This window comes from Cheilinus undulatus, linkage group 1 (assembly GCF_018320785.1).
Source record: "Cheilinus undulatus linkage group 1, ASM1832078v1, whole genome shotgun sequence".
Taxonomy (NCBI): Eukaryota; Metazoa; Chordata; class Actinopteri; order Labriformes; family Labridae; genus Cheilinus; species Cheilinus undulatus.
Window position 1 is genome coordinate 28,885,585 of NC_054865.1, and position 144,179 is coordinate 29,029,763.

Below are 144,179 nucleotides of genomic sequence, written 5' to 3' on the forward strand. Positions count from 1 at the left end.
TCATCTGAATGAAAGAAAAAAAAAAATCCTCTATGAAATGAACTTACAGTCCTCTCAAAATGTACACATTTGCCCAGCTAAAGCAGGTTTATGGTCAGTGCAGCACCTGAGGTCCAACATTAAGGCAGCTTTTTCTCCTAATGGGAGTGGCAGCAGCTTAAGCTGCTTCATATCAAAAGTCACTGGGAAGTATCACACTGCCTCCCAGTGGTTCATAAAAGAATGACAGTGTGAGCTAAAAGCATGGCCAAAAAATTAAATAAGGGCATCTTGACTGGTTGTGTGGGCAGAAAGGAAGGTGGGAGGCCAGTTCATGCAGGCCTTTATTAATATGACCTTAAAAACTTATTCTAAGAGCATTTGCTTTCAGTAAACATGTCAAATGTTTCAAGGAACTCCCTTCTATTTCCCCTGTTTGTGTATTTTAATGCACACTATGTGTACACACTTTGCCATTTGAATTTTATACTCTGGGTTCTTGATTATTTAAACAACTTTAATCTGATAAAATCATTGTCAAGATAAAACATTCTTATAGGAAAATATTGTTTTTCATCTGCAGCATCCTCAGATTGTCATGAATACAAACTGGGGCTGCTTGATAATGACAGAAATCAGAATCATAATTATTTGTATTTGCATAGATATCAAGGTTTAGAAACCAGAATTAAACCTGATTAGTCGTCCATCTTCAATACAAATGTTTAAATATTCATAATGATGAGCACAAGTTCTACAAGTCAGCTATTTACAAAACAGGCTTTGACATTTGATACCAATAATACACAAAAGAAATAGGTACAGTCAAAGTATTTGCCCCTTTCCTTTTTGTTTGCATATATGTCACAGTTTCAGAACATCAAACTAATTTAGATATTAGACAAAGATTGGGCAAATACAGAATGCAGTTTTTGATAGATAATTTCCTTTATTAAAAACCTCCAAAACCTTCGTTTTGTTCTTTTAGCCATTCAGAGGTAGACTTGCTGCGTAGCTCAAATGAGCTTAGGGCCACAAAATGTTCATCTTTTCTCTTGTCAGTCCACAGAATATTTCTCCAGAAGTTTTGGGGATCATCAAGATAATTTTGGCAAATGTGAGATGAGCCTTAGTGGTCTTTTTTGTCAGCAGTGATTTTGGCCTTGGAACTCTCCCATGGATGCCATTTTAGCTCAGTCTCTTTCTTACTGTTGAACACTGACCTAAACAGAGTCCAATGTGGCCTGCAGGTCTTTAGATGTAGTTTTGGGTTCTGTGTGACCTCCTGAATGAGTTGTCAATGCACAATTGGAATAATTTTGGTAGGTGGGCCAGCCACTACAAGTTCTTCTCCATTTGTGGATAATGGTTCTCACAGTTGCTCACAATTATAAATATATTACTCATCAATGGGAATTCCCAGTAACCATCTCATCAGCACTCAAGGGGAAATACACTTATAACCCCAACCCAATGCCAAACTGTATCTGTATGGCATTCACTCTATCCAGTTGAAGTGGGATGCAGAGGATTTATCGCTACTTCCTCCATTAGACTGCTGAAGGACCTGGGAAGCCATGGACAGGCTTTCCAGCAGATCATTAGATCTGTGTCCGAAGTAGCCGAAAGGAGTAGCCAGTGGATATGGCTCAAGCGGAAGGACCCATGCTGGGCTCCAACAACAGCAAGAGGAGCAACTCACTAACACTACCACCTCCTTCCCCACTTGAGAACCCAGAGCAGAACCCCCCACGAACAACATCTGTGCATCTCGTGATAGGGCATGGGACACAAGCTCAGGCTTGATCACCCTGTAGCTAGCTGCCTTTGATGAGGGTATCTAGTGTTTAAAAGGCCGAAACACCTTATGACTCAAAGGTACACTACTGATGATGTGTCCCAAAGTTACATCTGTCCATAACCGAGGTGCACCTCCGATGGAGCTCTTAACATCGGGAACCACCAGGAGGAACTACTAGGAGGATTCTGCTCTTAGGTATTGTTGCACTGTAATCATGAGTGGTGTTAAGGAAGGTAGTATTGGCATCGTCACTACCTGGAGCTCGCAGGAATATTTTGTACAAAAAGTATGTACACTAATAGCTCACTATTGCTTACTTTAGTTTTATATTTATATCAACACTCAGGCAAAAGAGCCTATAAAACTCCTTTTCTATGTCTGTAGAGATACATTTCTCCTCACAGTTTAAAGGGGAATTGATTTTAATGTATAAATGTAAGCCAGTACAGCACAATATATCATGCTGTATGATATGACATAAAGGTCAAATTGATTGGAATATGACAAGAAATAACCTAAGAAGCATTGATCCTTGGTGTCTTAAATGTCATTTTCAGGGAGGTAAATGCCAAGGAAAGCTGTTGCACATGGAGATAAATTGACCGATAAACAGTGAGCGACAGAAACAGTGAGACAACTGAAGCGAAAGCATGGTTTGCAAAATCATCATGCAGAGCCATCTTGTATCTTTCTTTGATGTTTATTTACAGAAGAGTTGTTCCCACAGACATCTTGAGAACTGCTGTAAGTTTTGACATGTTTACATATGGTAAAACAGTGGAAATATTTCTACCAACCACAAGTACTACCTATCCTGTGATGATTCCTCTGAACAAGCAATGTTTCTATCACAAATCATGGCAGCCATGACTAACACTGAGTAATCCACCTGTTGTTTCACAGAGTAAGAAAATTGCACTTCTAAAAATGTAAAGTTGACACTCCAAAGTTGCTCATGGCCCAAGAAAAAAATGCTAATCTTCTATGTGTTCCTACAACGTGCTCCTACGGGAGCGTCTTCTTGACACAAATGAGGTCTTGTTCGGCACACAACTATTACAAAGGTGTCTTGAGTAGCCGTGAAGTAGTGGCACACGACCACAGAGTCTGAGTCTGTGCTTTACACATACTGAGAAGCACATCTGAGCTGGTACACACAAAACTAGAGAAGAAGAAGACGTACAAAAAATGCACAACAATGTGACATCACTGGACAAATCAGCTCACCACAAAGCATCGGAAGAGAGACAGAAATACACCGATTATACAAAAGAAAATATCGATGCATAAGACTTTCCTGGATTTGCTTTCATAAAAGGTACAAATGAGGCTTGATTTGACAACAAATGACATGTATCTGAGTTTGGATATGCTGGCATGATTCACAATTATATGCAAAGATGGGGCACCTGAGTAGAGAGACAATTAATTTGAAATGGCTGTTTGCACTGAGAGGTATGACCTGTCTGTGGAGGGTGTCCCTTTAGCCCTTCTCCCTGCCATGTACTTCAGTTGCCTGGTTGTGTTAAAGTGGTATTCTACCCAAAAGGACTTTTACACTGGTATTCAGCAGAGATAGACACTTTTTTTGTCAGTTAGAAGCTAATAACAATGTAAAAGCCAATTTAGACGGCTCTGGTTGAGCCATAAACCCTCATTTCTTAGCCCTGTACCACTAGACTAGACCATCCAGGCCAACAAAATGAGTGAAAACTCTCATAGAGGTAAAACTAAACAGACAGTCTTGTCCTCTGTGAAAGACTTGACCCAAAATACAACAGGATGCTTATGTTCTATTATAACAAAATGTGCAGTATCAACAAACTGGTAAGACTCAAACCAAAAAAATTACCATCATGAGGTATACTGTTTAATAAACCCCTTTAAAAGTAGTATGAATTAAACACAAATGTCAAAGTAATTATCTCAATAGCATGAGAAGTTATCCCCTTAAAAGTCTCTGATTGTTACAGCTTACAAAAAGACAAAAGGAGGAAAGTTGTGTACCATATTTGAGACAACACCGAATGAAAAAAGGGCTTCTTTAAGGAAAGCATACATCATTACTGCAGTATCCAAATCTGCTATTTCTAAGACCCTCTGTGTCCCCTCCACACACCATAACAATCCACTACTGCATTAATACTTGAACACAAGAAAAACAGTGTGATTCAACTGAACTACATGCTAAGAAAAACAAAACTGGAAGTACTCTAGGTCACCAAAATTAGCTAAAAATGTGTATCAATGTGTTTTTTTAATGAGTGAGACAAATATCTCCAGAATCACAACATACATGAGTGTTTACAGCTTTTGTCACCGACAACTTAAAGAAACTATCTTTGTAACCTCCATTCACGTTTTTATAGTCCGAACAATATTGGAAAAGTAAAAAAGGAGAAGATGGGATTAAACGTATCAGACCTGTAGGAACACATTCTGGCATATAAGCTTAAGGTACGAATCACGGCTTGCCTGGACTGAGAGAGGTATGTTTGAAGATATCAAGCTGGAATGCCTTTGAATACATGATGCTCCTTTTAGGAAACATGGACTTTAGGATGAAGTGAAACAGTATAAAGATAGAACAGTTTCAGTAAAGAACCTGGATCAAACACAGGGTTTTGGTGGTTTGCTTTAGCTTACTGCATATAGAGATTTAGCTGCACTGCTCACTGTATAATTTAATTGCCAACTAAATCAATGCCTTCAGAGCAGGTTTTTCACCCAGCTGATGGATACCTGCTCTGACATCATTCATTGGAGGGTAGCCAGCGTTTAAGTTTGACATGCTTGACACATAAGACTGCTGAGATCAGCAGTGCAGCAGCTGTTTCCTGCTGGCTATTAAATCACACTTTATGTACCAATTTACATTTTTTTTTGCCAAAATATGATAGCACTATGAGTGCCATATGTTTGTAAAATATAAAATTGTATTCAATAAACATTTCTGTAATTTACAGTTCATTAAATTTGATTCTGCAAACCTTGAACATTCAAGAGCTTCTAATTATGGTTTGACCCAGGTTTGCTAAGAACACATTCACTTGTCCCTATGACTGCTACAGCAGTAAAAATATTGTTGTGATGTAAAGAACATACATGACAAGGCTAAAAAAATAAGTCTCTTTAAAGTATCAACCATGCTTTTTGTTCAGAAAACCATACATGTTCTACAGAATCAACAACAAAGTTAGTGAAAAACACATTCAGGGTGCTTCTCACACGTTATGAGGAAACATTTAAGTCTGCTACTGATGTGATTGAGCTGAATTGGTGAGATTTGACACATAAATGGACATGAGCAGAGAGGAGAGAAAGGGGTTTTTACACTCCCCTTCAAAGCTGGAAAACTAGAAGAAAGCCACCTGAGAGGAAATGAGACATCATGCAAAGCAGAGCTGGACTCAACACTCTGCTTCATTCTGTCTTTCATACAAATGGATGAAATATTATTGTAATTATTATTACCCTTTACTAACCTGCTATTATCTCTGAATCACACAGCTGTATAGCATTGTGTCGTCTACAGTATATATGGCACTCATACAAAGTAATCCTCATCCTTTCTGAGTAAGTCAAAGTAGTAAAAGTTTCCATAGAATAATATTTTTGTAGTTAAGCACCCGATAGAACCAGCTCAATACAAAGTCACTCTTTTTATAGGTAACCACTGCCTCCATCAGCCAAAGACATCTGCAGTAATCTTGACACTTTTGCCACCTACAGGTTATTAGTAGTAAGTTTAATTACACTCAAAAGTCGGGACCAGAAGCACTCTTGACTGGGTTTTGTGTAACACTAACTGTAAATAGAGAGAATGCTAACAGTCAAGTAACTTGTTTTAAGTTTAGTGGGAAAGTAAATTGAATGTTTATTTCGTTGTTTGACAGCTGGTACTTCAACAGTGGAGACTAATAACAGCCAATAACCTTAAAAAGCATCCTCCATTTCAGACTTTAGCTTTATTTTTCCTCATGTGCTGGCAATTCCAGGATTGCTTGTACTCCATATTCACATGGCTGCCATTTCCCCTTGATGCAACTCTAGGATTACAAAGCCTGTTAAATACAACAGTGAATATTCAATCACATCTTAGATTACATTTAAAGGACATCCCTAGCTAACATTGTATTAGTTAGCAATTTAAACCTAACCTGTTTTATCAAATAGGAACATCGAATAACGAAAGCATTCCCTAGCTCAGCTTAAACTTAAAAACTTTAAAAACTCTTTAGTCACCCCTGTCAAAAAGAAAAAGAGAACAGTTTACTTATGACTGCTGAAGGATTTATACAGTTATAGAATCAATAAATACATCCCTAAAGAAGTCTTGTAAAATTACTTAAATGCCTTTGACAACATGCATTGTGGTCGTGTAGAGATTCAGTGGTTCCCAATCCTTCCCTGCAGCCCCCCACTTGAATCCAGAGGTGGAAAGTCACTAATTACATTTACTCATATTACTGTAATTGAGTAGTTTTTCTGTGTACTTGTACTTTTTTGAGTACATTTTTAAATCAGTACTTTTGCTTCTACTTAAGTAAGTTTTAACCAGAGTAACTGTACTTTTAAGTTATCCACTGAGTTAGAGTTAATTCTCTGTGTCGTTCTAGACAAAGGAGCCACCTTGCCACAGATTATTAAGAGTTACTGCAGCTCTGTTATAACGTAAATATTTAACACTTTAGAAAGTGTAGTTTAATGTATGTAATGTGGGCCAACATAGGCAATTTGAAAATGTTTAATTTAACTCTATATGAGTTTAGTTAACACAGTCAATTTTGCTGTGCATTTTACTTTATTATAGAGGTGACTTTACCTGAACAACCTGGTTGGAGATCTTTTCTCTGTTTTTTTGCCTATGAGAAAAGATCATATTTTACAGTACAACTCCTCAGTAGCTACTTAGCGCTTCAAGTAAACTTTAAATAACATACTTATTAGTTTTAGGTGAGTAGATTCATTGACCGGTACTTTTACTTTTACTTAAGTAAATTTTAACCTCTCAGAACCAAACAAATGAAAACAGTGATAAAATGATAGATTGCTTAAAAGCATCAAAACTAATGTTGTTTAATGTGCAAGGCCCCCAAAACGGTCCACATGTGTTTATCATACCAACGAAATGTTTGTATACACTGTTCAAGTAAAGTTTTGCCATGACTTTAGTTAACACATGAAAATCTAATTTTGACAACCTGGGAGCAGACAAAGCCTCATGACCCCTAGGGGGTCCTGGACCCCAGGTTGGGAACCAATTGTTTAGAACTTAGAACCCCACTTTTATGCATTTCTGACTGAGCGCGTCCCCAATCGGAAAAAAAGTCATGACCCCTACAATGATGTGATTTCAGGATCATGAGATTATTTTGACTATATGTGCAGGGATGACAGGCATACTCATGATCATTCTTGGTTACATATAAAGCATTCTGAAGACGCTTACGATAATGTCAGAGGACACTCCGGGGTGCTACAGCACTCTTGTTGAGAAAGGCTGCCCTAGTGAATGTTTACATTAGATATTATGTGGTCTAAACTGATTCAAGCTGTTTTCTTAAGGCAGCTGTTTAATCTTTAGATACAGCCACATCCTCCATTGTACCAAAATTACTTTTTTTTCAGTTGCTGATCAACACAGAGGAATTGAACTGATAATGATTTGTTATATTCCCAACATTCAAAGGACTTAAAACATACAGGAGATTAGCGTGATACTGTAGAAGTGTTTGACCTCACTGCCCTGAGTGTGACATCAGTGAAAATAGCTTCCATGTGAATAAAGGCAAGCTGTCAACTTTACCAGTTCTTCCATCGAGGTTAAAAATACATTTTTAAATCCATAAGAAAATACTTCATGGATCCCCAGGTGGGGAATTGTGAGATATACATATTTATTTGGGGACATTTAAGGTCATAATTGTTTCTGTTTTTTTTTTCTTTCTTTTTTTTAAGTGTTAGTTCTTTTTGTATTGAAATTTGAATTTTGTGTTACCTCTTAGTAAAAAGTGGATTTTGGAAAATAAACATGTTAAAATAGCTCATTGCGCGCAGATGGCATAAGTGTGAAATTGCAGGTGGTTCTACTTTGCTTTACCTGGTGCTGGCACAATAAAAAATGGATGTTCAGGTTTAAAAATCAGCTTAACTTCATTCCAGGTGCTTTAAAAACACTGGATGTTTTTCTTTTCTTTAAAAGAGTGCTGAATGAGCCACACACTATTACTGAGATCTGTGAGGAAGCTGAGATACACTGAAGTGACATAAATTTCTGTGACATAATACAAGAAATTACAGTCAGTGTCGGACAACTATTTCTGCAAATACCAAAGGCCGTTGAACCAGACAAGATAAGAAAGAGATCTCAAAAAGGTGCTAGTTAATTTAAGCTAATAAAACCACACTGGAAATAGTCCTGAAAAGAAATGAGGTAGTGTTGTTGATAAGGAGTAGGGATGCACCATTTCCTCTTTTGCAATGCTAAAACTCACTCAGCTTTGCATAAAGGTCAATCATGGAAAGAAATCTGATAGAATAATTAACTTTATACAGTTTGGGTTAATGATGAAAATAAGTCTTATTATATTAGTTTATTTTCTGGTCTCACTCCTTTCCTAATGATAAATGCAGACAGTCTGGGTTAATTTTTAATGGTTTGCGTACTATATTAAAGAAAAGTGGTTTGGAAATGTTCCTTAACAGCTGGATTCAGATAGGCTTACTGAAATCCATACAATTTTAAAAAACCTGTCAGGTATTTTTGCTGCGTAAACACATGACATTTAATGGCACAGTATCGCTTTGGTGCATCCCTAAAGTATGAGTGGAACCAGAGTAGTGGTCAACAGATAGGTTGCTGTAACATCTCTAGTTCTCCCACTAACAGAATTAAATTGATCCCCACATGAACATGTAAATGCTTTGATTCCACAATATGATATTCACCATCTGAAATACTGCAACACCACTTAAGAACTGCGTGTCTCCAGGTTTACAAAATGACACCACCTAAATGAATGGCATTTTGAAACAGAACTTCATGTTTGCTAACTTCAAATCTTTTTACATTTTGAGTACTTTTCCTTTCTTGCTGACATTGTTTTGTGTTTGCACTGAATAAATCTATAGAAATATACAGAGGTGAATGCACCTGGAAAATCAGGCACCTGAGACCCCCCACATGTTTGTCAGAAAATATGTGAGTAAATGTGTTCATGGATGAATAAAACAATGAAATACCAAGAAATCAGCTATATTTTAGCATTCTGTGTATGTTGATGTATGTGTTTGTGTGGACCCTGAGACAGCAGGAGGCTGGAGAGACACCGGTGTGCTGCACTGTCAGACTGTGCAGGTACTCTTTAAGGCTTATCCCTCTGTGCCACTCTGTAAAGTCGCATCCACACATCGAAACCCAGCAGGATGCCAGCGCTCCGATTCCTCCCATCCAAGACGGCAGCTGGTCTCACTCACTAGCAGATTATTCCAGTTTTTCTGATTCCTGAGTGGAGCAGAGCCATGTGCGTCACAGTGGGAAAAGCCTCCATCAATCCTCTTCCATCTGCTTGGTTTAGTCAAATCTTTCCATTCTTCCCTACGGACAGGAAAGAAACCCAGAGGAAAATATGGTTGCAGTGCTAGAGAAAGCATACCCATATACAGTACTCCACCTCTAAAATATACTGTGTATGTATGCTGTATATACACACGTATGAAACAATGGATTCAAAGAACCTATAAAAACTTTGAAAGTGAGAGAAATGAATCCAAGAATGAGGTGCATAAAAATAATTCAAGAGGATTCTTCCTGGGTATGTAAAAGAAAACAAATCAGTCTGATGTGTCAGAAAGTGGAAGGGTCCATGCCCTACATGCAGAGGCTACGGGCACAAGTAACTGTGTGCTGCTGAGGTAGAGTGGACAAGGCCGGAGCTGACAAAGGGAGCAGGTGACAGTCCTGCAGAAATGGCCTTCCCGGGCGCTGATGGGCAGTGTCTTGAGTCCCCGTTCCCCAGATGCTCTGACCTCAGCACACAATGCAAGGTCTTTGGGGAGTGGAAGCCATTGGTTAGCCCCGTGTCCTGCTGTGGCTCCCCGTTTGGCTGGTCTCCTGTGCCCTCTAGCTCCCCGTTGTGATTGGCCACTAACTTTATCGAGGGAAGACTCAAAGGGCTCTGGGCCATTGATAGTTTTTCTACCGTGTCCTCCTCTCCTGGTGGACTTGGCGGGCTCAAAGGGGAATACATGTCCTCTGATAATGAGTGTCCCCTGGTGGCATTAGTATCTGTCTCCCTCTGGCTGCCCTCCTCCTCCTCCTTCTCCCTTGCTGGGTCTGTCAGCTCTGAGTGAACTATGACTTCTGCCTCCACCTGGTTACTGCACAAAGATGTACATAGACGATCTTCACAGTCCTGAAACAGAAAAGGGTTTTTGTAATTTGAAATTCTCTCTTAAGTCTAAGTTTAAAAAAGTGCTTAATAAATAAAACGTATTAGGTGCATGTAAGATTTCAAAATTTTAAAGATAGAAACAAACATCACAAATTACTATTAGAAAGTAGGCTTTGTATTTTTTCAGGGGTGCAAAGCTTGGTTTACATTTCTGTATCACATGGCCCATGCTGTTGTGAGCACTACATACTCAAACTTCAAAGCATTTTAAAGCTAATTCACAGTCCTGTTGCCACATTTCGTGCCTGTTTTTGTAGAGGGAACTTAAAAAGCACATATAGACTTGGGGTTGAAGCTGAAAAATACTTAACAGCTCTTGATTCAACTGCAGTTACTGCAATGAGGAAAAGAAAGGAGACACTGGAGGAAATGAGTGTATGGCTGCCGAAGTCAGTAAAGCAGAGGATGGGGGGGATTTTTTTGGCCACTGAGTGAGACATGGAAGTGGAAGAGCTGGTCTGACATTTTCAGATTTTAGAAAGCAGATTTTAGGTAGTTTCCCCCAAGCAGTCTGGTTAAGTTTGGTCTGGCATGGTACGTGTTTATATGTGCTTCAATTATCAAAAGTTGTAGAGGGACCCAAATAACTGACCGGAACCATCCTAATTTTTTTGATACCCTTCCGTTGGGGGTGCAAAGCTTACCTCTCCGACCCAAAAGGGTGGAGATACACTCACAATAGAGGGATTGCACTCACTTTCAACGTGTGACACAAATGCTCAGTCGGCCTAAGTGACAAAACTGGCGGTTTGCTTGATGAGGAGTGAAAACGGGAGAAGAAGACTAAAATATGCTTAAATTGGGGACATTTGGTCTCAACAGAGATCAGTATTTTTTCCTAGACTGATACCGACATTATTATGTGGCCACAAATCGAGTTTCCTGACATTTATGCGGACCTAATGTCAAGCTCATGATGCAGAGCCTGATGACACAAATCAGCCTGGTTCATCAGTGATGGATATGAAACTGAATTAATGTTTAAGTTTAGAAATCACAAAGCTTAGATATGCTATTTCTCTGTATTTCAGTCATTCATTTACTTATTTTTACTTTAGGTAATCTGTTAAAAGAGTACTCTGCAGTTGTTAAATCTAAAAAAATTTTGGGTGTACTTTAAAATGAGGTTAACTTACCTCAATGTCTTTCTTTGAAGTACAATGTGTAGAATTTGGAATATCAGCAACATCTAACGGTCAATTCTAGATAGTGATGCTCATTTCTCTGTTGGAAACCGTGGCAACCAGTGGACTTTAAAACAAGACCAGTATATGGCTGAGCGCAGCTATCTGGGATGCCTTTAGAAATGCCTAACTGAAATGTGTGATCTGGCAGAGTGATTTTTTCATTAGCATTATCTTATCATTATTATTATTGTTTGCCTAATTTATTGTAAGTGGTTACTTAAATTTATATAGCTAAATTTTCTCCTTTCTCTCCCTCTCTCCCCCTGTGTGAGTGGAGATGAAGCCCTGAGAAACATCATCCTCCTCACTGCTTTTCTTTTATCTGATTGGTTAAAAGTCGTACACAGAAACAATTGCAACCATATAGACACATCGAGTCAGCTACAGCCCTTGAGAGCTGTGAGGAGAAAATATCCTCCCTTTATTCTGTGCTCTTTTGTGAGGGAAGGGGACACATCACTACAGGAAATGCGCAAAACTCTTCTCTGCACAGGAAAAGCTTTAGGGGCAGCTCTCTGCTCTGGTTTTGACAAGAAGTTCCGAGTAAACTACAGCAAGTCTACAGCAGCACCTGAGCTAACAGCTAATGCAGCAGCAGGCCCTGGATTTACTGGACAAGCTCACCGCCATAATTGGAAAGCTATACTGAAACAGACCGTGAGTGGAGCGAAAACACTGTGTCAAGGAAAGCTTTCAGGGTTGCCCTCTGCGCTTGTTTAAATAAAGACACATTGTCAAGTTCAGACAAAACCGCTGCTGCGGCAAACCCAATTCTGCATAGTATGACTCTGAAAGTAGGAGCACCTAGTCACTCAGAAACAGACAGAACCATCTGTAGGGCTGACCTCAGCGGTCAGCCAAAAAATGTGTCTCTGTTATTTGGTTCCTTCTCTGGTACCAAAGAAAGAAACAAGATGCAGAATTCCAAGATGGGGGTGTCGGTGGAGGGGACCCTCACTGTGTATGAATAAAAGGCTTCTTCTGAATACATTAATTTATAATTATTTTTGTATTCAGGTGATTAAAGACTAATTTACATAGACCTACTTATAAATATTTTTAATTTTTACCAAGTTTTTACTGTTAAATGCTGCTAGGCTCGATGTAACAACCTGTATATTCCCAAGGTACATCTCTAAACTTTTATATTATGTCATATAAACTGTTATAGAGTCAGATACGTTCACCTCATAAAGCACTGACAGAAATAGCCCGACTTCAGAAATTGACCAAATAGAATAAATGGACATCTTGGGACTACATGTATGTATAGCTATAAAACATAATCTGATGTTATTACATACCTTGACACATAGACATTATGTTACCATATGGCTGATCTGCTAAAACCCAAGCTCTTAATTTCCCTTTGTGATAAAAGGAAGGAGAACAGAGGGGACTTCAAATTATATTTATCACCTATGGAATACTTGTGGTAGCTACAATAACAGCAAGGTTTCATCTTGAGGCTCTATTGGCTCTTTACAGTCTACCCACCAAGTGAGGGTACAGGTGTCTGTGGAAAGGCAAACTATTTTGGGGTTTACCGTACCAAACCATACCAAACTATACTCAATCAAACTGGACTACCTGCTGGAAATGCAGCTTTTTTTCTGGTTCAAATGTTTGAACATCCTACCAGCATACAAAACTCAGTGGAAGTCTAAAGATGTATGGAAAACTAGGTGAATTTACACTGTAGTTTCTAAAGTTTGTTAAAAGGCTTTAAACACATTAAGACTTTGTGATATTTGTCATTTTCCAGTTTTTTGATTGGATGTGGGCGAGCATCATCAGTGTTTAGAGGTTAATTTGTACTTAGAAAAGTACAGTATTTCTCAAACTGAGGGGTGCGACCCCTGGAGGGAAGGTGGCCTAGGATGACCTCTTTCAAAATCAAGGTCCACTTGTTTCTAAATTATTTTACAAGTGTTAATGCTGCCTCAATGTCAGTGCAGTGAATATGTGCAGTTCAAGAATGAATGCTCTACAATGAAAGCAAACACACATCTGAAGCAAAAAATAATAATGGTGTTTTCAAACATGCACAAAAATTTCCTCACCCAAAGTGTAGCCAGATTTTTCCCTGCTAGCCCCCTGTGAGATTTTCTTGTGAAGTCAATGTGAAAATGCAGCAGGAAATATTTAGGAAAATTCACTGTGAACAACCGCTAAAACAACCAGATCAATCATCAGGCACATAGTGATGTTCTTGTCCTCCTGTTTATGAATACTGTTGCTGAATCCATTTGCATGTAGCATTTTTCAAAAAACTTTGATTAAAAGGTTTTATTTGGTTGTTCTGTCAGCCATCTTGGATTTCCACCACGTCATCTTTCTACGTCATGTCTTGCTAACTGAGTCCCCATCCCTGTCTGACAAGAACAACTTTGCTGTAATGGCCATGTCCAAATTAGAAACGATTTCATGGGCAGGCTGTTGAAATTTTCAGGAGTGCCTGTGCAACAACAGCTCGACACTTAATTTTTGATGCAGTGATGCTAATGTTTCTTGTCATGCTGATATCTGAAATGGCTGAGCTGTCCAAATTAGGTCATTCATTACCGTGTTGTTTTCTGTAATTAGCTTGAGAGCTCCATTAATGAGTGTTGGAGAATCTTCTGTTATGGTGTCTCTGTATCTTGTGATTCTGTTGGCCCAGTTATGACTCACAGAGCCATTCCAAGCAGCCTGCAAGAGGAACAACACAGTTGGTCCAAAATTACAACAATTATTTTTCTATCAACACATAAAAACAGTAGCAGAGTATCCGAGGCCCATCTGGAAATGAGCTCCCCCTTCGACCTTGGGTTCAGCTGCGGGGCTACCCCCCCCCAACCCCTGGATTAGCACTTGCCATCAGACTCTGATCCTCTAGGGCCTCTTCCAGCGGCTGACCAGACTCTTGGCTGCCCGGGGGCATTAGCGTCTCCAGCTCATGGCTATCACTGCACTCTGGTATGTTGGTGGGAGCGGGGCTGCCTCCTCTTCTGTTCTGAGGGGTCACAGCTGTGGAGTCCAGGCCCCCAGACACCTCCCTATGTAGCGCAGAGATCAAAGAGATAGTACAGGAGATAGAGACTATAGATGACCGATCATTAAGAGAGCACTCTGGGCTGTGTAAGCTGCCTGAGTTACCTTACCTAGATTTGCCATTACGAAAGCTGAAACACATGCAGAGGAGGATGCAAATCAGTCCCAAGCACACGCCGACTATGATGCCTGTAACTGCATGGATGTCCAGCTCTGTAACAACAAAAAACAAAAAAAGTAGTAAAAATATAAGAAATAATTTTAACAGCAACAATGACAAACAATGCTTTTTCCATAGACATGCAGTGGTTTTCATATTTTGTTTCTTTACAGCAAATATATTGCAAATGTATTTCATATTAGAATAACATTAAAAATATTAAATTACAATTATTTTTAGATCAATCCTTATATAAACACACTCGGTAAGACTATATTGATTTTTCATTTAAGACAAAGTAATAGTAGCTGAGAGATATGAGCAGCATTCAACTGGGGAGTGTGGAGCGTCATTATTATTCATTTATTCTGGTTTCTTTGGCAGTCTGGACATGGAGAGGAGAGGAAACAGATGGCAGGAGCTCTCACCAACCCACCAGCCACCTCAGTCCCATTCACAATGCACACTGGCAACACTATCACAGCTTTTGTGAACAAATAAACCTGTTATATTGTCTTTTTTATTAAGGATTCTGGCATTATAACACTCAACTAAACTGTACTCTCACCACATCCTTAAGCTTCTTTTTTTTTTACTAAAGAAAACTTTAATGTTCATACATTACAAATATCTTCTTGTTCATTTATTTTCTATGATAAAAACTCACAAGTATAAAAACATGGGTGGATTATTGCGTTACTCCTAAAGGGGATGTGAGAAAGACATAAATTTAGGCAATGTTGCATCTTAAGTGTACAGAGATTGCTTTTACAGACTGTTTAAAAAAATGTTGAGGAGTAACGGCCTCATTTTGCAAACCTACAGTTAACAAGGGAGTTAAAGGCTTTGTATTTATGACTCCCTCAAGACAAAAGGGCCATTCAGTAATTACAGGTAATGCTTAAATGCTGACTAATGGAATTAATAAGTGCATAATGAGATGGCATACTCAAACACAAAGTGCCACAAGACTGGAGAAAAGTGCTTTTTACAGCTTTTTTGCTGGGTACAGAGAAGTTTAAAGCCCTCCCCTGAGGGTCGCTGGTGAGGCCGCCTCTTTGATATCCACACTTAATATTATCCTCAAAATGCAGCAGAAAAGGAGAAGTGAAATAACAGTGTCCTGCTGAGCTACATTTTCCTTCTGGCAGGGACAAATTACCCACTTCTTCAGGAAAGACTCTGGTGTGTGGATGAGTTTGTGTTAGAGTGTGGGTTAGTGTGTGCAGATATGATGTTGGTGTTGTTCTTTCTGTGTCTTATGTTACTGAAATACTGTACTTTTGTTTATGTAATTAATGTGTTTAAATCTCCTTTGTGAAATTTCCATGAGATTTGAAACTGGTGAAAGGCAAATTTTACGCTCTACAGCCCCAATCATATGCAATTCAAAGTGCTTTACAGGGTCAAAAATAGAACATCACTGTGAAAACGAATATGAGGGCACAACCTAAAATAGTTAAGTAACAAGTTTTACAGCTTTCTGAGTTGAGGGCTTAACTTAACACTTCATGGTGCCTTATAGTCAACATAACATGCTCGTAGCTAAAAAATGTTGAGTTGGCAGAATTTTTTTTACCATAGAAACATGTATTACAGTCGGCTCAACTAAAATAGTTGTGCCAACTATTTAAGTTAAGCCCACAGAAAATGTACTGAGTAAGATCATAAATCCCTTTAGGATCAAGTCAGCCAGTAATGGTTATGTTTGACACAGTACTCTCAGTAAAGCCTGCAACACACACAGATTTTTTAAAATCTTAACTTATTTGTATCAATGGAAGAAGCCCCACACATGATGACATAATCACAGGTTTTACCGTTTTGTGTGTGTAGTTCCAACACCAAATCAAACATGACTTTAAAGTAAAGAAGCTACTGTGTTTTATGTCATGTTTGACTGATTCGGTGTTGGAACTACAAAAACAAAACTATAAATGTAGAAGTTTCCTCAGGCAGTCACCTGATAGAAAAGCTTCATCTCAGCAGACAAACTGTTTGAACAAACAAAATAATATCCCCTCAATATGAGATCCTCAGGTAGCAACACAGAGCTATCCCTGCGCTTCAGGTAGTGACTGCTGAGAGAGCGTGCCAAAATAAAAAAAAATGTCAATGCTGTAGTCATCCATTTAAATGAAACTGATATATTTTGTAGTAAATAAATGCTAGGGGTGCTAATTTGATTGGCCTGAGAGGCATTTTAAAACTCGCTTCAAGACTCAAAAATGTTTATCAGACAGAAAACATCATGAACGACTATAAGAATGTTCTTTGGCTCTACAAAGAAATAATGTTTTTTTTCTTCTGTCGATAATTTAATGGAATCCAGAACATGAGGAAAGTGTGTTACTTGGCAACACTGAACTCTAGGCGAACACTCATGTGAACACGCATAATAAGACTGGGTGCAGCTATGACCTATCTACGAAACTCTTGGAGCACTTGATATGTAAATTTGAGTTACAAAGTGAGCTGTAGCTAAATCTGATGTGGGAGATAAGACTGACTTTATTTATGCCCAGCTGACGCATTCGGCCCCAGTGGTTTACTAATCATTTAAGCAAAAATAAAACATTCAAATACAAAATGTATTGCAAGATGAAAGGATAACAGAAAGAAAGAAAGAGACAGACACAAAATGTACCAAGGCCTGATTAGAAATTGTTTCTGTGTGTTTCTTCTTTTCCTTTTTTAGACCTAAAATTCACATTTCTGATGCTTTATTTGGGCTACTTAAATGCTGATACTAAATAATTAAAATCAAGCTCAGAGTCTGACTATTATATTCATCCAGTATTAACTGATATTTCTTATCTCATAAAGGATCTGGACTTTTATGCCTTTATCGACAGCAGAGAGACAAGACATGCAGGTGGGAGAGAGTGGGATAAAAATGCATACAAGGGCCATGGCCATCAGCTGAGAGTGTGGGCTATGTACTGCAGAGTCTACGTTTAGGGGTCTTCTCTAACTGAGCTGAACCACAGCCTAAACTTTTTTTCTTTTATAAATAAAAAAGGCCATGTTAAAGACTTTTTTCTATATTTCAACAGTAATTGGAAAGGTTGCATACTGACAGCCCTTCACTGAACTATGATGACTAGTCTAGGACTTGCAAATGGAATACGGGGAAGTCTAATAAAACTAAATTATCAACGCAAATCTATAATCAATAAGAGATATAAGTATAGGCTGTTTCATTACTTCAACCAAATAAGTAGCAAATGAAAACTATTGAGACTGATTGGGAGAAATGTTCCAAGAATTAAAAAATCTGTTGGAATTCTGGGACCATTTCAACAGATTTTTAATGTTATAATCCTCCAAAAGCACACTCTAAAGGATCAGCCAGACTGATGTAAAAGCAGAGAATTCTCTGATATGAGATCTATAAAATGATCTAGCATGCTCAAACATCACTAATCAAACATCAAACATTAATCGAGGATTAACAACATCCTCAGCTGGCTGTCCTGGTATATGTTTGGTTGCAGCACAAAACAAAATGTAAGGAATTCCTTGTGTAAATCCTGACTGAGAAGACAAACTAGGTGTGTTAATGTTTGTGAACTGTTAAAGCATGCTACATCCAGTTAATGATGCTATCTGATCTGCAAGCTCTCATTGGCTATTATGAGTATTCTGAAGGGAACAGCCTGATCTGGAGTCATGAATATCAGACATGTCTGATCATTGTGTAGCCAGCCTTATTAGGCATACCATATTGCTGGTGGGGGGTGTGGACATCCTTTATTGGTGAATAAGGCCCTGGCCCAACCTCCGTAGATGCTCCCAACTTGAAAAAGTAATGGGTGTCACTAGACAAACCCTGGATTTCAACACTGGTAACTGTCCCTGAGAAAGAATGAGACAAATAAAAGAATACTTTAAGAGCTGATCATTAATCGTGCCATGAATACTTAGATAAAAGTGTAAACTGTTCTCTAAACAGATACGAAAATGAGTCAGAAGTTCTGTTTAGAGCACTGCTGGCTAACACCCACCATCCTGAGAGAGGTTTTCCCACATGTGTTCTGGCTGGCTCAGGTTGCCACTGTACAGGATTTTGTAGTTGATGATAATACCATTCGGCTCCAGAGGAGGGAGCCAGCTCACCAGCACAGAAGAGGAATCCAGTGCACTCAGCTGCAGCTCCTCTGGAGGTGTCGAGGGCCCTGAAGGAGAGAGGACAACTGGGTCAGTAATTAGAGCCCAGCAATGAGGCATCACAGCTGCGGTGTGTATATTGCCCTGGTAGGGGATTTGACATGTTGTGTGACAACCATCTGCGCCCTCGTGTCCAGGCCCACCTGGGTACAGCAGAGAGGGGACAAGCAGGGCAATGGGGGGAATGGGCCGGGACTTGAGTGATGATACATGGTAGTGAGGGGCATGAAGGGGTGACTGGTGGTAATAATGTCATTAAAAAAAGTCAATCTTGCACTCAGCACCCTGACTTGGCTGAGTGACAGAGCTGCTGGCCAACATGAGAGCGACTGCTACACCTGGGTATTTCATTATAGCCAGTTATCAGCCATCAATGCCAACCACTTATTCCCACGTCCACTGGCCAACGGCCAGCCAATACACTGACCCACATGAGTGAGCACACAGTCAGCTGCATGCACTGATGCACACAGGCAGCAGCCTGACATGCGTTTATTACAGCATCTGCAGGCAAAACTTAATTGATCACTAAGAGAACAAAAGAGAGCACAATCAAGCAAGTGAGGCTGAGTGGAAGAAAATTCTGGAGGCATGAATTTCACAAGAACTAGATGAATTAGTGTGTATACATCATGCATTCTAGCTGACTCAAGTAAAAGACTGTGTGTGACATATCTAAGGACCAAAGTAACTTTTTCTGTTAAAGCTTGAAATAGAAAAATGTAAATGATGTCATGATGTCATGATCTCCAATCTTCAATGGGTAGAGGGTAAAATGAATATGAAAAACACAGGAAAATCCTGGAGAACAATCTTATGCAGTCTTCAAGAGATTATGGCTTAGGAGAAGAATTATTTTCCAGCAAGACAACAATGTGAAGCATACAGCGAAAGCTACACAGAAAAAGTTTAAATATAACAAGGTGAATGTTCTGGAGTGGCCGAGTCAAAGCCAAGTCTCTAAGTTTGTGGAGATCACAGTGTAATATCTGTTATTATTGTAATTCTGTAAAACACTTTGAATTGCTTTGAGTATAAACTGCCTTTAAACTCTCAGAGATAAAAAAAATGTCCAGTACTGCTTAAATGATAACAGCGCTTCTCATTTTGTAGAACTGGTCAGTATAACTGACAAACAAAACAGGTTTTCAAAGATGATATAAAGATGATGTTTGGGTGATGAGCTACCTTTTCAAACATGCAATAGTGTTTTGAAGTACCATGAAACAGTTATGGTAAGTGCACTTACAGTTTAGAGAAAGCTAAAATGGTTTGTACAGAAGGGCCAAAACCACAGAGAAGCTGAAAGAAACTGAAATTGAACACTGATAAGAGTGCTGCAGAAACTTACGATCAGAAAGAGTTGACTCCTCCACTGTGTTGCTAAAGGGTCCTACCACATCCACTCCATTAGACTGCACGGCCAGCTCATAGCGGGTAAAGGGCTTTAGTGCCCCGAGTAGTATCTCCTGAGCAGAGCTGAAACAGACACATAAGACTTAAGTTAGTGTGCCATGTGTTTTATTATCTGCTGAGCACAGTAAAAAGCACATATCTTAAAATATGTATGATACATTTGACCTTTTCTCTGCTTCTCATTAATACCAGCCTCCAGTAATTTAATGTTAGGTTTTTGATTTTATGTACCTCTGTAGCCTAAGTCTCCACTCCTTACTTAAGATCACTTTTTGTACACTTGAGACTAAGGCTGTAAAATGATTACAGTGCTTGCTGGCCAATCGAAATAGAGAGGGGGTGGAACTCAGATAATGTCGGAAAAGAAACAAATTTGACTTGTCTTTTGGAGGGTCAGTTTCCAGGTTTACAGCATTTCTAAATCAGCTATGTAATCAACATTACTACATAGGCCAATGCAACCAAGTTAGCTTTCCCAACATGAGCTTTAGCAAACATAGCTATAGCCATAGCTAGCTATGTAGATAACACATATACGTAGCTTACATAGCTTCTTTGTGAGATTAGGTTTAGCTATGTTAGCTATGTAGATCAAGCAGCTAACAGAGCTCTGTCAGCTACACTTGCTGTGTTAGAATATTTTAATGGAGGAGGAGGAGTGTTTTTTTCCAGTAAGCAGACTGTTTACTTGCCTTTATTAAACCTTTAGTTATCAGCTCAGTTTTTTAACTTTTAACTTTTGGTATCCTAACTGTAACCTTAACCCTTACCCTAACACTAAGTGGAAGTTTAATGCAATTTTAATTCAAAGTTTCAGCATGTATTTCTGTTCTAAGATATGTAGTGTCTAAGATAAAGTTGGCATCAGAGATGAATGGTCAGCCTGTCTTGAAGGAAAAGGTCAAGAAGTCTCATGGTTGTTCCTTTGCTAGCTAACTGTTTAATTAAGTGGAGAAATTCAGTGATTAGGAATACAAACTGACTTTGCCTTTAAAGGAGACATCGGAAAGTTGAGCAACAATGTTATAATATTTGGCTTTTTTTAGTTTTTAACCTTGCTTTAAAGGGCTTTTTATGCCATCATTACTCACCATCATATAATTCTACTTCTAATAATGTGACTTTTTAATTCATCAAAGTACACTAAATCTAATCCTGACTGGTTGGACATCTAGAAACAGTATCTCACAAAGAAAAAGGCAGGCCTTGCTTCCATTATTACTGACCTGGTGTGATAGGAGACCAGCGAGGCGTTGGTGGTGCCTGCTGGGCTGCAGCGCACTGTGTAGTTGATGATGCGTACGTTGCTGAACCGTGGCTTCTCCCAGCGCAGCCAGATGGAGGTGGAGCTATTGGCCGTGGCTTTGATGCTGCTTGGGGGCAGCGGAGGGGGGCGCATGGGCAAAGCTGATGCTTTATAACACACACACATAGACACACACGTTTGGCATAAATCTTGGGAAATGTAAACACAATATGTCATTGTTTATAGGCCAAAAAATGATGTAGGAGGCTAGGAGTTGTCATTCATTCATGTATTTATTTATAGATGCACACGTGGAGAAGATGAATCTTACGTCCTGGGGCCTTTTCTGTCCTCCCCTTCCACACAGCAGCTGCTCCTTCTATCTGCTTGTTGAATGCCCAAATCTTCACCTCGTAATGCCTGTCAGGAACTGACAAATCAGCCAGAGACATGATATAATTATTATGTCATGCATGTTGTGTACATGTGTGGCAAGTAATGCCTTTAAAAAAAGACATTTTGTTTTGGTTTAATGCCCTAGATTTCATTTCTATTCGGTCAGATCTACTTTGATCATGCGGGGTGTTTGACCTATATCACGAAAACCACAATTCCACATGTATGAAGATACTTTTGATGCACATATCCTTTTCAACAGAGATTAATAGGAATTTTTCATGAGAGGGTCTGTTGCTTTTTGCTTCTCACTTTTTGAATGAATTGTAACACACTTCCTTGCAAGAACACTGTTTAGAGAGCAATTTCCTTGATCAACCTTGAACAAGGTTGAGCAAAGAAACTGTCCAAAAGCCTGGCTTTTCTAAGCAAAGTGAGGCGTAGTATGAAAAAATATTTTCCAAAGGTTGATGAAATGAAGATTGAAGTCCCTCTACTCACAGGAAATAGCCTTTTTAGTATTTGTATAATCAAAGAAGAATGCTAGTAAATAAACATGGCATTTAAAGAGGCCTGTGTCAACAGACTTACCCAGCCCAGTGAGGAGATGATACCTGGCCTTCTTACGCAGCCTGATGGTGTGGGTCTGAGTTGTTCTTTCTCCATTGGTTGAATCTTCAGCCTCCAACTCTCGACAGGACAGCTTGTACCCGGAGACTAATGTGTGATTGGGTGATGAGTGCCAGGTCACGTTGAGTGTGTTCACTCTGGCTCGGACTTTCAGCTCGGTAGGGGCAAAGATCACTGAAAAGGTTTGAAAAAGGAAAAACTTTGAAAATAAATCACCAGGATAACTGAGATACATGCAAGGTGTCAAGAGTTAAAGAGTTCAAAATAATATCTTGGCTGCTTGCTCTATTTTGCCAGCTAGTTTGGCTTATCAAGAGTGACAACAAAGCCAACAAATAGTACAGTTTAAGGTCAGTGACAGGATTCAGCTTAAAGAGGCATAGCCTCCTGAAAAACAGTCAGTCAGATTAGACATGCCACTTATTATTCTGCATCATATTTAACTCTTAGCCTTATTAGTTAAGACAGAAGAGTTCAAAAATTCACGACATGCACTGTTTTTTTCTGTGTCAAGTTGACAAAAATATTTATTTCTCCTGTAAGAATGGGTAATCTAAAAGAGGACTTAATAGGGATCCCTTTATTTTTGGAGCCAGTCCACAAATGGGCACTTGAGTAACCGCAGTTTTTGTACATCTACACAAGTTTCAGTTTTTGACACCAGCATGCCACTTTAATGCTAAACCATAACTCATCTATCATCCTACATTAAATCATTGCACATTTAATGTAAATACGTGGCTGTAATTCTTCATAATACATTTCCACTCAGTGTTTTTTAGGTTTAAAATGAACAAGAAGTCACAGTTTTAGAGTAACATCTTCCGTTCCCTGTGTGCTCTCCAAGTTACTAGAAATTCAAAGGTGATAGAATGACACAAATAAGAGTCCTTGTTTTAAAAAAAAAAAACAGGGACTTTGAGAATAAACAAATACTCACTGAACCAATTCTGGTGTCAGTCTTACCCATGCTGTGGTTGTTGTGGTTGTAGTGGGCTAATGTTTGGTGCTGGGCCCACTCAGAGGGGACCCCAAAGCCGACACCTGTTCCTGCTGCAATCCTCAGTCTGTAGGTCTGGTTAGGTTGCAACTCTCTAAGTGTGAACTGAGTCTCATTACCCCCCACCTCCACTGAGAACACAGAGTCCACTATGGAAAACACAAATTAAAAATACACATTTATGCTCATTCTTATATTCAGTCTATGAGAAAGGTTGAGTTATTAACAAGTTGGAACCTTTTAGATAACTGATCTTCAGTTAAATCTGATCCGTTGAAAATATGTCATCTTCCCTTTAAATGCATTGTTAAACTAAAAAAATTAGAAATTCTACTGTCAAGAGAGTGAGGATCCTATTACCTCTAAGGCTTGTCTTATTCTGCAGGAGAAAATGTTATATATTTGCCTCTTTTAATCTGAAATTACCTCTGTAAGATGGTCTACCACTCCTCTATGCAGTCATTATTTAGCAGTAAGATGTACCTACAATCAATGCATAACAGCAAATAGAAAAAACACAATATTTGACTAAAACTCAAACCTGGGCTTTGAATAGGCTGTTTAATAACCCTGGCTTTCTATTTAAGCCAGCCTGGTGGGTTTCCTTGTATGCCTAAGAACATTATCCAGCTGAAAAATGTACTCAAAGTATAAAGTCTATTACAGGAGTGGATATCTTATATTCTCCTTAAGATTCTCAAGTTAGACACAATTCAGTACTAAACCAAAACCACAACATTTCTCCCTCTGTGCTTTACAGCTGATTTGAGGCATTTCTCAAATGCTTAATTTGTCTTGTACCTAACATGTCCTCTGTTGCTTTTGCAAACTCTGTCTCTGACCCATCTGCCCGAAAAGTCCTTGGGCCTGTGCAGGTTTTCTCGAGCAAAATAAAGTCTTTCTCCGATCCACTTTGTAGACAACATAGCCACTTTCTGGCACATCTCCAGGTTAAAAGAGTGTAGTCTCTAATTGTACATGATTTGACACCAGTAGTTGAAAAAGGCACCTGCATATCCTGTGGTAGCACTTTTTGGAAAAAAATTTTTTAACGTCATACAGTCTGGCCTCTACTGAAGCCAATTTCTGCCAAATAAAAAAAAAAGTGAAAGTAAGGCAAACCCTAAAACAACAACAACAACAAAAAAACAAACTATATCATAATTATGATTTTATTATCATCTCATATTTTCAACTTTTTAATCTCATAATTATGACTTTTTATTTAATAATTTCACCTTTTTATCTCATAATTATGAATTTATATCTCATAAATATGACTTTTTATCTCATAACTATGACTTTTTTCTAAGAATTTTAACTTTTTATCTCATAACTATGACTTTTTTCTCAGAATTTTGACTTTTTATCCCATAATTATGAATTAGGATTCTTTTTTTGTTTTCTTAATGGCCAAACATCCACATTTTTCTTATTTAAGTGGTGGAAATGGGCTTCTATAGGCCTCAGTCTGCTGTGCTGCTTGTCTTTATAGCAGGCTGTAGTGAATGTTTTCTCTACCTGTAGATTTAACACACTATGGACTCTTTGGCATAGAGTAATCATCTCCAAAAACATTGAAGACCTTTTACTTGCACATTGAAAATCCTTTGAACTGAAAGCCTGACAGAGCTTTTGCACTTAAATGCATTAAGTAAACCTGAGCCTTGAATTTTGCTGTTTGATGGTTGAGTGTTCTTCCTGATGACACATCCTCTTTTTAATGATTTATTTTAATGAATGCTGGGGTGTTCTTACTTTGTTCCATGCAATCAGCATTTGATGCTGATTTAAATTATACTAATGGCCATTTCAGATAGCGTACATATATTTTTAAATTATATCATCTACCCACACAGTCAAAATTTAAATCAAAAGTCTACATTTGTAAATTTATTTCATGGTGAGTACATGTTTACATGATAGTATTTAGCTACTAATGCGTGATCGTTTTTTTCTGTAGAATTAATACAATTTTGGATCCATTCCTTGTGAAATGATGATTCACCAGGTGATACAGTATATGTAACATAAAAATGATTATTACAGTATTCATTGCTGTTTTCTTTCACAATTTCAGATATTTCTCTGTCTTTCAAGGCCTGTTACACAACAGAGAACAGAGTTTTTTGTCTAAAATGAACTCAGCTCCTCTATGAAGAGGCTGATATTCAGAGTAATAGATCCATTTCGCCAACTTTACTTTGGTTGCAATATTCTTAAGTGGCATACAAAGGTCTCTGCACTTTTATGACATCAATTTCCTGGAACAGAAACATTTCATTTGGTATTTCATAGAGATGAGCATCAATAGTTGTCTTTTATAGCAATAGATAATTTTTATTAACTACTATCAAATCAAAAACTGTTCCTGAATATGAAATGTGTTTTACTGACAGGTAAGGCCTGCTCTATGACTGGCAGAGGTTACTCACCCTGATCCAGAGTGCTGTAATCAATGCGGTAGCGGGTAACAGCTCCTCGACTGTGCTGTGAGGACAATGGGTGCCACATGAGTCTGATGTCTGTGGGGGAGGTGCTGGCTATGGACAGCTGTGGAGGTGCGCTCGGCACTACAGGAAGAAATAAAAGACATACTAAAGAATCAGATGATAGACAGACAAAGCCATTGTACAGTCATACTCTTTGTGGACAGCAGTCAAACCTAGGCTGTCTTTAACTAATCTATACTGAGTACTCTGCAAATTATTTGGCACTTACCAACATTTAAAAACTTACAAGTGTTAGATAATTTATCTTGTTTTAAAAGTCACTTTCTTATTTTAGGTGTGAAACTTTAAAGTCTAATCTTAAATCAAGCATGATCATATATCTTTTTTGTCTCACTTAGTCAGGAAGTCCTTAAACTAAATAAATAACTCTTAAAATAAGCTACATTAGTTCTCTCCCCCACAGTCTCATCAAAATAGATCTTGTTTCAAGATTCAGTAACAAACTCAAGTTGCTTGATTTAACAATTACACAGAAAGCATCAACCAGTCCAGGGTGTACCCTGCCTCATGCCCAGTGCCAGCTGGGATATTTTTAATATTAATTTTTATTCTTCCTTTTTTCTTTTGAATTGTCTTGTCTTCCTTTGGCATCAAGAACATATTTTTGTATGATGATTGCCATTTGTTAAAATGGTCTTGAATGTTGTCAGGCTGATTTTGAGAATGTGCAGCAACCCAGACTCACTGTTGATTGTGCTGACAGTTTAATAAATGGTGGCAGTTGTCATACTTGCCATCCTGGTTGTGATTTCAGTAGAAACAATAGGATGTACGGTCTAAAAATATGGACTGGTTTTAAGTTTTATGCTTCAGTTTTAACATGGATTTAGACTGGGGGTGCACGGTGACGCAGGGGTTAGGGCTGTTGCCTCACAGCAAGAAGGTCCCTGGTTGGCTTCCCAGTCAGGGCCTTTCTGTGCGGAGTTTGCATGTTCTCCCCATACACGTGTGGGTTCTCGCCGGGTTCCTCCCGCCACCAAAAACATGCTGGTTAGGTTGAAATATTACAAATATATTTGCTTAAATATAGTATATTTCTCTTATTCATAGGCTGTAGGAAGTTCAGTTTTAAGCTATCTCAGCTTAAAACCAGCATTTTTTGCTTATTTTTAAGCCTTTTGAAGGGTTCTGCCGACTCATCTTATCAAGTCAAATTATCTTGCTGCATAGACGGATAATTTCACTAGTTTTGAATACCTTTCTTCTCAGATTTAGTGTTTTTAATCTTATATCAAGGCACCCATTTTTTTGGAGTGTAAACATTTAAGTTGTTTTCCTTTGAAACTGAATAAGGAGTGTCAAAATCAAGCACTTAAAATTCTTGAGGTGCTACAAGCTTGGCAAACTGTTCATGCTTTCTATGAGTCAGTGAACTATCCAAGGCTGCCTGTATTTAACCTGTGTTGCCTTATTTCACTTTTAATACTAACCGTCCTCCAGCATCTCCACAGTGACAGGCAGGGATGGCCGACTGGCTCCCATGGGAGAGTAAGCCACTACAAAGAACGTGTAGGCAGTGTGCGGGAGAAGCTCTTTGATGTGATACTCTGTGGTGTCGTTGTTCATCGCAAACTGGTACTCAACATTATCTGAGCCTGAAAGGCAGGAAAATACACAGACCAAATCATTCTTATCATTCTTTGAGGAATCGTGTGCTTATTGTGGGGCTTAAAACAAACTCATGAATGGATACACACCTGAGGCGAGTTGGCAGTGCACAGAGTAGCCGATGATTTGGTCCGAGTTGTACTCTGGTTTCTCCCAGGTGAGCAGGGCAGTGGTGCTGGAGAGGGGCGTGGCTGAAAGGTGCTGAGGAGGGCTGGGTAGACCTTCCCTCACGATAACGGTTAGTTTTGCAGTGGCACAGGCCGTGCCCAGTCCATTGTCAGCTATGCACTGGTAGTACCCAGCATCCTCCAGTGCCAGCTGGTTGATAAGCAGGACTCCTGGGCTTTGGCTCTTCACCCGCCTGAACGGCTTGATGGGCTGACCGTCCTTCAGCCAGTGCAGCACAGGAGGAGGCTCCCCAGAGCTGTTGCACACAAATCTGGCTGTGTTTCCCCGGGAGAGGGACGCAGTCTCTGGGGGCTGGAGAATCACTGGGGGAGCTGTTGGAAGTAGGAAAGAAGCTCTGACTTTAACAGGACACTGATTTAATATGCAGTTTAAATTCTTACTACTAAAGATTTAATTCTGCACTTCAAAAAGTATGAGAAAAAAGAGCGATTTGTGATAAAAGGTTTAGAATTAACAGAACAACAGCAAAGACACCCTAGTTTTTAGTTTAATCCTACTCTACAGATAATACAATTGAAGCCATCTGTTGATAAACCTAAGAAAAAAGAAACTGTTTGTTTTTAAATTCAGCATCTTTACAGGGGATCTGTTGTTTCCTACATGGGGCCTCTGCACTTGAAAGCCAGATATGGATTTAAGCAATAAATGGATATCAGTTAATGCTTTAAGGGCCACCAGTTAAATCACATAATGAGGAATATTATGCAGGAGAAGACAGAAACCCAGGAGGGCTTGTTTGAGGACCTCCCCAAAGACACATTAAAATGAAAGTCCCATTTCTTTCACAAAAAGGTAGACAAAAAAGATAGAACAAAAAACAAATAACTAATGAATAGGTATAATAAAAGAAAATATAAGTGTAAATACTCGCTGCCTGAGTAACGAATCTTCTACAAATGACTAACCAGGAGTTCAGACCTAATAGAGGCTTTTGGGACCTTTTTCAAATGTTGTTAAGTAGCTCAGATATTCAGCTAGTAAATTCCTAAATCATGGACCTTGGAAACACAGTAAATTGACCTGGTGTGGTCCAAAAGAAAGCAGTATGACAATCAGATGTAATTCTAATAGACTAATGATGAACTTGATCTTTTTTTTTGGCAAAAAAATATTCATTTCATTTAGTAAAACATTTAATCTTGTCTGAAACACAACTATGCAAATCTAGTAAATGGTGTTTTACATGTGAGTATTTTAAGAGTTTTAAAAAGCAGCTTGAGCTGGCAAGTAGTTTAGAAATGCCACTGCTCTTACAGAACCATTTCTGTTGAGTGAGAAGATTTTAAGATTTGATTTGTTGGTACTTGCAAATTTTTTTTATAACTGACAGCATACACCTTCAATGTCCCAATCTTATTTTATTGAAAAACACTGAACAATACCTGTGAAACAATACAAACTTGTTGTTTTAACTGCACATGAGGTAGTTCTCTCAAATATAAATGAAAAGTTTAGAGCATTGCTGTCCAAACTACTAAATTATATCAGTTCCTTTAGTCTTTCATTTTTCACATTTTAGTAGGTAGAGGTAGATTAGATCGGTGGATAAGATCAGTTTCACATGTAAGTATCGGCCGATCACCGATCCCCCAAAATGAAGGAAATCGGCACCAATCGATCGGCCGGTCGATCAATCAGTGCACCCCTGCTAAAAAGTGAAATTATACATTGAAAAAGCCGAAATTAATAGATACAGTCAAAATTATAAATTGAAAAGCTAAAAATATGAGATAGTCCATGTCTAGTCTACATAATAAACAGCTCCCTGCAATCAGGTCAAGTCCCATCTTACTTTAAATCTGCTGTTGTGGCGCCTCTTCTTAAAAAGAGCAACCTGGACCCATCTAGTCACCAAAATTACAGACCAATTTCCAAACTGCCTTTTACTTCTAAAATTCCAGAAAAAGTTGAAGCTAACCAACTCACATCTGTTTTGACTGCCTACAGTGTTTTGGATAAATTTCAGTCCGGTTTCCGTCCCAAACATTCAACAGAGACAGCTCTTCTTAGAGTCTCAAATGACTTAATGATGTCCTCAGATGACGGTGAATGTTCATTTTTGGTTCTCCTTGACCTGATTTGATACCGTGGACCATAACATTTTTATCAATAGACTCAGGCAGTGGGTTGGTATCACAGGGAGTGCCCTTGACTGGTTCTGTAGCTACCTGTCTAATAAGAATTTTTCTGTGTCATTTGGTCCTTTTGTGTCTAAATGTGCTGCTCTGTCCTGTGGTGTGCCCCAAGGATCTGTCTTGGGGCCTATTTTATTTTCCCTTTACATGCTTCCCCTGAGCAGTGTAATCTGCAAATTCCAAGAAGTGTCCTACCACTTTTAAATTGACAAAATCAAAATTTGAGCTAAAAAGTGAAATTATAAATTGAAAAAGTTAAAACTAATAGATACAGTCAAAATTATAAATTGAAAAGCTCAAAATATGAGCTAAAAAGTTAAAACAATAAATTGATAAAGTCAAAATATGAGATAAAAAGTGAAAATAATAAATTGACAAAGTCAAAATATGAGACAAAAAGTCAAAATAATACATTTAAAAGGCCAAAATATGAGATAGTAAAAGTCCAAATAATAGATTGAAGTCATAATTGTGCAATGAAAAACTCAAAATATGAAATGAAAAAACAAATAAATTTCTTTTCCCACAATTTCTTTGACTTTAATTATCTTTACCCTTTATTTTTTCAAATTTTTACATCTTCATGATATTTGACATCATCAAGGTTAAGTTTACATTTTATACTGGAGGAAATCTTCCGACCTTATATTTTTGGGCCAGTTATAATAAGATTTGGATATGATCTTGCGGGTGGAGTATAACTGTACCACGGGCCAGATTTTGCCCCTGGGCCTTGAGTTTGACACCCTTGGGCTGACCCTTTGCATGGATCAAATTTACCTTTCCACTCAGCTAACTGAGCTACTGTTTCTATCACAAAACCACCAGACCTTCAATTTATAGTTGACTCGGAAGAGAACTTGCGTCATAAAGTAGCTCAACAACATTTAATTTGTTATCAAGTTGATGATGTGACTCTTACCAGGCACATGCAGCTCAGCAGCAGCAATGACAAACTCTCTGGTCTTGGGCTTGTTGGCCCTGCAGACATAGATGCCAGCATGGTGACGCCTTGTGTCCCTAATCACCAGATTTGTTGCAAGGACAACCACATCAGTGGATATAGGCTTTCCGTCTGTTCAAAGAAAAAAGTAACAAAGAACAATGGGAAGGCATCAGTCAAACCGTACAGATGACAGGAAGAAAAGCAGAGACCAGCCTTGAGTTGAGTGGGGATCATTTGTGAAGTTTTCAGTTGCCTGAGAAACAAAACAAAACATAAAGGCAGAGCTTGGGGATATGACCTGTGCTCTCATAAAGTGACCAACAGGTGGCTCTGTGACTGTTTGGAATGGGGTTCAATGATTAGTCTGCATTGGCACACTCCTAGGCAGTGTGTTAAATCAATCTTCGTTCATTAAATAGACCATTGTTACGCTTCTACACTATTCAAGTTTAGACAACTAGAATAGTATAGAATCGTCTAGGGTTCACTGGAAGTTGAAAATTACACAGTGAATCAAGGGAAAACTTCAGATGCATTATTAACTCTGCAAAAATAGATATGCTTTTAATCTCATCAGCAAAGCTTTAAAAGACACCCACCAAGTTTTGAAAATGTGTGTGCATCAGTTGTAAAGGTAAATGAATGACAGCTGTAAATAAAGCATGGCTCAGAGCAGAACAGAATAGACAGGAAACAGCTATTAGTATTAAAACAAACACTTTACATCTACAGGTAGGCAGATACGACCCTGGTGTGTTGATGTTTTTTCTTAGAGTGCCTGACAGAGAGTTAGGATCAGATAATTAAATTTCATCAGATGGAGCATTAAAGAAGTATAGTTTTGAAATGTTACCTTGTCGGCTCCAAGAGACAAAGGGCTTCGGCTGGCCTTGTGCCATACACTCCATCACAGCAGGGCGGCCGAATACAACCGTAGCATTCTGAGGTGGTGCAACAATAGTAACTCTGTTCAGGGCTTCGGTAGAGCCTGAAAAACAACATAACAACAAACAATGTTTATTTGTTTTCTATTCGTTATCACAGGACATTATGATGTTAGAATGACATATATTCCGGCTCTCTCTCACAAATTCAGTCACCAGTGTTTTATCAGTTCTTTAAACCAGGGGTTCTCTACCTTTTCAGCCTGCAACCCCAAAATAAAGGTGTGAGACTGGGGACCCTCACTGTACCTGAAGGTGGTTGAGGTGTTGTTGAAAGCAGCAATGTACAGGCAAAAATATTCAGGTGCAGTCTTACATTTCACATTTTAGGATAGGAGAAATCTTTTCCAAAGTATCATTTATAGCAAAGATCTCACCTTCACTGACTTAAAAAATTTTACCCCAAAGCAGTGACTGATGGGATAAAAGGGAGAAAAGTTTGTGTGAGAACAGGTCAGCCATTAGCTGTTCATCCTTAATTACAGGGCTAGGTCCGAATCCTCCTCCTCGGTGAGTAAAGATGTTATTCAAAGCATAATGTTTGTGGACTAAAAGGACCAGACTCTTATTAGGTGTATATCAGTCTCCAAGGTACAACTGGTGTGAGAGAGCCTTTCCTCCCTGCAGTTTTGCTCAGCTGAGGCAGTCTCAGCAGCAAATAATGCTAATGATCTCATGAAAGAGGCCCGGCATTCTGTAAACACATTATAAATTAATCATTGAGATTACATACGGTAGCCTTTGGATATGCATTAGGCTCTAAGTGGGTCAGTCTGCCTTTGCAAGGACCAGACTGTAGAGTGCGCCTTCAAAAGTGTCTGATGTAGATAGAAAGGGGGAGTATGAGCAAAGTTAAAAGAAGAGAAATGAGAGAATGGGACAAGGAATAAGAGTTTTTCTTTCACATCTTCAAGATTCTCTTAAGTACATTGTGTTAAACTGATGACCTCAGCATCGAGCTGTCGAGTCCTGGCCGTGACTGCCGAGTTAATCTTATCACAGGACACTTAGGTGCAACAAGTGATGTGATAGCATTAGACTTGACATCTGTCACATGTAATGGTACTAATAGACCCTCAAGCAGCTTCCTTTTTGGGAGTCAGCCATAAGACTATCTATGAAGAACGGCCACATTCAGCCTGTACATTATGTTAGGCATGAAAATCCTTTAACATCTATCTTTCTCCAAAATCACCACTTCACAGGGATTGAAAAAAGCGGTATTTTTTTTTAACATGATTAACACTGAATGGTCATAGTCAGCATCTTCTTGAATGTTTTTATTGGTATATTTTTCAAAAAACACACTCATAGATAGACATTTTGACCAATAGCACTGATTTATGAAAGAAAACTTTACACCATGAAAAACTGAGATAGGAGGTTACAGCCTTACACCAGGGATATTCTACGTATGTCTATTCAAACAGTAAAGTGTAAAGAATGAGAGGATGCTTTCCCCTTTGTTATAGAGTTTGTATTGAAATGATAATAAAAGACAAATCCTTCAAATAATCACATTCAACACTAAAAAACTGAGGCGTGGCTTAATGCCTTCCAGGGCTTCTAAAGTGGGGAATACGTTTAATAGAAGTCCTCTCTGATTTACTTGCTTTGGCTCAATAGGTCTAGCTTTCCTTCTTTCTTTCTGTCTTTTCAAGGACACAAAGGCTGAGCCTCAAAAAAGGACACAATAGTTTCCACAGTGCAGCCAATTACAGTTGACTGATCTCCAGCTTGCCAAAGACACAGGCAGAGAAAACAACATGGCTTTTGCTCTGCCTAAAGGTGATATCAAATACACCGACTGTTTCACTGCAAAATGTAACACACACAATCAGGTCCTTGTAAGCTGAAGTCAACCTGGGAAGCCGGCTGAGTGTACACTACACTTGCTATGCTTAATAATAAAAGACGCTTAAAAAAGCATAACTTTGGAGGCTGACCTTGAGTTTCATTGATTGAAACATGATTGCCCAATAATTTATTGGTTACTCTCTGTACCCATACTTTCCTAAGCTAATGTCCATTTAAGGGTTGTACTTCTATCTGTCTGGGCAACAATACATGTTTGAAAACTTTTTTTATAGAACATTGGAGCAAAATATGTTAAAAAAAAATCAAGTCAGAGAGGCACACCTTATACACATTTTGTATAAGGTTTTAAGTCTTTGAAGTCCCCTGTAAAAACTTCATAGGTTTGTTGTATGACAGGCCTCTGAGACTTGAACCACCAGGCCAAATTTCAGTCATGAAAATCATCTCAAGATTTCTAAAATCTAGCTTCAAAATCATGAAAAATGAGGCAGTAAAAACTGCTCTAGGGTGGTGTGGGCGTATCTGTTGAATGCGCTGAAGCCGCACCCACTCATGAGAAATATCCTCTAAATTAAAAAAAAATGTTTCTGATCTGTGCAGCTGCCTTGCTCTGTTCCAGAGCAGAGAGACCGACGTAGAGGATTAAATTGACTGTTTTCTGACAGAAATCTCTGTTACAATACATTTAGTATTGTAGTGCTTGTTAGTGCTTGTTGCCACACTGCTCATTGTGCTCTAAGCACAAGAAACCAAGAGACAGAAAAGAGAGGGTCACAAAAGTCTTATAGGTCCAGTTGCTACAAGTTATTAAAATGTTGCTGTTATAGGCTGGTTAGGTGCAAGCTAATCAGATTGATACTATCATTTTAGTATGTTCAGACAACACAAGTTTTTAGATCACTAAATAAAAAGGGGGCTGAAGATCAGATAGTTATTTAAAGGACCATCTGGAGTTATTATTGTCAGTGATATGCAACGATCAAAAATTGTTGTTTGAACCAAAACATTGATGAAATACTACTGCTACTAGTGCGGATTTAATGTAGTTTCTGAAATATTACTGTTAGACATTAAACAGTGTCTACACTAAAATGAAAAAAAGATGCCTTCTGAACGTCATTGCAGAGGCTGGGAGGGAGGGTATAAGACACGCCTAATCCCACTTCCTGCTGTCCTTTATCAGCCACAACAACATTCAGTTTAAACTGCTTTTCAAATTTTAAGATACATTTTTCTGATTCATTCTACCCTATTTAAATGATGTTTGCATTGTGTTTCTTGATGACCCTGATGAAGACTGTTAAGCTGAAACACATTAGTCTCATCAAGTTGTTCTCTAAACTTAAAGTGTTGCTGGGGATTTCTGTTTCAAATTTGATTTTAAGTTACAATATCATAACCGTTCAAGGCAGACTTATCATGAGCTACCTGAGTGTAAAATGATTATGTATGGTCACGCAGAGGAAGTTATCAACCTCATTTTAGGAAACAAATGTGTTATTATTCACAATCTTGGTCAACAGCACTCCATTACTCATAGCCCTGGAATGTCACATTTATGTCTCTGATTGGTTATTCCCACCCAATTAGAGCCCATCCCAATTCAGTGTTAAAACTTTGTGTAATTTTTTTTCCCATACCCTGAAAAATGGTGATTATGGAATAGGAGGGTTTGGCCTAATGTAGTGAAAAGTTTGTATATTATCTATTTCATTTTGAGAAAAACACAGTTTATCCACAAATTTGGTCAATAGTACTACATTACACACAGTACTAGAGTGTCACAGGAATGTCTCGAATTGGTTGAGCCCACCCAATCAGAGTCCATCCCAATTCAGTGTTAAAACTTCTTGATTTTTTTTCCTATTTTGGAAATAGGAGGGTTTGGCCTATAGCAAAAAGTTTGTATATTATCCACTATATTTAAAGAAAAACATGGTTTAACCACAAATTTGGTCACCAGGACCACATTACTCACAATGCTAGAGTGTCAAAGGAATGTCTCTGACTGGTCGAGCAGCAAATTCTAGCTATTGGCTGCTACGAGTTAAGCTAAAATTCAGGGAAAAAGTGGATGGTAACCTTTTGACCTTTTGAGTGTGGTGATGACAGATGGCACCACACACCACTTAGCACCAGATCAGAGAGTAGAAATTTGTCAGAGATATGTAGGTGCAGCAGATGGTTTCAACCTGAAGGGGGCAGTCACTATGCTTATTTTTGAAACAAATATAGAATTTCAATATGCCAAATTGTCAAGACTTGGATCTTAACTGATCAAATGTGCTACTATATCCTCATACACATAGGTTTTCATCAGAAAAGACGTTGTCTGAGGGCTCAGTTACTCTTGAAAGTGATTTATTTGTAGAAAACAGGACATAGGAAACAAGGGGGAAAGAGTAGACCAGGATACAGGATGGGAGTTGCTGGTCAGCTCTGCACCTCAGCCACCAGCTTGAAAGACCAATTTCAGAGAACATGAGGCAATTTAAGCACTAGGTCATCTGTGCCACAGCTAAAACTGAGTTTAAACCTATAAGTTGGTTTCTACATTGCAAACCCTCATTTGTGACAGGCTTTGAATCAGTCATAGATTTGAAACGCTTCCAGTTGTTTCATGAAGAGATGAAGAGAGTTTCAGATGCTTACAGGAATCTGAATTAAATGTTTTAACCCAATGCCATGAACCATATATAAAGAGACAATACTGTCTGTCAACACTGAGGGAATGAAGTATCTTAATACCTGTATGTGTTGCAGCTAACAGAAGGACAGGAGAGATAAATGCTGAGCACTAACATTTAATGCACAACACCAACTGTAAGTGCTTTTCATTAAAGAAATGCTTTTTATAAAGAAGGGAAATGATGTATAGAGTTTATACTGCATTGAGGTTACTGAATTCTAAGTCAGTGAGATCAACAACGTACTTTGTCCAGATAGTTTTTTGACATAAAAATTGAAGTTTCTGATGACGAGTGACCTTGAGTATGTTTTGTAATGCTTCAGTTTGTTTTGATTTAATCACAGGAGCAAGAAGCAGGGTGACCTCTGGATGACTGGAGCATCAGACTATTCAGACTTGAAAATGAACTGTAAACAACTGAACCTCTGCTGTGTATTGATAGAAAATGTCGATGTCTAAACTGAATTCCAGTCTGCATATAAGCGGAAATACAATTGAAATATGTTTTATATTCTTGGGGACCTAGCGGCCTAGTGGTTGTGTCTGTGTGCCTCATGTGCAGAGGCTGTAGTCCTCCATGCAGACAGCTGGGGTTCAGATACAGTCTATGTTTCTGACTTTCTCTACTGGCAGTTTCCAAATCCACCCACAATCCTATAAACAGAAAGGCACAATGGATGGATATGTAGTTCCTTCTTCCTCCTGCTTGTTCCTACTGACTTTATGAGTAAAGCCAAGCAGACCTTCACGCATGCTTACAGGTGGCTGTGTACTGGGATGGTTTTATTCATCATATGGGACTACTTCTCCTCTGCAACTGGTGTACTTGCTAAAGATGTGTTTGAAACAATGTCTTGCTTATCACAAGTCCAAGGTAGTTAAACAAAGCCTGGGTTTCGTGTGAGACTGAAAAAAATTGTACACAAAATATGAAATTTTAATGATTCTGAGACTTAAAATGCAGGAAGAATGAAGTATGAATTTACAGTTTCCCATAGGAAGCACAGCAAACGTTTGCATGGTCGAATACAGAAAAAAATGGTTAAAAAACAAGCTTTAACATGAGCTAGTTTAGGTTATTTATGCATCAGCTCTCTCTTATGAAGTAGCCTATAACTTGAATACTATACGCCTTGATTATACGCTTCTTGTTAAAATACAGTGGCTTGTAGATTTTTGAATCCACAAGCCACAGTGACACATAAATAAGAAAGTCAAATCCCAATCCTGGTAACTTACAAAACATGTGAAACTTTAGAGCTAATATGCATTTTTCACACAAGCTTGTTTAATTTAGTATTTATGGCAAATGTATCATCTTTGCAATTTAAAACAATGTTAGTTCATATTTCCCACATATGTTGCAGGCCTAATATCTATCTTTAAAATCACAGAGAGTTATTTTGTTTTTGTTTGCTTTTTAAATGTCTTAAAAACATCATGACAAGTAGGTTAAAGCAACCTAGTAATGTGTTGAGTTCTGCAAATGTGCACTGATTCATGTTGCAAAGGGATTTGTAATTCACTTTGCAAAATGATAATCTCACTTACCTTTAGGACTTAGATTAGGCCAGCTATTAATTTTCAACAGACATTATAGACACTGGGTTAAAAACAATGTGCTGTGACATAGTGCCACTAAAACTCTCATTAGATATTTGAGATTGTTCTGGCAGCTCCCAGCAGGACCTGGCTGCATATTCAAACACAATAAAGCACAGCAACAAACTTCACCTGTGGTGACCGTGAGCCTGGCTTCATGACTGATGTCCTTCCTGGCTGAGTTGGACGCAACGCAGCGGTAGGCACCCTCATCCTCCTTGGTCACCTCGAGAATCTGAAGCACCCCGTTAGGCAGGGAAATGAACCTGCTACAGACAAGGAAAAACAGAGGAGAGAGAGAAAGGGAGTGTGTGTGAGGGGGGAAAATAAACAACTGAATAAATAGCTTAGTGCCCTGCAGCATGAAATATCCAGCAGATCAACTCTGCAGGAATCCTGCTGAGTCCTCCCAGGACTCTTTCCTCTTTATTCACAGGAGATACTATTGTGTAAAACCACTGAAGAGAGACACTGCAATTACTAGTAATACAATTCAACATATTACACAAATACAAAAGATTGTTTTTGAACAAAGATGTGCTCTAAAGATTAATAAAGGCACACAATATCCCCTAAAGCAGAATAAAAACCAGTTGCTGATGGCACAACCTTTAACATCTCCATACCATGCCTACGTAAATTGTTAAATTTCACTTTTTGTAATTTTATTGTCCCTTTTCTTCCCTTTTTGTCATGGAGGTCAGGTTTCTGACTTGTTACTCCTCCACCCCAGGACCCAGGCAATACAAAGCCCTCCTATTGCCTTTATCAGAGCCTAGCAATATGTGATCAGAGGTTTGTTGAGTCAGGAAGGAGAGGAAGGGAGTGGTAAGGACAAAGAAGACATGGTAAAAATAGAGGCAGATGATGAGGAAAATTAAAAAACGAAAAACATATAATCAAAGGAGGCCAGGTGGCTGTGAAGAGAAAATAGGGCTGGAGGAGAACCAGAAATAGAGATGGAAAGGGGTGTGAAAGAGAAAGAGCCAGAGATGTCAGAGAGGCCAATAGCGAGGCGAGCGAACATTAGAGCTAGAGAGAACAGAGGGAAAAAAAAGGTGGTGATGTATCAGCCGTCTCTTAGCTCATCTTTGTGAGAGGCCATTAACAGCGCCTGAGGTGGTAGAACCACATCCCAATAATAAGACCTTCTAAGCAGCAGGCTGTTTGGAGGTCATGAAGTCTACAGCAGCCATTAGCGCTCAATCCTGTGCAATACCGCTGGAAACAAATTCCAAGGCGCCAGGGCCAGTGGAGCCACGGAGAAATGTCAATATCATTAAGTGGCTCTGTAAATGAGACTATTTTTGAGAGACAGCTGACAGAGAGAAAGACCTGTTGAAAATGAGGCAGCAAAGAAAATCAAATAAAAATCTTTCATCTGCATCTGTTTAAGCATTGGTGGTTCATTATCAAACTTTTCTGTCAGTAAATCTTTCATGTCATACATTGTCAAAAGGAAATGATAATGTCAGCTGTCATAGGGCTGTGAGCTGTACTTAATTATAATCATTGACTTAGCTAGCCTACTTAGCTCTAATCATAGAGTCACAAGGACTAACTTATTTTAAGGAAATGTTATGTTTCACATGACTAACAACAGCTAGCATAGCTAATTATTGAGAAACGCTCCATTTATCATGATCTTATCTTAGCTCATTTCAGGAAATTTTTAATTAACATGATAAAGAACAGCTAGCTTAGCTATTTAAGTGACCAACAACAGTTCCCCTTGCATTTAATGTGATCTTAGCTAATTTTGGGAAGTGTCCAGCTTAATGTGATAAAAAAGAGCTAGCTTAGCTTATTGAAAGAATGGTCTGTTCAACTTGATCTTGGCTTAGCTTATTTAAAAAATGGTCTGTTTAATGTGACAAACATTAGCTGAATCAAGAATTCATGATGTTAAAAACAGAAATGGATATTTCTCTGACCCTGTCTGTTGACAGGTCAGGTTTTTTTTTCATTTGATGTGGATTTTCTTCATGCTGACCCGTCCAGTGAGTTAGATGGTGAACTTTCCCACCTGGATCTAGAGAGAGACCCCTGTGACCCCTGGTTAGGTTCTGCTGCACTACACGGTGTGGTAGGCCCTGAATTTACAAGCATACTCAAACTCAGCCCCATTGCAAAATCCCCTTTCTCAATCCCGCGCACACATACATTCACATGTGCCCAAGAACTCTGAACTACCTAGACTTACCTTATTTTTCTTTTATTCAAGGAACTTGGACTTTAACCCACCTTTTTGGACTCTTCTTTGCGCTTGGACTTGACTAAATACTTGCCTCTATCTTGAAAATTGTGTTAGGGGTTGATGTGTAGGAAGCTATCCTGAAGTGACTGGTGCTTGTAATTCAAACCAATATAAAGGTTTACTTTGTTATCGTGAACTGTGAATTGGAATATGCAAAACTTGAATTTAAAGCTGTTACATAGAATTCAGGTTGAGCAAAAGGGTGCACCCGAGATACATTTGATTTTGGTCAATTTAATACTTGAAACTGCTATTACTGCTATTTTTGTATACTTTTGAAATCTAATTGTGTTGTAAAGCTTTTAATTTTCCTTTTATTTCTAACTAAAGCTGGAACATGTAAAAAATCATTAATCCGTCTCAGTGTCTGATTTGAACACTTCTTCTGGGCTCCAGCAGTTGAACCTTGTGCCTTTTCATACATCCTATTAAAGTATTGATCCTAGTCCCCAATCAAGTGTTACACTTAGCTTACCACATTTCAAGAAATGTTTAGTTTAACTTAGTAAACAGCTAGCTTAGCTCATTTTAAAGATAATGTTCAGTTAATTGTGATTTTAACTTGCGTAATCTTAACTGCTTGCTTAGCTCATTTTGAGAAATCTTCAGTTCAATATGATTAACAGCGATATAGCTGTTTTAAAGAAATTTTCAGTTTTATGAAAGAAAAAAAACAGCTACCTCAGCGCATTTTTAGAAACAGCTAGCTGGCTTGTTCATTTTTAAAGCTGTTTAAGTTAATGTGAATGTGCTTAGCTTTTTTTCATGGGCATAGCTCTACAATTCAGTAATTTTCAAACCAACATTTTGTGCTGGATTGTTTTATTTCTTTTGCAGGTAGCTATGTAATAAGCAGTAAATATATCAAGATGCACCATCAGTAGTACTTATGGTTGATATCAGTCTGTGCTTTGATAAAAAACAGCTTGAGTTTGGCTCTAAAGACGATGTAAAGACAACCATATCAGAGGAGGAACATTCAGCACTAACTTGTGTCTTTCCTTTTTTGTTTTGTTGTTTTTGTCGTGTCATTAAAAAACTTTGATCCAGTAATAATGATTTTGCATGTTTTAAAGAAAACTGTAACTTAGGTTTATAACAGCTTTCAAATAGTTACATAATTCAAAGTGTAAGTACAGAAGGTCTATTATCTCCCAAACTTTAAGGGTGTGCAACATGAACAAGTGGGAGGGCCTAGGCCCATAAAGCCAGACCACAATGCTGCGTCTGCTTCCTCTGCTGAACAGGAAAACTGATTCAGCTGATAGATATAGCAGCTTTTAAATGATTTGACATAACAGATAAACACTGGCTAGTATGGTCAGTGCTTGTTAACCGTGGTGACTTTGGCCAATACCAATGTTAAACTGATGCATCAGGGCATCCCTGCTGCCTGACTACTGGTATTTTTTTTGTGAATCACTTTGTAACTTTTGTTTTGAAAAGTGCTCTATAAATAAAGATTTTTATTATTATAATTATTATTATTATTATTATTATTATATCTAAAGAGTGAATTGTTGACAGAGAATGAAACCGTAGCAGTAGGAGCAGGAACTTGACTTACTCACTACATTATCCCTTGTATAAAATTTCCATTTAAAATCGATGAAGTAATTGGCACGCACATGAAGGGCCAATAGAGGGAACATTTTAATATCAAGGAAGAGAACTAGTTTCTCTGTTCTAACATTTTCTTCCATTAGTGTACAGACGGTCTGAAAAAAATCCCAAGGTTACTTAAGCTACCAAAATGATTAAAACCAGACCTTTATGTGTTACTGACAAGTTTTCAATAACATTAGAACAGCCTTGAGTGGTGAGGGACATTTTACAAGAAGATTTAATCCCCTTGAATTCAAAGCAGTGTTCCAATATGAATGCAAACATTTTATTTATTAAACTGAATAGTATGAACTTGAAAATAAGGTTTTTAAGAATGTGCTTCCTGTTCATTCATGGAACTCAACCTGGGGTGTTCTACAAATGAACAAAAGATGACACATTACCCTTTAATGTTAATGAATGTTCAGTAGTCATACACTTTATTGCCAAAAGTATTTGCTCACCTGCCTTGACTCACATATGAACTTAGGTGACATCCCATTCTTAATCCATTGGGTTTAATATGACGTTTGTCACCCTTTACAGCTATAACAGCTTCAACTCTTCTGGGAAAGCTTTCCACAAGGTTTAGGAGTGTGTTTATGGGAATTTTTGACCATTCTTTCTGAAGCGCATTTGTGAGGTCACACACTGATGTTGGACGAGAAGGCCTGGCTCTCAGTCTCCGCTCTAATTCATCCCAAAGGTGTTCTATCAGGTTGAGGTCAGGACTCTGTGCAGGCCAGTCAAGTTCATCCACACCAAACTCTCTCATCCATGTCTTTATGGACCTTGCTTTGTGCACTGGTGCACAGTCATGGGGGCCATCCCCAAACTGTTCCCACCACGGAGCATGGAATTGTCCAAAATCTCTTGGTATGCTGAAGCATTCAGATTTCCTTTCACTGGAACTAAGGGGCCAAGCCCAGCTCCTGAAAAACAAGCCCACACCATAATCCTCCCTCCACCAAACTTTACACTTGGCACAACAGAGTCAGACAAGTAGCGTTCTCCTGGCAACTGCCAAACCCTAACTCATCCATCAGAATGCAAGATGGAGAAGCGCGATTTGTCATTTCAGAGAACATGTCTCCACTGCTCTAGAGTCCAGTAGTGGCGTGCTTTACACCACTACATCCGACGCTTTGCATTGCAATTAATGATGTATGGCTTGGATGCACCTGCAGCCATGGAAACCCATTCCATGAAGCTCTCTATACACTGTTCTTGAGTTAATCTGAAGGCCACATGAAGTTTGGAGTTCTGTATCGATTGACTCTGCAGAAAGTTGGCGACCTCTGTGCACCAGTGTTAATTTTGGCAGCTATTTTTAATTATAGTTTTAGTCTTTAAATGAAATGCATTGTAGTTTTAGTCCCATTTTAGTCATTTCTACCCTTGTAGTTTTATTCTAGTTTTAGTCATCGAAAACTCAAAACATTTTTGTCTAGTTTTAGTCCATAAAAAGTCCTCGCATTTAAGTCTTTACTTTTAGTCCAAACATTTATTTTCTTGCCTAAATCTGGTACCAAATCATGCTAGTGTGCTCTCTGCACCCTGCTAAACCTGGGTTCCCTACAGCGGGGAGGCAGAATAGCTACAGATGCATTGCATTTTGACAGATTTACCCACAGTAGATTAATACCACGGATTTTGAATGTCCGACAAAAACTACATTACATTTTAGTCTAGTTTTAGTCATCTTGGGGAAAACTAAACTTACTTTTTGTCAGTTTTAGTCATCACAGGTCTATTTTTGTTAGTCTTAGTCTAGTTTTTGTCATGGAAAAAAGACTGTCAACGAATAGTTTTAATCATAGTTTTGTTTGACAACATTAGCACTGCTGTGCACTATGCGCCTCAGCATCCACTGACCCCGCTCCGTCATTTTATGTGGCCTACCACTTCGTGGCTGAGTTGCTGTCGTTTTCAATCATTTCCACTTTGTTATAATACCACTGACAGTTGACTGTGGAATATTTAGGAGTGAGGAAATTTCACGACTGTACTTGTTGCACAGGTGACATCCTATCACAGTACCACGCTGGAATTCACTGAGCTCCTGAGAGCGACCCATTCTTTCACAAATGTTTGTAGAAACAGTCTGCATGCCTAGGTGCTTGATTTTATTCACCTGTGATCATGGAAGTGATTGGAACACCTTATTTCAATTGTTTGGATGGGTGAGTGAATACTTTTGGCAATGTAGTGTATCTGCTTTTGGAACTTTTATGAAAATGAGCCTCAGATTTTTTTACTTAAGCTAATACTTTAGAGACTCAACCTTCACATTTGACTCTTCAGAGAACCAACTCTATACTAAGTCTCACATATGTTTTCACCAAACTGTGTGGTTAATGACTGTATGAGAAGAAATTGTACTTAGAAAGCATGCTTCACGTGAATTTTTATGATGTCCATTAAAATGACTTTATGTCATTTATATAGCTCATAGATAGCTCTAAGATATCATAATCAGAATATGTGCTCAAAATAATCAGGTTTCAATCACAGGGGTTCTTGGCTTACCATTCTTCTAATACAATAAAACAACCTTTCCTCAACTTCAGTATGCTGCAACCTAATTTGGGACCTGAAAGTCTTCCTGGGCCCACCAAAAAAACAATGTACAGCTATAACATAAGACTCAAATATCTACCTTTTTTGTTTGATACACAGGGAATTTCAACACAAATGCTTTACTTCTAGATCCTTTAACATTACTCAAAGTATTTGTGGGGCCACAAAGTACAATCAATAAGCTACTGCCATTTATTTTGTTGAAATCAGGCATCTGAAAAGTCACAAAAATTTTCTCGTATAATATTAATCTCCATATGTGTATGTGGTGGCCCAAACTCTTTCCAAGCATCATTAATTGTCTCCGAAGACACTGATAAATTTTTAACATCAGAAAGTGAGTGGTATAGTAGAATGTTTAACAGTGTAACACCAGTTAATCCAACACAAGTTACATCATTACACCAGTTAACATCAGACAAAATAAACAATGAAAAGGTGACATAAGTTAAAACTTAAGGCTGTGTTTGTTACTTCTGAGACCTAAAATTATTAACATGTAATCAAGTATTTTATGATCATCCAAAATGTGATCAATTATTTATGTTTTTAATTTCTATGATTTTTAGTTTTTGTAAATGATCTCTTGCAGGCCACTCACCCACAGTTCCTCTGGGACCCAACAGTGGGTCCTGGCCCACACCTTGTGAGGCACTGCAATAATACATTAAGTGGGGTATACACTGTATTTCAGGATGATTTTGTGCCTTAATTCCTCCTTTGGAAAAGAGCCAGGAAAGGTCAAAAGTTTTGATGGTTCTAATGGTGTAATATTCAACCCCAGCTGCAAGTGGCTCTTTCATGTCTACTTGTGGCTATTTACAGTAATAAAGAAACAAAGACATAATCAAAAAGTGAAAAAAAAAACATCAAAAGAAATGATTCATTGCAAGTTATATCAATCACTATAACAGCTTACCGCGTGTCCTCAGGAACAGCCTGGTTGTCTTTTTCCCAGGTAATAATAGGCGTGGGTACTCCCTCAATTTGACACTCAAAGCGAGCAGCTCCACCAGCGGGGACTGTTTGTGGTGATGGCTCCTGATGGAACTGAGACAGACCTGGAGGAAAAAAAAAAACAAGAGTTTTTTTTTAAATCAAATCACACTGGCCTTAAAGACAGATAGAAAAAGTCAGGTATCTAAAGTAAGCCCTGAGTAAATCACAACTTAGAATGATCTCAAAACACATATTTAATGTATAGTACAGTAAATATGAATAACACATCAGATCCATTTTTTAATTATAATGAGTTACTTTTGGCACACAGTTTGTTGTAAACAGATTACAACACGTTATTATGTTGATTAGCAATAAAAAATTTTAAGACCTCCAGAGTTCAAATTAATACCAATTCATGGCCTCTAAAGGTAGCTATTCAAACTGAGTAATTTAATTTAAAAATTGTTAAAAACATTTAAATATTCTTGAATGTCCTGATCAGGAAAAATTTGGGGATTTAATCAGACTTGGCTTGATTATTTCTCTCTCTCAGGTTGAGTCCTGGCAGGGTTCCAGTTTTTACAGCCTCAACACATCCTCAAACAAAGCAAAGCTCTCTAATGCAGATAATACCGAGCACCAGGGGGCAGCAGTGTGCACTGTCTGAGGGGTCTCTGACTCCTGACCCCCACAGGCTTCTGCAGAAGAGAACCAAACTGGCCAGCAGATCCAGAAACTTTGCCCTGTAGCTTTGATTTAGTAGCAGAGATGGGGGGAGGATCAGAGTAGAGATCTGAGAAAGAAAAAAAGAGAAAGCAACCAAGGGGAAGAAGAAAGCAGCGAAGTAACAGATAGAGGAAGACTGCAAATCCTAACTGAAGGCTAAATAAAGGGGCTATGTTAGAATAGTGGAAAACCAATTCTGGCAATAAACTGAACTGTAAAACGTCATGTTGCATCATCTTTGTGTTTAGTGAAATGTTTCAAAACAAGGTGAGGTTTCTGAATGAATCAGTTCAGCCACTGTCTGCTTTCTGTCTCATGTTCACAATTACATTTTCTGCATGTTTGACTAACTGCAGAACTAATTTAAACAAGATCTGCACAGTATGAAAGCATAGAAATCATCCTGCAGCTCATTTACAGATCTACTTGCAAGAAGAACAAATTTGTTTCAGGCATTTCAAGAGCTTCTGTTGGAAGAGATATCCTTTATTAAATGAGAAACAATTTACTCAGCTAACCTTTTATTCCCACTAAAGACTAAATCTCAAGTAGGTGAGATTAAAATGCTTTCAGAGATTCTGTGTGTATGTTTCATATGCAGGCATTTGGCAGATTCTGAAGTCAGGGGATCACAAGTCACTCAAGTCCCTTCATACACAGACACTGCACCTTTAAAATTGCCCAGGTGAAGTCTACACAAATGGCGTTATAAGTTTGGGCAGGAGTTAAGACAGGGTTCATTTTTTGTGTGCAGTTCTCTTGCCTGTGTGATGTAATGCATTCTTTATACATGTACTAATCCATAAACTGTCTCCATTATTGAAAATCCCCTCTCTCCTTTTGGATTTATTGCTCAGACAGATAAAGAGAGACAGGAAAAGTGAGGGGAGAGACAGGGGCATTTATGCATCAAAGAGCTGTGACTGGGAGTTGAACTTGCGACCAATGTGACAAGAACTCAGTCTGTGCTCAGTAATTTGATTTAGCAATATGTCATCATGAACTCCTTCCCAATACGTGCATCAGTACATATGTTACAGAATTAATGTAGTTGCAAATGTTAGCAATGTGGCAGTTAACAAAGAGCCAAAAGGAGGCGACAGACGCTTATGCTACAAATCAAAACAAACCAGTATGCAGAGAAAGTCTATCTTCTGCCAGCAAAAGTGAAAGCAAAGATAGTTGGTTTCTTTAAAACCAGAAAGTTAGGAGTTGGACATGAGTAACTCAATATCCAGGTTATGCCAAATCAAAGTAAAATACTGCAGCAGTACAGCCGACCTCCATCGACACATGACAAGACAACAGGCTAATCAGCAGTCAGCATCAACAGCTAGGTTCACTGGCATGTTGTCTTAACCAGAATTGAATGAAGCTGTAAAGTCCAAATATCCTTTAACTTCTAAACCAATCAGAAGCATTACAGCAGTACAGTGTTACTAACAGTGAAGACTTCAGGCAGCTGTTCATTGAGTGTAACATGTTTGTGTCCCTACTTAGTTCATAACAGAAACTGTGGTGCCGTTTTATGCAGGTGTAAAGCCGAAAGACTTTCTTGCTAATCAAAGGGGGCTTAAAGTAAAGTAAAACCAGAACATTATAACAAAAAGGGTCTGGCTACATACTGTACATCTCTGACAGCCACTCTCACAGCCTGTTCAACTGAGATGTTGTCTCTGTCAGAATGGAGATACATGTTAAAACAGTGGTTCTCAACTGGTGGGTTGCGGAGCAGTTTTCATTGGGTCAAGACTAGGTGTCTGAAAAAAAAATGGTGGTAAAGTCCAGAAGTCCTTATTAGACATGCATCGATACTTCAATATTTCAACAAATTTATCACCTCTTCTTGCAATAAATTGCCACTTTTCCAATGATAATGAAGAAAGTTCTCTGGAAAATTGGCAGAAATTAACTCATAATGATCAGGAAAGTGGATATAAAATTTGTACGTTTTGTCGCTTTTCTTTTTGTATCAGGTGTTTCGGTCCAATCATGCTCCAAACTGCAACATATGCAGTTAACTAAACATGCATCATTGAAAACTGTTTGGAGACTTGGGTCGCGATCTGTCATGACAGACTGATGGGTCCGGAGGCCGGACCAGCTAATGTAGCTAAAGCTAAACTCAAAAAGCAGCTGTTAATGTAGCTAAGGCTAAACTCAAAAAGCAGCTGCAAAAGCTCCATAGCTATGGCTAACTTAGCTACATTGGCTGATGTAGCAACTTTTAATTGTGTAGTAAGCATAGCTACATAGCTTTAGCTAGAGCTGGCTGCAGACTGTACTCTGATGGACAGTCTGTGAGAGTGGACGTCAGGGAAGTAGAGTCAGACTGTTTTGTTTTTATTACATCAAAAATAACTGCAAGAAAGACAACAGAGAGAGACGTTTTAAGCTTAAATATCAATTATTATCGTATTGGCATTTATTACTATCTCAGTGATTATAAATGTGATATCTTTAATTCCTTCTAGAGTCTCTGAGGATCTGTATATTAATGTTGTTGAGTTGTTTATCCTTCTTTGCTAAGATTATTAAAATGCATTTTCGATATAAGTCAGTACCTCAAATGAATGCTTGTTCTCAAGTTTTCACAAATACCCCCCCCCACCCACAAAGCAAAACAAACAAACAAAACCAAAACCAAAAAAAAAAACTCTGCACTTCGATACCTTGTTTAGAAAAGTGCTGTATAAATTATATTGTTATAATCTGTGGAAGGCAATTAAATTGATCAGATCCTGCCATAGGCCATGGTTGTCAGTGAAGATTTTTCGTGTGATTCTTCTTGAGTTTTTATCAGGACATAAAAAGAGTGGCCTCTGAGATCATATAAGCTGCACAACAGAGGAAACACAGTAGAATGTCACAATACATAAACACTCATTTTGGTTTGAAATAAAGCTATAAAAAAGAAAACAAGATGTTTTCAAACTCCATTCACACATCTGCTTAAGGATTCTCATACTTAAATCTTCCCCTATTTTTTTTTAGATTTCCCCCGAACGTCTGTGAGCTCAAGGAGACAATAAAACAATCCGAGATTACTCCAACCTCATTCTTGCCAACTGTTCTTCATGGCAACAAATTGACCATCTGTGATTTTCTTACTGCACTGAAGGAGAGAGTTTCACAAAGAGACACAGAGGTTAACACACTCAGTAGTAGCATAAAACTTGTGATTCATTTCAGAAAAACTTGCAATGACTGTTGGGTACTAAGAGGAGTTGATGATTAACCCTTGCCACTCGCAACCATTACACAGCATGACGCTGCCCTAATGTAAACACAGCACCTGTAACGCTGCCAGACAGTGGCTCACATCGTGTTGTGCTATGTGTACCTCAATGTTTGCTTAAGTTTGCCATTAATCCTGTACATGGACTACTTATGGGTTGTATTCTGTGTCTGTGTGTGGGTGTGTGTGTAGGAGTGTGTACATGTGTGAGTGTTGAACAACAGCTGATCAGTGAGAGTGCACATTAGCAGACGTTAAAGCACTGGGGAGGGGGGACTTTGCCCACACTGTGATGGAACAATGGTGGCTGGCTAAGCTTCCACCTCCGCTCTGTCAAAGCATAATCATATTAGTATTTTCCCAGGATTCCTTGAGGGTCTGCAGGCCTGAAATCAAATTCCATAGCAGGTCCGTCCAGCACCATGACAAACACACACTCAGATGTTGCAAAACTGACGCTGCTCGGCCTGGGATTGTGGTGGTACACTGGGCAACTTTTCAGAAACCCAGCACAAAGACTTGTCCCTCTTCCTTATAATCTTATCTCTTTATTATTTATCTTTATTCTGTCATGTCTCTTTCTCTCTTTCCTACCCTTGATTTCACCCCAACCTAACTTTCTGTGTCTCTGTCCGTCCCTCTATCTATGCCCCACTCTTTGGCCTCACAGCTATCAGATTGCGTTTTTCCCCTCCCCTTGTGCAAGCAGATAATTCAACCCGTGACCTCAGAGCTACCCAGCTTTCATGTCAACTAACAGTGGGGAAACCCATCAAACAAGCCCCCGGCCTCAAAAAGTACTTGCAATAGCTACTGTAAAATATGTTCAATATAACTTTTTTATTTCCAGGTTTTAAAAATATTTCAAATTCATGAGGGTGTTCATTTTATCAAGACTTTCTGGCACTTCCCCCTTAATGTAATGGACAGAGACAGCTGAATATAGGCAGGCCTTGCAGAGGAGAAAAATGGTTGGAATCAAACCCAGACCCTTGAAAAGACTCAGATGAAGATAAATCTTCACCTCTGACAGTATGCTGTCTACAGCTTGAATTACAAGGGTTCTATTAAAAGTAGGGTCCACAAAGCATGACTAACCAACCAGTTACATTTCACTTGCAAGGACCACATCATCAGTGGAATGTGATTTGACAATTATTAATTTATTAATGACACTGAATGATTCTTTTGAACAGTAATGTGAGAAGTTTGCAGACATTGGGTTGCTTAGGGGACCTGCTCTAGCTCCCGGGCACAATGAACCCCTTAGGGCCCTACAGATAGGGTCAAAGAGAGAAAAAGATCAAAAACGTTGGGAGGGAGGATGGTGGAATATGAGAATGAAAGGGGAGGAGATGGTCAGGTTTGAATTTATGGAAACACAAGAAGAGGTGTGGTTGAGATGTGGTCCTGCTCCAAAAACGTTGCTACATAGTATCCCTAGAAGGAAGCTACAATTTCAACCCTCAATTCCTGATTTTTCAAGGCAAAAAGATACATTGACAAAACTTGAAAATCTAGTTTCTCCCTGAAGTTTAGCCAGTTTTTAGTAAAAAAATGGGCCACAAAACAATGTTGACTAAAATGTATGCACTATCAAATATTTACCCAGAAAGCCTCTGTCTTTGTGTCACTATTTTGCAACGCAAGAACATATAACCACTAGCCAAAATTCCGAGGAGAAACTGTACACATCTGTTACACTGTATCGTCTAGCTTCCTGGCCGGTACAACCAGTGGAACAACGCTCTCTGAAATCACTGGAGGCTAATGCTACTACTACTGCTATGTACCTCATATGGCGCGACTTCAAAAATACTGAAATATCCCTTTAAAGGGATACTTCAACATTTTGGCAAATTCGCCCATTGCCATAATCCCTACAGTCTTAGTAATAGGTTTGTTACCTTTAGTTGTCCGTGCAAGCTATTTTTAGATTGGCAGGGCTGAGATGCCAGCTGCTCTGCCAACTCTATGGAGTCTTATGGTATCCTGGCTTTCCCTCATCAAACTTATCAAATACACAATCCAACAACCCCAAAACGCTCTTGTGGACAAGTTGTGACCTGCAAATTCACCACGCTATGAAATAATAACGTATAATTATGTATCACTATGACACATGAAGCAAAAACTCAGAACTACTTTCCGAGTAAACCACTAGGCGGAGTGACACAGTGCGCGCCTGTGGCAGTGCTGTAGTTACTTGGTAGTTCTGGCTTTGCATTTACCTTTAAAACAACTCCACCTTGTAATGTTCCATGATTATTTCATAGCATGGTGAATGTGCAGGTCACAACTTGTCCACGAGAGCATTTTGGAGTTGTTGGATTGTGTATTTGATGAGTTTGATGAGGGAAAGCCAGGATACCATAAGACTTCATAGAGTTGGCAGAGCAGCTGGCATCTCAGCCCTGCCGATCTAAAAATAGCTTGCACGGACAACTAAAGGTAACGAACCTATTACTAAGACCATAGGGATTATGGCAATGGACGAATTTGCCAAAATGTTGAAGTATCCTTTTAAAAGGAACCCTGCATGATCAGACAAGTTCATCTTGTTGGATAGGTATTTGTATCTCTTGTATGTATATTGAACTAAAAAACTCACAAGATACCTGCATTTTGAGTAATTTGAGTTGATAAACTCAACAGGAGGCCGCTGGCACTGTGATGTCACTGTTCCACAGCGCTCCTTGCCTTATCTATGCAGTAACCGCTGTTTCAGACTGGCAACCAGTGTTGGGCTGCATCTGAAATGCAGCATGTCTTATGCACAATGAATTTTAACATTCGAGGTGTCCTCTATTTTTTATTTGCACCACAAGCAGTTAATTGAAATGATAAGTTGAAATGATAAATACAGAGCCATATTTACCTTGTTGTAACAAATATGTATGTCCACATGGGTAGAATATGTTTGAAAACTGTTTCTTGATGAACTAGAAGCTAAATGCATCTGTTTCATAAATTTGTTCCCCAAACTTCAACTTTTTATGAAACTTTCTGTTTCCACACGGTTCAGGTGAAGATAAACATTGAACGAAAGCACTTCTGGTAAAAGTCCACATTAGCACTTCTTTGGAGAATCTCCCTTTGCATGTACATACTGCTTTTATTTTAAAAAGCTACCAGCACTTCCACTATATGCTGAATTCAGTCATCTGTATGGAAGTGTATTGAGGTAAAACCTAGAAGGAATGACATAGCTTTGACAGCAGGGAGACAAAACTAACATGCAGCAAACTCGTGCCTGGTAGGAAAGCTGTTATGGCAGCAACAGCTGCAAGCAGAAAAATCGTCTGAAAAACAGTTATTGCATAGCAAAGGCGAGGAGTGCTCATAGAGATTGCCACGGAACTGTGACGTCACAGCGCCAGCGTGGACCATGGCAGCCTCCTGATGGGTTTATGAGCTCAAATTTTCTCAAAATGCAGATATCTTGTGAGTTTATCAGTTCAATATACATTTGAAAGATACAAATATCTATCCAACAAGATGAACTTGTCTGATCATCCAGGGTTCCTTTTAACAATTTGGCTTTTAGTAAGTCGATTAATCAACAATGGAGGAAAGGAAACTGGCACTGAGGTTAGCTACCTTGGGTCACATAAAAGAGCTGTTTTATAGAACAGGCTTGTTTGTGAATAGCACATCATCACTCCATTACTCACCCTACAAGGGTTATTTGGTTAATAGCATATTACCTTTTTACTTTAAAGCATATTTGTGGCGAAATGAGTAATATTTTACATATTTCAAGGGGCTCAGCCAGCCTTTTAGCTCAGTATAAGACTTATCAAAACTTGTCTCCTTTTATCTGCTGAAACGCTAGGAGGTCTGTGGGACTGAGTATTTTGTGATATTAATGCCCCTGAGCCCAGTAAATCTGTAAAACGATGGAAAGAAAACGCTTTTTTTTGTGAAATTTAAGGATTGTTTTCAATGTATGTAGTAGTTTACTGTCAAGTTCTAACTTTCCCTTGTTCCCATAAATTCCTCATTGCTGTCCCACACTTCCTGACCCCCAACGGACATCTGGGATCACGTGATTGCAAACAACCTATACTGTTGTTAGCTGTTGTGCCATATTGTGTCATATCATTGTATTTATTGTATCTTATGGAATTATATTGTAAAGTATCAAAAGGTATCCTATTATTTCATATCAAACTGTATTGGATCACATCCTTTAGCACTGCACAGTGTTGTATCATCTTGTATCATATAATTTTATCGCCTTGCATTATCTCATCTCAACCTTATCAAACTGACTCATATCAAATTGTAATACATCATATCTAATCGTGTTGTATTGTATACTATTGTATTGTGGTGCCATGTATCATATTGAACTGAATCATATTGTGCTATATTGTATCTAATCCTTCCTTAATGCATTCTATTTTACAGTATTGATTTTATTTTATGTATTGAATCATATCCTATTGTATTGTATTCGAGTATATCATGTTGATTTGTTTCTTTTGTGTAGCACCTTACGGAAATGTATTGAATCAGTTTAATGTGGTATCAAGTAGTTGTATCATGTAGATCATATTGTATTTTATCAGATTGAATCGTATCATATTGTATTTAAATCTATCATATCGTTTGACATCATGTTCTGTTTTATTGTATCATATTTAACATCACATTGCACCGCATAGAATCAGATCATACTGTCTTGTATAACACTGCATCGTGTCTTATCATGTCGTACTGTATTATAAGCAATGGACTCATAAATGCACACTCTAAGTGTTATTGAGTTAGTCATACAAAGCTTGCTCAAGATATAAATTTATTAAAATCTCATGCTTCTCTTGTAAGTTGATTAAATGAAAGGATGCAGACTTTCACACGAACACCTCCTTGTGTGTCATAATTTGTTCCAAAATGTCTGTCTTCAAAGTTGAAGACTGAAAGAGAATGTACTCATTTACCTTTGTCCTTTGCAAGTGAACAGCAAGACCTTCAGCCGTAAGAAGCTTGTTTGTATGGATGAGAGTGTACACTATTCATAGTTATGACATCAGCTCTTTGATTGAAATGGGTTGTGAAAGCTGGTAAGAATTAGAAAATATTGACATTCACCTCAGCAGCCTCATAATGAGAAAGGTTAATTGGTCTAATTAACATTAAAAGCAGCTTTATTTTCCAGCATCATCATTTACCCCTCAATGTATTTGGGAAATGGTATTTGCGTACTGTACGCTGCCATTGGCATTTTGCCAAGACTGAAATACTAGACCTATTTTCTTTTTTTTTGCATTTAAAATAAGAGCATCTCTCTCCCTCTCAGACACATTCACATGCTCTCAGATGAGGCCACATGCATCAAACTCTACAAATGGGAAAGTGGAGCAGGTGGGTGTCTGTAATGTGTTTTCACAGATGTGATCTCTGCTGCGTTCTCTCTTCAGACTCATTTCTGCCGCTCAAGTCGCAGTAGGAAATGAGAATGTCCGCTCAATGTCAACGTCAAGGCAGTTCAGCTCCGACCTCCTGCTTGCTGGTCACATCTATCTCAAAGGCCCTCAATGCTGATTTAATTCAAAAAGCACTCACACATACATGCTCGTGTACACGCTCACAAACTGAAAGTCATTCTTAATGGTCTGTGAGGCTTTTCCTTTCACTATCACCACAATCTCTCTTCAGCCTATTCTGCCTTCCCACCATTCATCCAGCGCCCCCCCTCCCTCCCTGCCTTCCTCCTTATTGTCCCTCAAACAAGAGATTCTCATAAATAGGCATGTGACAGCTGACAAAAGTGGGGTCATCCACAAAGGATACTGTCTCATTTTACACAAAGCTAATGACTAAATAAAGACTGCCACTTAACGGTGTGAGAGAAAGACGGCTCCTTGGAGGAGGTGACTAAAAAGCTACAGCCTGTCCTCACACACGCATCTTCATGTTCTTTTCTTTATTTTTCACCCACTCTTCCTCCTTTACTCTGTGCCTTTTCACAGACTGAGAGTGAACCTGTTCCCAGGACACTTGTTAGTGCTCTGCTGGAGGAAAAAATCTCCCCGCTGAGGCAGAGGAGAACCAAGTTCATTGCTGTCCATGCAAGGAAAGTCCCCTGACAAATCTGACAAATCACTTTGCTCTGCATCTGTGTGCAAGAAAGCATTCCCTCCTGATGCTTTTTTTAAGATGAATGAATCAAACCAACTCTCTCTGTTACATCATGATGATGCTGCAACCTGCAATTTGAAGCATTTTGACTGCTTCAAAACATCACACAAACATCTTGGGAAATCACTATTTTATATGTGTGGTATAAAATTGATAGACTGTCTAGATTCCATGTCTGTCAGTAGGCAGATCTGTCTCGCAAAGCTCCAGTCTGAAATGATTTAGCCCAGTCAGACCAATCAGCTTCATTTGAAGAGAATGAGGTGGGTTGCTACAGCAGGGGTAGTTGTACTGCAAAGCAGTAAACAATTGTGAGAGGTGTAGTGATTAGTCCAGATGTATCTATAGCAGCAGTTTGATCAGAATTTGATCACATTTCTTTACTACAAGAAGAACAAAGAAATGCCCTTGTATCCTCAACTGGCTCCACTATTAGTTTGCAACTATAGTGGCACCACTGTGCTGATTTCACTCTCCGGAGCTGAGCATGTCCACTACCTTCTATAGCGCATTCATAAAGTATTCAGACCACTTACTTTTTTGAATTTTGTTATGCTGCAGCCTGATGCTACAGTTGAAAAACATTTTTTTCTTCTCATTAATCTACTCTCAGTAACCTATCATGACAAAGTGAAAATAGAATTTTAGAAACCTTTGCAAATTTATATAAAAAAGGAAATAGTTACATAAGAAATCTCACCATTTGCAAAAACACTTGAAATTTAGCTTATGTTCTTCCCATTTCTCTCCATCTTTGCTGGGATGTTTCTACACCTTTTTCAGAATCCATCTGTAGCACTGTATCTGCAGCTTGGCCTTTTATACCGCTTTCCTACTAAAATTAGCGTGTAAAAGCGGGATTTTTAAATGCAGGTAAACCCACTAACAATCGGCAAGTGACTCCTTTCCAATTGCCAGCAGACCTGGTCTGATCTGGCTGTTTTATTTTTCCTCTGGTGCGTCAAGCTGATGTCATCACGTTGTAGACATCATCATCTTCAGCGAGCCGAAACAGAGTTAAACCCCAGTTCAGACCAAAGATTTGCGATGCAAGACGGTTCTAGAGTTGCAGCAGTCTGAACTGAGTGTGGCAGCTCGAATGAAGCCGTCTGATGGAGTCTCCAGCAATTCAGCCTGTTAAGTTGTAGAGAGCAGGTTTAAGAATGCAGCAAGCAGAGAAATGTGAAAAGGAAAATATAAATCTCATTTTCAAAGGCTATATATGCCCAATGCAGCATTGCAACGAAATTTCCCGGCACATACAGACACTAAAATGCCTTTCTAGCTCAGTCTTTCTATAACAAAGATATCCACTGAGAATAATTAATGTTCTACTGACATATTCAGCTCCTATAGCCTTGAATTTCTCATGGATTATCCAGTAAAGCACAGCGCTTCCTACTTATGAGTGCAGCCGAAAAAAGTAAAGCAGAACCTTTTCTAAACAATGTTTCTATTTCAATTTTTCACATCTTTCTGCTTCTTGGAAATATTAGGCAAACATCATTCTTTTTGATGATTTAAAACAGAAACTTCAGCCTGCCAAACTTCTGTCTCCTCCAGCACATCAGGCTTAAATGCGCAGCAGACAGAATAAAATTTTTGTGCAACAACAACAACAAAAAGGATCTATGAGATCACAACAGGCAAGTAATATAAACGTATTACTTGTATTAATATAATCGTAGACACGTTACGCCAAAGTCATCCCGCATTCACCCAGGTGTGACATTCCCACTGGAGCCGATGGGAGGTGAGCTGACAAAAACCCGTGTCCATTGCAGGGTCAGTCGCTGCGGGTCTGAATGCCGATTAGAGCCTTTCCAACTGCCGCCAGGAGCCGATTGTTAGCATGTTTAAATGGGTTTTTCAGCCAGTGGGAAAGGGGTATTATTTAGAGTTTGTCTCAAATAAGCCCACCTCAGTGGAGGGCTGCAGTGATGGTTGTCCTTCTGGAATTTTGTCCCTGGATCTTAGTCATAGTGGCCATCAGACTCTTGGTCAACATTCTTTTAAAAAGGTTCTGCCTTTCCCAAACACAGAAGTTGGCTTCCTCCATGGATGTGGGACATATCCCATACTGTGGATATGTGGAACAGCCTATCTCTGGCGAGTCAGGTTGGGAAAAAATAAACTGGATTAGCTTTTTCCTTATCTTAGAGTCAGCATTTATGTAGTCTGACAAGCTTTGTCATTTTTGGATTAACTATCTTATAATACCAAAGAATGTCCTCAGAAAAAGCCCAAAATGACAGCTTTAAATGTATTATTTTTTATCCAAAAAGTTACATTTCTCATCCTAAAACCTGTAACCAGTAAATCTGAGATCTTTCACATAAAGATTTTTCACAGGGATACATCAGAAATGTTGCAGATAATTTCTCGTCTCTCATACTATCCCTCAAATGCACCAATCATTCCATCTGGTCATTTATTTTTGTCTTCAAAGCATCTCTGCTCATGAAAAATGTTCAAACTACCCAACCATAAATGCTTTAACATTTTTTTTGCATGAAAAGTCCAACCAAGCACGCACTGGGGAAAGGCACAGTTCAGTCATGATCCACAGCCCATCAGGCAGAGCAGGAAGGAAGAATAAACCGCTTATATTCAACCTATACTCAATTTAGCTTCCAGGTAACCTGAGGCCATACATTTTCAGTGTGAAAACTTCTATTTGCATACATTTGAGTATGAAATAACCAAATGCGCTTGGAATCATATACTGTGTAAGAGCGTAAGAGTCCTTCAGCACTTTCAGATGAACCTGCTGGACACCTACTTGCGAGAAGAACATTTATAGTCCTGCTGGTCAGAGCTCCGAGGGCGCTGGCACTCACACAGCTGTAGCCCCCCTCCACACCTCGGCTGGGCTGGCCATCCTCGAAGGTTGGCAGCAAGAGGAGGGATCCGTTAGCCAAGTACTGCAGGGAGTCCTCCCCCTCCAGAGGCAGAGGATGGCCATCCTGAAGCCAGGTGACATTGAAAGGTGTGTCACTGGCCCCAAGGTTGCAGTCCAGCAGGAGGGGTGAACCTGGCTCTAAGACTACATGGCTGGGTCCGGCCCCACAGCTCAGCTCCAGTGAATCAGGCTTTTCTGTGGAGAAAGAGAAAGGGAGAAGTTTGTTAGACATGACCTGTATTAACCAAAATGCCTTAAAAGTTAACTTGTCAACAGCATGATGATCTTTGTTGCCACTCACGGCAAAAACCCTTTTATCATTTAAGTATGTACTGAACATCATTCCTTTTTCATTGATTTGATTTTCCACATATATGCACCAATTGCCTTTTTTTTCTTGCTTTTACTGTCTATGGTATCAGTTTCAGTGTTTGGCAATTTGTCATTTTACAGCACAACTTCAATAGAATCGATAGTGTCGGCAGCACAGATGGATGGGGGGAGCACATTCCAGAGGCGGGGTGTTTTGGGGACAACGAGGAGGCCAGAAGAGGAGGAGGAGCTCTGAAAATGAAATGCAGCATGAAGGGATTTGTATGTCAACAGCAGGACATTAAAGTCAGAGAGAGCAGTGGGAGGGACCTGGAGTAGACATTGATGAGCTGGTGTGAGATGAGCAGCAGAGTGCTACAAAAACAGCACACAAAGGAGGAGTTGTTGTTATACCTCAGCCAACAAAAGAAAAAGAAAACTTTGATGATTAAAATCAAAATTGTCTTTCTTTTGATTAAAATCAAAATTGTCTTTCTTTTTAATTTTCTTTAAATTGTATTTTATTAAACCCATCATTTAGAATCTGGCTGAAAATTTAGAATCTCAAATCAAGAGTGTAAATGAATCCACACATGATTTTAACAACTTACTGTCAACACTACACAGTTGCCAGAATTTCTGATACCTTTGTACCACTTTGAAAACAAAAAGAATGGTTATTTTCACAAATGGTTGGTAGTTCAAAAAACTATGCTGTATTTTTAGCCAAAAGAGAGAGAGCACAGTTTTAATTTCACAAAAAAACATGGGCAGCATTTCTAAATTAAACCTAATGTTTTCTGCTAATTAGACAGTGTGTTGGACTTTACCTGGAATATTTGTTTTTTTAAAAAAAATCCCTGCGCATTGGATCTGTTTCTCTTTATGCTGCCATGGTACTAAATCAAAAAATATTTTCAACTAATATTGTGTCCAAGTATAAAATGCTTCTGTATTGGCAGCTATTTCAAATTTTAGTCTTAATTTTAGTCTTTAAATGAAATGCATTTTAGTCTTAGTCACATTTTAGTCATTTCTACCCTTTTAGATTTAGTCTAGTTTTAGTCAATGAAAAGTCAAAACATTTTTGTCTAGTTTTAGTCCATAGATAGTCCTCACATTTTAGTCTTTACTTTTAGTCCAAGCATTTATTTTCTTGCCTAAATCTGGTACCAAGTTACGGTGGTGTGTTCTCTGCAGCCTGCCAAACCTGGGGTCCCTGCTTTCTACAGCTGAGAGAGACAGAAAAGGTACAACTGCATTGTTCTTTGACAGATTTACCCACAGTGGAGAAATATCATGGATTTTGAATGTCCGACAAAAACTACATTATGTTTTAGTCTAGTTTTAGTCATCTTGATGAAAACTAAATTTAGTTTTTGTCTGTTTTAGTCATCAGTGATCTATTTTTGTTAGTCTTAGTCTAGTTTTTGTCATGGAAAAAAAGGCTGTCAACGAACATTTTTAGTCATAGCTTTAGTCAACGAAATTAACACTGCTTCCATAATGACAACTCCTTCATACATTTCTCTGCACTCCTTGCAATATTCAACCTAGGACAAACATTAGGAAATTTGTGTTTGGTAGATTATTTTTTGTTGTAACAAAGCTTCTTGGTAATAAGTCCTATACTGCTGGAAAGCCTGTTTATTTCCCTTTTAAATGGTGACGCATTTGTGAGGAACATGCATTTGTGGGATGAGCAGCAGAGCTGAGTATGTGGGTTGTAGCACATGAAAATTTTGTCAAATCCTCTGCCAATGCCAAACAGCTTATTCTGCCATTGACCCTTGTTTGGTGTTGGATTGGATGATTGAAGTTTGAAGAAACAAGACATTTTGATAATTCAACAGTGTATTCATTTAACAAACAGGAGCCTCAGTAGTGTATGGAAGAACCAAACACAGCCACAACAGCCTGGCACCTCCTCCTCATGCTGGTCACACACTGCTGAGGGATGGCATCCCATTCTTCAACCAGCATTTGTCCCAAGTCAGCCAATGTGGCTGTGTTGGTCACTCTGGCATGAACAGCACACCCAAGCTGATCCCACAAGTGTTCAATGGGGTTAAGGTCAGGACTGCTGGCAGGCCATTCCATCATCTCCACTCCCAAATTCTGGAGGTAGTCTCTGATAAACCCTGCTTTGTGGGGGCAAGTGGTGTCATCTTGGAGGACAGTTAGGTTCCAGTCTATGGAGATATGGGATTACCACTGGTTGCAGAATCTCATCTCGACATCTCTCTGTATTGCTGCAATGATGACAAGCCTAATTTTTCCAGTGAGGGAGATGCCAACCCACACTATCACACTGGCTCTACCAAAACATGTTACTCTACCGGTGCAGTAATCAGCATAATCCTACTAGTGCAGGCAGAGTCAGGACTCATCACCGAACATAACTACGCTCCATATGTTCAGGTTCTTGTGCAGTGTTGCTGACACCAGTGCAAATGGGCAGGGAAGGGCAGTCATGGCAGGCCTCCTCGTAGCCCTATGAGACCAGAGATCTGCTGTGTGTGTCTGTTAAGGATTGTCTAGGCAGAGAGCTGTTGGCCATATCGGCCTGCAAACCTTGAATGCAAATTTGTAGAAGACAGCCTACGGTACCTAAGTGCTGACAGGGTGAGGAAACAGTCTTCTTTGGTTGTTGTCTTCTTGGGACACCCACTTCGCAGCCTGTCTCTGACATCCCCCGTTATAGACTTTAGCCTTCAGTTTGGAAACAGTACTAGGGCTCACTACAAATAATGCCACCACTTGGATTTGTGGAACACCAGCTTGAAGTTGCCTTATCCAGATCAGTCAAACATGGCATGCTGATTCTTGGAGCAGACACCTGCTGACCATTGTAGCAGGATCGATTTTCACAGGTAGTGACAATCAGGCACCAGATTATCAGCATCCCAGAAGCACCAGAAGCTCAAAAACATTGTCAGTAGCAACAGCGGAATAAGCTGTTTGGCATTTGCAGAGAAGATTTAACCAATTTTTTTCATGGGTGCAACCCACATACTCAGCTCTGCTGCTCATCCCACAAATGCATCCTTACAAATGTGGAATAATTTAAAAGGGAAATAAACAGGCTTTCCAACGATATGAGATTTATCGCCAAGAAGCATAGTTACAAAAAAGAAATAATCACCAAACATAAATTTCCTTACTTTTTATGCCAAGTTTATTTCTACTTTAATACTACTCATCACCCCATTTTTTTTCTAGTCCTGAGGCATTATTTAGCAACAATGCAGCACAGTTAAATATAATTCTTATATTGAGGAGAAAAAGGATCTTAAAACCTGGAGATGATCTTAGAGATGGGGATCAAGAATCAGTGAGGGGTGGGAGATAAAAAGAACGGAAAACTACAAATCTTGGCTGTCACGATGGAAGTTAATTATCTTTTATAAGGAGGCTGGATAGTTATAGAAACACTCTCTCTCACACACACATACACAGAGAGAGAAACATGAAAAAGAAGAGAGAAAAGAGGAGCTCAGTCAGTCGCTGTACTCTCAACAAAGTGAATATGCTGTGTGCAAGGTCTCTTGATTATGATTTATTGTGTGTATACCTGTTCATACATTATGCAGCAACATCTGTTTTGATCTCTATTAGACATGAGAATAATGTATTTTATTAGTGGACCAAAACTGTGCACATTTCTTTTTTATGGCCCCATGAAATGTTAAATTATGAATTTTTTTTAGAAATGGGCTAATCTGACCACGGTATCAGATGTCTTTTGGATGAGAGCAAGATCTATAACTATCTCATTCAGGATCAGATCAGATAGCCACAGCAGATACAATTAAAGTATGTAGTTAACGTTGTAGACCACACAGAGACATGAGAAAGTACCAGGGATGTACTGAAAGAAACTAAATAGTTGGAACCATGGTGCAGTTTGCCATCATGTCAATTATTTCTAAAGGTGCACTTTCTGCCCTCTACATTTAGAGTTGATGGACCTAGAAGCTTGAAGTTTCGCCACAGATACCTGAAGTTACCTGATGTTACCGCGCAGTACACTGCTGCCAACTTTACAGATCACACACAGCGACTCAATTCTCACTGCCATCGAGGAAATGCCTTATCAGTTTACAACAGCGTAAGTCATTTTAGGAGGCAGTGGTAGCAACACAAAAACATGGACAACAAAGGAGTCACAGCTAGGGCTACTTTGAACATGCTTTAATACACTGTATGCATACAGCCGATGTGTGTTCACTGTGACAGCTGAGGGCAGGTGATACTACTGCAAATCGACAGATTGTGATAACAATGTCAGTTTATATGTATTTCTTTTAGGGCTCTCAGCATTGATTTAAATAAATTAAAGTCTATGAAGAGTGCATTATTTTTTTTATTCTGATTAATCACACATTTTATTGTCCCTTTCAGCACACAGCAGTGTCTTTTTAGCCACAGTGATGTAAAATAAGTCCACCACTGCTGCATCATGTCTCATTTAACCTTAAAAATTTACAGACAGCTCAGTGGACAAGTCAAAAGTCATCTGCAACTTGTGTTTTTCTTTGTTAAATTATGACCTTTGAAGAGTTCCTTCTTTTCCTTTTTAAGACATACTTCCTTTTTCAATAATAACAAATGTCATAATCTTCAATCTACTCAAAGTTCCTTTTTTCCCTTTCAAAATAAAAGCAGCTATGTGCCCATGCAGGATGCTGATAAACCTTAGTTTCAGTCAGGACTAAACTTCAAATGAAACAAAAACATTTTTGAATGTAGAATAGTGGAATTTCAAAATTTGACCAAACAAGATTTTTGTAATGAACTATTTTGAAAGGAACTGTGATAAGAAAAAAAAATGTTGACAGCCCTAATTTATTAATTCATTCACAAGTGAAAAAACACCGAATTACACAGTCTTTGGGTTTCTGCTTTTGCATTGGGGTATTATGAGCAGCCAGCGAGGCGATGAGCTGTCAAAAACTCCAAGACAGCATGAATTCGGTGTTTTATCATTGTTTATGTGGAATAAAAGACCGGCGTAAGGACATGAATTTCAGGTTTCGTCTTCTCCTACACCTTCTTTTCTTCTTGATCGCCTTTTATTTGTGACGACAGCGCCCCTAACGGGCAGAGGTTGTAGGATCAGACGGTTTGGTCCGTTTGGCCAAGAGCAATGTGAACCAAACCAAACCAAAGGAAAGTGCAACAATGTTGAAATTTCCGTTCTACAACGGATCGAGTCCCCCCGGACTATCAGGTGTGAAAACAACCTAATTGTCAGTACAGAGATGAGAGCACATAGTGTCAATACACCATAGAGAAGAAATCATTTTGAAGACCAACTCAAAACATTGTTTCCCCATTTCAAATGACCCTGATGGCTTTGTGCTTCCCTTTATGTATGCTTTATGTTTCACATGCTGCCTGTGGTCATTTCCTGTTTTTCTTGATGCCAGTTGTCCTGAAGTACAGTGTAGATGGTTAAAATGCAGGAAGTGCGTGCATCAAACCCAGCCGATTGTTGCATCCAAACCTTTATTTTAATATAATAGTGAGCCAAACTAATTCAAAGTAAGTTTTCTGAGCCCTGCAGTTGAAACTTAAAGGGATACTTCAACATTTTGGCAAATTCGCCCATTGCCATAATCCCTATAGTCTTAGTAATAGGTTTGTTTCCTTTAGTTGTCGGTGCAAGCTGTTTCTAGATCTGGGGGGACCGTTAAACCAGCTGCACCACTAACGCTATGTCAAAACTGTCTTAACTTTGAAAATGTTCATCTCTTAACTTTTGATTTTAATGGAATTCTATCCGATGAAAAGGTTTTACAGTGCCTCTGTGACAGCCTGCTTGGCAATACAATGAAATCTGCTAAACACATTCATCGCTTTTTCATACAGTCATTATTGTACCTGAGAAAGTAACATCATTAAAACTTCCTTTCTTTGCTTAATTTGACAGCCTCTTTTTGAATTCAGCTTAGAAAGACTATATTCTTGCATTAGTACTGAGGCACGCACACACAGAGGCACATTTCTTTCTCTCTCTCTCTCTCCAGCGCTGGATTAATTAAGTTAATGGGAGATGGAATTTTTTCCTTGATTAAATGAGGCCTGACCCCCCACCATCACTTCCTGATGAAGAGCCTGGCAAATGCTGAGAAAGGCTGCGCTGTGCTGTGCCACACATACACTCACCTGCTGAGGAAACCGCATAAACATGTACAATACAGACTGAGGCATACAACGACACGTACAAAAATACCAAAACATGAGAGCATCTTGTGGGAAAAGAAACACTAGCGAACCAACACACAGTGACTCAGATCACATCCACAGCTCCTCTCTTCCTCTCTCCCATTCCAACTAATTAGGTCTCATTAAGTCATTAAAACGTTAGCAGCCATTTCCCAGCTCACTGCCAGTGGATTCAATGGTTGGCAAGATGTAGGGATCATTCTGCTCTGAGTATGGAAGCCATTACATCTCAAACAAACTGGAGTAGAAGTGAGATGAAGAACATGCAAAGAGGAGAAAAATCCTGCATCCTGTAACAGTCTACACTTCTTAACCTGTGCAAAACAAATTATGTAACAATATGAAATATATAGTAAATCATATGTAAGCCTGGGAAACTTTCTTTTTATAGCCACGGAATAGCGGATTATGGTCAATATAACATGGCATTTTATACAAAAAATGAAAAACTCTTAAATGTCAAAGTGCAAACAGATTTCTAAAAAGTAATGTCAATTAAATAAAATTATGTAAAGTAAAATTAGTGAGTGCATAAATACTCACCCCATTTAAAGTGACTGACCTAATAACAGAGGTCTAGCCAATTGGTGCTAGTAATCTCAAAATTAGTGAAATGGTGATCACCTGAGACTAGTAAATGTGTCTCAAATGATGGTAGTATAAAGACACCTGTGTCTGAAAGGTCCGGTCACTGGTTAATCAGTATTCCTGGCAACCATTACACCACGAAGACAATAGAACACTCCAAGGTAGAGAAAAGGTAAAAAAAAAAAAAAAGAAAAAGAAAAAGTATAAGTCAGTAAATGGATACAAAAAATTCCAAGGCACTGAACATCCCCCAAGAAATGGAAGGAATATGGCACATATGTAAATCTGCCAAAAACAGGCCATCACAAACTGAGTGACCGTGCAAGAGAGAGACTAGTGAAAGAGGCCACCACAACACCTATGACTACTCTGAAAGGGTTAAAAGCTTCAGCAGCTGAGATGGGAGAGATTCTGCATACAACTGTTGCCTGGATTCTTCACCAGTCAAAGCTTTATGTGGCAAAAAGAAAGCCACTGTTGGAGAAAACTTATATTAAATTTCCACTAGTTCACCAAAAGGAATGTGGGAGACTCCATGGCCAAGTGGAAGAAAAGCTCTCTGGTCTGATGAGACCAAACACTGCATCACCATAACAACACCATCCCCACTTAAAAGCATGGTGGTGGCAGCATCATGCTGTGGGGATGCTTCTTGGCAGACGGCCCTGGAAGGCTTGTGAAGGTAAAGGGTAAAAAGAAGACAGCAAAATATAGGAAAATCCTGGAGGACAACCTTTTTCAGCCTTTTTCAGGTTTATTCCCAGCAAGACAATGACTTGAAGCATACAGCAAAAGCTATACAAAGAAATGGTTTAAAGACAACAAGGAGAATGTCTGCAGACCTCAATCCAATAAAGAATTGTGGCTGGACTTGAAAAGTGCTTTTCACACCTGACCCCCTTGCAACCTAACAGAGCTAGAGTGGTTTTGAAAAAGGATGGAGTAAAATTTCAGTGTCCACATGTGCAAGCCTGATTGAGACCTATCCACACAGACTCCATGCTGATTGCACCAAAGGTGCATCTACTAAATACTGATTTGAAGGGAGTGAAAATGTATACAATCACTTATTTTACCTTACAAATTTTTATTTAATTGCAATTACTTTGTAGAAATCTGTTTTCACTTTAATATTAAAGAGTTTTAATTTTTTTTTGTAAAAAAATGTTTGTTATTAAAGACAAATTATGTTGACCATGATTGATTTATAAAATCAATAGAGAGGTAAAAGATCCAAGGGATGGAATACTTTTTATAGGCTCTGTAATTCCACTTGTTTCTATTTCATCTGTCAGTAAACTCATGAAGTCAATACACACAGTCATGCTGGAAACATCCACATCCCAAAACTGTGGCAAGACAGAGGACACACACCTTACTGTGCCAGCATGCCATACACACCCGTTACAGCACAAACAGATGCACACACGCCCACACAGAAACTGTCAGTGTCTCATGAGGACACAACACGATGAAGAGGGGGGATCTGTGAAGTGGCCATTTTGCCATTTTACTGTTGAAATGGGAGCTGCGGGAAAGGAAAGGGTGCACTCGGGATGTAGTAGCGGCTGTGCGATCTCACTGAGCTGTGGTGAATGGATTGTGATGGCACTGCGCCAAGCGGTTCATAGCTCAGTCTGAGAAGAGGGAGGGCAGAGGTTTACAGAAAGGGGGAGCAGATGACAAAAAACGTCCAGCACAAAATATTCAAACACACACAACCCCACACATTAGGCCTGTACTGTAGATGATCTGTGATGTGTGATACATCATTCATTATCTGGATAACGATATGAAGTGCAATAATTAAAGTAAAATTAAAGCTCCTTTGAGGACTTATTAGCTAGCTATGAAATGGGCTGAAATTAATTCGGATGCAGTATGACCTACAAACATAACTGAGATCATTAGCCAGGATATTATTTCTATATAGTCATTTTTATGGCTGAAACCTCTGCCAGGGGTAGTTGTCAGTTAAAGTGATCAGTGGTGCATTTCCAAAACCTTTTCTTTCTAAATCAAAGATTTACAGTAAATGATAGTTCTGGTAAATTAATCAAGTCTAAATTTTAGTTATGATATTGGCTTCCTGTGATCATAGTGCTGAACTCATTTGGACCAAAGGTTCAGATATGTTTGATATGTTCTGTAAATGTTTGAGTGTTTGTTATTTTATTCACATTCATTTATCATATTTTTAATTATTTAATTCTTAGCTTATCTTTTTCAATTAAGTGCATGTTAGAGTGTTTCATTTTGATAATTGTATGTTAGGGGTAGACCTATCATCAGCCAGGCTGACTATTGATGCTAATTTTGGCATTCGGCCAAATATCAGCATCAGCATTTTATCTTACCGATAACTGGTAAAAAAAAACATCCATCCATTCATTTTCTATACCATTTATCTCATTGGGGGTCGCAGGGGGGCCGTCACTGGGCGAGAGGCGGGGTACACCAGTCTATCGCAGGGCTGACATGTAGAGACAAACAACCAAGCACACTCACACCTACAGCCAATTTAGAGTCACCAACTAACCCAATGAGCATGTCTTTTGTGGTGGGAGGAAGCCAGAGTACCCATGGGAGAACATGCAAAATCCCTACAGAAAGGCCCTGACTGTGAAGCGAACCAGAAACCTTCCTGCTGTGAGGCAACAGCGCTAATCCCTGTGCTGCCGTGCAGCCCTCTGGTAAAATCAATTAATATAAAAGTGTGCTTCTTTGGTTGCACTGCAAAGTGCATCTTCCACTCTACCTTTATTTTCACTCTCTACAGTCTCACAAAATGTCCTGTGTACAGCACAATCTGATTGGAGTAGTAGCCAATCAGCTCTTAAGCCTGGGTGCCACTGACAGTGAGCATATGGCATCACTTCCTGTTTTCCTGCTGCTACTGCAGTGCTCTGTGCTGTTTCTTATGCTGATAGATCAACAGCTAAATCGTTTATTTTCCTAAATTTTTTTGATCACACAGTTTTATTTTTGCCAAATGAAGCACATTTTGTACATCGGGATAAACACATATCAGTTCCAAATGTCCATAATGGTCTCATAAACTACTAATAATCGTGTTGATATCGGCCCTGAAAATCTAGTATCCGTTGACCCCAAAAACGTATTTCAGTCTTATAGTTTAATAGAAATGTGATCATCTTTAAAAATGTGAAAAATTCAAATCTTGAACACAGCATGATGATGACTATTATATCATACTGAATCTATGCACTGATTGACTATGGCTGTCAGCATCAATGCATTAAAAGTGATACCTTTAAGGCCTACCATTGTTGTATTAGTTTTGAAAAATCGCATTAATCCCAAACTTAATTGTCCCTTAGATTTGAACAATTTTAAGCTGGCTCATCGCACACCATTATTTGTCTGAGTAATCCTTAAGTGTGTGGTGTCAACATAATTATTTTACTGCTCCAAATCGTGTCGTAGCCTCCCAAACCTCAAATCATAATTTTTAAACACATTTGATATGATTCTGGTTCATAGCGCTACTGATGGAATATCCACGACAACCAATGAGAGCGAGCATGGTAGTTTCACCAGTTTACATTCAATCCAGCCAGAAATTCTGTCATATTCTGAGACTTAGAAGTCGTTAGCAGGTTGGCACATGTGTGAATGGTCTCCAGTGGTCTGACGGTCTGGATGAGTCATCTAATGTGTGTGCTAATGGGATTTGAGATGAAGAATTGTTTGAAACAGTCCTCTTTATGTCTATGCTCTACCAATTATTTTTTTTAACTTAAAAACAAACAAACAAAAAAAAACAAAAACGCACAGACAGCTCAGTGGACAAGTCAGAAGTCCTCTGCCCCTTGTGTTTTCAAACAATTCACATTTTTTGGTCCTTTATATTTTTTCAATCCATGACAAATTCCTTTTTATGCAGTTAAATTCATGCCATGATCCTCCATCTACCAGCAGTTCCTTATTTCTTTCAAAACAAAACAAAACAAAAAAAATTGCTTTGTATCCAAAAAGGAAGTCATTTACCCTTAGTTAAAGTACAATACAAAAACCCTAAATCCCCCCAAAATTGATTTAAATGCAAAATCGTGGGACTTCAAAATATAACAAAAACTTAACTGCAATTAGATATGGGTATTCTTAAAATAATCCAGTTAAAATGTTTAAGTATTTGGAAGCCTCAATACTTATGTAATAGGTAAAATGCACACAGGCTGAGTGTGACAGAAATGCTTGTTAAAAAAGTATTTTGAATTTGTTTTAATCTATTGTGAAAAAATTAAGTCTTTTGGAGATGTTGACTGAAGTTCAAAAAAACCGAAGCAAACAAATTACACAACTATGGTTCATTTGCACTCATCTGCTCACATATTTGATGACTCATCATCAGTATCACATTGTATACATGTCAAATACAGTAATTTAGACAGAGCAAAAACACAAAGCTGGTGTAATCCCTCAAATTTAAACCAAATCAAATCTCTTGCTTAAGTTTTGTTATATTCATGGAAGGGCAAATAACGCCAAAAAACTTGAGATTGATATTAAGTAATTCCCAAATACATAAAAAAGAGACAAAAGGAAGCAAAGCAGCTAAGATAAAGACACAGACTGTCCCTGACCTTCACTCAGACACAAAAAAGAGAGAAAAGAAAGAGATACCATCAACTCTAGTCCATTTCTGTTAATAGATCACCTATTCACAAAACGTTCGGGAGAAAAGGAAAAAAAAAAAAAAAAGAGGAGGAGTAGGAGGAGGAGGAGAGTGACCCAATACAGAGAACATTTCACCCAGCCTAGCTCGCTGTCAGCAGTGTCTGGACACCCCATGACCTGGAGGCCACAGCTTAGGTTTCTACCTCCTCTAAAGAGGAGTGATACATTACCTGAAGCCTTTCAGGACTACAGATAAGCACAAAGAGGATCAGCTAAAAGAGTCAAAAAAAAAAAAAAATAGGGGTTCATGGACCAGAGAAAATGTACTTTTATCTGACCCTGATTCCTTTGTATTACATGCTGATTTTGGTTGTTTTGTACAGAAACTTTCTCCAAATCGTAGCTGCTCTGATTCCAGGATTCACAGGAGAAAACATTTCATTTATTCATTTTTTTTTTCAAATCAGATTGAAAACATGTCCTCTACAGCTAGGTTAAAGGTTCTTTATTAGTACCCAATAGTGCAGACAGGAGTCTGCATCACAAATTTACCAGTTTATCCCATAACTCTTTATGTTTTCTGTTTTCCCAAGATATCACACCATCAACAGAAAGACCTCAAATAGAAGTCCACTTTGCTTGATGCGCTTTAAGAGTGTACTTAGGATGGGCAGGGCCTTCAGATAACTGTTGAACTAGGCATGTGAACATGCAGATATGTATGTAGCATGTTAGCTGAACATTTTCACATGTAACATGTTACAGTAACATTACCACCATCTGGTAAAGGACACTGTTATGGTTGACCTTGCTAACAAGTAAGTAAGCAGTTAACAGGTTGTATGTCCAATGGCAATAAAATAAATGAAAAAATCCCAGCCCTGTACACTTCATACATGGAATATGCTCTGTTTGTGTAAATAAAATACATGTTATCTCCCCTGGCAATGATATCCAAAGGCAGACAACAATGCAACTTCAGCCACGCTAGATTTATACTGTTTGACCCCCGAGTCAAAGCCTGGCCTGGGATCTATGGTTCAGTAGGCAGAGTCAGTTGTCTCACAATCGATCCCCTGCTACTGCAATCACATATTGATGTGACACTTTAGGACACTTAATCCAAATTTGCCCCCACTGCTTCGTTGGTGGCATGTAAATGGACATGGATGTGTTTGAATGTGATTAGCTAATACTGATATCCAATTCCCAGCCCAGGCCACGCCAGCAGCTGAGCTACCAGGCCAGAACCAGGGCCCAGCTACAGCTTAGCCACCAGGAGCAAACCCAGACCACACCAGCAGCTGAGCTACCAGGCCAGAACCAGGGCCCAGCTACAGCTTAGCCATCAGGCTAAACCCAGGCCACACCAGCAGCTGAGCCACCAGGCTAAACCCAGGCCACACCAGCAGCTGAGCCACCAGGCTAAGCCCAGGCCACACCAGCAGCTGAGCCACCAGGCTAAGCCCAGGCCACACCAGCAGCTGAGCCACCAGGCTAAACCCAGGCCACACCAGCAGCTCAGCCACCAGGCTAAACCCAGGCCACACCAGCAGCTGAGCCACCAGGCTAAGCCCAGGCCACACCAGCAGCTGAGCCACCAGGCCAGGACCAGGGCGCAGCCAAAGCTGAGCCACCAGGCTAAACCCAAGATTAGAAGAAAGAAAATCTGATGAAGAATATGTTTCACTCACACAAGTATAAGAACTGTTACAACAGCAGAAGGAGATGTTCACAGCTTTACTCCAAAAACAACATGAAAATTTCAAAGGCTTTGTTAAAATCATAATGGACTAACACCAGGCTGGCAACATTAACAGGAGAATTACAGGACATAAAAACAAGCCTGCAATTTACCCAAAAGAAGGTGGATCACATCAACTGACTGTCATGATATAGATATGAAAACCGTCAAAAGAGTCATTGTTAGGATTTCTAAACCACTCATATTTTCAATCATTCCAAACCAGGCAATTTCCACATAAAATGAAACTAGCAAAAGTAACACCACTATACAAAACTGGGGATTGTCACCACTTCACAAATTACAGGCCTGTTTCTATTCTTCCTCAATTCTCCAAAATTTGTGGAAAACTTTTCAACAATAGATTAGACAATTTCATAGAAAAGCCAAATTGCTCAGTGACAGTCAATATGGATTCAGATCAAACCATTTAACATCACTTGCCTTAACAGACCCCATAGAAACTATTACAGATTCCATTGATAAAAAGCAATATGCAGCAGGAGTATTCATTGATCTAAAAAAAGCACTTGATACAATTAACCACGACATATTGATTTACAAATTTGAACAGTATGGGATTGGGGGGTAGTTTTGAATTGGGTGAAGAGTTATTTAGGAAACAGGGCAGCAATATGTGAAGATGGGAGACTGTTCATCAGAATGTCTGGAGCTACTGTTTTGTTTTCATTTCTTGATGTTCCACTCTGCTCACTATATATTAACCCCTCCTACCTCCAGATTTGCATGAATACAGAAAGTACACTTCTTTTTCAAATTAACAATTGAAAAAAAAGTATCAGTTCTTATGGGTTATCAGCCATCAGGGGTAAGATATTATCAGTTGACGGCACTGACCAGCCCATGGCATACCCCACCTCTCGCCCAATGGCAGCTGGGATAGGCTCCAGACCCTCCACCAACCTGAATGGGATAAGCAGTAAAGAATATTGATGGAAGGATTGTATTGGCCCCAAAAAACACTTATCGTGCATCATTGGTTAGAACTTTCTGGGCGGCACCAGGTGCGGGTGATCAGATTCTGAAGTAGACCTTCTGGACATGCCTCTTCACTTAGAGATAACACAATTTAAAATAAAATCTAAATACTAGTATGGCTGCTCAGTAATAGAGTCAGTCAGTCAATCATTATGTTAAACCAGTGCATCTGTGCATCCCTATCAAATATTGAAAGTACTGTACTAGTGAAAATTTGTTCAAGGGAGAACACAGAAACTTGAACCAAATCTTAAAGTTGTCCTGACAAGAGAAGTCCGATACGTCATCTCAACCAAACACGTAAATCCCACTCTAAGAAGAGAGCAAATGTCATAGGATTCAGAATATCATCAGGCTTAGTCCTTCCAGTATCCTCTTTCACATGCTAAGAAATTTAAAGCAGTCCATATAAATGTAGTTGTCTTTGTGGAACATACAGACTGACGGGGCCACCCATAGAACTAATGAGCTAGCACAGCAAACAACTGGCTCAAGTACATTAGTCTTGAATGAACAAGTAAGCTGAGAGGGGTCACAGAGTTAAAAATGGTGAAGAATGTAAGGTAGGAGATGGAAAGAGAGAAAATGAGACAAAGAAAGAGAGCCAGAATTACCGGATGAAATAGAGAACTGAACAGTGCAGATAAGATTAGGGCAGCCATGAGACTCGACTGAAAGAGAGCAGCGAAATGTGATTACAGGTGCTTTTGTGAAGAGGGACCACTAAAGCACTCAAAAAGCAGTGATAACCAGATTGCCTTGTACATCCCGCTAAATTGACGCAGCAGCGGAAGATAATTGCTACCAGTTCAGAATGATGTTAGCAATGTATTATACTGCACATGTAAGTACTACTTGTCTCGGAAAAACAGGGATGTAAGACATCACTGTGCACTGAAAGTTAAATACAGGCAGGGACAGATGGTCTGATTGATAGTAAAGGAAAAATACTGTGTGTTTGTGTGTTTGAGTTCTGGATATCACAAAGTGTACATTCAATCGAGCTCAACCAAGGCTCGTCTGTAGTTTCAGCATGGCTTTTGTTTGCTAATTCAATTACATGCATCAATAGAAACAAGGTAAAAAGTAGCACAGGCACTTACACGTGCTTGTGGGCACAAACTAAAGAGTGAGTGAATAAATCGATATTTTGAAGCCACAGTTGTGATAACCAGATCAGGCAGGTAGCGAGGGACAGAGCCTGCAGGGAGGCGGACGCTCTCAGGATTTGGTATGCAGGTGGAAATCTGTGTAGAAAAGAAACACTCATGGAGATGCACCTCACTGCGGTATAAATGTGGGTTCAGATTCAGCTGGCCTCATCTCTGGTTCTCCATAGGAAATATACTGTATTTATCTCTCAGTATTTTATAGAGAAAACATACAGGACAACTGGTTTCCCAAAAAGTGGGCCACAGCCTACTAATCCTGCTGTTTGCCTCTCTACCCCTTCAAGTAAGTCATCACAATAGAATCTAATTGCCAAAGACTTTGCACATATATCTTTAATTAAAATTTGTCAAATAATTTTTTGTTAAACTCTTAAGTCTCTCTTTATTGAACGGTTTGTGCCTATCTTCAAAATAAATAGTTATTATGGTGTTCTGCATTTGTCCTCATTGTTTTACGTTTCTGCAAATCCTGGCAGTCAAATGTACAGAATCTGTGTCACCTCCGGTTTCCATATACAGCGTGCGTGCACTGCGCACCCAAGTGCCGCGGGTTTGCTCCGACCGAAGGCGAGCGACCTCGCCCACTGGAAGCGAGATCACAGGAAAACTGCGAGTTCATGCAGGAATAGTATGTCAACAGCGGACTATTTTACCTTTTGGGGTTATTTATCATCCTTTCCGGTACAAGTCAATGATATTATTGCTTCTGCCATTGAGTGAGTACATTAGGAAGTTAAAAGGTTCATGTTTGTTTAAAGGATCTGGTTTTATGCAAAATTCTTTGGCTAGATATCCCCAAAAGTTAACTTTTCCTCTTCAATGGCGCCGTTGTAGCTCTGTGACCCACTGACATCTCAGTGACCCTTTGCTCACTGCAGGATGAGACGTTGTGTTGACATAGTGATGATTTACAATCGGGAGTCTGATCGTAAACCGGATGTTCTACGCTTGTGACTTCCATGGTTAGTGCTTTCTGAACAACAGTGATTTTACGAGGTTTGGCAGTGGTTGGTGCTGAAAATAGACCTGCAGTGTATCTGAAACGAAGAGGAGCGAAGTGTCAGTCCAGGCACGCGCCACTGCCGGTCTGGAGCGCCGGCTATGGAAATGCTCTGATAGACTAGAGAGGGAACTATGTGCTCTGCAGAACGATTTGCTGGCGTTCCACGGCGCGCACGCTGTATATGGAAATTGGGGGTCATGGTTTAACTGGTGCTGAATTAAATAAATTACACTTGAAATACCCTACAATGACACTCGCCTCCTGGTTACAAGAATTTCAGTGCCTGAATTACTCAGCCTGTCCTGCTTTGACAAAAAAAAAAAAAAAAAACTTAATGACTCACAGTCCCAGGTAAGAGGCAGCCTGACCCAACCTGTTTGCTTAGTCTGCAAAATTGAGCTTCTTCAGCAATGGTTCATGTCTGAGTTCACCTGGAGTCAATGATCAGAACTGCCAACAACTGCTGACCGGCTCAGACAAATAAAAAAAAAAAAAAATTACAGGATCTAGTGTATTTTCTCATGGGAAAGACCGGTGTTACAGTTTAATGAGTGACTGTATTATCTGGTGACCATATGTCAAATGTGTCTGGGTTAATAACAGATATCAAAAACTTTAAGAGCCCCTTTGTTAGGTTTTTCCTCAAATTCCTATCTTCTAAACATAAAATACACAAAACCATGTTTGACATTTTTGTAACTAAGACAAAAAAAAAACACAACATATTCAGCTGTAACTCACCAGTTAACACAATCACTGTTTAAACCATAACACCTGCTCACCTATCGTCAGCAATGAAGGTTCTAGATTTATGATCATGTTTTCTACGGGCAAGTTTCAGATAAAATATAAAATCACCCCCGTTTTTGTTAGTTCCCGTTAGTTTCAGAACTGTTTTTAAGATTTTACTCATTACTTTTAAAGCACTGACAGGAAAAAAAGGTATCAGTTTGAATCGAAAATCGATTCTAAATCACATCGTGACCCCAATGTCAGAATCAAATTGAATGATGAGATACTTAAAGATACACATCTATGCACTGTTAAGTTTCGGAGTTTTTGGCAGGACCAACGGGCCGATATCAGCAGAAGTCTTTTTCTTTGTTTGTCTTAAAACTTAAAGTGTTTTCCAGGGACGGAAGTATAAGTCTTTGTTTATCCTTAAAATTTAAAGTGTGTTTTTAGGAGTGTAGGTCTGAACAAGGGCTGAGCAATTAATCGCAAATTAGATTAAATCACAATTTGGCCTGCTGCAATTTTCAAATCACAGACAATGCAATATTTCCTTAACCTGAAATTTGCCAAAATACCAGTTTGATAAAATTTTTCTGGAGCAGAGATTTCATGCTCTACACATTTTGTATATATTCAAGTATCTTCTCTTAGAAGAGTTAGAAAATCCTACTTTTTCTGTTCATGTATACAATTTTATTAATCAAAACTGAATAACAAAAAAAAAAAAAAAAAAAAAATTAGATTTCCCTTCAGGATAGCAATTATTATCAGATTTGCTATATAAGCCAAAACCACAATAAGATATTTCTGTCAAATCTTTTATCCTTAGATTAATTTATCTAATATTGTGCTGATAATAATATAGAGTGATTTATTGCTTATGTTTGTTGAAAAATACATAGGATGAGGAACCTAAAAAATAACAGTATATTAAATTGCAATCGCGATATTGGGAGAAAAAAAAATGCAATTAGATTATTTTCACAAATCGTTCAGCCCTTCTGAACTATTTATCAGTCTTTGGTTCAATATCAATATCTGTTTCAACACTGGTATCACCTGGGATTAATTTAGGAAATTTCAGTGTATTAGATACTAGAAAATATGATATTTTGCATCTCTGTATAAAAACAGAAATTAAAATAAAAAAGTATATATATGAAAATTGAAATAAAAATAATTTCTTATCATTATTACAGTTTAACATATATTTGAAATGGCAGCTAGTACGAAGGCTCTTTAACAGCTGAAATGACCAACATTCAGAAAAATATGCAGTCTATTGAAAAAATAGCCCAATCAAAAACAAAGTTCAAACACCACAAATTTAATGACTGCCACATTCAGCGAATGAAACAAACCCGCCCTAAAAAAATGAGCTGCACTGACATCCAAAACAACAAATACACAAACAACAGAAGGACAGAAAAACACAGAAAACAACTGCAGACAAATGTTGTTGATCTGGTCTTAAACAGAAGTGTTCTCAGTCTAAAGTATGCCACATTCTCAACCCACTTTACTACGTCTACATTTCTCTGATGGGAAATTAAAACCCTGTTTACCAGTGAAGCTATGCTCCTACCAGAGGACTCAACATTTCCTTGTATACAGAGTGACTGTGAGTCACTCAACAATGTGAACAGCTGCTGTGTCAGGTGTTAACCGTTCCAGCTGTGTTTCCTCCCATGACCGCACAGCAGGGCTCTTCTCACAGCCTGTCATCTTAACCACAGACACTCACTCTCACTCACTGTCACAAAAATGATTCAGCAAATTAAAGATTTTAGTCAGACCTTGGACATGAGTCGACAGAGGTTACGAGAAAAGCTGATTACACTCTAATTGCTTTACAGATGTAATCTGCCTTAATCACTTCATGAGGTTTCTGACCACACCAACCTTCAGATCAAGTGACATACTGTTCAGCAATCTAATGACCTTTCAAGACCAAATTAATGATATTTTATTGTTAAAAAGAACAAGTTAATTTAATTATAAATCTTATGGTGTATTTTTTAGCTTTATCTAAATGCTTATGAATGCCTATCATCAATTCTTAAGCCCAGGTTGCTAATTGATAAAGACCTCCAAAAAGATCACATTTGGGTATCAGGGGTACTTCATTTTGGGACACTACTACATAAAACCCTACACTACTGGATATCAAAATATTTGCTGATTAGTTTTCTATCATTTAACTAAACGAAGTCTGACTTCAGTCAGAGATGTCACTGAACAGTAAATTGATTGAAGCATTTACAGTGGATATAAAACACATTAAAAACCAGGAAGAGAAAGGGAATGAGACAGTGAGGTTGAAGATTTTCAGTCTCTGATTTTAGTTATTCTTTGGAATACTGTAACGTCTCTGTTTCTGTGATTTGATAAATTCTTGAGTTACACGGACAAGGGAGGATGAACAGAGTGTCAATAATGACTGATAATATTTTTCTAGAATGTAAACGTGACTCAACAATTTAATTCATGGACGAATTTTGTTTTACTAAGGCTAACAACACATTTCAATAGACTTCGCATCTTCATTTTGCTCTAAAAATGCACAAGATTGGTGCATTTAACTTCAAGTTCACTAACAAAGACCACTTAGGCAGGAATTCATTTTGAAAGTTTATTCAAGTGATCAAGTTGTAGGAAAGTACTGAGGGATGAAATGGGGGGGGGGGGGGGGTCGTAGGATGAGGCAAAACGGCAGTGAAAGGAGGATTGTAATCTGTCGTGAAAACCAGCAGGTTGGGGTCTCGGGGTGGGGATCCGTCTTTTTGTGCTCTAGGAATAAGAGCCCCAAGAAGGACCCCAAGATGACAGGAGCGTGTGGGCATTGCTTAGGTCATTCAGGTTGTTGCGGATGTAGATGAGGTAGGCTGAGGAGGACCAGCGACCAAGTGTCTTGATGATGTGGTCTGGTATGCCTTGTTTAGAGGCTGTAGAGGTGGCTCCGATACGCAATGAATGACCGGGGTACAGGTTTGGGGGTATTCTGGATTTGGAGAGGATCTGACTGAGATGGCGGTGAAACCAGAAACAGGTGGCTACTTGACCTGTCTCGGAAATGAACAGAGGTTCGTTGGGTGAAGTATGAGGGTTTAGCCTTGAGTTGATGTAGTGCGGATGGGCTCCAATGGGCTCAGGTATTAATCTTGTCGGTTTGTCTTGCTGTGTTTGAGGTGAAGGACAAGCGAATCGGATGAGAGGAAGGTAATGACAGACAGAGTGGCATGATGAGAAGGGTTGGTGGATTTTGGTGTGATGGATGGTGGTGGAGCTTTGGAAGAAAGTCTGAGATTGAAGGAGGTTGCTTGGTTATTGGTAGCGGAATTGAGAGGGAGAGAAGACATGATTGTGCAACAAGTGGCGGGATGTGAAGGGGCACCACAGAGGTGACAGTTAAGGGACGAGGTGGCAGCGAATACGTGACAGTATAACTCGTGATCAAGGGTTCCCCAGTAAGTGCTCTGGTTGTACTGCCGTAAGCGGCCGGCGGCCTGAGAAGCGAAAAGTGTGTGATAGGTGTAAAAAGTGACCCCAAAACATAAGGCTAGGTCCAGGACAATGGACCTGTAATTATCAAGTTTGGATCTACAATCAGGGAAGGCAGAGCAAATGATATCACTATAAAGACTGAATGCATAAGCAAACTCCACAGCGGTAAGCGCTTTAGACTTGGAGGGAAGAGGGTCTTTAAGGGCGAGAGGTCCAAATGGAGTTAGCACTTCCCATGGAATGTGAGGGTTAGTGGTGGAGGGGTGTAGAAGAAGGGCGAGGTCAACATAATTATATAATTACCAGTGAGAATCTGTTGCCTCAGTGTGAGTGAAACGGGGGATGGTCGAGAGGATGTGGCTGAGCGAACTGGAGGAAGGGCGGTAGCTAGGGTGAAGTTGTTCAGTGGAAGAAGGTGTGAAATATTGGTTGCTGCAGTGGGGTGAAATGCTGTTGAGAGAAAGAAAGAGTTACTGGCAGGATAATTAACATTGGATGTGTAGGGAAGAAGGGAGGGAGGGGGGAGGGAAGGTGGAAAAGGAAGCAAAGGGGGAGCTGAGGGGTTGGAGGTGGCGACTCCTGTAGCAAAGGTGAGAGTGGTTTGAGCGTTGGGAAGCCCAGGTAAAGTTGTAAGAGGGCCGGAGGAGGTGAGAAAGGATGAAGAAGGCAAAGTAGGAAAAGGGAGGATGTTGGGATGAAGGGAAGTTTGTGGGAGGGTTGATTGTGGTAGCTCGGGAGGAAGAGTGAAAGAAGGAAGAGGTTCAGAGGTTTGAGCGGCTTGAAAGTTGGAAGAAGCCTCTAGGTCTCCAGCAGAGGGCGCTATCCGCCTGGCGTCCTCGTTGGTGGTGTGCGTGGTGACGTCATCACGGCTGCATCAGGCTTAGATCCTGGAGCCTGGAAGCGCTCTGGAAGAGCACGGTGGAGAGATGGATTGTTGTTAAGACGTGGCAAGCAGCTGGAAAAGTTTGATTTTGTTGTCTGAGCGATGGAATGGAATATTCTTTTGGCTGAGGGTGCATCTCAGGCGAGCGATTGTCCACTCCGATATGTTTGGAGTTTGTGTGCACTCTGCACAACAGCGAGATGGAGGCAACTCGCATCTGCAGCTCATGCGCCCAGCTCTTGGCGTTGGGGGGGGTGTCTGGAACCCCGGTGTTTGTCCTGTTGGTGCAGTCTGGGTCTTCCCCTGGTAATAATGGGTGGGGAGGGTCTGATAGTGTTGGAATTATCTGTTTAGGAAGCTCTGAGGAATGTGGACGATGGAGGGCACTCGAGGCTGCTTGGAGGGTTGGAGAGCAGGAGTTGGGGAGAGCTCGGACGCCGAGCCATAGAGTTATTCCCGGAAGAGGTCGTCGTCTGAGGCCAAAATCTGTAGTTCTTCCGCCATGGAAAAGGTAAGTGTGGCTCTAGCCGTAATCGATGTGAAAACGGAAGAGAGGAGAGAGGGAACGGAAGAGGGGTGATTAAATAGGAGTGGGACGGAAATTGGATTACGTGAGAGGCGTGGTCTTAGTTCCTGAACCTAGTGTTTTTATAAAACAAGAACTACATAAGTCAACATTTTTCTCATGGGGGAGCATGCCCCAGGACCCCTCAAGAAGGTTTGGGGTCCCCCACCATAGTCTCCAAAACCCTGAGGGAAACACAAGGAACGCAGTCCTGCAGTTTTCAGGAGAATTTCATATGTTGTCCAACAGATTAAATAAATGTCCTAAAGTTGGGGATTTTTGTCGTATAATGTAATGGCACTATTTCATGCAGTAAAAGGTGTAAGGATACCTGAATGATGTCATTACAAGAAGTGATGTTACAAGACGGAACTTTTACGAGCTTGACAAGAAAGCAGTCTGCATTGGAGTCTGCCTGTAATTTGTTATGTTAACAAAATATAGCCACTGCCTCCTGACAATTCTACATAACACTATAATTAGCACAAATCCTTCCTCTAATAAGGAGGACCTACACAGAACCTCTACTTTCTGCTCTTTAATGCAAAGTTGAGAGCAAAGTTGTGAAAATCAGACCAAAACAGCACCTCAATGAGCAATACGTCAAGAACAAGGCCAGTTACGTTTCCTTCACCATCTACCCTGCCACAGGCCCATTTATCTCACTTTCCTGGTTACCTGTAGTTGTCAATAAAAATTAAGCTTTGGCTGCTTGTTAGATGTCAGCATCATGAAGTTATCTACCCTCACGCGGCTGTTTGGAAAGATTTGGCGCGGTGTTCATGACATGACCTGGGCACAGTTTACACCTTTGACGTCACATTCTTGTCCTTTTGTAAAACAAATCCAAAGTAGTGTTTGTATTTTCATGCATCTAAAGATGTCCCTTTTTTAACCACTCTGCCACTTCCTGCTCCCTCCTCCATGGACTTGAGCTAGTTTGTCATTCATATAATTCAACATATTTAAACACTTCATTTGTTTACTTCGTACTCCTGTTTTACAGGAAGTTGCAGGATTTACAGTAACACAGGAAACAAGGTAATTATTTGATATGAAATGTCATTACTTTACTAGTGGCAGTCATGCGATGTGTTATTGTGTTACAGACAAATGCAGTGTGATTACAGTAACGTGTCACTTTGTACTGCATTACACCCAACACTGCTCATATGACCAAAATATCAAACATGCCAAAAATCCATCCAACCAATCAGAAGCAGGGCTGTGGTAAGCCGTCGTGTCCCAGTGTATACTCTACAACAAACAACACAGGATCAGGCTGAAGGTCAGTACAGCTTCCTAGCAAGTCATGCCACGCAAATTTTGTGTCTGAATTGGCTGAAAATTACAAAGTGTACGCCTGTCTTAACCGATTAACCAGCCTTAGATTTGTAGTATGACTAGTGATGCTTCAAGACAAGTTATATTTGCATTTAGCTGAGTAGTCTTAAGTCCAGAAGATACATTCAGAAACCAACTTCACACAGTAAGGATGCAAAGTTGGTTTACAGAATGTAGCTAACATTAGCAGTGCTAGTGCTGCCTACTTTCAGTCCTCTTTGCAGGTTAACATCCATATTCCTTTTGCTGACTATCATCACTCAGTGCTTCGGTTATAAGTGGGTATAAGCTGACAGCCTCTGGACAACTTTCTGACTTCATCCCTTTGTTGACTACGAAGGGATCTGACTCTAAACATTTAGCCAGCTAATCGCATGCATTCCTAAAAATGACACATGCAGGGATTTTTCTGTGCCCTTAAACTGCATTAGATTACACAACCTGTATGAGGAGTTCTATGTGTGCAAGCTCTAATGAACAAAAATCTGATAGTTACACTAGGTCTGTCAATATGTCTGATTTTGAAACATTGTTACAATATTAGTTAAAGTGAATAAATAAATAGATTAGACATTTATTCCACAACTATGCCATGCTTCCACACCACAACAATGTCACAAGTACAAAATCTTAGGTGGTTCGTTGTTTTTAATAACCAAAAATGTCTGATTACTTCTTCAGTGGCTCAGATGGAAAAGCCACTTAAAAGCAATCAAGAAATCCCTGGTTTAAGGCCACTGGCTACTTTGCAAGCTGGTCCTAGGTACTGGTAGCAAAACACTGCTGATATTTACAATGTTACAATGTTACAATGTCATTTAGCAGACGCTTTTCTCCAAAGCGACGTACATTTGAGAGCAAGAACAACACAAGCAATGATCTAGACAAGAAGAAACAACATCAGTAAGTGCCATCAAGTGCTTCAGGTCCAATTGGACGCAAGTGCTGCCGTGTAGAGTTTAAGGCAGAGTACCTAAAATATACATTGTTTATGTAGTTGTTTGTTTGTTTTTTTTTTTTTTTGTTGTTGTTGTTGTTTTTATGTTTTTTTTTTTTGTTTGTTTTTTTTTTGTTATTAGACAGCAACAATGAATCAAGGAAAATGTGGGATCACTAATCGCCATTCATTAGACTTCACAACAACTATTTACCAAGTACCAAGTGCTGGGTCATTCCCAAAGAGCTGGGCAAAGAAATCCCAGAAGTAGAGCAGGACAGTGCGAGCTAACTATAGTTGGGAAACTCATTCAACCACTGGGGGCAGCAGTGGAGAATAGTCTGGCTGAGACTCAATCTACTACTGGGGACAACAGTAGAGAATTGCCTAGCTAAGTGCAAAGTGTTCTCTGAAGAGCTGGGTCTTTAGCCTTCTCTTGAAAGTAGACAGGGAGTCTGTAGATCGAATGGAGTTGGGTAATTCATTCCACCATTTAGGGACAACAGAGGAGAAGAGTCGAGCTAGTGACTTAGGAGCATGATGTGCTGGAAGTACCAGGCGCCTTTCGCTGGCTGAGCGTAGTGGGCGAGAAGGGGTGTAGACCTGGATGAGGGACTCCAGGTAAACAGGAGCAGTTTTAGTTACTGCTTTGTAAGCAATGATTAGAGTTTTGAATTTAATGCGAGCTGCAACTGGAAGCCAGTGTAGAGAGATTAAAAGAGGCGTGACATGAGCTCTCTTGGGTTGGTTGAAGACCAGACGTGCTGCTGCGTTCTGGATCAACTGCAGAGGTATAACTGTGCATGCAGGTAGGCCTGCCAGTAATGAGTTACAGTAGTCAATACGTGATATTATAAGAGCCTGTACCAGGAGTTGTGTAGCATGCTCTGTCAAGTAGGGTCTGATCCTCTTGATGTTGTAGAGGGCGAAACGGCAGGATCGAGCAATCGAGGCCACATGGAGCTTGAAGGTTAGCTGGTCATCAATCATGACACCCAGATTCCGGGCTGACTTAGTGGGCAAGAGATTATTTGATCCAAGCTGGATATTGACCTGCGGTTCCATAGTGGGACTGGCTGGGATGATAATGAGCTCCGTTTTGGGCAGGTTGAGCTGAAGGTGACGTTCCCTCATCCATTTAGAAATATCAGCAAGGCAGGATGAGATCCGAGCTGAGACAGTTGTGTCATCTGGTGGAAAGGACAGGAATAGCTGTGTGTCGTCTGCATAGCAGTGATAAGAAAAGCCATGGGAGCGGATGATTGCACCAAGTGAGGTGGTGTATATTGAGAAAAGTAGGGGACCAAGCACAGACCCTTGAGGCACCCCTGTTGATAAGCCATGCAGTTTAGACACTCCTCCCTTCCATGATACTCTAAAAGATCTCCCTGTGAGGTAGGACTTAAACCACTGTAGGGCAGATCCTGAGATACCAAGTGAAGAGAGTGTGGAGAGGAGGATTTGGTGGTTTACTGTGTCAAAGGCAGCAGACAGATCCAGCAGTAAGAGAACTGAGGACTGACCAGCTGCTCTGGCCAAGCGAAGTGATTCCGTTACCGACAAAAGTGCAGTTTCAGTAGAGTGGCCCCGCCTAAAGCCAGACTGATTCTGATCAAGTAGATCATTGTTCTGCAAGTGTTCTGAGAGCTGGTTGAAGACTGTGCGCTCCAGTATTTTTGATAGGAATGGGAGAAGTGAGACCGGCCTGTAATTTTCAACCAGGGCTGGGTTGAGAGTGGGTTTTTTGAGCAGTGGTGTAACCCGCGCTTGCTTGAAAGCAGCTGGGAAAACACCTGTGGACAGAGAGGAGTTAATGATACAACTCACAGCAGGGCTGATTGTGGGCTCAATCGCCTGCAAGAGATGTGATGGTATCGGATCGAGGGGACAGGTTGTGGGCTTAGAGTCAAGCAGAAGCCTGGTGACCTCGCTCTCACTTAGTGGAGAGAATGAGCTAAGTGATGCATCACTATGCATTTATGTGCGATTTAGACTGCACTTCCTCTGTTGTGCAACTTTTGGTACTAAATATGAAGATTTGTACATTTTTAAGCTTTTGAACCTTCCATTCATTAAAATTAAACATCAAAGTATCTAACATTTTGACAACCTTCATTTCCACTAGTTATCGTCAAAATCATTTATTGATTGTCTTCTTGAAGCCACCAAAACAACAAATGATTTGAAAGTCTACATAAAAAGGAGACAGGGGCCGTGATGGGACAATATGGCCTCTCTTTCCCACTGAATGTGTGTTTGACTGAGGGAGAGAGAGAAAGACAGAGAGCGGGTTGCAGAGATGAGAACAGTAGAAAGAGAAAGGGGGGGTGCGTACCACTGCAGCCCCTCATGCCTTCTGCTCTATGTACAGTGCTCATTCATCCCAGTCTGGCCTCCTCCAATCACAGAGCAGCGGTCCTGCATGCAGGGCCTCCCAGCAGCATGGGGCCTCCACATGGCCATGTCAAGTGCCAGGCCCTCATGCATGAGTCAACAGGGTGAGCATTAAAACTAACATGGGAGTAACAAGGGAGTTCCAAATCTGTTGATTCATGAAGCGGAACAATGAATGAACTGGAATTTGTGCTGGTGACATTGGTGCACCATAAGTACATCATAATGCAAAGGTCCCCATATGGATAACATAGGGAGGCAAATGTGAAGCTATATAATGTACAAATCTACACAACAGCCTCAAAAAATCTTGGCTCTTCATGCTGTTTGAAGTAAGGCATATGCACATTATAGTGCTGGTGTGCAAAGATCAGGGTTGTGCATCGCACACAAGGTCAGTATGATGAATGAGAGTGCTATGTGACACTAGCTGTGCACGCACAGAGAAAGGACACACTGCACAGAGCAGGCTTTACATATTACATTCACACCAGGGATCTCAACAATGACATTTTCCATCACTGATGTGAGGCAGACCTGCTGTGATCTTTGAGTATCAAACTGCATTTGAATGAGAATTAAAATCTGTGTGTTCTCAGCATGGATGCACAAATGATTATTTAATAGAATCACAGATGTACAGCGTGTATCGTACATGTAATATGGTTTTTGCAGAAACAAGGCAGAGGCATTTGAACTTCCTGAACTCATCCACTCTGCAACACCTGGACACTGCAATGCTACAGCAATAAAGATCCAAGAAAGTTTATTTCTTTAATTCATTGTCAAAAATGTTCAGTTACAACTATTTGAAGGGATATTTTGGTATTTTTGAAGTTGGATTGTATAAAGTTCTTGGCAATGGTAGTGGCAGATGCAGCTTCACTGATAGGCCGTGGGGTTTTTACATGAAAAGGATGCTCAAAGCTGCTGCTATCCTTTACTGAGTTGAGCTTTGAATAAAGCAAGAACTGTGATTCAAATAAGGTTGTGTTCAGGCCTTGGATTGAGGTAAGTACAGAATCTGACTCTAAAGTTGCTCAGAAAATAAACTGTATAGCAATGTCAATGCAGCTTTGACCACTGTCTAAGTGTCAGTTGAAATCCCCTTATGTAAAATTTTCAATTACCCTCTGTGGCAACCCTCAGAGTAAGGTGCACAACCTATCTGAGCTGCATTATTTAAGAAATATAATCTATTAGTGCTCATGGGATCAGAGGATTAACAGATAGCACCTTTACCAAATAGAAACTTGGAAAAAAGCATCTTTGTAGGCAATGAGGTGCATCACAGTTCAAAAGCTGCAAAAGTAGATTATTACTTTACATACTGAAGGTCATTATCTTTACTCTAAATGTTCTGCCAGGTTTATATTGTGGTATCTGAAAAGGACTTCTTTGATATAATGTTTTCTACTACGCTAAAAGGGGAATAAAAATGGCGAATTTAGTGGTAAAGGTACACTAAGTCATGCACTCAGTATGATATTATGCACAAAAAGTATTAAAAACATGAAAACTGTGAAGAGTTTTTTAACCTTGTTTTAGAAAAGACTGCAGTAAGTCAAATAACTATAAGAGCAATGAAAGTAAATGAGACACTAAGTCAAAAATATAACTGATCACTTTACAGTAATTTAATTTCTGCTAGTGAGGGCGGCACGGCGGTGCAGGGGTTAGCGCTGTTGCCTCACAGCAAGAAATTAAAAAAAGCTAATGTCATGCTATATTGAACTACAACACGGTCAACTGAATTTAACATCATCACTTGCGGATACAAATGAACGGCAGGCTCAGTTGCCACGCTTTGGATGATGACGTATAGTCCCCTGACAAACCCCCTGTAGTCCTAGTTAGCTGTCTCTTAGCAACTGCCTTTATTAAGACATGAAAAGATACACAATTAATAGGTGGGGTACATTTCAGACGTATTTAATGTTGTAGGATAAAACGTTAAACTCACTTGAGCTTGTGTTCACCACAGACCTTATTCCAGGCATTTAACCAAAAACTTATTCAAAAATCCCATAGACTTTCAGACAAGGGAACCGGAAGTGCTAAAATGCTAACTTACGTCCGCGTTTTTAGGACTCATTCCTGCACCACTCTATTTGAGAATGAAAATAAGACAAAAGACAACTTACTCAATTTTTACATAGTGTTTTCTAAGAGAAGTCAAAGAGCACAGTGTCAGAAAAGCAGAACTGAAACAGTGTTTTCAATTTGTCTGCAGAGGCTGTGAAGATCTACATAAACCAAAAAAGCAATCGAGTCCACGGATAGCACAACTCACAGACATCATTCATAGCTGCTTCTTGTTGGTGCTAACTGTTGCTGTCTTGCTGCACTACAGCTTCCATCCAAGACAGCTAAATCAGTTTTAAACTACCCAGTTCGGTTAGACACATAGGGGTCGATCCAAGAAGAGGATCTACCCCTTGCGCTACTTAGATGTTAGAGCTCACTCTGTAAAATATTCAAGCCATTCCAAACTCCTCTTCAGTCTAATGGTTTATAAAACAAAAATAATACTGCTTGTCGATAAGTATGGGCTGCAGAGCAGCACAAGGGGTTAGTGTTGTTGCCTCACAGCAAGAAGGATCCTAGTTTACCCTGCTCAAGGCCTTTCTGTGCTGAGTTTGCATCTTCTCCCTGTGCATGCATGGGTTCTCTCCAGGTACTCCGGCTTCCTTCCACCACCAAAAACATGCTGGTTAGGTTAAATGGTGACTCTAGTTGGCTGTAGGTGTGAATGTGAGTGTGCCTGGTTGTCTGTCTCTATATGTCAGCCCTCTGATTGACTGGCGACCAGTACAGTGTGTACCCAGCCTCTAGCCCAATAACAGCAGGGATAGGCTCTAGCCCCCTACAACCCCCAACAGTATAACAGTTTAGAGAATGGATGGATGGATATAAAGTTTATCTTATGATCCATAGCAATGACTTACTGAGGAGGAAAGAAGAGAACAGAGGGGAGAGAGAATAGCAATTTTGTACTGAGTTTTGAATGTTTCTCCTCCTACTCCTTATTCACACACATGTAAATGGCCCTGGGCACAGTTTGCTCTGCTGAGCAGTTTGCGTGTATTTTGAGTGCAGTTAGTATGGATTTCCCCATTGCATGTGCTCTCTTTATCAGGCATGCTATTTTGCTTATTTTCACAGTAAAAAACTCACAAAAAGCCGCACTACTCTTTAGTAGACCTCAACTGAACTCTAATTGCATCTTATTTGGACACCAAGGGCTCCCAGTCAAATTAACAGTAAAAGATGATTTTGAGATGTGCTGCTCAGCTTTGCCCACCTTGCAGCTTAAACAAGGAAGGCAATTTTAACAGCTTTTCACCCTAATTTTGTGAAATTTATCCATGAAGCAAAAACAGTGGCTTACAGTATGCACATTCTGCTTTAATTGAACAGTACCCTCAATTTTAATCAGCATAAGCAATTGAGGCAGATGGACCTGTGCATCTCCCACGATATGATATTATCACAATACTTAGGTCACGATTTGATATTATTGCGATTTAAAACATTTTGCAATACAGTGAGTAATGCGATACCATATATTGTGATATATTGCGATCTACATCATTTTTTTACTGTTTAGTTGATTTAGCATTAGCTTTGCTCTCAAGTTTGTCGTATTTCTGCAGTATTTTATTTTCACATAGCACTTCTTGCAAAGCTCAAGTGTCATATGCATCTTATTTGTGCCCTGCTTGCTTTCCAATGTTCTTCCCCTGGTGCTGCCATGTTTGTTGTACTAGCTTTCTCCTGCTGTATGACCGTCACCTCTGCTGACCTCACTGCACAAACAATAGTACAAGCTATTGATTTTATTTTTCCATTATCATATTAGCAATTAATTTGACAAAATTGATAGTTGGTGAACGAGACAATACGATATACCACCAGACAAAATATCACGATACTATGCTGTGTCATTTTTTTCTCCCACCCCTACTAAATAGTACAGAAAAGACAAGACAGACAACAAGTACCAGAACATCAACTCAATAGCATAAATCAACTGGTTGATGACAAATCTTTGTCAGCCATGTGGAGGTATGTGTGCGGTAAAAGGAGTGAACATTTAAAACGATGTGAATCATTTTTTATATCAAAAACCTGAAACATTGGCTTTGTCAGAGTCACATGTCATGTGCTCTGCATTTGCTCTAGCCTCTGACTCTGCCCTGGAGATGCCATTTACAGGTACGTCAACTCCATGTACAAACCACACAAACAGAGTTTATTATCTCGCCAATCAGACTGTGGGAAAAAAGGTAATCAGTTGACTTCAGAGAAAAAGTAGCGAGAAACGAGAGGGTCTATGGAAATGTAGTGGAATAAAAAAGTAAGATATGTGCTCGTCAAATGTAATGGAATGAAAGAAAAAAGTCTCACCATAAACCAAAACTCAAGGAAAGTAAAAATACTGAAAAACTGTACTTACCTTAGTAAATTTACTTTGTTAATGTCCACCACTGAAGACATACATGACCAGTGTCTGGATCAGACTCTGCCATTACAGTAATCGAATTAAAACTACAAAAAAAGAAGAATTTAGTCTGGCTTTGAAAACTTTTAGAAACATTTTAGGACAGAAGAAATCAAGTAAAATTATCTATAACATAGCATACATTTTTCTTGATTTAGACACTGTAATGCACAAATTCTACACAATGTACCTTCAATATTTACTTTTACTGACAGTTTTTCACATAAAAGATGTAAAATCAGTATGAAGATATTGAGTCCTGACATTAGCAACAACACTACACCTAGAAATGCAAGTTATGCATAACTCACTAGGATTATTTTGTTTTATAAAAAAGGGAGCTGCAAGCTTTATAATTGCTGTCAAATAAAAAGACCCTGATTCTGGGCTTCACCAGATTGATAATACAGTGCCTGAAAAGACAAAAAAAGTAAAGAAAAAAACAAAAAACAAAATTGAACATTGAAAAACTGTCCTCAAATTGTAACATACTGGCCAATCATAATTTCTGTTGAAGGTTTAAGATTAAAAAGTCGTGTTATTTCTGCAGTTATTTCTGCTCACACATATTCCAAAGAGTCTGTAACATTTGAGGCAGGAAAATTATTGAACAAAACACTATAAATATTCAAATAAAGAGGATGATTGAATTTGTAGCAGGCAAATCTTTCTCAAGACTTTCATACAAACTCCTCTGAGCTTCAGATTACCTCCCTCCCTGGCAGCATGAATAGGCATACACAGGGCACCATAAAAAAAATCAACAAATTCACTGCACAAATATACCCCGCTGAAACTCAGCCCAGGGCATCTTTAAATAATATGCATCCTAATTTAGCATGGACTCTCTGGGGAGGGGATCAAGATGCACTCACAAATCACAGCTGACACACCCACGCTTACACACAAGCAGGCGGGCAGGCACACAGGGCGACTGTACCTCAGCAAACTCACATACAGATGATTAATTAACAGCTAATGTGTAATGAGCCATTCTCCACAGGCAACAGTCTGACAAGATCTGGTCTTCAGTCTCAGGAGATCTGTGGATGTTTGTTCACAGAAAAACTGAAAGACTATGATAAGTTTCAGCCTAATGGTCAATCAATTAGAACCTCGTCATTTAAGTACTTAAAATAATCATTAAAAAATTATTTACATAAAAATTCCATTGACCCTTTGTAGGCTCTCTGATTGGTCCAGAGACCTTCCAATTAGACAACCCCTTCCACAGCTAGGCTATTTCAAGTTAGATAAGCTACTTTCACACTGCCTCTCTTTTTCGTGTCTGTTACACCTTCAATCGGCAACGCCGTTCTGTATGAAAGTGACTGTTCCACAATGGGGGGTCGATCTCGCCCCACCTCTGATCCAGATCGAGAGGTAGTATCAGAGCCATGACAGACTTTTCAGCAACGAGTGTGAAAAGACGTCACATTTGTTTACGAGTTGCGTCACACATAGTGTAGCACACTTATGCCACATGCACTGTTGAACCAAAACAACAATGGCAGATTACAGGGCTCTGTTTGTTCTGCAGAAGCTATTGAGCTTATTATGGCTTTTACAGCAAAATCTGATTCTCCTTTACTGCCACCAAAAACAGCATACACCAGATGTTTTTAAATCCACCACGGAGAATAACCAGAAGGCCAACTAGGAGAAAGTTTGTAAGAGTTTTCTGTGATCTCCTTCTCTCTTTTGGTGCATTTCCGTGGCAGCGTTACAGCACCACTTACAGGCTTGGCATATATACTACAGCGTTTTCAGTGGTTCCGTGCTTATGCGGACACTTCCTGAAACGATCCCGTATTTATGGAATTTTTTTTCAAAGTGAAAGGGAATTATAATGTTTTCATCTGTGTGGACAAGGCCTGACAGTGCTTTGGTGGAGATGAAAGAGCAGAAGAGGGAGACAGCAATGCCTCCTCATCCCTTAAACTTTTTCTTTACATCCCAAGTCAAACTGTGGGCATTTTTTCAGTTCACCTAGATAGAAACAAACCTGGTGGCTGGACATCATTGACTTTGATATAAAGCACAGTTACTGCAGTTGTTAATGATCGAATGTGAATGGTAAAACCAGTAACTATTTCATACTCATCCCAGTCAATGATAATAGCAAAATTGTGTTAAATTACTAGTAATAATAGCATAATGTTATATTGACATTGCTATTCTGTTAGCTAACAAGCGTTAACATCAACTTTCAGCTTCACATAAATCTGGTGTAGTAAGGCACACCAGGGTGTGTACCACATCTTATCTCTTTTTGCTAAACAAGCTTTTTGTTGATGTGCTCTAAGAGCACAGCTAGCCAGAATTAATAGCATCAAATGTTTTAAATTACTTAACAAGTTTTTTGAGATGTAGAGTTTCCTCACACACCCTACTGTATATTCTTTCTTTTTTCTTTCACAGAGAACAGAACAATCAAATCAATTAAATGTATAAGTAAAAGTTAATCACAGCAGTTGTTCAGATGAGAAGGAGTCTGGTGACAGGAGACTTTGTTTAACTGAGTAGGGGTAACCAAGGTGGTGGAGCTTTTAAAAGGGTCACTTCCTGGTGTGGACGGTGCTTAGCAAAGGGTCAACAGAGGTGCAATCACATGAGGTTATTACAGTATTTTACTCAGCAGGAGAAGATTTCTTAATAGGCTGTAGGAAATGAAAAAACAAAACATGACAGTGCACCTAATCATCAGAATGAAAACCGCAAACACAACCTACACAGTTATAATTTCATCTGATATAAAACAAAACAGCAGCAAAGGGAATGAAAGCTGTTCTACAGGCTGCATACATCACTCTACAAATGCAGTGTTTAATATTCTGTAGCCGTCCCTATATGGGAGGCTGAGCAGCTGGCCCTCAGGTGTAGACACAACAAACTGGAGCTGAACACACTCTGAACATTACAGCTGACAGGAGAGCTCAGGAGAAGATATGTAGACAAAGAGCAACTCCATCTTCCTGCTTTGATGAGGATTTTTACACAATAGCTGTTTATGCCATTTTTCTCATGTTATTTGGCAAAATATTCTGGATCCATCAATTCCAGGGTTTTCATGATATCTCAATGAAATACCAGAGACACTCAAACAATACTCACACCTGTTTGAATATCACAGCACATAACAGAAGTACAAAACAGCCAAAAACTACCATCAAACTTCTGCACACTGTCTGAAATGAAATACATTGACAATATTTCAGTGAAAGTCACCTTTTATGTTTATAAATCATTAGTAGGAGTTGAAAAGATCAACATTCGTGTGGTCTTCTGCTTCAGCACTCATTTTCTGCCTTGTGATTGGCTGATTGGCTATTTGTGTTAAAAAAAAATTTGAACAGGTGCATCGTATAAAGTGGTCAGGAATGTAAGTCCACCACTGCTCCTTAATGTCTTCTTTCACTCTTAAAAAAGTCAGAAAAAAATACAACTGCACCTTGTAATATCAAACATTTACCTTTTAACTGTCTGCTTATTTCCCCTACAGTATATAACAAGTTACTTTTTCCTTTTTTGGTTAAAATCTTCCATCTTCCTATAAAAGCAGGTCTGTAACTGGAAGTTGATTATCCTTTGTTTAAGATGGCAAAAAAACAGTTTAAAATGCAAAATTGTGAAATTTTGCAATACATGTGATTAATCGCAATGAATTATAGAAAACTATATAAATTCAGAGATAAATTGCAATTAAAAATTCAAATCTATTTTTTTTAAGCTTTGGTATTTTCAGTACAATCTGTGATAGAAATAATGGAAAATATATTATTGGTATCAATCAAAGATGTGCACCATTAGTCAGCTAAATTGTTAAATTTGGATGCCTAAGTAATTGACACCAGACTTATGATGCTGTTAAAAATACTCTCTGTTCTCTCAATCATTTTTTAAGAGTTCATGTCCAAAAATATTGCCAGACGCTCCATCTGAACTGTAATGCAGCCACTTGCTACCGGTAGCCAGTGTAGCTCCTCTGACTGACTATTGCCATGCTGCCATAATGCTCTTAAATCCAATGTGAACAACAGTGAGTGTTAACATCTTATAGTAATACTGTTTAGCACTATTTTGATCCAGGAAATGTAGATAAAGTTGTCCAGAGGATGAGTCAGATGTAACCAAAGCACTGAGAAATGATTTTCAGCCCAGGAACGGGGGCGTTATTCTGTAAGATGACTGAAGGCCGGCAGTGCTAGCTCTACAAATATTAGCCACATTCTTTAAACCAACTTTGCACAGTTAAAATCTGAAGTTGTTTTACAGATTGAGTTTATTTGACTTTAGACCATTCTGCTTAATGCAACTTTTGTTTGTGTTTAATCAGGTTTGAAATTATTCACCCAGAAACATCCCTGGGGTATCTCTGTGTTGAAACATTGACAATTACTAGCATATTCACTTAATCTTTATTTGTCTTCCCATCAGTTACTATAGACAAATCCCCCCATGTACAAGCTTGATAAAAACCTGACTCTTCATTCCTCTGAGTCCACACTGATAAAAATGATGTAACTATAGAAAAAAGCACAAAATAAAGAAAAACTACTTCACTGGTACTGGTACTGGTACTGGTGCCTCGCAAACTGGCACAATGAGTCATACACAGTTATAAAAGTAAGGAAAGTTTTTCTGCTATTCCAAGTGTTTTATAGTAAAATTAATCGTATCGTCTGAATGGCTTATAAAAGCAAACAAATCCACCAGGAACAAGATTAAGTGTTTTTTTTTTCATGGTCACTTTTAAAGCATGTCACCACTACCTCAGGGTGGATGCCTGACCCCACAACTACAGCAAACTGAACAAACGGACTTACTGACAAACATTTCCCACTGCAAATATCCTCAGTATGTGATATTTTTGACAGCAGGAGAAGACTTTTTGTCTGCTTACATCAGTACAGCAAAGAGATAAGACATGCCATCTTGTCCAAAGAATCGCTACAAATGAAAAGTTCCTCACAGGAGATATTAAACTTTTGATTTCTATTACCATCTGATGTTGTGACACATTTCTACAAAGTTTGTATTTGCTTTATTCTTCTGAACAATGCATCTATCTATCTCCCACCTGCATTTCAGCAATTTTCTGCTTTGTTTGACATTGCTCTGGTGTTTTCACACCTCTTGCGACATTAAAGGAGAAAACAGAAAAGCAAAAAACTTGAACTGAAAAATACAGAAAGTTTACAACACACTACCCTCACTTTATTCACAATCTGACTCTAAAAGTCTGCCTGTAGCAGAAAATATAAACTCTTGTGTAACTATACATTTCCATGACATTTAAGCAGAAGAGTGGACTTTGCCCCAGAGGATCCTGGTTTACAGTTTGTGAACTGAAAAAAAAAAAAAAAAAAACACCTCCCACCAATGTGCCCAACACTGCAAAGGGTCACAACAGCAGCAGAATTCCCACAGGCTAATTATCCTTGGGTGTCGAGAGGAAATATTAACTCAGTATGAAGCTGCGGGGATGACCTAATCTGACCTGTAGATATGGGAGAAATAACTCAGTTTTTACAACGAGATGTTGAGCTGTAAAGTTATCCATCAATATCTGTAATAGTCTACATGTAATTCAAATTTCTCATTTAAATTTGCATAAAGAATATGTACTGTTATCTTACAATATACATCATTGTATCTGATCAAGGATAGTGTAATGGGGTTTTATAAGTGAATAGCATATTTTTATTAGACTGTGTAAGTTGGCCCAATGTGGGACAAAAGTTGATCATCAGGAAAAACTGGAACTGTTGATACAGCACATCAGGTTGATTCACTGTGTCTTACCAATGTTCAAAATGCATTCTCCCATTTAATAATGCACACTATATGGACAAAAGTATTTGGCTACACCTGTTAATTTGTTAATTTCAGGTGTTTCAATCAGACCCAATGCCACAGGTGTATAAAATCAAGCATCTAGCCCTGCAGTCTCCATTTTCAAACATTTGTGATTAAAGAGGTGTCATTCTGAAGAGCTCAGTGATTTCAAGCATGGTCTAGTGATGGATGCCACCTTTGCGATAAGATGTTTCATGAAATTTCCTCCCTGCTGAATATTCCACAGTCAATTTTAAGTGATGTTATTAGAAAGAAGAAGCATTTAGGAACAACAGCAACTTAGCCACAAAGTGGAAGACCACACAAAATCACAGAGCAGGGTCAACGACTGTGAAGGCACATGGTGCGTAAAAGTCGCCAAGGCTCTTTTGATTTAATAATTGAAAAGTTCAGAACTTCCACTGGTATTAATGTAAGCAAAACAAAAACAAAAAACAAAAAACTGTGCAGCAGGAGCTTCATGGAATAAGTTTCCATGACCGAGCAGCTGCATGCTAGATTCACCTCTTCATCCACCAACCCCAGTCTAGGTTCGATGGATGCAAGGAGAGTGTCACCTGCCTGACTACACTGTGCCCACTGTGAACTATGGTGGAGGAGGGATAATGGTATGGGGCTGTTTCTCAGGGTTTGGGCTAGGCCCCTTATCTCCATCAAAGGTCAATCTTTATGCATGAGTCCAAGACATTTTGGACTAAAGCAAGGCTTCCAACTTTGTGACAACATTTTGGAGAATATTTGAACATGACTGCACCCTAGTGCAAAAAGCAAGGACTATAAAGACAGGGTTTGATGAGTTTAGTGTGAAAGAATTTGACTGACCCTTACAGAACCCTGACCTCAACCCAATCAAGCACTCTTGAGATTAACTAGCGTGGAGATTGCAAGCCAGGCCTTCCCGCCCAACATCAGTCCCTTACCTCATAAATGCTACAGAATGAATGGGCAAAAATTCCCACAGAAACACTTCAAAATCTTGTTAAAAGCCTTCCAAGTAGGGTGGAGGCTGTTAGAGCTGCAAAAGGAGGGCACCTCCGTATTAATGAACACGTATTTGAATACACTGTCATTACCATGGTCAGGTGGCCAAATACTTTTGTCCATATATTGTATGTAATAAAACATATCCTCCTGTGACATCAAATGAATTTTAATCTTTTAAATATTTTTGAGCTGAGATATTGTGAGTTTAATCTTTAACAATGAAGTGAGGATTCCTAAAAATGTTCGTTGTGATGTGATCAAACATGACTTAAGAAGAAGACAAATATGAAGGAATATCAGCATCAGCTGGCTGTCCTGGTGTGCATTCTGTTTTGCAGTGAAAAACTAAAAGAAAGAAAAAAGAAAAAAAGTATTGTGGTATGTCTTACATGGAGTACGACAGTATAGGCACTCATGTTGGTCTTCTTTAAACAATATTGCACCTGGCTCAGAGCACAGCTGTGTTTATTTACAGTATTGTGCCGAACCTTTAAGGCATGTTTTGGCTAAAAATTGAGGCAGAAATATGGCTTGTAATGGTCATTAAGTCCACCTGAGTAGCAGGTAGCAGGTAGAACTGTTACAACCCACGTTGTACCCTGGATGACCGTGCATATTATCAGGGATATGGGAAAATAATCTGTTAAAAATAACAAAGTCCACACCTTAAGGGTGGAGTAAGGCAAGTAAGCATGGTCTAGCATACCATCCGGGTGGGTAGTTGGGGTGCCACAAGCCAATGTTCAGGCTGTGGATGTCCCAAGGACCCCAAACCCAACAGTGGTCCCTGCGCAAATCACCACAGGCCCAGACAAAGGAAATACCATCAAGCTTGACCTTGGCTGCCATGTGACACACGTCTTGTCGTGGACTCAATTCTGGCCGCCCTCTCCAGCCCTGGGTTGTGGCACACTGGACCTTTTGATGAATCCTTAGTGGCCAACATTCCAAATAATTACACACATGACTGTATGTGCTGTAAAAATACACAATGGTGATGCTAGCTGTCCTACTTTCCTTACTGACAATTGTGGGTATTCTGTCAGATGCAGCCTGGAAGTGTACAAGTTTGATATTTAAGATTCAGGGAAGCTAAGACTTGATCAGGATCAGTATTGACACCACACAAAGATTTGTTTTAACCAGTTGTTTGGACAAAGAATCAGACGATAATCAGGCCTTCATATGTCTAGTGTATCTGGCCTGTAACTCCGTAACTGAAAAAGCAAAAAATCACATCATCATTGAAACAAAAAAGTCTAATATAGATTAAAGACTTTTCTTCATGCCTGTACATCCATACTAAATTGCCTCATAAAAAAATCAGTGTTAAGGTGCAACATGTCAGCTCAGCAATAATGGCACAACAAGAGACTAAAATGAGGAGATTTTACTGAAGTTCATAAAATCCTTTATTAAACTTATTTTACTCAAAACAGAGAATTTGGTGCTGTTGGGGTGAATGATCTCATGTGACGTCTTCAGGCAGTGAAGCGCCAAAGCTTCACCATGAAACTGTTGCTTTGTTTACAGTTTTTATGTGCTTATTAAAAGGCCAGAGTCTTCACAATAATCACATTCATTTGCTCATAAAGTTGTGCAGGAGAGCAAATGTTTGTTTCCATTCTGTCCTTTAATAACCGTGCAGACTGTGCATACACAGACACTCAGGCACTCTGGTTACATTCATTTGCTTGTGATGTGTGAAGTGGAGCTGACATATTTTCATTTGATCTTTAGAAAGGACAAAACAAGCTCTTTGTTTGTGGATGTAGCCATGGCCCTTGCCCTCGAATTCGCCCCAACCAGCACCCGCCAATTCATCCCTGTCCCAGAATCACCCCAGCCCCCACCCACTAGCCTCAGTTCCCACAAGTAGGAAAACACCCACGACATTCACGCTCCACTTTCTAAACCGAACACACACATGCACACACTGAGTCACCATCAATGAGCGAGTTATTAATGATCCCTGAGATTATGTAGTAAAAACACTTGATATATACTATTCTGTTCATTTGACCATAAAGTAAAATCACTCCGTCTGTGTTTTAACAGCTTGTGAATAAAATGTGGCCCCTGCTCAGAAGGCTTTATCTTTTATATTTCAATATGTTAAAGTCCATGATTTACTACACGTTCTCTGTTATTTTATTAGTGTGATACTTTAACAGTTAGAAAAGCCTTTAGCTTGCGACCAAATGCCAAAAATGTTTGCAACAACTTCATATGATAAATCTCACACTGTAAAGAAATCAATTTTCTCTTCACTCTTATCACAGACAACCTCCATCACAATGGCCATTTACCTGTGAGAGATTTCATCATGTGGATGTGATCGCCCCCAGTGTGGTGCTCTCTCTCCTGTCAGGAGGATCTCAAGGGGAGTAATTCCTTATTCTGTCTCTGCTGAAGTCCTCAGGGCACGGTAATCTAACTCTATATAAATTGTATCCTCTGACCTTCTTCCCACTATATCAGATTGAAGTCGAGGAGGCGTTCCTCCAGTGCCTCTTCTCTAAGTCCTTTCTATGCATAATTGAACAGTGAATAATGGAACTTATATGATAAAATTATAAGCTTTTGGTCCACCTGGATGTGCAGAAGTACCTCTGATATATTCGTTCTGCCCACTGCAATGCGCCCAGTGCAAGTGACTTTTCACTGCAATGCCAAGCCTTGTGCTTGATATTGCTTTATTTCTCATCACTATAGGTGGTTATCACTGCAGAATGTGTCATACTGAAGGAGGAGCAGCAGCAGGCAATCTCCAGGTATAGGAGAAGAATAAAATACTGATGAGTGAGGCAAGTAAGTCATCTACTTGTGACACAGTGTGCTGCAGAAAGAACGATATCACCCACAAACAGCATTATAGCAAGACAATGCCAAGCTTTAAGCAGATAAGAGATGAACTGTAAAACTGGAAAAGCATGACTGTGAGGTTGATTTTAAATCAAAGCAGAAAGTGTTTCAAACAACTAATGCGCAGTGCTCTGTTTATGTGAAATAAAACCTGTCCACTTACTCCTGATGATCTGACAGGTTTCACTATCCCATTTATACCAACCTGTTGAAAAGTCCATCAAACTTTCTGCAACCATGAAAATCTGACTGAAACGTGCAACTATCACCATAAAGCTCCTGTGAGGAGCTTTTAACAGGCTATGAAATATATGCTGATACACAAAATCCAACCAGTCAAACAGAACAGGGGTTCTCAACTGATGGGTCACGGCCCAAAAGTGGGTCATGGAGGTATTTCCAGTAAGTTGCAAATGTCTGCCGGGAAAAAATAACAATTCAGTGAGTCTATGGAGTACTATTAATTTCTTATTTCTGTAATTTTAGTTTTTGATAACAGAAAGAGGAATAAGTTCTTCACAGATCTTTTTTTCTGAATAATTCAGGAATTCTCATAGTAAATTGACCTAAAATCTTTGAGCTGTTTTTCCTGTAAACCTTTTTTAGGAAACCTTAAGAATGTTTGAGAAAATCTTTGGGAGTTTTCAGTAGACAATTTCCAGGAATCCATTTGGTAATATTCACTGGGACATTTCCTGTCTATAAATCTGAAAAGAAATCACAAAACAACCAGAAACTTTGGGGAATTTTCAACAGTTATTAAGACTTTTCAACAATCCTTTTAGCAATGTTATCAAGGAGGTTTCTGGGAATATTTCACGAATATTCACTGTAAACACAAGGACATTTTTAGGAAGATTCCTGGAATCTTTATGATTTTTTTTTTTTTTCAAAACTATGTGAAGAAACTTTGGGGAATCTTCAATGAAACTTTTCCAAGAAATGCTGGGTTCTTTTTTTTCAGCCTTTTTAGTCTTCTGTACTGTCTGCGGTCCAAACAACCCCATATTTCATTAAATAAATCTGGTTAAAAATAAGAAAAACAGAAATTTGGGTCACGAATGCTAATTAAGGACTTGGTGGTTGGTCCTGAGTAAGACCAGTTGAGAACCACTGACACAGAAGATTGATTTCTACTTCTGATGCCTGTAAACTCTAGGTAAGTGTGAAGCATTGGTGATTGACTGAATCCTGAAGAAAAATCCTTTTTTCACATTTTCACATTGAAAAATACATGTGATGACTTTGCAGGTGTAAAGACGCTGACATCTGCTTTCACTCTGACCATCACTGGTTAACTGGTGGCCCATGGGCCATATGCGGGCTCCTTACTCAGTGTGGCCCGTAATTCAGTTTAAAATGTCAAGAATTTATAAACATAAAGAAAACTTGACAAAATCTGAAATGGATAATGAAAAGTGGAAACCTTTCTATAATTATCTTTGATTATTGGTAAATGTAAAGTTCTTTGCAAGAAATCAGATGATTGGCTATAATTGTTGCTGTAGAAATATTTGACATGCTTCATTAAATGTATGTAATATATTTAATTTATATAAAAATACTAGATATCCGAGTAAAATATCTAGAAATAAAAAGTATTGTGTTAATTGCATTGAAAGATGTTTTAATTGGCTTAAATTCTGACTTTAACTGACTAAAGGTTGCACTTGCACTAAGTATTTTCATTTATTTATTTATGCATTTATTAGATAATTGTATTTTTGGATTCATGTAAGCCAACACTGATATGTCAATGTAGGCCAGACCTAAAACTTCAGTCCTTAAAATACACTTTCAACTTTAAACTCTGAAAAGACTTCAACTGGCATATTTGTCCTTCCTTAAACTCCACAAAGTTACTCAAACATACGGCCAATAATGACAACAAACGAAGGTCAATATTGAAAGCCAATACATAGATATCGTCAGTATTTTCACATATACTGACATCACGCTTCTAATATCGTGCATAATAAGTAATCATAACTGTCACATTGACACTATCCTACAATTTGTACCAGTATGACCCAAGGGCTGTGAGAATAAAATGAATGAGGCTTTCTCAGTAAAAGTTGCCCAACCCAGAGCTGGACTTATTTTTCTTTTGACAGTTAAGTTTAGTAAAACAAAAAGTCGTTCTGATTTGTCTTTTAAAATTGAAACCAACTGAAAATGCTTCATGGGAGTTTAAAGATTTGCACAAGAAAATGTTTCCATATTGAAGTAATTTCAACTGTTTGCATTACGACAGCATTTATTTCTGACAAAGGATTTATATTATTGAACGTCAATGGTCACATTTTGTTTATAGTTGATTTATCATAGAATGTCTCACTGATCCATATTCTCATTTGCATTTTAAGTGATAAAGCACATATTTCAACTATTTGTCTTCTAGACTGGAACTAACAGTTTTTCTCATGCATCAAGACTTCATTGTGGTGACCTGACCTTATAACCATGTTACACATGAACAATTATAATACAGATGACTCATATTTTAATGATCATTAGCCAATAGGCTACTTACTGTTACTGTTAGCACTTGGGATAATAAAAAGATTTTTAAAAGAACTAACAGGTTGATATTTATACCAAGTTATGTTATAAGTCATGATTAAATTGGAAAAAAACAGGCAAACCTGTGTAAGAATCATACAGCTGGAACAGAATGAGTCTTTTTTCATAAGCAGGTGTTTATAAGATTAGCAGTCAAATGAGGCTCTTTTGTTTGAATTGTTGAATATTTGACTATTTTGGGACCCCCCTGCTATATACATTTATCTTGCTTCTGTTTAAAAAGTTTTCTTTCAGTGGACTAAACAGATCTGCACCTCCGGTTTCTCAATAAAATTTAAGAACAGCAAAGCATGACGTGTTGTCACTGATTTCCAGGCTCTAGAGACTATGTAACTGTATAACCTCCGCTCATATTCTGTACAGGTCTTTGTCATGTTAATCCTGTGGCCACTTTCTCATCCACTTAGTGTCCCATGAGTGGGCAGGCAGACTTTCCACTCAGACCAACAGACTCAGGAGCCCCCCATTATCTGGTAAAATATAACTACTTGTTTCACAATCAGCTATCAGACACATACTTTTATCAACTTTATAAAGACCATTCATAAAAAAAAAGGATGATCACTCTAACTTAAAATCCTTTCACTGAACTTTCTCCTGCCAAATCAACATGCCATACAGCCCGGTCTTTCTGAAACCGAGAAGGAAAAGTTGTGATTCTTTTATTGGCAAAGCTATCCACACATTTAAACACACAGGCCAAGCCCACATGTCCGCATAATAAGCCCCCATCTCCTGTTCGATCCGAGTCGCCCCTGCTCGGTTCAAAGCCCCGTGGCTGCTGCTCCGTGGCAGCGCTTTGGGAGCTGCTCCTTTGGGTAATGTGCTGCAACTTCACTCCACGAGAAATGCCTCCCAGCGCGTCCCAGGAGAGACACCCAAGAAGTAACAATACACCCCTACCTCATACGCACCGGAGAGGCCACATGAGGTGAACACAGAATCCCGTCGTGGACATTGCAAAAACCACGCAAGGTGCACATTCACCCCAGTGGCTTTCTCCTGTCTTTAATCACAGCCCACTTCAATTTGGAGTAACTGCACTTCAGCTAAACAAGAGAAACCTTCTTCCTCGCACATGCACCTTACTATCAAAAAACATGCGGATGATTAAAGTGAACGCGTTACCTTGCTTGGATGGACCACAAAACAGCGAAAGAAGACAGAACAGCCAAATTGTGCTCTCCACCGCCATGTACAGCCTTTGATTTCCACCAGTGGGGTAGCAGCATTCGTCTATACAGCCAGCTATACCGTTACAGCGACATGCATACGTTGGAATCCGCTATTGTCTCCGCCGGTGCGTAAAGGAGTCCTCGTGAATGTTTTAGGTCTCTTTGGTGAACAGTCCCCTCTGCTTCAACTAACAAGAAGGTTGCATTAATCGGGGGAGAGCCGTCGTGTCTCTCGGCGCTTCAACGCCATGTTGCGAACGAATGTTAAGTGTGTGTTGGCTGCTGGTCCACACCACACACACATACACATACACACACAAATACTAGTGGACGCACACATGCGCGCGCGCACGTTCACCAGACACTGGCTGGCTGGCTGCTCGTCGCTGGAGTCCTGTAAAGCTGTCGGTGATTCTAACACACCCCTTCTTCCTCTTTTTTGTTCAACTCCACGCTTTCTAGAAACACTTAGGGGATTCATTCAAAGCCGGTACGCCGTGGAATCACTTCAATATCAAATTTGTCAAAAAATATTTAACCCCAGGCGCCCTTTCTCTTTCTCTCCCTCTCTCTTTCTCTCCCTCTCTCTGTCTGGAATGATGAATTCGTTAGGGTAATGCTTCATTCTCTGCAAGATTAAAGCCAAGTATGCAGGATGGTCACGGTAATCGGTTGTCAGTAATGACTGCAAATGTGTTGCCCCGAATGAACCCAATGTTGCAGACAGTGGCTATTTTTATGAACGCACACTAAAACAAGAAATAGTGCAGACACTATTTTAATTCTCTAACCATGCAAACCCCACACATTCAGTTATTTCATATCATGAAGTAGTTTTGCTCAGTATTCGGCAGATAGCATGCACCTTTGTTCATGCACATGCACAGATATGTATGCAAGGCTGCAATGCCCGTGTGTAATAGAGCAGCTCTGGGCTGAAAGAGAAAAAATGGAGAGTAGGAGAGGCACATGTGCTCCCAGTGCAAGAGCAGGCAGGAAGAGGAGGAGGGAGAGGAGGTAGTGGTGGGGACGAAGGGGGTGGGGTTGGTGGGGTGTTGGTGGTGGTGGTGGTGGTGTGCATCCCAATCAATCAGCCGGCTCGCCTCCTGCATTGAGTGTTGAGGGACCCACTGACTTTTGCACATAGCGGGAGCCAGCTGGAGCCCAGCCTTCCCCGAGCAGACAAAGACTTGCCTCGTGCAGCACTCTCAGCTTCACCGATACCAGCAGCATCCCAGCATGCACACACGGAGAGAGCTGGAGAGGCAAACACACAAAGGATATAACAAGTCAGATATAGATATACAGCCGTCTGTATGTGCATCAAAGCTGAGTTGTGAAAAGCAGCATTGTTCTTTGAAGTTGCACAGAGCAGGACTCAGCTTTTGATGTGTCCACTTAGGATTGAATTGTTTTAGGATGAAAAGAAAATCTAATAAAGAGGAGAAACAATGCTTTTGAATAACGCTTCCTGAAAAAGGAATTTTCTATACTGCCTATTGCATTTTAAAGAAAGACAACATTATAAAACAATGATGGAGTCCTACACAGGATATAATATTTCGATCAGCTCAATTTTTCATCTCAGTGTATTCATTTAATCCTGATCCATGATGGATTGGAGCTGATGAAATGAAATGGGATGGATGCATTTCCCAGGTGTCTGATTAAAGCGAATGTCTGGACCATCAGCAAATGTGATTGCATTGGAAAACTAATAGCATTGCTGTGTCCTCTGTGATTGTGGTCAAGCTGTAATTTCCATGATACTCCCTTTTCCCCTTAGCTCCAGTGGAATAATGAACACAAACTACCAGCTGTTGGCAAATTGCTTTACAAAAAGCCTCATGATCTGAACACACAAACCATTAAGAATTAGCTATTGATATATTTTGCCATGAAATGCTAACTCTTCACTTTTACTGGATATTTGGATGAGCGTCCATTCATTACACAGAGTACATGTGCGGCTTTACTGTATCATCGTCTTACGAAGGGGTTTTACAGTCTAACCAGTTCCCAGTAAAACCAATAAGTTTTTTTTTTTATATAAAGCAAGAAATTTAAAAAAAAAAAATCATATTATACTCTTTATACAGAGCAGTGGTTCCCAACCTTTTAATGCCAGACACCCCTTTGGTACTTATCATCATACACACACAAACATATACAGTGCATTCAGAAAGTATTCAGCCTCCCTTCACTTTTATTGTTTGCTTATGTTGCGGCCTGATGCTGCTGTCGAAAAAGATATTTTTTATCATCATTTATCTACACTCAGTACCCTATTATTTTCTCAAGGTGAAAACAGAATTTAAGATTTTTATTGCAAATGTATTAAAAACAAAAACTGAAATATCACATTGATTCGGACTCTTTACAAAAACACTAAAAATTAGCTCAGATGCTTCTCATTTCTTCCAATCTTTGCTGAGGTGTTTCTACACCTTGATGAAGTCCACCTGTGGTAAATGAAACTGATTGGACATCATTTGTAAAGGTACACACTTCCCAATAGAAAGCCCCACAGCTGACAAGCATAGAGCAAAAATCAAGCCATGAGGTCCAGATATCCTGTATTCAAACTCAGATAGAAATGGGAAGACTAGAAAAATGCTGCTGCACTGAAAGTTCCCAAGAGCAGTGGCCTCTAAATTCTCAATTGGAGGAAATTTGGCACACTTAGGACTTGTCCAAGAGCTGGTCACCTATCCCAACTGAGAAGGGCCTCAGTAAGAGAGGCAACAAAGAACCTGATTGTCACTCTGACTGAGCTCCAGAGATCCTGTGTGGAGATGGGACAATGTTTCAGAAGGACAACCATCGCTGCAGCTCTCCACTGATCTTGGCTTATGGCACAGTGGCTATGTGGAGGCCTAACCTTTTTTCAAATAAAAAAAGTTGGGTAACCTGATTCCCTTTAACAAAAATCAAACTTATGCTGCAGCCACAGTAGAAAACCAATCTGCAGTTTGTTACCCTGAAAAACCCTGACTGGCCATTTACTCTGATTGATTTATTTTAATAATAAGATTTTTTGCTCAGTCAATGAACATTGCCCTCTCATTATCATATTAAAGCAGCCTTGAACAAATTTATAACAATGTGCTCTAGGAATAACAGGTTGACATTTCAACAGGCAGTTTTCTTTCACAGTCATATAATGAAAACCCAGGATAGCAGAAGATAAAGCAGACCAGTTGCTGAGAAAATTATTTACACATTTGATGCTCTGCCCACTGAGACCAATTAGGATAGTAAATGTCTAGCTCGAGTCAAATGGCAAGAGGTTTCACTACTTTTTCTTGGCAGTGAAAGGTAGTCGCTGTTTTTCTTTGATAACAAACTAGATTTTTTTTCTACTACAGGCAACACTGTAATTGGTCAGTGAGGAGTAGAGCAACTCTGCAGTAGTCCAGAAATGTTTATTGTATTAACTGAACATGGATAGGAAAACAGTCTTTCATAATAGTAGCATTAGTTAAGATAGAACAAATTTGTTTCGAGTGCATGCTGTTTGGAGAAAATTCTTAAACCAGTTAAAGATGTGCAATCTACCTTTAACCGAAATGTATCAACTGCAAAAATATTGTAGGTGATACAAAAAATCCTATTGTTTTGTTCAACCAAATCGTCAGTGATGCATGCAGCGTATAAGTCTTTTACCAACATAAACCTGGGCGATACGTCCTGAGGATTTGTTCACTACTTTTCCCGTAGTTTTACCCTCTAGATCCTCTGTTTCTTAAGGCTTTCTCCGTTGTGTCATTTCTTTGTCACTGATGGCTTTTACCCTTTCAGCGTTGACACCGAATGCGAAAGATCCTTCTGCAAAGCCCCGGCATCCTGTACAACTTAAACAAGGAAGGATCGTTCTCTCGAGGAACCACGGCTGCATTCACCAACCAGCCCCTCGTTCTTGGTAATCTTCCTCCTGAAACAATCTTCCTAAGTGACTGTAAGCCTTCTTGAGCTGTTTCTCAAGATCCACCAGCAGCTCTCCCAACTGTGGGTCCCACTGATCCCCAGCTCTGAGGAATTGGTTGTCCTTTTTGGGGTCACTTCACTCAACTCTAGCACTCATGATATGAGCACACTCCCCACAGGACTTGATCCCAGTACTGACAGTATCTCTCCAATCCTTGTATCTTGAGAAGCCATTTGAGATATTCTCTAGGAGTTTGCGTTCAGAGCCTTAACCAACACTGATGATTTATCCTTGTCTATCTGTACTCTATCTGACTAGGGTAGTCTTTATACTTTACAGTGTACACCTGGAAAGTTTTAATTATCGAGTTCTAACTTGGGTACAGCCTTGACCCTAGCTTTCAATAGTTTCTATTTCCTCCAAGTCCTCATTTTGCTTCCAGGTTTGGCCAAGTCATATCAATTATGCTTTCTATTCTGGTCTTCATTGCTCTTGTTTTTGTTTGACCCTCAGTAAGGTGCTGTTCAAAGTTGTTGAAATGACATGTTTGTACTGCCAAGCAAAAACGTGAAATCACTGCAGGTTAGGTGCATCAGATAGAAATTATCCCTGAGGATGTTGTTGAACAGCATCCCATTTATCTCTCCCCACTTCTCTGTGGGTTGGTTAACACCTTGCATACTGAAATAAGGGCCCTTTTTTTATTCTTCAGCCTCAGTGATCTTGACCAGAATAGTCTGTAACTCATCCTGGCCCTCTATATCACCCTTTCCTGTCTGAGTAGTATTCGCCCACAGCCTGGTACAAACTCTCTGGTGACAGATGAGCAGTAAAGGCCATGATGGGAGGTTGGTGCTTTGTGGATTTCATCTTCATCTCTTTACACTCAGGCTCTGAGCAGATTTTACGAGCATGTTCATGGCCAAGGAAAACAAATTTACTGAGATGATGCCCCTTGTGATTATCCCCACTTCAGTCTTGGCCCGCCTCATGTTATTGCTCATAATATACTTTTTATTACCTTCAGTCTTAAAGAACACTAGCAGCGTGCTGTGTGGTTATAGTCCTTGCTATAATACATAATGGCTGAATTATTAAAATGTTAGCACAGTTACATCATCTGTAGTTGCCATCAAATAAATATTATGTACAATGCCTATAAAAGAAAAGTATTCATCCCCTTGAATGTTTTACCCTTTTATTGATTTTATAAATTAATCATGGTCAAAATAATTTTGCTTTCTTTGACCCCCCCCCCCAAAAAAAAAAAAAAATCACAGAAAAACCTCTTTGATGTCAAAGTGAGAAAGATTTCTACAAAGTAATGCCAGTTGAATAAAAATATGTGAGTGTATAAATATTAAACCTCTTACAGTCAGTATGAAGTAGATGCTCATTTGGCTGCATCTACAGCCCAGACTCTGTATGGATAGATATCAATCAGGCTTACACATCTTGACACAATAATTTTACTCCATTCTTCTTTGAAAAACTGCTCAAGCTCTGTCAGCTTGCACAGGAATTGGGCCTGAACAGCCCTTTTCATATCCTGCAACAAATTTTCAAAATGGATTGAGGTCTGGGCTTTGACTCAGGCACTCTAGAACATTCACCTTATTGTCTTTAAAGGTCACATATTATGTACAGAACACTTTTTCAGGCTTTTCTAACAAAAAACTGTGCCCTTGGCCTGTCCACAACCCCCAAGAGTTCCAGAAAAATCCATTCCCTCTCCCCCTCTCTTTCTCCACATTTCAGAATATGTGTGCTGAAACAAGCTGTTCTCAGATTTTCCCCTCATGATGTCATGTAGGGAGTTAGCCCCGCCCCCAGGTTCTCCAAGTTGACCCTCCTCGCTAGGAAGAAAGTTCTGCATCCTCTTCTCGGGAGGGCCACATCCATTAAGCCACAGCTCAGGGGTGGAGTCAGACAGCTCATTAACATTTAAAGCCACAGACACAGAAACAGCTTGCTCTGAGCAGGGCAGAAAAAGAGGGGGTTTTAGACATGCAAAAATCCAATACTGGAATGTTTTTTAAGCAGCAAACTTCCCAGGCATGTTTCCGGGACCTCTGAGACCAATAAAAACTTGTCTTAAAGGGGTAAAATATGCAACCTTTTACCCGCTTAATTGAAGCTTTCATTGTATACTTAGGGTCATTGTCTTGCTGGAAAATAAATCTTCTCTCAAGTTGTAGTTCTCTTGCTGACTGAATAAGATTGTCCAACAGGATTTTCTATATTTTGCCATATTTATTTTACCCTTACTCTTAGAAGCCTTTCAGGGCCGGCTGCTGAGAAGCATTCCCACAGCATGATGCTGTCATCCCTGTGCTTCAAAATGTGGATGGTACAGACATGGACAAAGTTGTTGGTACCCCTCTGTTAATGAAAGAAAAACCCACAATGGTCAATAACTTGAATCTGACAAAAGTGATAATAAATAAAAATTCAATGAAAATTAACCAAAGAAAGTCAGACATTGCTTTTGAATTGTGGTTCAACAGAATTATTTTCAAAAACAAACTCATGAAACACGCCTGGACAAAAATGATGGTACCCTTAACTTAATATTTTGTTGCACAACCTTTTGAGGCAATCACTGCAATCTAATGATTTCTGTAACTTTCAATAAGACTTCTGCACCTCTCTGCAGGTATTTTGGCCCACTCCTCATGAGCAAACTGCTCCAGTTGTCTCAGTTTGAAGGGTGCCTTCTCCAGACAGCATGTTTCAGCTCCTTCCACAGATGTTCAATAGGATTTAGATCAGGGCTCATAGAAGGCCTCTTCAGAATAGTCCAATACTTTGCTCTTAGCCATTCTTGGGTGTTTTTAGCTGTGTGTGTGTTTTGGGTCATTATCCTGTTGCAAGACCCATGACCTGCAACTGAGACCAAGCTTTCTGACACTGGGCAGCACATTGCTCTCTAGAATACCTTGATAGTCTTGAGATTTCATTGTACCCTGCATAGATTCAAGACACCTTGTGCCAGATGCAGCAAAGCAAAGTTTCACAGTATGGACAGTGTTCTTTTCTTGGTATGCTTCATTTTTGCGTCTGTGAACATAGAGCGGATGTGCCTTGCCAAAAGGTTCCAGTGTTGTCTCGTCTGTCCATAGGACATTCTCCGAGAAGCTTTGTGGCTTGTCAACATGCAGTTTGGCAAATTCCAGTCTCACTTTTTTATGATTAGTTTTCAACAGTGGTGTCCTCCTTGGTCGTCTCCCATGAAGTCCACTTTGGTTCAAACAATGACAGATGGTCTGTCGTATTATCTGTCTCTTCGATTTGTCATCAATTTTCTCCTGCAGCCACGTCCAGGGAGGTTGGCTACAGTCCATGGATCTTAAATTTCTGAATGATATGTGCAGCTGTAGTCACAGGAACATCAAGCTGCTTGGAGATGGTCTTATAGCCTTTACCTTTAACATGCTTGTCCATAATTTTCTTTCTAATCTCCTGAGACAACTCTCTTCTTTGCTTCCTCTGGTCCATGTTTAGTGTGGTACACACCATATCACCAAACAGCACAGTGACTACTTGTCACCCTTTAAATAGGCCGACTGACTGATTACAAGTTTGTAGACACCTGTGATGCTAATTAGAGGACACACCTTGGTTGAACATGTCCCTATGGTCACATTATTTTCAATCTTTTTAGGGGTACCATCATTTTTGTCCAGGCCTGTTTCATGAGTTTGTTTTTGAAAATAATTCTGTTGAACCACAGTTCAAAAGCAATGTCTGATTTTCATTGGTTAATTTTCAATGAATTTTTATTTATTATCACTTTTGTCAGATTCAAGTTATTTCTGTGACCATTGTGGGTTTTTCTTTCATTAACAGAGGTGGTACCAACAATTTTGTCCACGTGTGTATGTCTGTGGTGTAGTGCAGTGTTTGGTGTCTGCCAAACATAATGTCTTGTCTGATGGCCAGAAAGCACCATTTTGGTCTCATCAGATCAAAGAACTTTCTTCCACTTGGCCATGGAGCCTCCCACATGCCTTTTGGAAAACTGTAGTCAAGACTTCTTCAACAGTGGTTTTCTCTCTACCTCTCTCCCACAAAGCTTTGACTTTCTCCAGAGTAATCATTGGTGTTTTTGACCTCTCTCTCTAGTCTACCTTTTGCACAGTCATTCAGTTTGTGAGAACGACCTAATCTAGGCAGATTTACATGTGTGTCATATTCTTTCCATTTCTTGATGGATCTAATTGAACCCCGGGGGATGTTCAGTGCCTTGGATTTTTTTGTATCCATCTCCGGACTTATACTTTTCAATAACTTTTTTCTGAGTTTGTCTTCATGGTGTAATGATAGCCAAGAATTCTGATTAACCAGTGACTGGACCTTCCAGACAGAGGTGTCTTTATGGCCTACTACAATAACTTGAAACACATTCACTGCACTCAGGTGATCCCCATTTCACTTATTATGAGACTACTAGCACTAATTGGTTGGACCTCTGTTAAATTCAGCCAGCCACTTTAAAGGGGGTGAATGTTTGTGCAACAACTTATTTTACATACATATTTTTGTTTGATTGACATTACTTTGTAGAAATCTGTTTGCATTTTGATGTACGTATAAAATAAATTTAAAGGGGGTGAATACTTTTAATAGGCACTGAAGATCTCTTAAAGGCAGAGGTGGGTAGTAAGGCATTACATTTACTCCATAACAAGTACTTGAGTAGTTTTTTTTAAAAAATCCTACTTCTGAGAGTAGTTTTTGAGCAGAGTACTTTTTACTCCTACTCTGTTACATTTGTGATTAAAAAACAATACTTCTACGGTACGTAGTAGGTGATACTTTTATCATGTGTGTGGCATATGTCTTATATCAGTGATTACACTGCTTTCCACATTATTAAGCAAATGACATTTTTCTCTTATTTTCCTAAATATTAATGCAAATGACAGTCAGAGTATTTTTCAAGTCATCAGCCATTAGAGCATAATTCAGTTTTTGAACAAACTTCATAATGACAACCATTATCTTTTTAAATAAAAACCTCAAAATGCACTGTTCCACATTATTAAGCACAACAGAGTTTTAAAACATTTTATAGGTTGTAAATTTTTCATTTTTTAAATTTACAGCATTAGGAAGTCACATTTACTGAAATCAAAAGCTATTTCAATCAAAAACATCTTAACAGGCCAAGTTACATGTTAACATAGGAGCTCTTCTTTGATATCACCTTCACAATTCTAGCATCCATTGAACTTGTGAGTTTTCGGAGGGTTTCTGCTTGAATTTCTTTGCAGGATGTCAGAATAGCCTCCCAGAGCTGCAGTTTTGATGTGAACTGCCTCCCATCCTCATAGATCTTTAGCTTAAGGTTGCTCCAAAGGTTCCTCACGGGTTGAGGTCAGGGGAGGATGGGGACCACACCATGAGTTTCTCTCCATTTATGCCCATAGCAGCCAATGACACAGAGGTATTTGTTGCAGCATGAGATGGTGCATTGTCATGCATGAAGAAAATTTTGCTACAGAAGGCACAGTTCTTCTTTTTTCACCATCGAAGAAAGTGGTCGGTAATTTTTTTTTTTTACCATGGAAGAAAGTGGTCTGTCAGAAACTCTATATACTTTGTGGAGGTCATTTCAAACCTTCAGGGACCCTAAAGGGGCCTATCAGCTCTCTCCTCATGAATCTGGCCCAAAACATGACTCCGCCCCCTCCTTGCTGACGTCAGAGCCTTGTTGGGACATGGTGGCCATCCACCAACCGTCCACTACTCCTCCATCTGGCATAGCACTCACCAGTCAACAAGACTGTTTGAAAATGAGTCTCCATGTATTTCTGGGCCCACTGCAGCCATTTCTGCTTGTGAGCATTGGATCGGGCGGCAAAATAGTGGGTTTATGCACAACTGCAAGCCTCTGGAGGATCCTACACCTTGAGGTTGGTGGGACTCCAGAGGCACCAGCAGCTTCAAATACTTGTTTGCTGCTTTGTAATGGCATTTTAGCATCTGCTTTCTTAATCTGATGAATTTGTCTGTCAGAAACCTTCCTCATTATGCCTTTATCTGCACGAACCCGTCTGTGCTCTGAATCAGCCACAAATTCCTTCACAGTATGATGATCACGCTTAATTTTTCATGAAATATCTAATGTTTTCATTCCATGTCCGAGGCATTACACTATTTGACACTTTTCGGCAACAGAGAGATCCTTTTTCTTTCCTATTTTGCTTGAAACCTGTGGCCTGCTTAATAATGTGAAACATGTGGAAAAGTGCATTTTGAGGTTTTTATTTAAAAAAAATAATGGTTGTCATTATGAAAAAACATTTGAATTATGCTCCAACAGCTGATGACTTGAAAAATACCCTGTCATTTGCATCAATATTTAGGAAAATAAGAGAAAAATGTCATTTGCTTAATAATGTGGAAAGCAGTGTATACCTAACATGGTTATAATGTGGTGATAGTGGACCAAAGTTGTCTTTGGTTTAATAAGTTTCAGTCTGCCTTGCCAAATTTGTTGAGTGATAATCAGGATAGAAAAACATAAATTGGAGCTAAAAAGCAAAAATTAAATAAAAAGGGCAAATAGTCAGAAATGAGGCCAGTTCATAAGATTAATTTCATGAATATGAGCCAAAAATCACCAATACATGATAAAATGAATGTAATGTGATTAAAAAGTAAGAACTGCTGGGTTCAAATTCATAAGAGATTGAAATCCTTATGTGGAAATAAGATAACTGTTATGAGAGAAAGAGTCTGTTTTTTCTCATTATATTGAATTTTTCATCCCATAATTGTGATTAACAAACAAATTTGACTGCTGCTTATATATTAAGTTAAGTTTGTTGTTTCTTTTACTTTTGGCAAGTTATGCTACTTTATTCATGACAATGTGCAGTTTACATTACTGCCCCTGAATAATATGTTGTAATGCAATACGTTTAATAAATTGCACAAAATGAAGTTACTCACTACTTGAGTAGTCTTGTAATAAGGTACTCATTTACTCTTACTCAAGTACTTATCTTTATGAATACTTTTTACTTCTTGAGTAATTATTGTTTTTAAGTAACATTACTTTTACATAAGTACTGTAACTGTGTACTCTACCCACCACTGCTTAAAGGAATAGTCAACTGTAAATGTATAATAATGATTTTATTATGTGCTTCAGTACACTCTGGGTTCAAAAACAGTAGTCATACAGCAAATGACTCATGGATAATCAAGGGGCTGCTTCTAGTGTCAAATAGGTAGCCAAGGATCATTATGAAATTGCATTATCAAGACTACAGTATTTAGTTATTTTACAATTGTGCGCTCTTTTGATCAGGTTAAAGTGATGATTTAAAAAACACCACTCTTATTATCATCAACTTTACAGTGGTAGGTCCTCTGCTTCAATTCAGTGCTGGATTATATAGAAATATTTGTTAATATGTGGTGTTTAGCTTCTTTAAGCCCTACTATTCCATTCTACAGTATTTGGAGGAACAAAATTATTATTTTTCTCTCTCTCTCTGTTAAGCCTGTAGTTTTTCTAGTTTCAATAGCAGATTTCAAGAGAACTGTCTTGAAATGACAGTAGTCATGATGTTGTTTAAAAACTTCTTAAAGAAAAGTAATTTTTCACCCTGCATTTTCATCTCTGTGTCTCTTATCCACAAGTGTTGAGTTTGTGAGGTTTATGTATTAGAAAGCTGAGTACAGTTGCATCTGTGGTGGCTGTCTTTCATCTTCCTCAAGGTCAGAGAGACAGAACTACATCTGACAGCTGAGTGTCTCTTGAATAGAAAAGAAAATACAGCAGACAGGCAGATATACAGAAAGATGAAACAGCGTCCCCTGCTGGGGTTGCTGAGGAGTGGCAATATTGGGCCCAGACACAAGCATGCATCATTCATGTCAGCGCTACAAAAGCAGCAGCACTGATCAGAATGCTGAGCAATACCAGGGCACAAAGAATGATGCTTTCTAAATGCAGCAGTAGGAGCATAATGCACCATATATTACTTTAATGTGATTATTATAGCTGAGAATCTACTGAACCTTTTTGTTGATAAATACAATAATAATCACATATCTGTGCCCCATCTCCAGTTGGGTTAAGTCACCAACTGTGAACTGTTTAGCGAACAAACACTGAACGCTACGGTCCATGGTTCATGTTTGGATATGTAAATTAGTTTGGTGTATGATTGCCTCGCCACAATGTTATTCCACCTCCTTCCACTGGAGGGTTGCCCTCCAAATGCTTGGTCTGGAGGAAAGTGTCTCCATAGGAACCACAACAACAGTGGCACATGGGCTAAGGGGGTGACTGGGCAAATGGAGAACAATGACACTCGGGGTGCCCTGGCATTGGGCCACACTTGAAAGCATCAAGCAGGGATATTGAGTGTTGAACAACAGACACTTACTTTTACCTCATTTAAAGTGCATTTAGACACCAAGAGATGGATGTGCTCATGTATTCAAAATGAGTTGACTGAGGTGTGAGTGTGCATGAGTGCAAAAGTTTATGCATGACGAGCTACAGTGCCTCTATACACAATATAACACGACTCAGTGAGTTGTTGGTGCTAACTAAATAGAATGTGACAATTTTAAAACTCCAGTGATAACTTTTTATTGGTTATAAACAGCCTAAAATTAAGTCTGCTGTCTCTATATAACCTAGAAAAGCAAACAAGGCCATGAGCATGAATATTTGCTGTTCCCTGAATAGTTTCTTTTTATTCTAGTAAACACTGATGCATGGTAAGTGTAGCAAAGTTTCAGCATGCAGCATTAAGTGCCCATTTTTAAGGCAACCCACTCCAAAGTCTTCACAAGCAGAAAGACAGCTGGGGGAGTTCATCTGTTACAAAAAAAAAAGGAAAGGTGCATGCAATGTGCTTATGTAACTTTCACATGTGCAAGTCAAAATCATCACAGATGAGATACATCACTTTGTCTGTAAGACTTACCATCCTCACAGGAGCTTTAAACCAGGACATTATCATGATGATAATGTTTTACACCATGAAGGATAAAAAAGTTTCATTCAAGTCAGGAATTTATCTTGGTAAACTCTGAGTTACTTATAAATTATTTAGTTTTAGGATGCAAAAAGATTTTTAATGATCAAAATTATACTGTTTCCCTTTAAAAAAAAGGCTGTATTGTCATGTAAATGTACACTGATGCAAAGATTTCAGGCCAGTCTCTCATCTCTCATTTCCTCTTTCCTTCTCTTTTTATTTTTCCCTCCAACTATTCTCATTATCTCACTATCTCACTTGATACTTAATATCCTGCCTTCTATCTGTTTCCCATCCAGGACAATGGCAAAGCACGCAGCAAAGACAACCCAGAAAAGACTCTTTGTGTTGCATTAATGCTGTCTTGGGAAAGCTCATGGGAGAAATCTGACTGTCTCATTCAAATCTTCACAGACTGAGACGCTGTTGGAGAGGGAGTGGGAGGGAGAAGGTGGGCTCTGTTAATGCAGAAGAGGACCATTACTCCTTGAAAGAAGCAGCCCTTGTCCTAATTAGCTTTAAAAGTAGATTCTGAATAAGATTATCAGCTGAAGATTGCGAGGCATTAGAAAAAGAAACTCAACTCAATGGTGTCCTTGTTTGTAGAGACGAGAGGCGAAAGCAGAGACAGAGTAAGGAAGACAGACAAAGATGCGAGATTACGAGAACACTTATAACCAACTCAGTCTATGTCACGGTGGCCTAGAACAACCCGTCAGAAACATGTCTAGACTGAAACTCTTTCTGATGAATATTAATGGAAAGAAGAGAGTATGCAAGAGAGAATTAAAGTGATAGAGTTAAAGGAGGAGAGATGAGTCACTTTTACCCTTAGAGAGAAACTTCCCTAAATACTCCTTTATGACCACAAAATGGTCAAAGATCACAATTTATCACTGCCTTTATTTTGGATCTCTTCCTTGAGGGCTTCAGGTCTTTTTTGTTTTTATTAAAATGTCAGCACACTAACAGATTTTTCTGCTATTTTCACTTCATTCTGACATGGTCCAATGATAATAACTAAATTATGGTCAGGCCACCTTTGTTCTGGTGAAATGGTTAATTTTTTATCGAGTTACCCAGGTTTTTAATAATTCAAATCATTATCTTATCAAACTTAAACCCTTTACAAACCAGTCTGTATCATTTATGATTGACTTGCATTTATGTAAAAATATAGATTGAATGTTGTTGACATCCTAACAGAGCATAATATTATTCTACTGTTATTATCCCAGTTTGACATGGGTCAATGATAACCTGCTATGCTAATTTTGGTGTATTATGCTTTTTTGGTACAAGGTCAGAGTTTTACCAAAGGCCCTCCCAATTATCTCCTGTAACAAAAATTTGGTTTCCCCTGGTAGAATTTATTTTTTAAATCAATTTCTTCCGGGGGGGTTCTTTTAATTGTGTTGATTTAAATGATTTGGATCATTATTTAATCAAATTTATACAAATGACGTGCCAGTTGTATGATGTTGTTGTGGATGCAATGTCAAATTTTTATATTTGTTTTTTTTTTTTTTTTTTTTTTTTTTTTACAGAGATATCTTTTAGATAGCTGGTTAAAATGTTCATAGCCAGATAGATGGATGCTGTAATTTCACAACTTTGATAAAGCCTACTGGTGTTTGGCATCTAAGGCAAATATCGTAGGTGCATATCTGGGGCTGTCATGCTGTCTGTCACTGGGTTTGATCCTAATAGGCTGTGTGGTGATTAGTTAAAACACATGCAAGAAACAGGCCCTTTGTTCCAATTCTCAGGCAGGAGGAAAAAAAGCATTTCAAGTGAAACGCTGGCCCTTAAAACTTTAATCAAGTCTGGATTGCTAACTGTGTTTATCATGCATCACATTTCCTAACAGGTGGATTTCTGTGAAACGGATCAGATGTTAAGCCATTCATGCCATCGATACCGTACACACAGTGTGTGTTTTTCTTTTTTATAATCTGGTCTCGTCCTTCCACAGGCGAAGGTGTACACACCTGTCATGTTACAGTTCTTGATTTATGTTTCTCTAGTTACCTCCGCCAAGGAGGTTATGTGATTGGGTGGGTTTGTTCGTTTGTCCATTTGTTAGTTTGTTAGCAACATAACTCAAACAGTTATGGACGGATTTGGGGACATTTTCAGGAGATGTCAGAAATGGCATAAGGAAGAACTGATTTGATTTTGGGAGTGATCTGGATCGCCGTCTGGATTCAGGAATTTTTTTAAGGATTCTGTACAATTGGGAGATAGGGCTAATGGCGGAGGTCTTTGGGTGTCTTTCTATTCAAAGTTTTGGAATTTATTGAGTTTGAAAGACGGATGCCCGGTCGAGGAGACGAGTTGGAGTGTAACAGAGAGAAAGACAGTGAATTGTAGCGAGAATAATCACAATGCTGGGAGGAATTAAAGGATCCTTCACTATTAGGAGATAGGGCTAATGGCGGAGGTCTGCACTCTCCGAGTGCTTTTCTAGTGTTTTCCTGTGTTTGTTCTGTGTATTTCATGTTTCTAGTGTTGTTTAGTTGATTACCATTTGCTTCTCACTATTTTTTGTATAGTTCTATTGTGTTTTGTAAATTCTTTTCCCTCCCTGTGTCTGAGTTTCTCTCCTTGAGTTGTGTTCTTTGTATTCCTTTGGTTGTTAGTTTGTTGCCTTTGTATCCTCCTGTGTTTTCTTAGTTGTAGTTTCTAGTGTACTGTTTTGTCGTCTTTCCAGTACTTGTGCTTTACTTGGTACTGTCTTATGAAATGTTCCGTGTTTTCTGGTTTATTTTTGTAGTCACTTTGCCTTGTGTGTGTGTTTCCAGTTTTTCTTCCTGCCTCAGTTCCCTCCACTGTGATTACCCTCACTAATTTCACCTGGCTCTCGTTAACCACTCCTGTCTCTCCTTGTGCAGTTATGGTTGTGTGTATTATGGTTCTGTGTTTCTCCCTGTCCTTTGTCAGATCCTCGCATGTCTTCCCATGTGTTTCTCCTCTGTGATACTCCTCCTGTTTTCCATCATGCCTCCTGTGCATTTTACCTTTGATGGACTTTGTTTTTCAGTAAGTTTTGTTTAGTAGATGTTTCCCCTCGTGGTTTCTTAGTTTCATGTTTTCCTTGTGTTTGACTTCAGTACAAGTTTTGGATTTGCCTTCTTTTGTTTGAATTAAATCCTTTTTTGAGTCTTCACTTACGTCTTTGTTTTGTTTTGGATTTTTGCCACAACCTGACACACATGTTAATATGTAAATATAATTTTTATTATTATTATTGCTAATTTCGGTGATATTGTATTTAAGTATAGTTTGCACATTTTATTTATTACTTTTGTAAAATATTGCTAATTTCAGTCTCCCTCGTGAGCTGTTGTTATGACCAAATTTCCCCTGATGGGGGAATCAATAAAAGTTAATCCTTGTCTTATATTATAACTGTCAGGAATATTATTCTTTTGGGGGTTGGTTTAATGGCTGTTGAGATTTAAAGACAAAAATACTTTAAAAAATACAAAATCTTTTATCCTCTGTGCATTTTCCAAATTTAAAATGGTGGCCGGATGGGAACCTACGGGGGGCCTGGTCTCCAGGCTGTCAGTTTATAATCATTGCTCTATATCTCTAAGAAAAGTAGACACTTTCCTCTCAAAACACATTAATCACAAATGGCAAACTTTCTTTCTTTTTTGCACTTTTTAAAGATGTCTTCTGCTTAATGATGGCTTTAAAGCTACAGAGATTAAAGAGGTAACCATGACTTTGCATGGTTTACATTTAGTACTGTATTTGTGAAAGGGTTACTGTTTTTTTGTCCATCTCCAAAGACTAAAAATTGGAAAAAAAAGGGGGCTCCTCTAGTAAATAGGTTGCAACCTATGTAAAGAGGCAGCTGGGGTTCAAGTCTAGCCTGTGGCTCCTTTCTGGCATGTCCCTCCTCACTCTCTCATCCTTATTTCCAACTTTATCTATGGTCACATCTCTCATACTAAAGGCATAAAAAGCCCCTAAATAAATCTTAAGAAGTTGAAAAAAATAACAGCACTAGCTTGGGATAATTTTTGCCAATGGATAGCATCCTTGATATTTTTCACTTGAAGAGTTGAATATTGATATAGGTACTTTTTGGCTTGTGTAGAGATGACTTTTTTAATTTATTTGATAGAAATCAAAACATTTAATCTACAGTGCTTAACACATTTATTAGACCACCTGTCACATTTGTCTCAGAGACCATCCAGCATCATGAAGTGCTTTAATGTGAACTCTTTCATTTTCAGTGAGCTCTCCACGTTTTACATTTTTGAACAGGAATGAGGGATTTTAAACTGAATTCACCTTTTTATACCCAGATTTGAGCCGGCTCACTGGGCTTCTCTGAGAAGTCAGAAATTAATCAAGCATAACGTTCAAGCACTAAAACAAATTTTTCTGTTCAGGAATGCAAGTAAATAACTATAATTTGACATACTAATCAAGAAATAATAATGTGCTTTACTATTTTTTCAGGTTTTTTTTTTTTTTTGTAAATCGGTAAATTTGAAAATTCATGGATAACAGTAATAGTTATATTTTAGCATTAAAAATATCATTTGGGTTAAAGAGCTTCTACATATTGGTGTATTAACCATTGCAGAAACATAAAAATAATTTTGGTAATTACCAATGCTGTTAATTTAGGGCAGCTGTGGCATAAACCTTACTTTGGGTGGTGGTCTAATAAATTTGTTAAGCACTGATTCAACTATATATATATGCATTGCATTATACATTGAAACAATGTTATTATTAAAGGGACATTTCAACACTTGTTAACCTTCCTCTGTATGTTTTAAATATGCCTCATTAAAAAATACTCACTTTATTACTCTATTTATAGTATAGTTCAACAAGGAGCATTCCAAAGTAGTCTACTTGTCAGTGGTATCTGAAGTGTCGTGGAGTGTTGGACCCAAAAGGCAGAACCAGACTGAAGAAGTTTTAACAGATTTATTGTTGAACAGAATCTTTTTCCACAGTGAAGGGAGAGAAGGAGTCCACTGAGGGGAAATAGTGAGGGCTCCGGAGTGAGAGTGCTAAGGCTGGGCTGTGGTAAGGCAAACGAGTGAGGCACTGGAAAGAAGAATAAAGGCAGTGTTAGAAGCGAGGTCACAAAAAATACTGGAGAATATCTTCACGAGAAAATCACTGATGGTTAGAGAGCCGAGGACCAATGTTACCACAAGGAGTAGCTGGCAGTTCTCTGGCACAGAGGAGAGTCTCTGCAGGCTTCTTAAAGGGATCTTGATCACTGATCAGAGACAGGTGTGTCCAATCATCCTCAGCGCCACAAGGGGGGAAGGGAGCAGCCTCAGAGGAAACACAGTGAAGTTAGTAATCACCACCACCAACCAGGAACCAGAAATGGTATCTGAATGAGATAATAAATTATATTCCATAAGGTTTTACCAGTTTGTCTCACACAGAGAAGGATGAAGTATTATTTCTCTGCCGTTTTGTGCCCACTTGCCACAAATGCCCAAATACCCCCCACTGTTTGAACTCAAGTCCCATGAGATCTCGCTGGTCTTGTGAGCAGCCCCCACTCCACCCACCCATCAGCATCATTGAAATGATGTCAATTCAATGTCAGGCATTTCAACATTGAAAAATCATCATCTATACTACACTGATTCAACAACAGTCTTTCAAACTTTGGAATGGTAACTGTAAATAAACACTGAATCAACATAGATTTTTCAACCTCAACCAAAAATTACCAATCTGACCATGAGTGTGTAACTTACGGGTTGGGGTTACTTCAGGTTACATTCTAAAGTCTTACAAAATAATAATGGAAGAATATGATAGTTATATTTTCCGTTCTAATCCTGTGTCTTTTAGGGTAGACTAAAAGAGCCTTATAACAGTCTCTCATTTTCTTCCTAAAATTCTGTTCAGACTCCAAGGTTGTTCTAATTCATAAATTGTTTTTAATGCATTTCTTTCTGTTTCATATTTTCTACACTTTAAAAAAATGTGTTCAACGTTTTTGAACTCAAGTCGCGTGAGATCTCGCTGGTCATAGATCTTTAGCTTAAGGATGCTCCAAAGGTTTCAACAGGGTTGAGGTCAGGGGAGGATTGGGGGCCACACCATGAGTTTCTCTCCTTTGCAATGCTTTGCTGCTTTGCAATGGCATTTTAGCAGCTACTCTCTTAATCTGATTAATTTGTCTGGCATAAACCTTTCTCATTATGCCCTTATCTGCATGAACCCATCTGTGCTCTGAATCAGCCACAGATTTCTTCACAGTATGATGATCACGTCTAGGTTTTCGTGAACTATCTAATGTTTTCATACTTCGTCCAAGGCATTGCATTATTTGATGCTTTATTGGCAGCAGAGAGATACTTTTTCTTTCTCACATTGCTTGAAACCTGTGGCCTGCTTAATAATGTGGAATGTCCCTCTTAAGTAGTTTTCCTTTAACTGGACTCACCTGGCAAACTAATTATTGCAGGTGTCTAAGACTGATTTCAGTGATCAAAGAGTCATGTGATAAAATACCATCCATAATTTGAATTGAAAAACAGAAAAGAACGAATGTTCATGACTCTAAAAACCCAATTTGCATAATAATTTGGATCATATATATCTAAAGTAAATATCAAATAAGATTCTTTTCTTTTACCTTAGTAGATTAATAGTCAAGTAGTTGACTTTTACTTAAGTAATTTTGATGAGACTAACTGTAGCTTTACTTGAGAACATTAGTTCTGTACTTTTTCCACCTCTTGTTGCTGTTGTTTGTGCACTTTTCAAATCAAACTTACTGTGCAGTACTGCTTGTCCTGTACTTGGGCAATGAAGCTCTTAAAGAGACACAAGTGGCTCTTTATTGTGGTTAAATTAAAGTAGCATCATTCTACAACCAGCTTTTAAAAAGTATGTTTAAAGTAAGCCAAGCAAACTTGTGCCAAAAAGTGTTTTCAGAGATAATTTAGTTTCATGTTGAATCAGAGTTGCAATGTTCTTTTATCTATCCCTGCAGTGAATCCGCACCCCATGCTGGAGAGCTAGAGTCACTTTGACTTTAAGTCGGTTACAAACTGAGTCCAACATTTACGTTCTGGACACTGATATAAATGATGGCCTTTACCAAAGAGTCTCATACAGATGCATTTTCAAAGTCTAAAGGAATTTAGGTCTTGTCAATACTTTAATTGGGTAAGAGACACTGAATGTTCGTAAAACCACATCTCTTGTGATACGGACTAATCTGTTATTAATAGTTGACTTATCACTTCACTTATTCACTTATTTTTATACTCGGAAGTGTAAATTACTGCTGCAGGCATTCTCGAGGAAAAAAAACAAATACAAACCAACACACCCTTGTGATTAAAGCTAGACAGTGTCTCTCATGTCATACTGACAGCAGTTTAAAACCTTGCTGTGAAATGATCGTACTAGTCTACACTTACACGACACGCCGTGTAACCTAAATCTGTGTGACAAGTTTCAGCACCATGGACAGAGAGCTCATCAGTGATTGGGTCAACAATGCAACGTCAAGAATTAAGCAATCTGCCTATTGGTCTGAGTCAAAGTGACAGCAGAATCAAATGCTCTGATTGGCTGAAGGACGCGACAGTTAGGATTGATCGCTGTGGCCAAACCGTGCTGAAGAAAATATTAAAATAGTCTGATAGTTTAGCATAGAAAACATCAGCCTTTTAAGTGTTTGCTTCGTTTAACACGCTGTGGCATTTTTATTAGAGACTGTGGACTTCATAGAGACACGGCTGCTCTCTGGAGGAGGTAAGCAGATTATGTTCTCTGTGAAATCCGTAATTCCTGCCTATGATGGTCAGCTCTCTGTCCAATAACCCACTGACTTCACAGATACACAGTATAGTTAGCACGTGTTCCTGTAGCTTGAGTGTTTTGCTTCGTTTCCTCAGTGAAGTCGTGTAAGGCCATTTTCTGTTTTTATTAAGTGAAACCGGAAGGATTCAGAGGTTAAAATCTGATCAGCAGCGTTGAGACGTCGCCTTGAGGGCTCACACACTTTAAATCCCCGGGCAGTACGTGTTAGCTTAGCTTATAGCAGCTCCTGTTACAGCACCTATCCTATAAAATATGTTGTTGCAACACCTGTGACCTGCAGAGTAAACTTTGAACCCAAAACTCGTATAAATGCTTTACAACGACTATAATAATAATAATGATAATAATTACTCCTTTTTTGACAGGCTGAAGAGACTGAGAAAGGTGTACATCTCAACAGCTAGCTGTACACTCTTTCCACATGGCAGGTCAGTAATTAAAGAGTAAGAACTTGGGGAAAAAATACAACTTGCTCTTTCTAACTGTGATAAACCTGTTTGTCTTAGAGCCAAACTTTCCTCCGATACCTGGATTCATCCCTCTGAAGCCTTGCTTCTACCAGGACTTTGAGGAGATTCCTGAACAGCATCGCAGCATGTGCAAGAAAATGTACCACCTTTGGATATGTGAGTTATGTTACTATAAGAATGGACTGGTTTTACTATGTATCAGCCTTGAATCAGGCTACTATATAAACTATGAAAATGACATTTTGTGCAGAGGCTTCCTAACTCTCCTTTGAAGAAAAGGGAATCATCAAATTTTTCCTGGAGGTCCCATAAAATGTCTTCTCTCTGCAACTCATGATAAGAAGTACAGTGTAACAGAAGGGCGATGGTTTACAAGGGTCCCCTTGATCCACAAAGATTTTGATTTTTTTATTGGCTTTTATCCTGACTGGTTTATTTGCTAATGAGTCACAGCACTGACCAGATGGCCTTGGTTTGAGCAGAGCAGTTAACATTGAAATTGTGTTTAACAGTTTTTGCCAGAAGCACTTTCATCAAAGTTTATTACACCATAAACAAGCAGCACAATTATGCATGTGATATTACTCTGGTCTAAAAGCTCCCTGCCATGAAGGGGAGAGGAACAAGAAACAGCCTCAATCTACTGCGACATTTACACAGGTGCAATGCCACTAACTTGGCAGTTAGATAACAATAATGAGACAAATAACAGTTAAAAAACATATCGTTACAAGTTGCATCTGACTTTTGCCAAAAAAGCACATCCACAAGGGCCTATTGCCTGTAATTTAGCTACTGCAATTTATAACCTGATATTTGTTGCATTTGCAGGACATATATTTGTTTCAATATCATTTACTCTTTAGAAATATATTTCATGCTAACCCATTGGAGGTTGTAACTAATTTATTTCTTCTGCAGGGTTCTTAAGACACAATAGATATAAACAGGTATTTAAATCTGCCATTGAATCTGCTTAAATTCCCTCTCCCTCTGTTGCTATGTTCTGCATGCTGCTTGCATTTGAAATTTACAATTCTTCCACTCATGAACTCTTTAGTTGTACGGTGCCTATAAAAATATTCACTACCTTGAATGATTTACCCTTATTTGCTGATTTTATAAATCACTCATGGTCAATATAATTTGGCTTTTTGATCTCAGTGGGACTAAACTGGTTAAATAAAGGTTAAATAAAATGTGCGACTACTAACACCAATTGGCTGGACCTCTGTTGAATTAGGTGAGTCATTTTAAATGGGTAAATATTTATGCAGTCACATATTTTACCTGACATATTTTTTTAATTGACATTACTTTGTTTAACTTTGAAATTAAAGAGGTCCTTTTTTGTTATTTTTGTCAAAAAAGCCAAATCATATTGACCATTATTGGTTTATAAAATCAAATGGTAAAACATCCAAAGGGGAGATTACTTTTATAGGAGCTGTCATTATTTTACTCTCACATGTAAAAACCATTTGAACCCAAAAGGACTTTCTCTGTTGTGCATCTTATTCATTTAGCTGTTCCTTTACTGCTGTCATGTTGCAGTTGTGTTTTCCTCACAGTAACATTGTGAAAAACTGTGAATTTTTCAGAGGTTCCAAACTGGGAACTGACCAACCTTAAAATTAGCTTAAAGAGGCGAGATTGGATGACAGCACAGAGCTCCAGTTATAATTGTGCAACTTAAGCAAGGACCTGCTGCAGCCTTACAATATTTATGAGGATAAACAGTAAAGGACATGCACAAAAAGGCTATTTGGAGCCACTTCGTATGTCTTCTACTGCTATACCATTTCAAATATGTTTGCTTACCACCTTTACATCCACTTTTTTCTTCTTTTATCTAAACTATTTTCTGCATGGGCATGTCTATACGTATATGTTTACCGTTTATGTTTGTTTTCTATCGATACTTATAATCTCTAATGTTATTTTGGTCTTAAAGTGAATAGTGCTACTCTAGCTGTGAATCTCATTGGCTGCTTTGCGTGGATGTTTGGTGGGGGAGGTGTCACCAACTTTGGGCTGGCTATCATCTGGCTGCTCATGTTTACTCCCTGCTCCTATGTGTGTTGGTTCAGAGCCATCTACAAGGCCTTCAAGTAAGTCCAACATGAAATATGTAATATTGTATTATTCTGCTTCTGTGTATTTTATCTGTTGAACAGTGACAATAACTTTGAATTGTTTTAAGTTGTATCATGCATTTGAACCTTATTATCAATAAATTATTGGCTTCAGTTTTGACAGTTCACTGCAGTTATGGCTGCATATTTGTTGACTGCATAAGAAATTTGATTAAGCCTTGTTAGGAAGGGATGGCCTCCATTCTTTTCTACTCCATAAACCAGGGATTTTCTAAGAATGTCCATCCATCATCTACACTGCTTATCCTGTTTAGGGTCACTGGGTCTGGAGGCTATCCCAGCTGTTGTTGAGGGAGATGCAGGGTCACCAGTCAATCGTAGGGCTGACATACAGAGACAAATAACCAGGCACAATCACACTCACACCTATGGCCAATTTAGAGTCACCAGTTAACCTGACAAGTCTTTGTTGGTGGGAGGAAGCTGGAGTTCCTGGAGAGAACCCACACATGTACTGGGAGAATATGCTAACTCCGCACAGAAAGGCCCTGAATGGCAAGCTGTGAGGCAACAGCACTAACCCCTGCACCACTGTGCAGCCCTCTAAAGAATGTACAAAAGCAAAAAATAACATATAACTATACAAGACTCCCCATACTTAGTCTGGAGAATTTATATGGTATGGAGTAATTCTTGTTGCAAAACTCAGGAGCATATTTGATCATTTTGAGGACAAGACTTGTTGATTTTAGGCTCAGGGTTTTCTTCAAATTTTCCATAAAAACCTGCTTCTGTGTTCAAAACTGCCCCCTTGTGCTTAGATTTTCTCTGTTTGTGTACAAAACGTCTGCTTACTCTCATATTTCCTGCACTCCTGGTCAAACCATTCTCCTCTCATTGAGATTGCTTTTTTATTTTCATTTTCATTCATATGTTAATTTCATTCATTAAAACAACAACAAACAACAAAACAAATTGCATTTAACTTAAAACCTTAAACTTTGAACAAAAAGGAGCAGAAGGAAGAATTCTTGTATAGTATCTGTTGAATCTTCACAAAACAATCATATAAATACATAATGAAAGACTTGAAATAAAATAAACAAACTAAAGGCAAAAACAGCTGCTTATATCCCAAAATCAGTTCATAAGTTAGAATTAAGGTGCAACACAAAATCACAAAATGAATTATTGCTGAAACTGACAGTCTAATTTTTCTCTATGTGTAAATCAAACTTTATCTGCATGCTCACAAAACTTTCCCTGTGTTGAGAGAACAACCAAAGATTTGAGAGCAAGCAGGAATTTTGAGCACCAACAGATAAAATCTAAGCACAAGGAGGCAGTTTAGTCCATTCTTAATGGAAAATCTAAGAAAAAATCTGAGCCCAAAACAAGCCGTGCTCTCAGAACATTAAAATGCACCCTTGAGTTTTGCAACGATAATGACTCTATAAAACTCATCCCTCTTATTGGCAAAGGCCCATGGTGGATGGGGGCTTTTAGACACTTTCCCCTCTTCTGAGAAAGTGTTGAGTGGCAGCAGAAATAAAAGATTTGGCCTTTCCCTTTGAGGCCAAAGATTGCTCTGAACATCCAGTCAACGAAAGGGCAACTTAATTTTGAAATCCTGTGTTGTCTTGAAGATTATGCCCATCATGAGGGGACACGCTTTTTAGCACGTTCATGTTATCAATGCCAGTGCAATTATTTTCTTAATTCATTCACGGATCTCCTTGTTCTTGTTACTATGTAATTATCCCCTCAATAGAGTATCACAGAAGGGCAGGAGACCAACGGTTCACTACTGACAAGAGCATATATAGAAGAACTGATACAACATTGGCAGTAGCATGTAAAAGAATAATTCATGTAGACTGTGAAAGAGCCTGGGCATTTTCATTCTGTGGGATCTGTTGTATAAGTAGAATAATGTGCAGAGCAAATGCTTTCACTACAAATGTGCAGCTAACTTACAAAACTAGTGTAATTCCTGTGTTCATGTGCCTTATCTCTTTTTCTTAGGACGGACAGCTCTTTCAACTTCATGCTGTTCTTTTTTGTATTTATGGCCCAAGTTGGCATCAGCATCATCCAAAGTATTGGCATCCCTGGCTGGGGAGTGTGGTAAGTGTCAGAAATTAAGAATGTATTTAAACCATTTTACTCAGCCTGCTTGTTAAAGGGATACTTTAACATTTTGGCAAATTTGCCCATTGCCATAATACCTACAGTCTTAGTAATAGGTTTGTTACCTTTAGTTGTCTGTGCAAGCTATTTTAAGATTTTAGAGTTCGGAGCTGCTGTGCAAACTCAGTGGAGACAGATGGTATTTTTGGCTTTCCCTCATCAAACTCATCAAATACACAATCCAACAACTCCAAAATGCTCTCGTGGACAAGTTGTGACCTGTACATTCACCATGCTATGAAATAATACTGTATAATTATGTATCATTACAGCACATGAAGCAAATACTCTGAACTACTTTCCGAGTAAACCACTGGGTGGAGTGACACAGTGCGCACCTGTGGCAGTGCCATAGTTACTTGGGAGTTCCGGCTTTGAATTTACCTTTAAAACATCTCCGTCTCATAACGTTTCATGGGTATTTCATAGCGTGGTGAATGTGCAGGTCACAACTTGTCCACGAGAGCGTTTTGGAGTTGTTGGATTGTGTATTTGATGAGTTTGATGAGGGAAAGCCAAAAAATACCATCTGTCTCCATAGCATTAGCGGTGCAGCTGGTTTAACGGTCCTGTCAGATCCAGAAACAGCTTGCAGCGACAACTAAAGGAAACAAACCTATTACTAAGACTATAGGAATTATGGCAATGGGCAAATTTGCCAAAATGTTTATGTATCTCTTTAAATGAGTAGCATTTCATTGGAAATGTTCTGATGAAACACAATTTATCAAATCAGATTTTTTTGCATGCTTAAGACAACGTAAAATAAAATAAGATATCCTTTCCTTAGTCCCATTAGGGGAAATTCCAAAAATATCAATTTATCCAAATGCCTTTATTTTGTATTGAGTCCTTAAAGAAAAGAAAAAAAAAACTTTCACAGGATTTACTGATAGTTTATCACTTAAAAAGAAATATTAAGGCCAAATTTGTCATTTTATCTTGTACAGATTTTATAAATTCCTTTTTTAAATAGATGTTCTGACATAAGGCAAAAGAGCCATTACAGTAAGGAGCTACTCTAGTTCAGTCACTGCAAAGGCTCACAGATTTTTTAAGCCTTTGCAAAGATGATTCAATGTTTTACAAAATCCACCACTAAAACTCAGATGTTGTTTGTTAAGATTTCAAAATCTGCTTTAGATGAAACATCTTGAGTTCAAGTACTGAGCAGGATAAGGAGACATTTTTAAACACCTTGTTCTCTGCTTTCATTAACATGACAGTGATGGAACATCAGGAATTGCCCTCATATAACTTTAATGATCGCCCTGTTATTAGATTTTGAGAGGCCGTTAAGGAGACCCTCAAAATGTCACCGACTCAGGCTGATGATCAGGAATTAATATTATGACAGCCTCCATAAAGTTTATAAATGTCACCATGTGCCGCTGTATATCATCATGTATGAGCTGCAGAACTTTTAAACTTTAAACAGCAGCTCTTAAAGTTCACAAAATGACTGGTGTATAACATCCTGATATTCAGTAGCAGTGTCAGTTACATATAAATATGTTGTCGTCATATTTCTAAATTGATTGATTTTCTTTTTCTCTCCAGTGGTTGGCTGGCTACCATCTCTTTCTTCAGCTATAATATTCTGATCGCTCTCATCATGTTGGTACCAACCATCATGTTCACTGCAGTGGCCTCACTGTCGTTCATCGCTCTCACCAGGGTAAGAATAAGGCCACTGCTTTTATAGAAAGACAGACAGGAAATCTATATGAGAGCATTTTCTGACATTTTCTATAATCACTGATGTATGTTGTTTATGTTTATCTTTTTTATGATGCAAAGGCAGAGAATACTGTCACAGTTTTAAGTCAGTCCAGATTAATACATTTTGTCTTTTATCAACAAAACAGCAATTTTTTTGTTAAAATGATGAATGCTCGGAAAAAATAACGATTTCCTTTTAAAAATGTAAGAAAGGGGGCAATTTACCAAACAGTGCAAGTGTTCCCAAGATGGCTGTAAAGCTATTTTTCATGTGCAGTTTATTCGCTCTATGCTTTTTTGCTTCCCAGAATATTCAAAGTAATAGAATATAAGCCAAACTGATAGCAGAATTAAAGTTGAATAAAAACATGTGCTGTTTAAGTCTTAATACTGTCCCTTTAGCTCAGCACAGACCAAAGTTTTCTGAAATGATGAGATTGTTTTTAGAATGTCGTTGGCGACAGTTGCAGCAGTCTGAACCGAGCTGTTTCAGCTTGAAATCACGCATCCTGGTGCCGTTGCCTGAGATTTAGCTTGTCAAGTTGCAGAAAGATGTTTGGACGTTGAATGTGAAAACGGAAAATATAAGCCTTTTTTGAAAAGCCATGGATGCCAGTTTTAATAAATAAAATCATGATGTTATTTTGGAATCCTTTTTTTTAAGTTTTCACACAGAAATTTCATCCTGTAAACACTCGTGTTTCCTCCATTGGCTGCACATCAAACTTAAAAACACAGCTGCTGGAGGCTGAGGTCAAAGCAAGCAGTTGCCAGTTTTAACTTGTCTTGCCACAAATTTTTAGTCTGAACTGGGCTTTAAACACTGTAATTGATGAACAGTTTCACTGATTAGGTGAAAAACCTTTCATAATTCTACAGGACAACATTAACCTTAGTGTTTAAATAGACTTACCCTCCACACATGAAGATCTGACACTGTAACGTCATTCCACCTCTCCCTCAGATTCATAATTATTATCGTGGCAGTGAGGCCAGCATGTCCAAAGCTCAGGAGGAGTGGACCACAGGAGCCTGGAAGAATCCGCATGTCCAGGCAGCGGCCCAGCAGGCAGCCATGGGTGCAGCAGCAGGAGCCATGCAGGACCAGTACTCCAGCCCACAGTACAACGATAACCAGATGTAGCCTCTGCAACACAGAGGTGTCAAAGAAAACAATGGGACAGCAATGCCAAAGTTTGAGCAACAGGGTTAGGAAGGTTTGACCTCTTCCCATAAAATTACTCATCCAGCAAAATTATCAAGAGTTTCTATATATGGCCCACTTAGAACACTTTCAGTTCTTACAATTTGTCCTGTCACTGATTCAGCAAGAGCAGTGATTTCAAAGGATTTCATCATCATCTTAGAGCTGTGATCATCTGTGGGAAACTGGTTTTTGCCTTCGTGTTTTAAAGGGCAGGATATTTATAGTACTTTTTATCATTTCATACATTTTTTGTCGATATGGGAGTTTGAAATTAAACTAGTAGTGAATGTGTCTCACTGTAGTAGAGAGCTCTGTGTGTACTTTTTGTGCTGACATGTGGTTTTAGCTATTTTTAATAAAGTATAAACAAAGTAAAACTGTTTTTTTAATATAACATAGAATTAATGTAAAAATTAGAAAAGCACTTTTAGGTAGAGGATGTAACTTTTGGGGTGTCATAAATTCAAAGGTTTACCAAAGATAGAAGTTCAGCTACTTTCATCAAAGCTTTATCATATTTCTATGCAGTTTATTAGCAATAAGTGTGAACTGAAAGGTTTTATAATGTAGGGATGTGTGTGTTTGTAACAGTTGGAAACAGTATTATAGAAAAACTAAGGCTCAATTTGAAAAGGAAACTGTGAAACTATGAAAAGACTTGACATTTTTTCCATGCACTGACATCAGGTTTTAACCACAAAAAAAGAAGTTTTGTTTGGCAGATTCAGCCAAAACAAGTGACATGTTTGACCAATGTATTGTAATCATCTATAGTTTCATAGAAATATGATTGTACTAAATCTCCATCATTTTTCCTTTTATAAATGGATGTGTCAAATGCAGCTTCTTCATGCAGTATTGCTTTTTGACCACTGAGAGGCGCTGATGGTTTTAGTATGAAATAAAAAACATCCAACATGAACACATTACCTTCATTCATCCTTCACAGATCATGGTGTGCATTTATGTCAGCTCCTTGTCTCTTCTCTCCTGTCTCTATTTGTCCCTGTTTCTTGGAGCCATCTCTTCTTCCTCATTATTCCTCTCTCCCAGATTATAAACAGCAAATGAAAACTATGGGTATGGCAGTTATCATTAGACACCCATCAGAGTGTTTGGCTATTTTGTGTTCAGCTGGAATCACTATGCACTAAAACAAAATTTTAAACTTCTGGTTATTGAGGTTGCTTCCATCAGCGTGGACCTGTTGGGTTAAAATGCTGCCTAAAGGCTCCTCAAGGACAGTTGAATGGCATATCATCACCCACTCTCTCTTTCCTCCAAGCTTGTATTATGAAACGATAGAAATAAAGTTTCTTTCTGACCCTTGGTAACTGCATCACCACCATGTTTGTTAAGAGACCGAATTGCTTATATTCAAACATATTTGGAGAACATTCAGGGAAATAGATATCCGTGTCAGTCAAGACTGAAATTAGAGGTCTTGTTTATTTGTTTTCCTCTTTTTATTCACTATCACTGTGTAAATGATAAATGATGGCACTGTTTATACATTTGAGCCACTTGGCAGACTCACCAGTTTCATACTTTATCTGAAAATGAGAATTGAGCATCCTCATTGGTTAAACAAAATCCTGAGACAGGCTGCTTAGTTTAATGTCCACAGATTGCATAACAATCATTACATTAATCTTCTGAAGTTTCTCAGTGAGGTTACTTTGCATAAAGAGCCTCTTTGTTTGAGTATTTTGTTATATTTGCCCCATTTAATAAAGACGTTATACTCAATCATTAAAATGTGATTTTAAATTGTTTCCATTACATTACACACAGCAAATGGCACTGCAGAAACATTTAAACACTGTTAAAATGAGAAATTAAAAATAGAAGGCACATTCTCCGCCTTCAGGTGGTAGTATTGGTTCTCTTTGGCTGTAAAACACTTACGAAAACTGTCCACCAGGGGCACTGTATAACCTATATTCTTTTTTCTCCTTAGTGGTATATTGATGAAGTACAAGTGCATTCGGAGCAGAGGGAGTTAAGGTTATTGACACTATTTTTCTTAAGAAAATGGCACCTTTTTATAATCATCTAGAGAAAGACATTTTTAACCTTGCTATGCTGTGTGAAGTTGATTGTTGTTGATTAGATACCATTTTATTTGTGGATGTCCTCGTTCTTCACTGTCTTCTCTCCCTGTGTTGTTGTGAGTGTGATGGAATTACTCTGTGGAAAGGGGGGATGAAATTATACAGCGATACAGATACCCAGAGGACCCACCAGCAGCCGCCAACAAACACTGTAATTGCCGTGCACATGGAAATCTCTTGTGACAAGTGTTGACAGCAAAGAGTTGTGCCTTCAGGTAAACAGCACTGGTTGTCAGCCACAGAATATAGTCATTGATTCATAACAAATCAAGACTGCACCAGTGCTCTTCCCAATAATTCTGTCTTCTTTTAAAACTTGGGTGAATGTATGCCTCTTAATAAATTCAGCCTGGTTAGAACAGAAGAAGCACATCAAACCAAGATGTCAGCTGTGTCTTAACATCGCTCCACAGTTGCCTGGTGGATGCTGCAGCCACTTCTCAACAACAGGGCCAAATTCTAACCTGGCTTTCTGCTCCTATACAAACAAAGGCACTCTTGAGCAACATCTTTTATGAACCTACATCTGTGCTGGGACTAACACGTTGGCTTTGTGACACTCACTGTGGTAAAGGAAAAGGTGGGGGGTAAAGGAAGCAAGAAGCAACCCCTTCTCTATATTTTTTCTACATACATTTTTTAAAAAGATTTCTTGGGGGGAAAAACTCATCTTTTCAGCAACATTGCGACTTTTAACTTGTTAGCATCCAACAGCTGTTGTGAGTCTTTAACACAGACAGAAATATTAGTTTCAGCACACACAAGCTGTAAACACAACACTGGTTGGAAAATAATTGCTTATTTATACATTCAGCTGATAGGGGGCTACATTAGCATTAATTTTGAGTCATGTTTATGGCTATCTTTTGGATCTTACTCTAATATTTACTCTCTCTGTGTTCCCTTTTTTGCAGCTAAACTGTCCAATATGTTAAAAAAGCAGAGGCTTACTTGGTCAGCTGCTGTTAGAGGCATTTTCTGTGTCTGGATTGTGCAGCAAAACAGTTTACAAGCCTCACAACCAAAACAATGATGCTAAAATGTGCATTTCTCTTAAAGTGTGTCATAACAATCAGGGACAATACAGTCAAAGACATCAATTTACAACCTTGTAGTTGATTCAGATCATGGATTTAGTTCATGTTTCTTAGAAAAATACACTGCTGTTGGAACATTTGAGGAGTTTTAGAATTATGATTTGATAAGAAATAGACTAGCCATTTGGTGCACAAGTGAAGGTCAGGAAGAAATCTATTTCTTGTGGGGACTGGAAGTAATTGAAAATCTCCACTATGGTATTTAGGTTTCTTCTTTATGCCACATTTACATCAAAAAGAATTCAGTATGCATCTCTTCCTCATTATCAGTCATACCGACAGGGGATAAGAGGGAGGGAGGAGGTGAGGTTCACATAAAGGACACTGTGTGACCTACAGTTTACAGAGCACAGAGGGCCTTTTTGTTTTATTCCTCCAGAGAAATGGAGATAGAGTGCCCTTTCATGCTGTTAAACACATAGACACATTACCTCTGAATAAAGGTGTACTGATGCAGAGTCATGTGCTCACACAGGCATGCTTATGTTTGTGTTACACTCACAAATACGTCTCCACATGAGGCTGGGGTCCCCCAGCACCCAACAAGCCTCCTATAAAATGTTCTGAGGAAACAGACCCACTCAGATGTTCTGGGGGTAAAACAGAAGTGAGACATGGGTTGGCTAACTTTGTAACATTTGGCTTCACATTAGGCTGCCTGTTCAAACATACAGCACGTGTTGTTTTCAATACAAATCATGGATGGTATTGTGTCTCAGGGCTCTTTGGATCCCTGAAATCAATCTCAGACACCTGTGATAATTAGTTTGCCAGGTGAGTCCAACTAAAGGAAAACTACTTAAGAAGGACATTCCACATTATTAAGCAGGCCACAGGTTTCAAGCAATATGAGAAAGAAAAAGGATCTCTCTGTTGCTGAAACGCATCAAATAGTGCAATGTCTTGGACAAGGTATGAAAACATTAGATATTTCACATAAACTTAAGCGTGATCATCGTACTGTGAAGAAATCTGTGGCTAATTCAGAGCACAGACGGGTTCGTCCAGATCAAGGCATAATGGGGGAGGTCTCTGCCAGACAAATTCATCGGATTAAAAGAGCAGATGCTAAAATGCCATTACACAGCAGCAAATGGGTATCTGAAGCTGCTGGTGCCTCTGGAGTCCCGCAAACCTCAAGGTGTAGGATCCTCCAGAGGCTTGCAGTCGTGCATAAACCTACAATTCGGCCACTCCTAACCAATGCTCACAAGCAGAAATGGTTGCAGTGGGCCCTGAAATACATTAGGACTAATTTTCAAACAGTCTTGTTTACTGATGAGTGCCGTGCAACCCTGGATGGTCCAGATGGAGGAGTAGTGGATGGTTGGTGGATGGCCACCATGTCCCAAGAAGGCTGCGACATCAGCAAGGAGGTGGCGGAGTTTTTTGGGACAGAATCATGGGGAGAGAACTGGTAGGCCCCTTAGGGTCCCTGAAGGTGTGAAAATGACCATGGCAAAGTATCTAGAGTTTCTGACAGACCACTTTCTTCCATGGTACATAAAGAAGTTAACATGTAACTTGGCATGTTAAGATGATTTTGATTGAAATAGCTTTTGATTTTAGAAAATATGACCTCTTAATGCTCCAAATTCAACAAACGACCATTTTCAGTTCATTACAACCTATAAAATGTTTTGAAACTCTGTTGTGCATAATAATGTGGAACAGTGCATTTTGAGTGTTTTTATTTTTTTTTAAAAGTTATCATTGGGAGGTTCAATAAAATTTGAATCATGCTGCAACAGTTCATGAGGTGAAAATCATACTGTCATTTGAGTCGACTATCTAGGAAAATCAGAGAAAAACACAATTTGCATTATAATTTGGAACATGATGTGTATTTTTTTGTGAACTGACAGTTCAGAGCTTGACTGATAATACGTTCATTATTAGGAAACGCTAGTGTACAGTATAAAAAGATTAAAAGACACAGACTGGATATACTGTCCAGGGCTAAGTTGTGCCTCTTTTAAGGGTCAGTCTGACCGTGTTTTAGCCTGGTTTTGTTCTTATCTTTTTAACAGACAGTTTTATGTCAGCCTCGGTGCTTATGTGTCACAGCATTGTGATTTTGATCATGGAGTCCCGATTCAGGGAAGCATTATTGAACTGCTTTTATTCTCACTGTATATTCTTCCCCTCTAAAAGAGAGAGCTTTCGGTTTTTATGCACCAGAACTTTTGAACTCACTGCCCCTGGACATTTAAATGGTGATTTTTTTGTGATTTTAAGTTGTTTTTACATCACGTCTCATTTTACTTTCATACATTTTAATTTTTAATACCCTGGTTATCTTTATTTTTTTTAAACATTTTTTATTCTATTTCATCTTCATTTAGCTAATTGTATTTATTTTCTTTAAAGGGATACTTCAATATTTTGGCAAATTTGTCCATTGCCATAATTCCTATAGTCTTAGTAATAGGTTCGTTACCTTCAGTTGTCAGTGCAAGCTGTTTTTAGATCAGCCACTGCCGAGCTGTGTCAACTCAATGTAGGCAGACGGTATTTCGGCTTTCCCTCATCAAACTCATCAAATACACAATCCAGCAACTCCAAAACGCTCTCGTGGACAAGTTGTGACCTGTACATTCACCACACTATGAAATAATCATGGAACATTACGAGACAGAGATGTTTTAAAGCTACATGCAAAGCCGGAACAATACTCCAGGCATGGCTGCTGCACTGTGTCACTCCGCCCAGTGGTTTACTCAAGAAATAGTTCCCAGTATTTGCTTCAGGTGTCTTAATGTTACATAATTATACATTATTATTTCATAGCGTGGTGAATGTACAGGTCACAACTTGTCCACGAGAGCGTTTTGGAGTTGTTGGATTGTGTATTTGATGAGGGAAAGCCAGAATACCGTCTGCTTACATTGAGTTGACACAGCAGGTCCGAACTCGGCAGTGACTGATCTAAAAATAGCTTGCACTGACAACTGAAGGTAACGAACCTATTACTAAGACTATAGGGATTATGGCAATGGGCAAATTTGCCAAAATGTTGAAGTATCCCTTTAACTATTTTACTTTTATTATTTCTTAATTATTTAACTACTTACTCCCTGCTTTAGTGTTTTATGATTTTATCTATTGCAGTAAATTTCTGTATTATTTCCTGATTGTTCTTTGTGAAGCACTTTGGGCTGTATGCTTTGGGTATATAAAGTTGAGTTAAGATGAGTTGAGTCTGAGGTTTAGAAATTTGTAAAGCTTATGATCAAGATGCATGGTTAAAATAGAACTCTCTTCATTACTGTTAGCAAAATCAGCCTTCTGCTTCTCCTCTTGAATGTTTTCTGTCAGTTGTGGTCTTAAAAGCATAAAACCCTAACAGAAAAAACTATCCTTTGATAGAGTGTGACTGATCACAGCAAGATATCATTAGTAACTAGAAAAGCACTTGGAGAGCGCAGACCTCCGCCATTAGCCCTATCTCCCAATAGTGAAGAATCCTTTAAAAAATTCCTGGATCAGTCCCCATGTGCCCCCCACCATGGCTTTCGTCAATTACTCCCTCCCCGGTGGGGTGGAAACATTGTGAGGCAAAGCATTGGCTTTGCTACAGGTGGACTGTCATGGTGGAAGCGTTGCCGGCCGGTGCCAACAGATGCACTGACAGTCTCACCCATGGTCTCACGGACAACTAGAAGTCATGGCAGAGAGTGAATATTCTTCTGTTCCTCCCAGCATTGTGAATATTCTTTCTACAATTCGCTGTCTCTCTCAGTTATGCTCCGACTTGCCTCCTCAACTGGGCGTGCGTCTTTCAAACTCTATAAACTCTAGGGGTGACCCGGAATAGTTGGCAATTTGATGATTCGATTCGGAGGAGTCTGATTTGACTATGAACCTCATAGTCGAATGTTGTTATGTAACCAAGATCGTACCATTCTGACTACATGGAGCTGCTAAGCCTGAGTTTCCGTTAGCCAACATTTGCCAATCATTGACCAGTAAAAAGGGCGGAAGTCTGACAGATAAAAATAAAACTGGTCAAAATGTCCGGCAGAAAACATGCAAATGACCAGATAAGTAAATACTGAATACTTGCATATTATATTTTTTTTTGTGTAACCTAGAGGATATGTTGCGAGAATGCATCAATATTAACTAAAAGTTGCCTAATCTTACTACATCTACTGTCCTGTGGTGCTGGGGTTGTTTATATCCTCAGACGGCGAGCACATGGCTAATTATGTACGCACGATGACCTCAAAGCAAATCTATCTCTCTGGGCGTGGTCAGTATGCTGGGGACTACGCAGGGAAAGTTTGACCATTGATTTCTCGTAAAGCAGAATTTTAATGTAAGTGAGGTTTTACTGGTTAACCAAAGGCTTGATATCATCAAGGGTATGGAGGGATTTTATGTCATCGCTGCGAGTAATGAAGAGGCTGAAACAAAGGGAATTGTATAGCTGGGCGTCGTAAACACCAATGCAGCAGCAGAGAGAGAAAGGCCTACGCTGGGCAGAGCTGTAGTGGACTTCGATAAACTACCTATGACCAATCCTCAGATTAAGTTAGATTGGCCTGAGGACTGATATCAGCAACTGATGGTAAGATTCGATTTTCATTTGAAATGTAGAGTTCTAATGCAGTGTCAAGTTAAGAGAGCACTTTTGTTATGTGTTTGGATGCTTCGTTGGCATATATTGTGTAACTGACTGCGTGTGTAAGGAAAAGTGCGCAGCTTTCATTCTTTAAACCACTTACACAAAAAAATAAGAGAGAGATTTATGTGTTTTGCTGCTGTTAATGCAGCAAAATAATGTTAAAGCAAATGACCGGTAGTTGTTCTAAATGGCTGGAATTCTTGAGGTCATTTTGACCGGGGACAAAAAACGTCTACCTGAAACACTGTTTGACTGTAAGTCGACTAAAGGCAAAATCTGACGAATCAGATTTGACTATGAAAATCCTTATTTGAAAACACCTCTAATAAACTCAAAAACTTTGAATAGAAACACACCCAAAATGCTGCTGGGATTGAAATTACTCATGTCCGCCATCTCCTGGTGTAAAGTGTCGACAGCGCAGACCTCCGCCATTAGCCCTATCTCCCAATAGTAGAGAATCCTTAAAAAAATTCCTGGATCCAGGGGGTGATCCGGATCACTCCCAAAATCTAATCAGTTTTTCCTTATGTCATTTCTGACATTTCCTGAAAAAAATCATCAAAATCCGTCCACAACTTTGTGAGTTATGTTGCGAACAAGCAAACTAACAATAACCTCCTTGGTTATTTCAAATCTACATAAACATCAGACGGATGTAGTCTGATGGTATATGCTGAATAACAATCTTTCAACTCTGCCAATTAAATGGTTTAAAATCAATAATAATGACATATTACTTTTAGGACATTCCTTACTGGATATGAATGCCACCCAGATGTATAATTACACAGCAACAAGATAAAAACTTTTTTTTGTTGTTGATCTCTTTTCACATATTTGACATAAAAGTCTTAAATCTGTACACAGAGGTCTTCATTTCAGCATGGAAAGTTTTCTTGTTTCTGTTTGTTGTACAATTGTAGTTCGAGCAGTATTAAATGATCACGTATCATCAGGATTTCATGCATGCTGGAAAAACAGTCAATGTTTGAGTGCGAGCAGCAGAGCGCAATTCATTGTATTGACATTTGGGCTGTCATTGGTGGTAACCTCGCAATTACATGTTTATCTCTAAACTTTTCTTAAATACAAGGCTATTGTTTTTCTACTTCCTTCATGCTCTCTAACCTAAGTCAGTCAGAAGAGCATAGGAACTTTGAATCTTTTCTCTCACTATCTTTTCTCACTGCTCTTCCAAAGGTCAGAACTGAACTGAGGAATGGGTGCTTTAATTTGCTGCTGCCTTTACTTGCAATTAATTTAAAAAAAATACTCTGAAAGTTAATTAGCAGCTCTCTTGGATGCTTTCAAAAGGAAGTTAAATGACTTGAGTCAGACATCTGGTTTCAAATATATATATCGTGCCTGACATTTTTGTGATGTAGTTTAATTTTGACAGATTCTTTCTAATTTAATTGCTTTATGTTTTAATGTATCTTTTATGCTTGCCTGTATGACTGCTCATTGTCTGTTAGGAACTTTATCAATTGTGCTTCTGCTTGTCTCGGCTAGGACACTTAGAAAAGAGAATTTTTATTTAAACAAGGAATTCCTGGTTAAATAAAGGTTAAACCAAATTAAACAAAACAGATGAACAGATACCTGCAAGCAAGACTGCTTACTAGTTCTTGATCAAAAATTTAAACTTGAGCAAACAATCTGATGCTGTGACGTTGTAAAAAAACAGCTACGTGACTTCCCTGAATGCATTGGAGATAAAAGATTAATATTTATAAAAATTAAAAAAAGATAAATCACTTTCACGAAACAAAAACACATTGCAAACATTATAGACTAAAGCCCAGTATACACTGTGCGATTTTAGGCTGCCCCAGACAAAAGATAACAACAATAACCATGACACTGACGCTAAGTAACAAACAAGTTAGCATTAATTAGCATTAAAATGGGGACAATGCAAAAAAGCAGATCTTTGTGGGATTCCAACAAAGAGGAAAATCTTGATCTCAGACGTTGTTCTAAGCATATAAATGCTACAATTACAGCAGCTTTGTTGATGCACACTGATAATGTTTATTCTTGCATATCGGTGAATGTCATAGCCTGTGGTTCAACTGCCAACTGCCACAAACTGTGTTTGTCTGCATACTTCAAACGTATTGTCATCTGAGATTCATGTCACACAGTATGCCATAAACTTAAAAGATTACTGGAGGCATAAGAAACATTTAATTAATAAAACAGAGATAAAAGTCAGGGGTGCAATCCTGGATGAAATTATGTATGAACCTGTTTTAGAAGCATTTGCATGAATAGTGGCTAACTTTAGCTTTGTCATAATTAGGCTAGCTATGTAATAAATGTTACTTCACAAGCATTGTAGTTAAGTTAGCTCCAGTAATGTAAGCTTTAGCAAACTTAGCTAAAGTTAATGTAGCTATGAAGACAGCGTAGATACCTAGCTTACACAGATGCTTTGTGAACTAAGCTTTGGCTACTTTAGCGACATAGATAAAGCTAAGCTCACATAGCAGCTATGTATCTATGTAGTTAATGTAGCTAGGAAGCTAATGTAAACATGAAGTTAACATAGGCTAACAGAGCTACATAGCTAATGTTGCTATGCTTCTGTAATTAGGTTTTGAGGGTCAGGATTTTAACTTTTCACATTTGGTATCGTAACTGTTACCCTAACCCTAAACAGCAGTTTAATCCCATTTTATTTAGAACATTTTATAGTTTCTTTTTTCCATTCTGAGACATACAGCATCTGACATGAAAAGTCTGTGAGAGTGGCTGTCAGAGATGAATGGTCTGCAGCCAGACTGTCTTGAAAGTCGCAGCACATGGAAAAGAGATTCTTTGCAGGAAGTCATATATCACCAGCTGTGGGCTGCACCAGAACACCTGTAAAGTTCACTATTTGTATTTATAGGTAGACGGTTGAAATTACTTTAAATATAAAAATCCAGAATTCATGAAATCTGCTTGTCTCTTGTAGTCAGACAGGGGCATTATCTTCTTTCTGGTAAATATGGCTAGCAGCAGCATTTAGTTTAGATTAGCATATGGAAACTGCTAGCCATGGTTTTAAAAAAAAGTGATAATCTGACTTTCTTCTAACCTTCTGTATTATCTCTATATCATGTTTAATTATAAAAACTGAAGGCTAAAAGAGATCAAATGTGATCTGCAGTTGTAAATCCACAACACTTTAATATTCTTGCTGTATTGTTCAAACTCAATCAACCACACAATCAGCAGCTCCAAAATGTCTCTGGCCTCATGCAGCAAATATTCCCACCTTACATCATCTTTACATGTGATTGATCAGAGGAGCATCCAGCCAGCTGCTAAGGAGGGGTCACCCAGCTGTCTGGAGCGGAGCCACGCTAGTCAGCTTCAGCAAGGGGCTCTGCTGCCACTGGCCTGTGAAATCACCGATCTGATGACAGGACTCATCCCACTGACAGCACAGGAAATGGTGACTCTAGAGGTTGGAGAAGGAGTCTGGTGAAATATGGGCCTGTCGGAGGGGAAAGATGTTGTGCACAGTGGCAAAGGACGGTCGCTTCCGAGGGCTGACTTCATCATAGACACTCCCCATGGAGCCCATGAGTGAGTGAGTGGGGTTTTAAAGGAGCTGATTATGCTTGGAAGCCTATCCTGAAGATCTCCCTTTTTGTTCCAATTGCATGTGGTTATAAACACGGATATCCCATCTTCAGTTTTTGCTTTCAGGGAAGGAGAGCCTTAATGAGGATTTATCACCCTGTTGTTGTTACTGTGTGGACACTGTGGGATGCCGGAGCAATTGTCCATTTGCATGCTCCTTACAATTGATGAGTGAGAAAAGAAAGAACTAAGTTGTAAGAAAAAAGCTTTTTTTTCAGCTGACACCAAATAGAAGCCAGATGTTTCAATGATGAAGCAGGCGGTATTTAAACTGTCAGCAGTGCACTCGAGTGTATCTTTTCTCTGTGACACAAGCTGCTTCTTTGTCTCGTGAAACGCCCATCGCTTTCGATGTGGAGTGTTAACACAAGAAGTGAGATATTTGTTAACTCAGATATATATGGTGGAGTCAGCTCTGCATAAAGTATGCGTACGATGAGCTATTATCAAAACAAATGAGCCAGCAACTGCAGCTGCATGTAAATCAGAGCACTGTTTTTTCTCTTCACTATTCAAATGTCCTCAGCCATTCAGTTTCTCCAAGCCAGTGGTTTCTCATCTGCCTCTATTCTTCCTTTACAAAGCCAGCTTTTCCTCTTACCTTTCCCATGCAGCAGTGTGTTTATCCCTACGGAAATGAAGATTTCTTCACATCTTTATTCATTTAATTAGGTCGCAAAGCAGAGCGTGAGCCAGAAGATGAATTACCTGTGGCCTTGATACGGTGCCACAGAATCTCTACACAGTAGGCTCTGCAGAAATTATACCTCAAGTCTGGAGGTGGGCTTTTGGCAATGTCGACTCACACCCTAGTCTCTATTCTCTCTTTCCACTAAATTCAATTATCCTTACATAAACCTGCTAAATGAAAGTAGAGCTGAGGTCTGCCATCA

The 144,179-nt window shown here is 39.0% G+C and overlaps 2 protein-coding genes and 1 long non-coding RNA gene across 4 annotated transcripts; 1 reads left to right on the forward strand and 2 right to left on the reverse strand.

Annotated features, from left to right (window-relative positions):
* Positions 1-2,477: 2,477 nt before the first annotated feature.
* Positions 2,478-103,442, reverse strand: igdcc4 (immunoglobulin superfamily, DCC subclass, member 4). 2 transcript variants are annotated; one of them, XM_041794658.1, is made up of 20 exons: positions 103,291-103,442; positions 58,196-58,510; positions 45,280-45,421; positions 38,051-38,184; positions 31,719-31,853; positions 30,842-30,994; positions 27,685-28,095; positions 27,418-27,582; positions 25,910-26,047; positions 23,441-23,623; positions 22,436-22,648; positions 21,780-21,878; positions 21,429-21,615; positions 20,138-20,265; positions 18,624-18,794; positions 18,340-18,474; positions 14,567-14,669; positions 14,281-14,461; positions 13,989-14,114; positions 2,478-10,197 (listed from the first exon to the last, which is right to left on the reverse strand). In XM_041794658.1, exons 1-20 carry the CDS (start codon positions 103,355-103,357, stop codon positions 9,667-9,669), a joined length of 3,717 nt encoding a protein of 1,238 aa, XP_041650592.1. In that variant the 5' UTR covers positions 103,358-103,442; the 3' UTR covers positions 2,478-9,666. The 2 variants fall into 2 exon arrangements, with proteins under 2 accessions (XP_041650592.1, XP_041650583.1); XM_041794649.1 differs by having other exon boundaries at positions 38,051-38,187.
* A 17,782-nt stretch (positions 103,443-121,224) lies between these two features.
* On the reverse strand, positions 121,225-121,554 carry LOC121512336. Its single transcript, XR_005992098.1, has 2 exons — positions 121,469-121,554; positions 121,225-121,361 (listed from the first exon to the last, which is right to left on the reverse strand). It is a non-coding gene; the product is annotated as an uncharacterized LOC121512336 (long non-coding RNA).
* Positions 121,555-123,920: 2,366 nt separating this feature from the next.
* On the forward strand, positions 123,921-132,685 carry LOC121512329 (secretory carrier-associated membrane protein 5-like). The gene is made up of 7 exons (XM_041791549.1): positions 123,921-124,052; positions 124,487-124,549; positions 124,628-124,747; positions 126,546-126,702; positions 128,713-128,814; positions 130,438-130,555; positions 131,564-132,685. The coding sequence occupies exons 2-7, from the start codon at positions 124,543-124,545 to the stop codon at positions 131,741-131,743; spliced, it is 684 nt and encodes a 227-aa protein (XP_041647483.1). The 5' UTR covers positions 123,921-124,052; positions 124,487-124,542; the 3' UTR covers positions 131,744-132,685.
* Positions 132,686-144,179: the final 11,494 nt, after the last annotated feature.

What these genes read in the sequence shown, in the direction of transcription:
- igdcc4 (XM_041794649.1), bottom strand. Translation starts at nt 103,357, where the DNA reads ATGGCGGTGGAGAGCACAATTTGGCTGTTCTGTCTTCTTTCGCTGTTT. An exon ending in CAGGCTCACGGTCACCACAG is followed by an intron (nt 31,854 to 38,050) that starts GTGAAGTTTGTT and finishes GTTGTTTTTCAG; the next exon opens with GCTCTACCGAAGCCCTGAAC. An exon ending in CCACAACAACCACAGCATGG is followed by an intron (nt 22,649 to 23,440) that starts GTAAGACTGACA and finishes AAACCTTTTCAG; the next exon opens with TGATCTTTGCCCCTACCGAG.
- LOC121512329 (XM_041791549.1), top strand. An exon ending in GCCATCTACAAGGCCTTCAA is followed by an intron (nt 126,703 to 128,712) that starts GTAAGTCCAACA and finishes TCTTTTTCTTAG; the next exon opens with GACGGACAGCTCTTTCAACT. An exon ending in ATCCCTGGCTGGGGAGTGTG is followed by an intron (nt 128,815 to 130,437) that starts GTAAGTGTCAGA and finishes TTTTCTCTCCAG; the next exon opens with TGGTTGGCTGGCTACCATCT.